At 35.0% G+C, this 144,179-nt stretch overlaps 4 protein-coding genes across 7 annotated transcripts in view; 2 read left to right on the top strand and 2 right to left on the bottom strand.

Annotated features, from left to right (window-relative positions):
- Nucleotides 1-1,579, top strand: part of CNPPD1 (Cyclin-dependent protein kinase) — a 5,170-nt gene extending 3,591 nt beyond the window's left edge. Inside the window, exons 2-4 of the mRNA XM_051209782.1 lie at nucleotides 1-205; nucleotides 245-571; nucleotides 1,108-1,579. The exon at nucleotides 1-205 is cut by the window's left edge and continues 50 nt beyond it. Coding sequence (XP_051075246.1) covers nucleotides 203-205; nucleotides 245-571; nucleotides 1,108-1,452 — 675 coding nt within the window. The 5' untranslated portion in view covers nucleotides 1-202 and the 3' untranslated portion in view covers nucleotides 1,453-1,579. The remainder of the gene's footprint in view (nucleotides 206-244; nucleotides 572-1,107) is intronic.
- Nucleotides 1,580-4,092: 2,513 nt separating this feature from the next.
- On the bottom strand, nucleotides 4,093-8,598 carry LTV1. The gene is made up of 6 exons (XM_012937363.3): nucleotides 8,477-8,598; nucleotides 7,959-8,443; nucleotides 6,964-7,404; nucleotides 6,810-6,925; nucleotides 6,087-6,247; nucleotides 4,093-4,488 (listed from the first exon to the last, which is right to left on the bottom strand). The coding sequence occupies exons 2-6, from the start codon at nucleotides 8,130-8,132 to the stop codon at nucleotides 4,178-4,180; spliced, it is 1,203 nt and encodes a 400-aa protein (XP_012792817.2). The 5' UTR covers nucleotides 8,133-8,443; nucleotides 8,477-8,598; the 3' UTR covers nucleotides 4,093-4,177.
- Nucleotides 8,599-30,843: 22,245 nt separating this feature from the next.
- CDC73_1 (accessory factor associated with RNA polymerase II) lies at nucleotides 30,844-47,222 on the top strand. Of its 3 annotated transcripts, XM_051209780.1 has the most exons (9): nucleotides 30,844-31,008; nucleotides 31,048-31,153; nucleotides 31,195-31,360; nucleotides 32,611-32,894; nucleotides 32,991-33,386; nucleotides 34,384-34,912; nucleotides 35,650-35,786; nucleotides 41,405-41,642; nucleotides 42,789-44,821. In XM_051209780.1, the coding sequence occupies exons 1-9, from the start codon at nucleotides 30,878-30,880 to the stop codon at nucleotides 42,962-42,964; spliced, it is 2,163 nt and encodes a 720-aa protein (XP_051075244.1). In that variant the 5' UTR covers nucleotides 30,844-30,877; the 3' UTR covers nucleotides 42,965-44,821. The 3 variants fall into 3 exon arrangements, with proteins under 3 accessions (XP_051075244.1, XP_051075245.1, XP_051075243.1); XM_051209781.1 differs by having other exon boundaries at nucleotides 31,048-31,360; nucleotides 42,789-43,062; XM_051209779.1 differs by lacking the exons at nucleotides 30,844-31,008; nucleotides 31,048-31,153; nucleotides 31,195-31,360; ... (3 more) ...; nucleotides 35,650-35,786; nucleotides 42,789-44,821 and adding exons at nucleotides 46,005-46,140; nucleotides 47,080-47,222 and having other exon boundaries at nucleotides 39,530-41,642.
- A 39,104-nt stretch (nucleotides 47,223-86,326) lies between these two features.
- PCSK6_1 (Proprotein convertase subtilisin/kexin type 6) lies at nucleotides 86,327-138,868 on the bottom strand. Of its 2 annotated transcripts, XM_051208500.1 has the most exons (13): nucleotides 138,529-138,868; nucleotides 138,400-138,495; nucleotides 138,267-138,368; nucleotides 135,464-135,601; nucleotides 128,822-128,895; nucleotides 125,699-125,787; nucleotides 114,495-114,667; nucleotides 102,412-102,624; nucleotides 97,965-100,448; nucleotides 90,551-90,654; nucleotides 89,795-89,912; nucleotides 88,643-88,854; nucleotides 86,327-87,399 (listed from the first exon to the last, which is right to left on the bottom strand). In XM_051208500.1, the coding sequence occupies exons 1-9, from the start codon at nucleotides 138,712-138,714 to the stop codon at nucleotides 100,425-100,427; spliced, it is 1,095 nt and encodes a 364-aa protein (XP_051075242.1). In that variant the 5' UTR covers nucleotides 138,715-138,868; the 3' UTR covers nucleotides 86,327-87,399; nucleotides 88,643-88,854; nucleotides 89,795-89,912; nucleotides 90,551-90,654; nucleotides 97,965-100,424. The 2 variants fall into 2 exon arrangements, with proteins under 2 accessions (XP_051075242.1, XP_051075241.1); XM_051208501.1 differs by lacking the exons at nucleotides 86,327-87,399; nucleotides 88,643-88,854; nucleotides 89,795-89,912; ... (5 more) ...; nucleotides 128,822-128,895; nucleotides 135,464-135,601 and adding an exon at nucleotides 137,091-138,229.
- Between the last annotated feature and the right edge of the window lie 5,311 nt (nucleotides 138,869-144,179).

Below are 144,179 nucleotides of genomic sequence, written 5' to 3'. Positions count from 1 at the left end.
GGTAAATTAGATACATTTATGGTGCTCGAATATCTCTGGTATTCTGATTCCTTTCTAACTGACATATCTTTTGTGTAGTTCAAAAAACGTGCCTCCAGTGTCTGTTCTCACAGCTCTATTATTCATTGAGAAACTTGTAGTAGCCGATCCTTATTCATCTTTATTGACTGAAGTTACAGCAGTTGATCTTTTTGCTGTATCAATGGTTAGTGAAATGTGATATAATTATTTTAACTTCTTCAAGGTAGTGGCATCTAAATATCTACATGACGATGATACGGACTATGGAATGTACAATGCAGAATGGGCAGACGAATTCGATATGGATCTCAAAGAGTTGAATGAACTTGAAGTCAAATTCGTTTCCGCTCTTAATTGGGAGTTTTTTGTAACTAGAGCACAAATACTCCAATTTGGTTTTGAGATCGGGGTCTTCCGTCAGATTACCAAGTGTGATTCATTTGGCGACAAACCTGAGTTCAATGTATATTCTATGTTGTCACATATTTCCCAAATCTTTTTGAAGTATTCTAGGCACCGTACTTCACCCGAAATTAAGAGAGTAAGCAAAGTGAGTTTTTGTTTTCGCACGAACTGTGAAAGGTGTCCTGTTATTTATCAAGTGAAATATGATGTAATATCAATTTGAATATTTATAATAACCAAATAACTGAATCTGCACATCTTTTAACTTACATCAAGTCATGTGTGTGCAATTAAGTTAGTCAACTATCTTGAATTAATCTGAGTCAGTGTTACGCCGATTTTATTTGTCTGGATTATGGACTTCGACCAAAAGTTAACCAACAGGGAAGATATTACATTTCGTGTATGGATGTAATGGTCAGCATTAAAAATTTGTCTTAATTCGATGAAGAGACTAACTAGCTGAATGCTTGTGTCGGTTATGATCAGTCTCTCAATTGTTTGAGAAGTAATAAGAGACTATTATTAATATCCAGTGAATTTTAGGTGTGAAATGCATTCATTTTGCAACTTTTAGTTTAACCCAATCATTCTTGTGTTGATAAAGTTATAAAAGAGTTCTGTTTGTCTAACCGTCATCTGTTTACTTGCACTTTTAAACCGTAGTTGTTTTACTTTCAGATTCTATTAGTCTTGGTGCTCGCTTATCTGGGTACTGACCAATTTTCTCAATGTTCTTTGGAGACACAATACGCTGATCAAAATCAAACACATATTTCTGCAATCGTTGTAGATCAATGTCCAGATAATATTCTGTCAAATATGACTCATTCAGACGAACTAACAAATGTTACTAACCAAAATATTGAAGTATGTACAAAAGACTTGACATGCAGATATCATAGCCAACATGAATCCGTATCTTACTCGTATTTTAAAGAAACTGATCCGACTACACGAATGATAGACTGTCCAACATGGAAGTTTACCCAATTATCTAATTCCTCAAGTATTTCCACTCAGTAAATTTTCCACTATTCAGGTACTCCAAGATTCCCAATGGTACTAACATTTCTATTATTTTAATACCGATCTTCATCAGTTGTGTATATAAAGAAAATGTTTTGAATGTATCCTTCCCTCCACGCTTGTTTTTGATCGTTTTTAATGACTAATCTGAGCAAGTTATGCCAAATACTAAGTGAATGGGATGATGTTGTTGCTATCATGTTTTTGTTTTTAAGACACAAACAAGTGTCGTCATTATTAGTAGTCCTAACGAACGACCACTCAAGTGGGGGCAATCGATTGTATTTTAGTGCGAAATTACAGTATCTTGATAAAATATAAAAACCGTACATAAAATACTTCATTTTCAAATTTCCATCACTTATCCTTCACATTCTATACGATTCTTCCAGTCCATAATCCCTTTCTATTCTCTTCAACTTGATCTTCTGTTGCCCGGTTTTCCACTTCCGATTGGTGTTACATACTACTTATGTCCGTCAACATAAGTGGCATACACTACACGTCCTCATCCTAAGGAATGGCATAACAAGAAATTCGTAATTACATTGAAAATGGAATTTTCTGTGAAATTCCTAAATTCCCAGTCATCAATTTGGACCGTTTTCGAAATTGACAGTTAGTGTAGTGTATAATTTAGCTACAGTCAGTAAGCTGCGTTGCCGTTACCTGCCTTCAAAATCGAAGTTTTATTCGACAGCCTAGTTATAATATCACTTTCTATGAAAAAGTGACTAAGATCCGAATATGTGGGCGTAATTGGTTGCCGAGTCACGCCGAATTTAGTCTAAACGAATTGTAGTTTGTTAACATTTGAAGACCTATTACAAACCATCTTTTCCTCTCAGATTTCTCACTTTGTTCTGTTATACACTGGTTCTTCAAGTATTACTGTATATTCGCATAGTCTTGATATTAACAATGAACATATAATGTTGTTTTAAAACCTCTATCCATGGCTCTAAGAATAATTACTTGATTATATACTGATATTGGTTCGTGGAAGAGTGCTTTCAAATCAAACGAACTCCTTACAAACCCACCTATGCAAATAATAATTACGTGCCCACTGAGGACGACTTCTTTCTTTCTGTTGGGGACGTTAGATCCCCAGAACTCACTTGAGGAAGTATCTGATTTTGTAATTTTATTTAGAATATTTGAGTTTCTTTGTTTTCACTCCAAAAGCGCTCTTGTCACCATGTCGTATTTCCCACTGGGAAATATCTTAAATGCTATTGGTCCGTTGTGTCTTTTAGTATTGTATTTGGTAACTCTCCCCAAGGACGCTTTTGTACTGTATATGTACGTTTTGAATTATGTTTGTTGTTATCACTCGTTTCTGGCTGTTCGCAGAATATACTTCCCCATTCCAAGCTTGGACTTCTTCCTCTAGGTAGCGGGGCTGGGGCGCATCAAATAGCTAGCTGGTCTTTGTTCTCGTTCGCAGATTAAGTGAACTCGTGATAGCTTCAACCCTAGCACTTTCATCTTCCGATTAACCGTGTGAGAGCGTGATTTTTAGTTAACCAAGTTGAGCATGCAGATTACTCCTTTATGACATTGGGCGGTAGTTGCATTGGATCACAGACTAACCGAAGCTGGAAAACGTAGATCATTAGTATCTAAGTAGTAGCAGGATGGTGTCGCCATGGAAGTAAGACCTACAGTTTGCGGTTTTGTTTTAGCACGGACAGTTGGGAACGTGGAGAAAGTAGGTACTAAGAGCCTTCTATTTTGTATTTTTGTCGAAATTCGTCACATTTTAGTGGCTCAAGTAGATAAATTTATGATAATTACTTGACCCAGCAGTCGGCAGATACATCGAGGACTTAAGGATTCGGAACTAGTGTTCCAATGATCCTTGTGAACAAAAGTACACGGACCAGGAGTCCCGAATACTAACCGCTAAACTTGATCTACTTTATCTAAAATGATCGGTTCCGTAGTCGCTTAACGTCTAACTGCAGCCCTCAAGCGTGCTAGTTCGGCTGAGCGCGGGGATAAAGAGTCGGCTGTAGTACTTATCATCAATAGATGTCTAAATGATTACTTGAGTGTACTACCCTTAACTCCCAATGTTTTCCAGTTCGTACGAAACGTGTAAAAGACTTACTCATAAGGAACAGGCCATTTTTCGTTTAAATGGTGAATATACCGATTACGCCACCAACCCCATCAGATAGTCCAGCATCGTCACATGCATAACACACCAACAATCGTCGTTTCGTAACAATAGAACTGCCTTTCATTCGCTGTACACGATTTTACTATGGAAATACGTGGATGCCTCCTAGGTTTATAAAGACATATACGAAGTAGGTCCTGGCGCACATACAGCGATGGAGAAAGCCTCTGTACTGATGTTCTAGGAACAGTTCTGACTTTTTTAGATTGTATCTAAGCACAGCTAGGGAAATAGAAGCAGAGAAACTAGGGGAGTATATGTATCTCTATATGCGTATTTGGAGCAAATAGACACAAGACAAACGAGTGTTATTTCTACGAGTAGCTTTTACTGTAGTTAAATTAAGATTAGATTTATTTATCATTGAGTGTTCCAAAATGTAGAACTAAGCAAACAGTAACCGAGGATTTTCGCTTCCAGATTTTAAAATATTGAGTAGCCGCAGCTGAGGTTTATGTAACTATATTTCAATAAAAATTTATGTGATGATTTTAGTGATTTATTCTGTACAATCAAGTATTTCAGTAACTTTAGCTAGTGAACTATCATTGTTTGCATACTGTTTTTTATTTGTCTCTCTTTCTCCTGACGGAAGTTCAACTGGTTGATTTTACGTATCTTTCGTCGCAGTTGACGGTGTTCCTTGATAGCGGCTTTACGTAAGCGCTTTTGTTCTAAAGACTCTCCCTTTTCTCTCGCAAGTAACCCAGGGTCTAGCGGTTTTGGAAATTCCATAATACCATCGTTGTTTTGAGAACCTTCCTTCGTGGATGACTTCTTTTTCGTCTTACTAGAACTGGGCATTGTTAGATGGTTGTGCTTCATAACATTTAGGTTCGAATTACCTATTAAAAAGTACATAGTTAAAAATCGAGTTAAAAAGTAATTATAGCTAAAACTGTATAGCGATTATTTCTCTATATTCACACCTTGAATAACTTTAACTGATCACATATTCAGTTAGAAGTCACGAACAACATAGAACCTGACACGTCTCCAATAGCCAAAGTTTTCATAACACATTAGCACGACGAAATGAACAGCAATGGAGTCGAAATAATGAGACCAGTGATAATGAAACAGACTCAACATAAACAATATGGTTAGTGAAGAATAAACAAAAAGACATGAAGGAATACGGAAAATAAAGAGGGAATGGATCTCCATCATTGTGACCCATTCCAAGCTATACCACCTAATATCTTCAACTACTGAGGCAGTTGTTGAGAGGAATCGGATTGCAGATAGTGTGCCCATAGGACAGATGTTGACGCAGACCAGTCCTGAAACATTTTACATTCGGAAGGAAACACAATAAAAAAACTCGTTGATATCTTCATCAAATAAGACTATCATCTGCGCATTCGATGTCGATAAACAAACCTGGTAGGAGACCAAGTTCTGATAAGTTGTTTGAGAATGCCATTTCTAGAACATCGACGACAAAATTAGATGGGAATAGCGGAAGCTATTAATCGCTGTTTCTCGATATCAAGGCCGTCTTCAGTCAGTCGGGTAGGATTGTGTTCTAAGACCACCTGTTGAAGAAGTGTCTTAAGAAGTTAATTAACATCTTGAAAGTTTTTTACATAGACAACTCAGGCAGACTGAGAGGATACACCACATCTCTCTACTTTTCCATTCCAGCAGTAGGGTTAAGCAGAGTTTCTTAGTCTCATCATTCCCCAACTTTGCAGCTGGTGAAATTCTGCAAACAGAGTGGGTGGTGGGAGTCTAGATCTGTTACCTGGAGTGGAACCTGACTAAACTAATGACACCGTATTTTGTGCAACGATACCAATTATTGATTTACTACTTTTCTCTCCTTTATTTTATTCACGGTATTATAGCTTTAATTCTGGTGTTTCGGTGGTTTACTTTATCAGGAATTATTTGATTAGGTGGATATATTAGATGTTAATCGAATCAAAACCCTGAGGACTAAAGGTCGATTTATTAAACCATGAATCAATATGCACATTCATGAGATAAAACCATAAATGAGAGACACAATGTCTACTATGTCTTAATTAACCTTTTTACTATGCTTTTGCATAGTGGCAGTGTGGAGATTGTTGAATTTATACTTTGTATCATTTCAGTTAGGTAATCAGAAAGCATTGAACATTTATTTAGTTTTATTATAGGACTCCACAGCAGTGGATATCCACGATAACACAAAATATCTAGCTCAAGACCTAACTTTTCGGCACTCAGTGACCTACATTCCCAACTTCGGTCAATTCACGATCATCATCCAGTTGAATCGGTGATATTCGTCCTACACCTGGCAGTTTTTCAAAATGTTATATCAGCGCTAATAAATGTTAACCCACCAACTCATATACATAAGTAGTGTATTTTCTTAAAATAAAACGCTTTTTTGATACTGTTTGCATCACGAAAATGCGTCTAAACTAATGAAAATAAGAAAAATGCTTACTGTCAGAACATGAAATGGTCATTCGTTCAGTGTTTTCTCCGTCATATGTGGAATTGCTTCCATTGTCTTCGTCTTGATCCACTCCATTCAATTCGAAACATTTTTTTATTGTTATGGCTTTTAGATCATCATCAAAATCCGTAGGATCTTGTTTTACTCCCCTTAAATGAACAAAATGAGGATTTGAGGTGATAAGTAGTTACTCCGATAATATATCTATATATAAGCATATATGTGCATACCAGCTGATCAACTACGATATAACTGTTAACTCCATAGACTTGTTCAGGAAATTTTCCTGATGCATAGAAATCAAATAATAAGTGTGGAGTGTTTGTTTCTTTCTACTCTAGGGATGAATAAGTAAACACTGTACGATTAAATACTTTACATTTTCCTGTCGAAAACAATTGTTACTCGGTATCTGGACCCAAGTTTCTACATTAAGCTTCAAGTCGCACTTATGAGAGAACGGCTAGAACCAAGGTAAATGGAACGCACTTTTAGACAATAACTATCAATAGCTGATTGCTTAAACCACTAAGTCACAGAGTTCCATTTTGTGGACATTAAAGTACTAATATTAGCTTTCACATACAAACCTTACCAGCTGCAGCAATAATAGAGGTGAATTGCAGTCTACAATTTTGTTTCATCATCGCGACCGCCTACTTTTTGGATTTACATACAATAACAGCTATATTTTCCAAATAAACGACTTACCCCTTAGCAATTGTTATGTCACGACCAAGAGCATATTTCAAGCCTTCGCTCATCACTGACGTTCCAGAGACTAAAGACTGACTGCAACTTGACCGGGATTTGTATCGTAACATTAACTAAAGTCATAGTATGAGTAATCGAGTTTGTAAATTACCTTTTCGAACTCTTTATTCAAGGAGGTTGAGTCATCTGGGTAGTCATCGATTCCGTAACCCTTGGTAAATTGCCCGGAGCTCGAAATTGTGATATCTGAATTTTCGTTGGCACCGTAAAGAAAACGTTCCATGAGCGCGACTTTATCTTTAGAAACCCTTGAGATATCTGTTTCTGTTGCCTCTGCATTCAATGGATTGCTGTCCCCAGCCACTTTAGCATCATCACTATCGGTTTCTGAAGATTTTACACTGTGACCACCTGCAAGCTCGACAAAGTTATCCTCTAATTCACTTTCCGTGTCGAAAGACTCTGCTTCTGAATCCATATTAAGGTCATTTATAATATGTTCATCGTAATCAACTTCAGGTTCACGTATTCCAGATGAGTCAGAATGACTAGAAGCATTGCTGACACAATCTTCAGGTATTACAGATATAGTCTGGAAATAAAGTAAAGATAGATGAATGTAGGACATGAGAACGGTATGGAATATAAGTTATGTCTGAACATTGTACAGGGTATCACATGTCATAGATGTGTAATTCACGTGATCCTATGTAATAAAAATACATAAACCCTAAATCAACACAAACTACGATGAGACCATAACTTATAGACGATTTTTGAGCGATTATAAGGTAACCTTGGTAGAGTTCAGCCACTTAACAAGATCAGAATATGGTTGCAAATTACTGAGATTAGGAAAAGCCACCAGCATCGTGATTAGGGTTTGAGAATTAGTCACAGTGTTCATTACGAACCGGCATCAGCTGTAGCGCTAGGACCCTATTCAGGCAATAGATAAATGAATTTCAACCAGATATACAAGCGCTGTCTTAAATCTGATTGGTTGGTCAATGAAAAAACATTTTACTCTTCCGCGGTTTCACAGTCTGTGTTTATAGGACAAGAATGAAAAACTTTACCTTCAAGGTTAGCAGAGGCTATCTTATTTTCATAAGTTACGTCAAAAGACTAAATTCCGGAACTTACGTAGGCCTCTTTATTATCAGCAGATTTGAGATGTTGCATGTAGTCGTACCCATCATCAAAAAACACTCCATAGTTAAAATGAATAGGGACTCCTGGCAAGGGTTTCGATAATTCCTTTTCGACTGGCTTTAGTTCACACTGTTTGAAATCCTTTCTGCCGAATTTTTTCATCATGAAAGACTAGTTGATTTGTCAGAGAGAGCAAGATGCGCCGAACGTGGCAGCTGATAAATTACTGAAATGACCGCCTATGTAACTCCTCAGTCCATCCACACTATTACGTCACAGTCCTATTTGCCGCTCTTCAAAGTTCAGATGGTTCTGGACGGAATAGAAGAAGCTTTCGCCTTATGGGCTTCCGTATCTAGTAGCAGTGGATCACCGATACCGACGGATAATAACCTAGGTATATTTAATGGCTGAAAAGAGAGAAAAGTCGGTAAATTATAGCGATGCACAGTCCTTATTCGGATTCAGACTTCGGACTCAGATTTGTGTAGCAAGGACAGAAGACCTACTGCCCATGTTATTCCTTTTCTAGTATGCTTCTATGAGTGTCCAGTCTTCTCCTGAATGAGACAATTGAAGGTGCAAACACCACTGCTTCGGGTAACAGGTTCCAAGTATTGATGACTCGGTGTGAAAACCTGTATGCCGCGGGTAGTTTGTTCATTCTTGGCTTTTCTACTCGCGTGCTATGTCATCTGAGATGTCCCGGCCTGGTGAGAAGAAAAAGAGAGGATATGTTAGGTCCAAAATCGTTTCTTATTATTCTATACATCAAAATTAGATCGCCCCTTAGTCTGCGACAGGACAGAGTAAAGAGGTCCAGATTTTCAATTCGTTCATTGTATGGTAAACCCCGTACTTCTGCAATTGCACGGGTAGCTACCCTCTGTACTTCTCCCAGGATATCCGAGTCACCTTTTAGACAGGGGCTTTCAGCCTGAACGCAGTTCTCAAGCCTAGTTCTCACTAAGGATGTATATACTGTGGTGAACATGGTAGTATCTAACTTAGTGAATGTCAGCCTTAAAGCCCAGGGGATTCTAAACCGATTAGCTGCGACCTCCTGGCAATGGGCCGTCGTCTTAAGATCATGACTCACTGTCACCCCAAGATTCTTATGAGACTGGACCACGGGTACATGCACTTCCCCTATGTTGTACCTATTAACCTTTGAGTCCCCATTATGCATGTAGACACGCTTTGCCGCGTTGATAGGCATCAGTCACTCTTTAGACCAGCTAATCATATTATTTAAGTCTGCCTGAAGAGCACATGCGTCTGTATCTCCGGTTATTGCTCACCAGATCTTTACATCGTTAGCGTACAATAACATTGGAGACTGTACTATACTTGGAAGATAATTTACACACATTATAAAAAGTAAAGGACCTAGGACGGAACCTTGAGGCACTCCACTAAGTACTGGTCTCCAGATGGAGCAATTGGGATTTATTCTTACTCTCCGTTTACGACCTACTAGGAAATCCTTAATCCATTTTAAGAGAGGTCCGGCAATACCAAGATTTTCCAACTTCAATAGCAGTTTATTTGTTGGCACCTTGTCAAATGTTTTACTGAAGTCTATGTAGACAACATCCACTGAGTTCCCGTTGTCCAGCGCTTTTATTAAAGACTCCCTTGCTATAAGGAGGTTTGTTGTGTAAGACAAACCCTTTCTGAAACCATATTGTTCGCTGTCTAACATGTTGTTGGTCTCCACAAATGTCATTATGGTATTTTGACTATTCTGTCCAATATTCTAGCTACAACACTGGTGAGGCTGATAGGTCTGTAGTTCGATGGAAGTTGTCTTGGTCCTGTTTTATGCATAGGAGTGACGATTGCATCCTTCCAGTACATAGGTAATACACCTTGGTCAAGTGAAATATTGAATATTACAGTCAGTGGGGCTGCAATATATTGTGCAATGTCTCAGGATTTTGGAGTGTAGTTCATCTGGTCCTGTTGACTTTTCAATGTCTAATGTGCTAAGAGCCTTAAACACATCGTCTTGATCAAAGTCCATGGTGAGCAAGCGGTTTGTTGACTTTGTATTTGCATCTAGTTCTTCGCCCAGAAGAGGTTCCTGAATGAAATCTGCCACACAATGTTTAGTCATAGCCTCTTCATTTTTTATCTTCCTCTATCATTTCAGATTCACTCCCTTCTTTAATTATGTTGGGAGTCCAATGATGCATCCTTGTTCTGTAATTTATGTACGAGAATAGTCTCTTAGGCTGCTTGAGTACAGATTGTGCCAACTGCATTTCATATTTTCTTTGAGCTTCCCGAATTTTTGTTATACACTCGTCTCCTACCGATATGTAGCGTTCCATCGTGCTTGCCGTGCCAAGGCGGATGGCAACATCCCAAAATTTCTTCTTTTGTCTTAGTAAACGTCGGATATTCCGGCCTATCCGAGGATGGCCGTGCTTCTTCTTCTTTGGAACTGTCCAGGGTATGTATGGTTGAGTTACCCGATTGTATAACTGCCTAAAAGATTCCATGTCTCTTATGCTGATGCCCTTGATCCAATTTCCCGGTTTTCAGCCGATGCTGCAGAGTTGATTGCCTCTATATCTGCCTTCCATGTATTAGGACGGGCGGGCGCAACTGTTTGACAGGTCATCCCAGCCATGAATTTGAATAAGATGACTGCATGATTACTTCTCCCTAGTGGTGGGAGGAAAGTCATTTGACCAACGTCATCACAGTGTGTGAAGGCCGAATCCGAGAGAATAGGTCACGTTTTCTCTTGAAAGATTCCTGGGGAGTTGTCTGGACTATCTCAGGAAGATATTTGCCTTGATGAATAAAGATAAAGTGCTCGCGTTAGTCCTCACCTAGTAAGCTTCAATGCTCGTCCAGTTTTTCCCTTAATCACACAACTGAAGCTGCGAACCAAACTGTCAGCAGTAGGTTTTGGTAGGAGGGGAGCTTGGGAATATGGTTGAAGGAAACTTAATTCGCAAACCGTTTCTGTAGTTTTTGTAATTTGTTGTAATTATATTCAATGAACAGCAACACTGTATCGACCGATGAATTTTTTTCTAGGTTGATTTTCATTATTCATGTTTCCTTTTCATTTGTCTGACTGTTTACCGGTCGCTAAATACACGTATCAACATACACACCTCACTCTGACTTTGTTTGTTAATGTTTCCTAACTATTTACTGACAACCCCGTTTCACATGTTTGATCTCACGTCATACAGCGTATTCCCTGCCGGTTGTAAACGAACACTTGAGATCTACGTTGAATATTCCTTGGGATTATTTCTCATGATCATAACTGTGGATATATATTGGGGCCTGTGAACATACATCCCATTAACACTAACAAATAACTCATATGTCTTGTACATATTTGCTGATCATCAACGTAGATGGTCTGCATCGAATTACTGAGGGCACACACGAGTTTGATCAACCAGATAACGTCGAAGTCACACTTCACAGGCAATACCTAACGTGAATCACTCTTTCGTCATATCCAGGTGTAATGGCTACTTTGACGACCGCACAATACAAACAACATTGTCATAGAAATATATGAGTAAGAGTAGGTACAAGGGACAGAATGTGACCACAACCAAAAGGGCCAGTCAAGACTGGAAATAGACTTAACTCCGGCCCATAGTTTGGGAAGTCTACTTGTGGGGCCCTGAATTTTGTCGTCATTTAGATCGGACAATATTGTCGAAAGGGTTCTCCACTTTAGTGGCCCGAGATCTGACTCCAAGGAGATCGTAATGGTGACTGTTGCTGAAATTTATATGTCGCCTATCATCGTATATAATAATCGACTTTAATAGCGTTAGTCAGTAACGGATTTAGATAAGTCAAATAACGAGAATGGACTTTTGAATACATATATTTTGTATATGAAGTGAATGTTATAGAACGAAGCAACACGACGCGCAGTGGAGATGGCGGACAAACCAACTCCCCTTTAACCAAATGGTGATCAATGTTTATAGTTACACAAAAATAAGTTACAGACATGTAATGAGTAATGGGATAACAAGTGTACACACACTTACGCGCTCATATAAAAACGGTCAAGATTGATAAGCGAATAATCAACAAGGTCAGAATGTGACTCAAGCAGAATGAATAGAATGGGCTGTCCGAAAGCTAGAATAAGGTATATGGGCTTAATATAATAACCGATACTACGTACTTAGAGGCCAATCAGAATGAAGTGAAAATCAGCATTCCCACCATCTTTGTAGACAGTGGCCGTCGATTTGCCTAGTCCTGTCTTCTTCCTCAGCCTTTCTTGTGTCGTTGAAAAATTTACTCCGTTTTATATTTGTTCCAAAGTGTTATTTATGATGTTATCGATTAATATGAAAGGAAGCGGTCCTCGTTTTGTTGTTCTCTTCAGTACTACGGATAACCCTCTTCTGTAAACGAGTCAACCCAATACTAACTGCCCAGATATGCATACTAACGGTACATTAGAAATCATTATGAGACCCGGTCACCTGAAAACCTGGGAATAAGTTAGAGATGATATTGATCTATTGGGAAAGGTTTGCTACTGAATATATGGCATCATTAAATCACTTGGGTGCACTACGTGATTTATGAAATCAGGTTGAACGATGGATAACCAGAAACTTGTTACGAGGATATTGTGTATGTTCGTTGCTCTGGCCATAAAAGGAAGCCGGAGTCCCATGTTCAGAGAGTAAGGCGGTAAATAGCTGCTATAATGCTCACACCTTCATGGATCAAAGCTTACCGGTTGCAAAGCTATATTTAATTTTGATATGACCTCAACTGGTACATAATGACTTCGTCCGAGATGATCCACAACCATCCTTGCAATAAAACGTATCTGATGAATAACGTGTGGCTCAGAAGACTAAGCAGCGATCGGTTGCGTGTTGCTATACTGAGTGATTCTGAGCAGACTGTTGAATTTTTTTACGGCTTATCTACTTACAACATTGTCCTCATTCCGGAAGTCTGTTTACAGCGAAGCAAGCAAGTAGTTCAAGGTTATTGTACTGTGTAACAGCCTTGAGATTTCGGCTTTCCTCTACTCGGGTTATGTTTTCGAATAAAGTTCTTGTAGTTCCAGGGGTTAGCACTTCCTGGAACACTGTTTATTTCGATAGCACTCATCGTAACACTGTGACTACACTCACATAGTAAGTAAACGTTCTCTTTCCAAACTAACATTTAGATCTTGATTAATGCATCTACTTAGCTAACATCTCTATTCTGTAATTCAGAAGATCGATGTTAATCTGTAGTCCTTGTTGTTTTTATGGGTAGAATCATGGGTTGGACAAAAAACTTATGAGTAATGGAAGCGGTTATAAAACCAAAGTGAGCATTTAGCCTTTTTCAGAAAATTTGGAGGTGGTTTGGTACGGTCTTCCGTAAACAGTTCCATAGCCGCATAATTCTGACGATGAAACAGTTTGCAAGTAGATCTGTCAAGGCTCGTTCCTGTTCCATTCTAAACAAACAAATAGTAGTAGCTTCAGTCAAAATTATGGAATAAGTAAACAAACAAATTACATGTTTTTAGGCAAAGGACAGTTTACGCGACTGTGACTTACCAATGTCATGAACATTAGTTGAAGACCAGGTCAACTATTACAACCAGAGCAAGGCATAAGATGTCCTTAATGCTGTGTTGTAAAGCTATATTCGTTAGCTTCCATTTATGCATTCTTATGTATTTGCGCCATGTTTTACGGCAAATTATACAAAGAGATTTGCTGTCTGACAAAATGACATAACCAGTAGTTACACAGATTTCTATTGTTGATTCGCAGCCAGTTTCGTTTAACTGGGATGTAGAGCACTCTACTTCAAGGACTTCCGAATCCCATGCTGGTCTTTTTCTGATTTCAAAGCTTAAGCGCGTTAAGTGAGATAAAATTTGAGCGACTCTATTTGCTAAACTTATGTGCTCCAACACTCCCTTCAAGTACCATTATTGTACTAACTAGACTGAATTCTAAGACAACCAAGTATACCAAATTAAAGAAGCGTCGCGATTATTGTTTTATTTGAGCATGTAGTGGCACTGGGCCCTAACCACGCAATCCTTAAAGCTGAACACGAAACAACTGGGAAAATGGATATTCAATATTTAGAGCGGAGAAAAAACCAACAATGGAGAAGAATGAATTGAATCAATTCGAATTGATCGGACGAAATGGCTCGACCTTGCAGGCGTGGTCAACCTTAGGTATTGTAACATAATCTTTTATTCCTATTAGATATATTTTTCTATCTTCAGTCTGGATTTTTTCTCCATCATATGTTGGTAATTGTTACGATACGATAAGTCAGTGTAGACAATGATGTAACTTCCACGTAAGACCCTATAGATTAAGCAGTTACATCATGACAAGTCTGCGATTTTAAGATTAGGTCTATTATTAGAGCAGTACCAATATCATAGTTGACCAAAATTCCACAAGCATTCATGTTGCGTAAAATAGCTGACCATAGATAATTAGGAATACAAACCCCTGATATAAACAATAAGCTAATAATACTTACCTAAACAAGACAAACAGTATTGTTTTAAGACTAACGACTACAGTCATTCAGGCATCGAAACATAACTTGCGGCACAACAGACCTTACTCCAGTGATATTATCCATTGACGGTCTACTTCAAAATAACCATGGTTTTTATTATGCTTTCCATTATTTAGGATATCAATCCAGTATTTAATGCAAGTCCGGCGTAATTCAGAAGAATTCACAGCTTAGTTCTGATTTTAATAAACATTACACAATGCTGTGATAAATTCATGGAATACATGAATGTAAACATGAATGTTATTTAGGCATACGATAGAATAAGTTGACGTGACAACGTTGACCATATTTCCATCTTCCAGTACATGCAGTGCAAATAATTGATGCGCATTGATTGTCCCTTATCTCAATGAGAAACGATAAACTGATCTATAGCCAGTGACCAGTATGCCGGATGATTTAGCAAGAGCCGTGACACATCACTGGCCCTACCTATTTGTTTCTGTGTTCCATACATTATTCCTTCTTATACATTGTGGAGTATCAACTGAGTTAAGGTATTTTCATATTTTTATTGAACCGCCACAAAATTATACACCACGATAATTTCATTCGTTCTTGAAATTTAAACTTTTCTGTTATGCACTTTGTATTGTTCCGGTCTTATCAAAAGCAAAGAGTGGACATATCAGGTCTAGAGTCGTTTTCATTATCCCATACATGTTAATTAAAGCACTTCTTAATATGTAGTAGGATGATAATAATAATAATAATTTATTCTCAAATAACAGTTTGTTACATGAGGCATGCCAGTTTACAGGCAAGATCAAATTGTTACAAAATATACAACTTTCACTTTAGTAAATTACTCAGTTGGGTTGATAATTTATAAGATATGAATGTAGATTATTTTAATCAGCGTCGCAGTTGGCGCGCTTCATGAAAGTTGCTTTGCAAATGTGCAGCTGATGGTCAAGGATAAATCCATTGAAGGTGGGAGCTTCTCGAAATCGCAACCTTATGTCTCTTTGGAATACCTAAGGCTTTAATGATGGTGCAGGATGAAGTCACCCATCCCATATCTCAAGGGGGCTGGAAAAGGGTGCAAGTAAAAGAAAGGATGAGAGGCAGAGTAGCCAATATTCATGAAGGAATGTTTAAGGTATGATTACTCAGTCTAATTTTCTTTTATTAAGGTATTTGTTAAGCAAGAGCATTTTAATAGGTTGAAGAAAATAAGTGTAAACAAGGTATGAGTGGATAAACAACTGACAAATAGAGATGGTTCAGAAAGAAGCTGAAAGTCTGGGATTATGTGTAGTTTACCTTCTTCCACAAACCATCACATATGACTTGTTGAAAGTGGCCTCCTTATGGGGATGACAGATATGAGGAAGTGTCGTGATCGGACTACTCAACGTTATGTTAGTGTGACTCTGACCGCCCGTCAGGTATTTACTTACCAGACTCTTGTGTCTCCCTCAAGTCAAAACTTAATAAGGATCTGTTTTCAAAGATATAAATGGATTAAGTCAGTCACATATAAAGAGTTGCTTGACTGTTTGCATAAAACAATCAGATATAAAAAGATGAACAATTATAAGTGATAAATGTTACTTTCTACCTAAGTGTTTGGTCAACAGGACGGATTGGCAATGTTGAATAAAATAGACATGTTATAGACATCTTGGGCACTTAATATTTAAGTTATGGGGATTGCCATATTATATAAAATCACAACTAATAGTATCAGTTTTGAAGTTTTAAGTAGTCAGAGCACCAACACTGTATTCTCCAAATCCACCATCAGATGACTTTACACATGAATACATAGTAGTGACGATCCTTGTCACTCCGATCTCCCAGTCACTAGCATTCACCATTTGATGTTATATTATATCTGAGTATGAATAACATCACAAAATAAGTTCATAATATTCAGCACCAATGCCTGTCCGTAACTGTGATAGGTTTACCAGATTCAAAAAGCTAATAACCCTATTTCTAGACTCTAAAGAGCTTCAACAACTTTCAGCTTCTTTCTGAACCATCTCTATTTGTCAGTTGTTTATCCACTCATACCTTGTTTACACTTATTTTCTTCAACCTATTAAAATGCTCTTGCTTAACAAATACCTTAATAAAAGAAAATTAGACTGAGTAATCATACCTTAAACATTCCTTCATGAATATTGGCTACTCTGCCTCTCATCCTTTCTTTTACTTGCACCCTTTTCCAGCCCCCTTGAGATATGGGATGGGTGACTTCATCCTGCACCATCATTAAAGCCTTAGGTATTCCAAAGAGACATAAGGTTGCGATTTCGAGAAGCTCCCACCTTCAATGGATTTATCCTTGACCATCAGCTGCACATTTGCAAAGCAACTTTCATGAAGCGCGCCAACTGCGACGCTGATTAAAATAATCTACATTCATATCTTATAAATTATCAACCCAACTGAGTAATTTACTAAAGTGAAAGTTGTATATTTTGTAACAATTTGATCTTGCCTGTAAACTGGCATGCCTCATGTAACAAACTGTTATTTGAGAATAACTTATTATTATTATTATTATTACTTTATGATATGATCCAAGTTTAACATTCATGGTACATATGATTATAATGATTCATATTCATATAATTACATATTTAGAAATTCAAAACAATTAGCCGTTTAGGTAACTTTCGATAATGCAATGAGAAGATGAAGGTTATCAAAATAATGTGGTATACTTGAGCAATACATCTCGAACAATCTGGTCACACATATAATTGTTGAGACATTTTTATGTAAAAACTAAAAGGTCAATTAGACGGGTTAACGTTAAGCCGCAACAAAGAAAAATGAAGTGCGCAAAAACAATGTGATAACCACTCTGGATAATAAATCAGTATTACCAGGGTAGGTTAAGGGTAAGTACAAATTGTTTTCGAACACAAAAGGGGTTTCAGTTCCCGTACAGCTAAAACTTGAATAAACCTTAGTATATGCGGAAAATATACTCAAATTGCTGCAGAGACAAATGAATTCCAATATTTAAATAAGATCACGGGATAGACAGATATCTTCATCCATTGTGAAACTTTTGACTGAGACTGGTCATATGACTGGTATCAAGGCAACATTTGTAGTGTTCTACAAAAGCCGTCAAGGGCGTACACTAATTTTCATAACCCTCGTCTTCTCATTGCGTTCAATTTGACTGTTCGATAGGACCATATTCTATTACTTTTAGACCATATATAATCGTATTTGACAAAGAATTGCATACCATATTTCATACTGTCCGTTATGCCCTGTTTGGATGCTATAATCCACATAATTTACGCATTAACAAGATCTAGTCAGACCTCCATATAACACTTGAAAATGTATAATCATGTATGATGAAGCACCATGCTCTGAACGTTACACGCAGTGTCATATACTATTCCTTAAATTGCATATGAATGCTATAACTCATTTAATTTCTGAAATTACGTGTCCGATCCGGTGAGTTTGCCAGATCTTGCTCAGCATTTTTACCTAAAAAGCCGTTTCACATAGTTTGGTCGCAAAGTATCATAGTAATTCTAGAGAATAGTGATCTTTGAAAATACTTATCTCTGTACCCACCAATTTTTATTAAATCAGGCTCTCAACCTATGTATTTACCACACACCGTACCAACTTTGATTGTTTGATACATGTTAAAATGTACGCAATGTGCACATTGTTGTTCTATTTTACCTCCATACATGTACTGACATACATACCACATCTCTACTACAATCTCCCTGCCATTTCTCCCTCTTGTATTTGGCATCTTCACTAATTCTCATAATGCATTAACTCATGTTTCAAACATATGTCTTTATTACAAAATACCTTAAGCCATCAGACTTGATTTTTGCACCCGTTTCTATTTTCAGCACTTTGTTTGATCCATCTGCTACTCATCACTTTCCTGTCATGCTTCAAAAAAATTGGGATTGCCTGCTCTCAGGCACCCAGCCAGACTTAGGAAACCAACAAGACCTAAAACCACTACCAATACGATTCCCGGCAGTTTCAACAAGTCGAGCTACTCCGTACATTCAAAAGCGGACAAACCGATGCCAGTTTTCGCCATTCCAGTAGTATTGAGAACTTTGTTGGTAAACAATGATGATAATTATCAACCCCAACCTCGTAGAGACTGCAGATCAGATGAATTATATAAATAATTTCCCAGATCGTGTTGCTTCAGAGGTGTTTGAAAGAATAAAACGACATAGCAATGCAATCGCGTTTAACATAGTGGACACATTTGTCCTTAAAAATATCAAGTCTAATCTGCTTAGGGCCAGAAATATGACACATTTACCATGTATGTGCACAAGATTGAAAAGAGGTCAATCTGGTATGTACTCACCGATCCTGTTCAAATTCAACTCATCTGTCGACGCTAGTAAGTTTCCAACTTTCTTCAATACTATTAGACAGGAACAGATTTTCAAGAATTCTAAGATTCTTTCAGATAGAACACCATGTCAGCAAAAAGCGTGAAGAGCTAGTTACAAATCACCGGCAACAAACTTCCGAACGCCTCATAATTCTAGAGGTCATGGAATTAAGTCCGATTCTACGAGAACCACTGACTTCAAATAGGCTACCGCTGATAAACTCTTCTGTTTCTCTTGAAGTTCAGGATCGAGAAGAAAGTAATCCAAATGTAGTTGGTGTGCACCATCCTAAAAATATTGAATTAGATCTAACCCTAAGTGGTTGTGCTGATAACGAATCAGATGGCACAGTTCAAATTCCTGTCAGTACAACATTTAGTTACAGTAATTGTAACGGCTAACGGGAAAAATAGTCATAACGTTTATATAACTGACCACTCACTGAACGTTGAGATATTCGAACTTGGAAAACCATAGCAAGTATGTTTAGCAACACTCGATTCTCCGCAAATTACAAAAGAGCTAAAACAAACCACAAACCTTGGAAATAAATGTCTGGAATATGTTGCACATATATCAAGTATAAAAAATAATTCCAATTATAAACAGGAACTTAGTCGCACACATATACCTGATAGCCTTATTGGTGCGGCTCCCAAGATGTACATTATGAATTTATCAGATGTTGCAATCAATAACAATCAGGAGACTGAATCTGCAATTCCGCTGGCTTTCCTGCAGGCAACGGCAAATGTATTACAAATGATGTCAAGGTTGTCGAATCTACTCCCCTCACAACACATTTCTTACCTTAGCCAATCCCAAGAGTATTCACGGAACTACTGCTTGTGATCTGTACTCTAACCCGTTTCGTCGTGACGCCTTTCCGTTTCTTGTTCTTTTGTTCGGTGCCCGCCCTCTGTTTAACCCTTATGTTTTTTGTAAATCCAACCACTGTACATATTACGTAAACGTGGTGCAAATCATCCATGTACGATCAGTCCCTGAACGTAGGTAACTACGTTTTCTTTTGAACCGGAAGACGTCATGGAATAGGAAGCGGTACAATTATTCATATCTGTTCGGGCATTTAGGCGTGAAAATTTGAGAATGGATGTCTTGGTGCCATAGATGATTCCACTTAGGTTACTGTAAATTGGGGATCGCAAAAGTATCTACTGGTGGAACGCATATTCAGACCACCTCGTGAAGATACTAAATTTGATGAATTACTAACAAAAATATTTTTCACTGCTTCCTACCAACCGCACGCATCTAAAATCATCGTGGGTGACTTTAACCTACCGAATATTACATGGAGTTCGACTTCGATGTCAGATCGATATAATTAATTGAAACACTATAAGTTCGAAAGGCGACACGGAGGATTAATATACTTGACTTATTATTTACAATCAACTCTATCTCAGGGCACATCGGCCACCAAAATTTTCGAGTGTTTATTCTCCAAACACTATGCTATCTAACTCTTAAGCTGCAACGATGTATCAGAGCAGGAAGTTTGATAAGCAAACCTGGAAGTGCTTTGAAGCTCCAGTTCGATGCTTACCATGCGAATCTTATTTCACCACAAATAATGTTGACACTGGGATTTCCGACTTATACCACAACTTTACTGCACTGCTTTAATTATCGGCCATGTGGTTTATAACGCTAGTGGATGTCAGGATACTTTTAAACCGTTAAGAGAAAGCTGAGAAAATTGAAACATCGTTGCAACAAGCATCATGACGTGTATGCACTTCAGAGTATACTTAACTTGATAGACAGAATTAATTCATCTAGACGCAAGTATCTTTTGACTATTGAGAATAATGCTCTGAGCAGTAAAAGTTCAGAGTTATCAATACTTTAGTTTTCCAAATCCCGTGTGAAATCGAATTCTTTTAGCATAATCAAATTCTTCATAGTTAACAGAAGCATTGTTGACTACCCTGACGCTATTTGTGAACAATTTAGACAGCATCTCTCGCAGTGCTACAACGCTGAAATTGAGACCCCTATCAATGCGTCTCTAATGTCAACATCTAGACATCTATACCTAATTGATTTCACATCCATCAACGTCAAGCAGGCCATAGCTACCCTAAAACAGTGTATGCTGGGGAACCTGACGGGATTCCCTCATCATTTGTGAAATATGGTAGTGGAGAATTCCCATTATTTTGTCTGAAATTATTTAACCTATCTATGAAATATGGAGCTTATCCATCTGTATGGAAAATACCGATTATCACCCCTATATTTGAGACCGAACCACACACAGTGATGTTGCCAACTACAGGCCCATTATCTTGACATTCTTGCTGCGAAGAATCATGAAACATATTATCCACAAACAGCAATTATCATTTTTATTTCCAGCCAGCCCGATTAGCTGATTCCAACATGGATTTATGGCTAAATACTCATGCCTCACACCGCACCTGGAAACTCTTGATCAGATTACCCAACGAAAAGATGTTGGTCAGTCAGTGGTAGTTCCGTACTTCGATTTTAATAAGACCTTCGACAGTGTTTCACGCAAACGTCTTCTAAAGCTTTCTTCATTTGGCATACAGAATCCATTTTTATACTGGTTTACATTTTTTTTAGCAGAACGTAGCAAATCGTCCGCTCTGGATCTTGCTACTCTAAGCCTGTGAATATGACCAATGGGGTTATACAAGGAAGCGTGATTAGCTCATTGCTCACTTTCCTTTTCATCAGTGACGTGTGCTCGCACTTTCAATCCTGTAAATCTTTCCTTTCTACCGATGACCTTAAAGTGGTTTATTTATTTTCTTCTCCCACCAAAGAAAATTATATTCCAGCGGTTATCCAAGAAAAATAAACAATTTTTACCTATGGACTGTTTCACGAAAACTGCCGTTGAATGTTGACGAAAGTGGATTTATTCATATTGGCCACTACCATAACCTAAATCTGGCTAAAATCGAACATACACTATAACCTTGTGGTAGAATTGGATCATAACCACACAATCCTCAAAGCTGAACACGAAGCTACTCGGAAAATAGATATTCAATATTTAACGCGAAGAAATGCCTAACGATAGAGAAGGCGGGAACAGGGAATTGAGTTAGTTGGAGTGGATCAAATGGCGTGGCTCGAACTCGCAGGCGTGGTTCTTGTTGAGTGTTATCTTATATCTTTTATTCATATTAAATACATCATTCTATCTCCAGCCTAAGCTTGTTCTACATCATGCATTGGTGGTTGTCACGATACGATGAGTTGGTGTAGACGATGGTAAGACTTCTACGCAAGGTCTTATAGATTAGGCAATTATATCATGACAAGTCTACAATTTTAGGATTAGGTTTATTATTAGCGCAGTACTAATATCATAGTAGACCATAATTCTACAACTTCTCAACACTGTTCGTGACTTAAGTTTGAGATATAGCAGCAGTTTGAACTTTTTCGAGAACACTGCGTCTCAAGTATCCAAAGCTAGAAAGCTCACTAGATTCATAATGATAAGTTTCAATAACTTAGGATCGAGATTATTAATATAATACGAACAATGTATCTTACCCATTCTTGAATATGGTAATTTAGTTCACAGTAACTGCGGACATAATGACGTGATTGAAATAGAATGTGTTCAAAGAAGGTTCACTAAAGCTGTTTTGGGGTATTCTGACAACAAGGATTATCACCAAAGATGTTAACAACTTGATTTGGAATCTCTCTGGATCAAGCATATAAAACTAAACCTCGTCTTTAACTACCAGCTTATAAACGGTGTTTCTTATTCTTCGGCATCCATCCCTTTGTACTCTATTGAAGATACCACAGGTATTTCTAGTTTGATAACACTCCAAGCAGTAACACCTTCTATGAATGAACCGCGCCTGCCTAGCGAAATCAAAAGTCGGGAGCGAGGAGGCTGGAAGATATATTTGATAGGCTATCAATATATCGGGAAACGACTGGTCTAAAATGGCTAGCGGTTGCAGGAGAAGTTGAGCACGGCTTTAGCACTTATGATCTGGGGCGGATGCATGACCGAGCACCTTCAGCTAGGTGAGTCTATTAAAACCAATGTGGTCAGCATCAAATGTCGAAGACTTACAGAGCTATTTATTTTTGGGGTTGATTTACCACTATCCCATGATGTCATCCTACAACCTACGCAATAAGGAAAATATACTAGCGATTCCAAGATCCTACACAAACATATGTCAGAATTTTTTCGTTATTCACTATTCAAACATGTGGAACAGACTACCAGTGAACATCTGTTGCAGTGAAACTTGAACCTCATTCAGAAGTCTTGATGACTTTCTTTGCGAAAGTGAATTGTGTCACTTGTTGAATGTCAATATGTTTAACATCGGTTTATGCAAATAAGGTCTCTCACCCGCCTGATTGACTGAACAGCAAAGTATAACCTTTAAAACTTTTCTCTTTTACCCTATTTCGTTTTCTTTTTATTCATCTTGATATCTGAAGTCTGTTCACATTCACATTTCTGATTACTATAATTATTATTCACAAACATCTTATGGGTACACAAGTGTTGTGAAGAAACTATTTCGGGTTTCTTCAAAAAAATGCAATAATACGCAATTTTCAATAATGTTAGCATTATACTTGCCATATTTAAAAAAATTTAGAGTAATAATAGTAGAATATTAATAATAATAAATCGGGTCTGTGTAATTGAGAAGAATATTGAATTGAATTTAAAGAAGGAAATAGAGAAAATAAGGGAATAGAAATAAAGGAGACGTGAAATACGCAAACAGTATAATAGGCGTGTTTTTGAACACAAAACAAGAACAAACGACTATGTATATATCGTCAAATCAGTAACAAAAAATAATTAGGAAAAAATAACCTGTTATCGCAGTAAGATATGACGCTAGAATAAATGGTTGTGCCGTTATAGTTTGGAGTGATGCTATGAAAGTCTCGAGTAAATGAAAAGGATAATGAAATATTAATATATATGAGTCATATATGCATAGTGAAGATAAAACGGGTCTGAGAAGTCAATTTAAGTGTAATACAAGTTATTGTCTTAATTACAAACTTCGTAATCTTAAGAATAATATTTGTTTAGAAGAAAAAGAAGAGAGAGAAAAAAAGTGAAAAGGTTCAACCATGATAATAATAACAATTGTGTAATGAATATCGACCTCTGAAGTAAATCAGCAATTGAGAAAAATAAAATAAAAATCCTTTGGTGCACTCAAATGAATACATTTAGATTTATGTAATAGTATACAAAGTGAAGCCGGATATTAGTATAAATATTTGTGCAATAATAATTAAGAATGATGCTATGAAAGTCACAATCGATTTCAAAGGACAATCTGGAGTTATCATTATCGTGACTGGATATCCTTTTCGTCCCTTTTTTCTTTCCTAACATATTTGTATTCCTAGACTTCCAACTTATATAACTAAAAACAAATTATCTAGTGTTACAATTAAATAAATTAGCTTTAAGATTCGTTTTATCTTCATCATGATTTGGTGACATTCTTGTTGTGTTCATAAACACGTGATGTCATAGGTATTCAGTGTTTGACAACGCTTCTACCAGTAACACCTAATATATTTCGTTCCCACCAAGAGAAATCAAAAGACAGAGTCGAGGAGATCGGAAGAGTATATTTGGCGATGACCAATATATCGGAATTCTCTGATCTAATCTGGCTAGCGATTGCGGTTGATGTTGAGCACGGCGTTACCACACGTGATCTGGTGCGGATGCCTGACCGAGCGCCTTCAGCTAGGTGAGTCCACTAAAACATATGGTCAGCATCCAATGTCGAAAACTTAGTGCTATTTATTTTGGGGATTTATTTACCGCTACAGATCACTCCCCCCCTAGTGGGGCAGTGACGACCCTAAGACGTGGCCAGCCAGAAGTTTAAACCCAACGAGTTTGTCGTTGGTAAACACTCTTCTGATAGCTTACTAAATTTAGCAGCGTCTGGTCGTCTTTCCTTACTATATGGGACGGAGGTTCAACATAGTAAAAAAAGAAAATGTACAATGAAAATTTCGGATCCTCATAAACGTCATCGTTCTTTTCCAGCCGTCCTGGAAAAGAAAAAGAAAATGTAAGTGCATGTCGAAATACACTCGTATGTGCGTAAAAAACACAATGTCGGCGGAAAAAAATGGAAAATAAACTCATGAACACGTAGTAGCGTTAAAAAAATTGTTTTTTTTGTTTTGTTTTTTTTAAATAGAAATAAAAATATATAAGCATATTAAAATTGTTTTTTTTAAAATAATATAAAATGTCGAGAAGTGCCTTACGTGCAATAGTCGTTTAAATGTTCTGGAAATCTCACCCTTCTTCCAGAACGCGTCGTTTTAAGTTTATTTTCGGATACTGTCGAAGTATCATCGCGTGTGTTGGTTGTCGGATGAGGTATTGTAGGTGTCGGAGTCGTGTCGTTCGATTGTACCGAAGGAAAATCGACGTGGATAGGATTTCCTTCTAAATACGCTGCTTTTAAGCGATCGATGCTGATGCTATCGTTTGTTCCGTTCTTATCGATTATATAGTACTTAGATTCACGTTGAAGAACTTTGAAGGGTCCTTCGTATGCTGATTCGAATGGTCGTCGATGCGAGTCTCGACGAATGAAAACGTGTGTACTATATCGTAAGTCAGGTTGAACGAAAACATCAGTTGATTGAGGTCGAGTGGAAGCAGGTTTAACTGAACGCATTGCGTTTGTAAGCCTGTTCGTGTAGGAGGTTAGATCCATGTTCATTGAAGAGGATGAAGGATCCACGAATTCTCCTGGAAGTCGAAGTGTCGTTCCATAAACGAGTTGAGACGCAGTGTATCCAATGTCAGCTTTCACTGCATTGCGGATACCTAGTAAGACGAGTGGAAGAGCGTCGGTCCACTGTGAAACGTTTGCAGCTGATAGCGAAGCTTTCAGTTGTCGGTGAAAACGTTCTACCAACCCGTTTGCTTGTGGATGGTAGGCGGTCGTTCGGAATCGAGTGATTCCTAAAAGTGTGGTCAGCCGACGGAAAAGATCAGATTCAAACTGACGTCCGCGGTCTGTAGTGATGGTTGAAGGGCAACCGAAGTTTGCTACCCATCGTTCGACGAATGTGCGGGCCACTGTTTCAGCAGTGATGTCCTTAATAGGTACTGCTTCTGGCCATCGAGTGAAACGGTCAACGCAGGTTAAGAGATAAGAGTATCCATTTGAATCTGGTAAAGGTCCTACCAAATCCAAATGAACATGGTCGAAACGAGCATCGGGAGTTTTAAACGAGCCTAAGGGACATTTATTGTGTCTGATAACCTTAGATTTTTGGCAGCTTACACAGGAGCGTGCCCACTCCCTCACGTCTTTATTCATTCCAGGCCAGCAAAACCTTTCTGCTATAAGCTTGATGGTTGCACGAACACCTGGATGCGAAAGTTTGTGCAATGTGTTGAAGACATTGCGTCGATAATGTTTCGGCACGATTGGGCGATCCCTACCTGTAGATGTGTCACAAAGTAAGGTTTCTTTACCTGTTCCCATCTGTTTGATGCGTAGTTTAAGTGTTGTGGACGATAACTCGTGCTGAAGATCACTGTCTTCTTTTTGAAGCTCGGCGAGTTTAAGAAGGTCGATTCCTTGGAAACTGTTCAAGGAAGTTATGCGAGATAAAGCGTCTGCAACTACATTGTTTGCTCCAGAGATGTGTTGAATATCTGAAGTAAACTGCGAAATGTAGTCCAGTTGTCGAGACTCACGGGGAGAGTACTTGTCAGAAGGAGAGCTTAACGAGAAAGTGAGCGGTTTATGGTCCGTGAAAAGAGTGAATTCACGACCTTCGATGTAGTGTTGGAAATGCCGTACAGCACAATACATAGCTAGGAGTTCCCTACCGAATGTGCTGTACCTCGATTCGGTGTCTAGCAACCTTCTAGAGAAAAATGCCAAGGGTTGCCAGGAGTTGTTAACCCATTGTTGTAAGACTCCTCCGATTGCTGAGTCGGATGCGTCTACTGCGATGCTAATGGGTGCTCGGGTGTCCTGATGTGCGAGCATTGTTGCTTTAGCAATCAGTTCCTTAACTGTGGAGAATGCTTTTCGTGCGGTGTCGTCCAAATTAATGGATTTCGCATTTCCACGAAGTTGGTCGGTCAGAGGTTTCATAAATAATGCGCATTTGAGTATGAAACGTCTATAGAAACTTACGAGGCCGTTGAACGTGCGTAATTGCTTGACGGTGGTCGGTTCTGGGTAATCCAGAATGGCCGCCACTTTGGTCCTAAGAGGTCGAATGCCTTGAGCATCGATAGTGTGTCCTAGGAAGTCTAACGAGTCGGTCACAAATTGGCATTTCTGAACGTTTACAGTAATGCCATGTTTTTGAAGTCGTTCGAAAACAAGATCCAGATGCTTGAGATGTGTTTCTCTGTCCGGACTTGCGATTAGACAGTCATCAACATACGCGTGTACGAAGTTGAGACCTCGAAAAACGTCGTCTATGAATCTTTGGAATGTTTGAGCAGCATTCCTTAGACCGAAAGGCATTCGCAAAAATTCATAGAGTCCGAAAGGAGTTATGATAGCTGTTTTCGGTATGTCGTCAGTAGCCATAGGGATTTGGTTATACGCTTTAACCAAGTCGATTTTCGAAAAGACAGTTGTACCTTTCAAGGTAGCTGTCAAATCGTGAATGTGAGGCAACGGGTAACGATCGGGAATGGTTTTCGCGTTCAATCGCCGATAGTCACCAGTTGGACGCCAATCGTTGCTGTCCTTTTTAGGGACCATGTGCAACGGAGATGCATATGGGCTACTTGACGGTCGTATGATTCCTAAGTCCATCATGTGATCGAATTCGTTTTTCGCTAACCTTAGCTTTTCAGGAGCTAGTCGTCGTGCTTTAGAGAATACAGGTGGTCCTGTAGTCGTGATGTGATGTGTAACGTTGCTGGTTACACACGGTAGTTTCGGTTGAGTTTGTTGTATCCAAGGGTACTTATCGAGTAGTGGTTGATAGAGTGGGTCTATCATATGTTTAACTGTGACTGGGGATACTCTACAACCAGTAAAAGAAGTTACGCAAACGGACAAATTAGTGTTCCCGTCTACTAGCCTCCGTTTGCGCGTATCGATGATCAGATTGTGATGTTGTAGAAGGTCCATAGCAATGATTGGTATAGAAACATCTGCAACAACGAAAATCCAGTGTATGGGTTTGCGTAAACCCACGTTAAGGTAAACGTACCTTTTGCCATACGTAGCGATCGGTTTTCCGTTTGCCGCCTGTAAGTTTAGGGTCGATTCGTGAAGCCGGTCGTTAGGATTTGCTGGGAGAACGCTAACTTCTGCGCCAGTGTCGACGAGGTAGCGAACTCTCGTTGTCACATCTGTGACGAATAACAGACGGCTTTGTTCGCCGGCTACGGTTGCCGTTAACGCGTGCCGGCTTGGAAGTTTCCCGAATCGCTTTTCGAATCAGTCGGTTTCGTGTTGGGAAAATTGCAGGGTTTTCTGCAATTTCTGGAAAGCTTTCCATACTGGTTATGATACCAGCACCAGTCGGGGTTATCTGTCTCTCATGGTCTAGAGACAGATCGCTTACGAGAAATGCTTCTACGTGGTGTGCGCGATCTCTTACGGTCGGTACGAAGACTAAGATAACGCGTGAGTGTGTGACATAAGTCGGTTATATCATTCTGAGTCGTGTGAGGCTTTTCTTTGACTGAAAATACCTCGGTAGTAGAAGGTTTCGTAATTTCTAGAATGCGGTCGGCAGATGCAGCTAGCTCGTCTAAGCCGTTGTTCTGGAACGAGACCAGAACTGCTTGCACCTGTTGGGGAAGTTTTGACAAGAAGAGTTGTTTGAATAGACCTTCGTCGAAAGTTCTTAGGCCTATAACCTCTCTCATCCGTTGCAACATGTCTGTCGCAGAACCGTGTTGCAGGTCGATGTTATTGAAGAGTTGATCTAACCTTTGTCGATCGGTTAGCTCTCCTCGTTTAAGAATCGAGCGTTTTAAGATTTCGTAAGGATCGGAAACATCACTAGTAAACATACTAGGTGTTACGTACCTGTTGAATTCGCGCGGTAGTGCCTTGACTACTGCGAGGAATTGTGCACGTGTGTCGATCACGCCGTGCTCGGAGAAGTCGGCTTCTGCGTAGCAAAACCAGGCTTCGATGTTGTCGGGCCAGAAAGGCATCAGTTGAAACGAAGGTGGGGACAAAGTCTTAAGCTTGAGTACTTTAGGTGTCTGTTCAGTCATGATGAAGTAAGAAGTACGAAAATGAACGAGGGGAAAATATATATATATCCAAGAAAAAACACGAAAAAAAATCACAATGTTTAAAAAAAAATAAAAAATAAGGCAATGATATATAAAAAAATCCCAAAAGGGAACAGACTCACAGTTGCAATTAGGTGTACCAGATCACGTCGGGCTCACCAATGATGATGTCACAGGTATTCAGTGTTTGACAACGCTTCTACCAGTAACACCTTCTAATATATTTCGTTCCCACCAAGAGAAATCAAAAGACAGAGTCGAGGAGATCGGAAGAGTATATTTGGCGATGACCAATATATCGGAATTCTCTGATCTAATCTGGCTAGCGATTGCGGTTGATGTTGAGCACGGCGTTACCACACGTGATCTGGTGCGGATGCCTGACCGAGCGCCTTCAGCTAGGTGAGTCCACTAAAACATATGGTCAGCATCCAATGTCGAAAACTTAGTGCTATTTATTTTGGGGATTTATTTACCGCTACACACGCTTATTAAACTATTTACGTATTTCGCGTTTCCTTTGGTTTTATTTCTCTATTTTTTCCCTTTCCTTCATTAAAGTCAACTTGGTATTCTTCTCAATTGCAAAAAACCTGTCTTTTAATATGAAAAACATTACGTTGACGTTATTGAAACGTGTGTAATATTACATTTCTGAAGAAACCTAAAGTGGTTTCTCCGCAACACCGATTTACCTACAAGCTGTTTGTGAACAATAACTTTTATTATCAATATGAGTACAAAGTGCTTGTGCTTTCCATACACTAAACGGTTAACCACTGTATTGCTCGTTACGACATTTTAGAGTACTAAGCCTTTCTTTTCTTAATTGTCGTAATTGCATCTACTTTTTCCCTCAACCAACCCGTAGGTCAAGCCTTTCTTTACGCGTATTGTGAACGCGTCAGAAATTTTAAGGAATGCAAAACCAGGATATAACCAATAAATATTTGACTTTATCAGTCATACAATAAGTCAAAAGCTACCATGTTAATAAGCTAGATTAGTTTATAATTGTTGTGGCTACTATGGTCATTACTGATTACTGCTAAAAACTATAACCGCTGTGTCTCCACCACGAATTTTCAAAATTTAAGGACAGTCATTACGGCAGTATTAACTTATATTTATTTAAGGACAAGAATGGACAGTAGCGTGCACAGAACAACAGAAGCACCCTGGGCCTCGAAACCCACTACTCATTCTAACTAAACGTATTTCTATACCTTTTATTTTTTTTCTCATGTATGAGTAACTCAGGGAACATCATATATGAGTGCGAGCCTCGTGAACTGCATTGATACCTCCTTAAGAACTCCAACTACGTACTTTACCCGTAATGGGCCTAACATTATTATTTTCTTGGATAAGCTGGCTATCAGAGATATTTGTGGCCAATAGGACATGCACTCTTGTAAAGTGGAAAAAAGACCGGTTTCCAAGTTAATTTGCGAAATATAGCCTCCCTACTATACTATGCCTATTAACATCAAGTTAATCAAACAGTATAATAAACGAAGCATATTGACTCATGAGCGTTTGAATCTTACTGTCTACTATTATAGTGATATGAAATTTTAATCTTGGATTTGATGAAACCTCAGCCGAAATAAACTAGATTGAGTATTGAATAGTCCCCCTCAGGTTTCGAGTAACACGCTACGGTTTGCATAATGGCAGATGTCCTGTCACTCTTGCGAGAATATCATCTCAGTGGGAAGCCTATTGTTGAAACACAAAGTGAAGTCATATTTGGAGACTTTGCTTGGCCTAAGACTACTAAAACGAACTTCCTAGTATGGGGGTAACTGGGAGTGTTTTATGTTCAAGTCATTGGTTGCAGGTCGGGAAAGGAAGGTACTCCAAAAGACTATTATACGTTGGATTGTGTTGTGCATCTACTAAAGCATATTGATTTGCCCCATACTCAGTATGTGCGACAAGCAGCAGTAAGAAGTTTTCCCGTTTGGGCGGTAATAATTGTTTCCAGAGTGCTGGCCTTCCAGTCGTACGACTTCCAGATCGACGTGATCTTTTAGCTTACCTGAAGGGTGAAACGACTACTGCACCAAATATTGATAGAGCTGCACCAGTAGATATCTCTTTACGTCGGGCTGTAGCCAAGCATGTCGATAGTCATATGCATATCCGAAGAGGTGAGTTGTGTTCGATTTATTTTTCCTGAATAACCAAGAAAAGTAAATGTATAAAAATCTATCCGTTTCTGTCTGCTACTGTTAGGGTTTCAATCCTTTGGTTCGCTGATAGTTTTGGAAGGTTTTTGAGGTATGTATGTATGAAGGAACCACCCAAAAGTTAATATAACAGGTTTTGAGTCACATAAAAACAACGATAGTTTCATACTTCAGTCTACTGAATTAACTACAATGTTTCATAAAATCAGGACCGCTAGCTCAGCCAACGTTCTACGCTAAAGTCAGTAACTAGTTGCAATGTGGAAAACGACTTTAGTTTCAGTTTGGGAAGGACGGGAGGCTTGATGGCCTGTGTTAGTCCTGGCAATGGTGGTCTCTCAGTTGACCCAACTTTCTTTTGAAAGAGTCGACGGATGGAGCCTCAACCACGTGCTGAGGTAATGAGTTCCACTCGTTGATGATTCGATGGGAAAGTCGATAGTCAGCTGACAAGTAATTTGTTCTGGGCTTGTGAACTTTTTTGGAGTGTCCTCGTTAATTCTCTGTTTTCGAGACAAGAAAACTGTATACAAATTCAAAAACGTCTTAGCGTCGACATGACTAAGAACCCTACGTACTTACAATAAGGTTCTAAAACCTTTGGCGGCTATTGCACGGCGGTGTGCAGTAGTCTTTAGGTCTTGGCTAACGATGACTCCCAAGTCATTATATGTCTGGACGACATGTAGCTCAGTGTTATTCATTGTGTATGTATCTGTACCTTGATGACCGATATGCATCACGACACACTTTGAAGTATTTCTCGGCAACTGCCAGGTTTGAGACCATTCAGATAATTTCTTCAGGTCATTTTGGAGTTCTAAGCTATCACCCTTACATCGTATCGTTCTCCATATCTTGACATCGTCAGCTTATAGTAAGACTGACAAAAAACACCAAGTTTATGACTGACATATGAAATGAGTAACTGTCAACATAAGTAAAAGGTAAAAGAAAGATAAGAAAACGAGTGGGAGCCGAATTAAGAATGTCAAACAAAGTTTTCGAGATGTGGGAGAAAGATAAATGATTGGATGAATGTTAATTTTTTCAATCATGAATTACAGTTTCAATAATTGTTAAGTTTCGACTATTCCTGTTATTGTTTAGCCTAGTGTTTGAGCCTTATTCATGTGACTGGAGTGCTTATGGTTTGTTTGTGTAACTACTTATTACTTGAACTGGAATATTGCTCTCTTTTAAAACTCTAGATGCAAGTGATTTACTGGGTCCAGACGGTTTCAGTATCGATGCTGATTCCAAACGGATGCGACTCGCAAACAACGTTGATGGTCTGGACGAAAGTGTATTAGGTAGAGAGTCACAAGCTCGACTGAAATCCGCGGTACTTGATGATGAGGCGATAGCGCGTGATAAACGTGACTTAGCTGCTAAACTGGAGAGTTCTTTCGGCAACCGTTCCTCCAGTTTTATTCAACCTGACCAAGTTAAATCAAGCACATTACCCGAAGCCGTCCCATTAGACAAAATTCAGGTAAAATGTTTGTTTGTGAGGTTTTAATTACCGTATATCCTGTGGTTGGTATATATATGTATATTTATATAATATCATATAATTCTCTTATTCCAGTCTTGGCGGGCTAAATTTCGTGCAATTCAACAACAAAGAATCAAGACAGGTGATACAGACCAAGCAATGGAAGTTGCTGTAACGAATTATTCTGGTCAGGAAGGGGATGTCGGTTTATCAACTCTGTCATCCTTGGATGCTCGAGATTCTCGGGTTGGCCTTCATAGTATTGTACCCGGAGGTGAATCTCAGTCCATTATCCGTATTGACGATAGTACTCATGGTCAGTTATATTCCGGTAGCACTTTACTCAGAGCTTCACTTATGGCGGATGAAGCACCAGTACGCGCAATTGTAGCTCGTGAGCGTCGTTGGCGGACTCGTGTTTCAGTTTTGCAAAGTCAAGGCAAAACATTCTACGAAAACATCGTTTTGGGGATTTTGCGGAATGTAATTGTGAGTTATCTTTCAACTAAAGTACGACGTTTTGTATCAATATTTGTGGCAAATTCGCGTTCGATGGAGTATTTGCACTTTTCAGTTTATTCATTATTGGTTTACGTTGTTTAATATAATGTAGAAATAATATGATGCGATAAAAGTGGCGAGTATACCAGCAATTTTTAATTAGGGTATTAAAAAAGAGAATTAGAACAAATTTGTTAGTAGTATGATGGTTTTAAGTTCTATATTGTATCAAAAAGATAATATTGAATAAAGCCATTAATAATAATAATAATAGTTGTATTTCATCTTCTAGAGTATATCCAATCATATATTGATGGATTGGAAATTTACGTAGGGACTGGATACAGAACCAAGTGCTCAAATGATCGGGCAGTTTTGATTGTATTGATCACAACGCATTTATGAGTTATCCAGGCGTAGTGCAGATTGAACTAGTTGTTGTTAGTCAATCTGGGTTCATTCGCACTTCAGAAAACATAAGTTGGCGAAAGGCAACGTTTGTCACTTTTGACGTAGGTGAGGTATCCTTCGTAGCAGCTATAGTCTCTATCTCATACAATTGCTGTGAAACAAAGCCCTTAAAGGTAAAGATATTAGTTGGTTACTAGTATTTGACCGTAAGTGTTTTCAAAACATTGTTCATATATTTTGGGCTCACCGGGTGAATGATGTTGCCGTTAGGCATAAGGTACTAAGTAAAGATGGTAAGTCTGTTGAGGTAGTGAATGTTCTTCAACTGAGATGGTTGAGATATGTATTACGTCTACCCACATACCACCCTTCCCGATGGATGATATTTACTGGTGCAGTAGTAGGTTAGAAGAAAGGCAAAGGTTGTCAAACTTAACCATGTTAAGGTACTGCCTATACAGCTTAAGTATTTTGCGACACAACATCCAATGACTCCTTATTTATCTTCACTCGCTTAAATTACTTTTCATTTTTTAGGTGTCTCATCTCACTTTTATATTTCTTATAATTATAGTTAAAAGAAGACTCTCATGCTGCTCCCGATGCAAAAGCTGTTGGAAAGTTTGGTTTTATTTCTACTAATGCTCAACCAGCTCTTTTTCCCCAACCATTGGCTGTTGGGACTTACTATTCTAAACCTAATGGCACCACAAATTATACGAACACTGGATCATCTATGGCACTAAGTACTGGGCAACATATGTCGGTCTCCAACTCCACTGCTCAACATCACTCACAGATGCATTATTCAAGATATGATCAAGAGCGTTTTGCTGGTGGTCGTGAGGAGACTGCTGGTTTTCGTATTGATACTATGGGTACATATCATGGAAAGGCTTTGGCATCAATGGTTTCTGTTGGTACACCTAAATCTAGTCAAGACAATTCTGTTGCTAGTGCAAACGCTGTCTGTACTCCAGGAACTATTTCTAGATCAATGGGAAATGAAACTCCGAGTATTCCTTATGAACCGCAACCACTTAGAGACCCTCGCGGTATCAGTTCTGGCATCCCCTTGACACCCAGTACGACTCCTGATCCATGTAAGTATATATCTGGAAAGAGAAGTAGTTTTATATAATATCTACCATTTCGTTTTTTCTCAATCAATTTGGATGTGTGGACTTGAAGCTTAATATAACCTCCGTTTCACCTAATGGAGGGTCGGAAACTTTTATACTAATCCGAATTCCAAGTATCATGAAAGACTGTTATTCTAAAATTACCTTATCTTTCTCGCTAATCCCAGTGATCTAGAGATTAGGTGTTCGCACGGGAAACTTAAGGTTCTGTCTACTGTTTTTAGCTGCGGGGCCGAGGGTGCACATCACCAAGGAGTCCTATGCTCGGGCAAAACGACAGTTCATTGCTTCCAGGTTTTTAGTGGGTTGTCTAACGTAAATTGGTTCGTGATCTCAATAAAATTTCAGTGAAATTCAAATGATTTTGTAACCAAAGTTAGTCCTTTCTTTTTTCCTAGGACCAAAAAATTTCACTTAAATAAATATCCTTCAAATATTATGCATTCAAAGTTTATGAGAATAATTCACTGTATACTAGGTAGTTCAAACAGAAATGGTTGTGTTCTTCTGATGTTTTGTGGTTAAAATTATTAACCTCCACAATCTTTTTTTACATGGGAGCCAACTATAGCTGTTGAATTAACTTACCTTAGCTTTTGAGCAGCTATTTTTTCCGTTAGTAGTTCGACTGTACAGTGTTATCCAACTGTATTTATTGATCATATATATTAATATATATGCACATTCAATTTTTACAGATCGTGGCTTACGTTCCACCGCTGATGCACGCCTTTCTGCTAGAACGAAAATGAGATCATCTCGTATCCCAATTATCATTATTCCTGCAGCACCAACCAGTTTGATTACAATGTATAATGCTAGGGATATTTTAGAGGTTAGTACACATTTTCCAATGTTTTCATCACAAATCAGATAAATTATTACTGTTTGTAGTAGATATTTCAATCAATCTGAATTTCAAACTAATGAAGCAAACATAGACAGTCCACCAAGATTTTCAAATAAGACTAGTTCATCACTTAAAAATTAGTATAATGTGTTTGTCACGTTACTTATTTTTCTATTCTTCCTATAGCCAACACAAGACTAAAACATAAAACTCATGAAGCAGTCAATCTGACGGATATCAAGCTTAAAAACATTTAATTTAAGGTTGTTATCTGCATTGTATTTCAATTATATCCAAAACACCACAAACCTTAATTGCCAGTTATATATATAAAGCGAGGAAAACAAGATTTACAGAATAACAGGTATTCATTCTATTTTAAGGCTTCTCACCAGTTGCAAACTCCCTGAGTTTGCATTGGTAATATTATGATAAAAGCATTCTATTACGTATCGTAATCAATGACGTTTTGTTCGAAACGACATGAGATAGAAGAAAACAACATATTCAACATAATAGTTAAGATTAGTTAGTATTTATGTGTTGAAGATAAAATCATAAAAAGATAAGGGTGAAATTATAACCGATAACAAAAACGATAATAAAAACAAATTGTTGATTAATGGGTGATAACCAAAGTGCCTATTTGATATAAACTTCAAGTTTACATCATAAGTGAGTGTCAATGGAGCTGCTACCTTGACGCGGTGGTCGGGCTTGCCTATCGTGATGACCCAACCGAGCTATATTGGCTGGAACATATGTTTCTGTAGGTTCTACCATGCCAGGCAGGTCGATTGGTGAACGGCAAGACTAAAAGCAGCAACTCAAGGTCTGAGGGCGAAGTCGTACTGCTGACTGTAGAGGGGTGTGACAGCAGTAAGGTGTTTCCCTCGGACAACCAGCATCTCCAGCGATGCTGCCTTCCCACAACGAGGGGTGGGGTTAGAAAAGGTCGACCCTAAAAATGTCACACCTCACCTTACCTCACGGATTCCCGTCTCCGGCGGTAAGGCCCTTTGAAGAACGGAGCTAACACGTCAAAAACCTTCCACAGAAAGGCCGTGCGCGACCGGCCTCAAGCAGTTGTCCCTTGGGCTCTGCGGTCACGCTCCCAGGTCGTTAAGACCAACACTAATCCAATTTCCTTTTCAGGTTCCTCAAGAAATACCCTTCCACGGTGTGGGCAGCCGGGAAGTGACATCAGCCCTCATACCCGTAACAACACACGAGACCAAGTTGGTCACATTCAAATCCTTCCTACACCTCCTAATACCTCTCTTATCTCCATGACCAACCCTCCTCACGTCTCTTTATCACCTCGCACCGCTAGGGCAAACGATTCGAGTACGTGGAACGCTATTCCTGGTCTCCTGAAACCACGCTCTAAACTACACGTAGGAGCTTTCAACGTACGAACACTGTGCCAAATAGGACAGCAGGCTTCCTTAGCTAGGACTTTAGAATCTCGCGCCATCGATGTGTGCTGCGTCTCCGAAACGCGCATACAGGATCCAAGTAGCGTCATTCATTTGACCTCACCATGCCAAAATAAAGAACCGACTCGATTCACACTTCGTGTATCTGGAAGCCCTGATTCTGCTTCCCGTGGCCTCGCCGGCGTAGGTATAGCACTGAGTCCTAGGGCAGAACTAGCTCTCTTAGAGTGGATCCCAGTAGACAGTCGTTTGTGCTCTGTCGGACTGAACGGAACAGTAAGAATCCGGAAAGATAGGGACACTAGTCGTTGCCTCTTCGTCGTCTCTGCCTATTCTCCCACTGACTGCAGCTCAGATGATGTAAAAGATGAGTTTTACAGAAAGCTTTCGGACCTTCTCCGAAAAGCCAAGCGCTCGGATGTAGTAATAGTGGCCGGTGACTTTAATGCTCAAGTAGGTAAACTAAGCGATGGGGAAAGACACCTAGGTGGATCTTATGGTGTCGTGGCTCAAAGAACAGATAATGGCGACCGTCTGTTGCAGCTATGCTCAGATAACCGCCTGTTCCTTGCAAATACTAACTTTAAGCATAAGGAAAAACATCTTTTAACATGGAGACCCCCTAATTCGTCCCAACGTTGGACCCTAATAGATCACATCGCTATCAGCCACCGATGGAGGGGCCCGATAGAAGACTGTCGCTCATTCTGGAGCACATGCTTAGATTCAGATCATGCTCTAGTGCGAGCGCATATTTGCTTGCGTCTTACTGGACGTAGGAAAGACGCTGCAAGGAAACCTCTTAGGGGCCTACTTAATGATAGTCAAGCTAAGAGTATATTTCAGGAACAACTAGTAAAACAGTTAGGCAGCCATGTATATGATGCCCACCCCGAGGCAGCATGGAATGATATCCGAAAAGCTGTGGAAACAGCAGTGATATCTGCTAGTACGGTAAACCAGAAGGTTAGGGAGCAACACTGGATCTCAGCAGCATCTATCTCACTGATAGATGCTCGGAAACTCATTCCACCCGGCTCTGAACATAATGAGGAGCGGAGTCAGCTTAAGCGCAAGCTGACAAGAAGTCTACGCAATGATCGCGAACAGTGGTGGGTAGCGAAAGCAAGAGAGATGGAAAAGGCAGCGGCAATAGGTAATAGCAGACAATTGTTCAGACTCGTTAAGGAAACCGGAATTAGGAACCCGACCGTTAACGAAACAATCTCAGAGAATGATGGACATATTATTCATTCTCAATCCAGGAGATTGGATCGATGGGCAGAACACTTTAGGGATCAGTTCAACTGGCCTTCAGCCACACTTCGGCTTCCCACGATCTCTAGTCAACCTAAATGGCAAGTTAATGTAGGTCCTCTGTCCCTTTACGAAGTTGAAAAAGCCATAGGAAATCTGAAACGAGGGAGAGCAGCAGGCCCTGACAGGCTTACTCCTGAGATTTTTAAGGATGGTGGTCCAGTATTAGCAATGAGATTAACCGAGGTCTTAGGTAGAATTTGGGAACTGTACGTAATCCCATCTGACTGGTCTCAATCACTGATTATGCCAGTCTATAAGAAAGGACGAAAGTCCTCTTGTGACAATCACAGAGGAATCAGTTTGACTAATATAGTGTCTAAAATATTAGCTTCAATAATACTTCGACGCCTAATCAAAGCTCGTGAAGAGCAGATTAGAGAAAACCAGGCCGGTTTTCGACCTGGACGTGGTTGTATAGATCAGATATTCACACTACGTCAGGTTCTAGAACACAGACACACATTCAGACGCCCCACAACCGTAGTATTTCTCGACCTTAAGGCGGCATTCGACTCTGTTGATCGTGAGGTTCTATGGCAGTGTTTGTCACTGAAAGGAGTACCAAAGAAGTACATTAACCTTATGAAGGCTCTCTACTCGAACACAACTGGTAGAGTGAGAGCTTATGGCGAACTGTGATCAGAATTGATTACCTCAAGTGGTGTTCGTCAGGGCTGTCCCCTCTCCCCATTCTTGTTCAACTTTGTGGTCGACGTACTTTTAGAGATAACACTCACTTCATCTAAATTTCCAGGGGTTGAACTTCTACCAGGAGGTTCACTTGTTGACTTAGAATATGCAGATGACATAGTTTTATTTGGTGAAGACGCTGACAAAATGCAGAGTCTCCTGACCACTCTAAGCAACAATGCAAGCATGTTCGGGATGCGATTCTCTCCCTCGAAATGCAAAATGTTGCTTCAGGATTGGGTTACATCGACACCCGAACTAGTGATAGGGAGTGAAGTAGTTGAGTGTGTCGACCGCTTCACTTATCTTGGAAGTCTCATCAGCCCTTGTGGTTTAGTGTGTGACGAAATCTCAGCACGGATACAGAAGGCTCGACTAGCTTTTGCCAACTTGCGTCATTTATGGCGTAGGCGAGATATCCGTCTATCAACCAAAGGACGTGTTTACTGCTCAGCAGTTCGTTCTGTCCTACTTTATGGCAGTGAAACGTGACCGGTAAGAGTAGAGGATATTCGTAGGTTACTAGTATTCGATCATAGATGTCTTCGAAACATTGCTCGTATATCATGGGACCATCGAGTAGGTAACACAATTGTTAGGAGACGGGTACTAGGTAAGGATGGCAAATCAATTGATGAAGTAGTGAAATTTCACCAGTTGAGATGGCTGGGATATGTGTTACGTATACCCGACCACCGACTACCTCGACATGCGATGTTTTCTGGTATAGGAGTAGGTTGGAAGAAAACTAGAGGCGGCCAGACCAAAACATGGCACAAATCCATGAAGTCACTGACAAGTGAACTGAGTCATGTTGGTAGGTGTAGACTACCTGGTTGGGGACCGCGAGATGATAGCAACCGATGGTTAGAGACCCTGAATGACATGGCTCAAAATCGTTTGCAATGGTGCAGGTGGATCCACTCTTTGTGTTCTCCCAAATTCTAATCTTCTGAATTCTTCATGTCCCTTTTTTCCTCTTTCCAAATTTATTTCACTGTATTGTACTCCTTAAATAACATCTTCAAACCCTAATGTCTCCGATTACTGCTTATACTTTTACTACCTCTACCACTACGGGATTTGAATCGACAACTGCATCTCTGTGCTAATGTGGTGTGGCAACTCGAACTGATGTACGTACGTACGAAGTTCTACGTTGTTACTGACTGAAAATAATACAACTATTTTATCATAGCAATGAGAAGTCTACCACACTTCTATATACAATGGTCAGGTCGAAAGTGCTCGATAGCATTGGCCTTCGCTAAGCGGAATAAAATTGGTGTTTGCTGCTTGTTAATTATTTCAAACACTTTTGTGATATCCATGTTGTATCCACTATCCATTAAATGTTTAGTGATTGCACTTGTGAATACTTTACTTCCTTTCAGATAACTTACGAGAAATATGTTCGGTAAACCTTTTAGATGTCCTTCTTTCGGTAATTACTTCCATAAGTACATATAAATTCGTAAATACTTTTGAAGGTGACTTCAAAAGGGTATTAATTCACTTTTGACTGGTTTAAGAAAGATCTGGCGTTATACACCGGGAATAGTTGGGTTTCAAGAAAACTTTTCTTTAGCTCTGCTTAATCCTTTTTCGATCCTGCCTAAAATCTCACCCTTGAATTCAAAATGGATGAAGACATTTTTCCTTAAAGTTGTGTCTTCCAGGCTCCCTGTAATCGTATTTTTGTACTTAATATAAATAAATTTGTTTTTATATCCAGTTTTGCAAGAAACTTCGATATATACTGTTTATTCCTGTTTTTGCCACTTGACATACAGTCTGGCTCTATTAAGTATGGTTTTGACTAAACAACTTTGCATATATAGCAAACCTGGGGTAACTAGACTGAATCCTACCCTGGGTCTTGATGTATCGATCAAATACTCAATATTCGACAAGTTCTGAAACACTACAAGAAGATTTCAAACTGGATTCATTGTCTTTGATCTGAAGATGGTATTTGGTTTCGTCTACCAGTGAGGTTTTGTGTGTTACTGAAAGGTGTACCAAAGTATATGTACCTGCTGAAATCTTTTTTACTCGTATACATTTAATTGGTATTTTTATTATCGAGGTAGTGCGATTAACTGGTGATTTCCCGGTAACAATTATAATTTTATATTTAATCTTTTTTCTCAGGATTTACGGTTCATTAAATCCCAAGAGAAACAAGCATCCGGTATGCGTCGAGAAAACGAGATACTTATTCAGCGTCATAAATCTGATGGTCGAACAGTGCCTTATCGTGTGGTTGATCAACCAAACAAATTACTCTTAGATGAATGGAATCGTGTTGTAGCTGTTTTTGTCCAAGGTCAAGCTTGGCAATTTAAAGGTTGGCCAATCAGCTCCGATCCAGCAGTAATTTTTTCTCAAAGTAAGAATTTTAATGTTGATCTGTCTAAATTTGCATTGGTAGCTTCATTCATTTTTACAGGAGCTCTTATACTGATTTAACTTGTCGTATCATTAAAATAAAAGGTAATGAGCGGTTTACTGTGTCAAGTATTAAACGTCCTCTATTTCATTGTAAGTTTTTTCCCTATGATTACTAAGCTTAGCTGCCTAACTATTGAAACTTTCAGCATGAACCCCTTTAGATTGATTCCGTGGTCTACTGATTCTTACATAATCTATTTGAGATTCGATCTCGCTTTGCACTATAGTAATTAACTGTCGGGTCATCAATTTTTGTTTCATTCTGTCCGTATACTTGCTACAAGTTAACTGTGAACTAAATGTTACAGATCAGAAAGTTCTTAATATCCCATATTTCTTCAATATTCAAATTATTCACTTAAGTAAACATTTGTTACTGTACAAATAAGCTATTTACACTACATTTATGCCTTTTACATTCTCTCCTCATACTTTTATCATATTATGAAATATCCTTGCCCTTTAGTTTCCAACAGTACTGGAATCTAACACAGCTTCAATGACCAATAGTGTGTTAACGATGCTCAGTCCATAAATACAATTTTTACTAGGAAGAAATTAAGTATATATTGGTGTTAAACATGGTTTTTATTCATTTGACTTTGATATCCAACTGTATTAATTCTATGTAGTAACTGTTCAGTTTGTCAATTTCATCATTGATTAAAGTCTATATGTAATGGAATAAATTCATATTTGTACTAATCTGGGATTTCCTATCGGTGATAGCTCTAGAGAAGCTTGGACTTTTGTTTCTAGTTAGTGGGCAAGAAAAAAGAGAGTAGGATACAGTCTCGTTCACTGATAGTGAAATCGGAGTTAGAAATTATTCTCTAAGCGCACAGACGTATCGTAGTGATTTGTTACAGGAACCTGTTATACTTTTTGCTTTATTAGTTGTTAGAGTATCATGTTGCTTACTATTACCGAACTAAATTGGACATCTCCGATTGTATAAAATCTTGAATCAGGGATCCAATCCTAAAGTAATCACGTGTCCCTTTCGCCACACTACTACTACTATTACAAGTTTTACAGTCGAGTGTTGATTGATTCCTGTAATGTTTTTTCCTGTTTTCTAAAGTCAAGGGTTTTCATTTGAAGTACACTAATATGCCATTGGATCCAAATGTAGCCAAATGGAATGTACGTGTTATTGATCTGGATCAAAGGAGACATCTAGACAAGGCAAATTTCCAACAAATTTGGGACCAATTAGATAAGCATATTGCCAGAAATAAGCCATTTTTACGGTCTTAGGAAAATAAATGAAAATTACCCTTTTGTACAAAAGAAATTCATTTGTTTTATTTTTGATTTGAATTGTAAAATAAATTGTGCATAGTGATGTTAACAAACGATTTTTTTAACTGCACGCTTTATGTCGGTATTTCCTCGAAAAAAAAGACAATTTTCTCAATAGCGTACACTTGCAAGCTCCGTCTAATGTATGGTTGTAAGAATAGTGGTTGGAAATCGATTATGTGAACAATAGTTAAAAAGTATGTTAGGTCACTGGTTCCATTTGAGCATCATTCGTATTGTCGGAAAAAAAGTGTTTGAATGCTTTGATTTTTTAAATTGGTCATTTCTGTAACTTGAAACTAACTACAAGTCCCTTCAAAATATAAATAGTTATTGTTCAAAACTAACAAATTGATTGTTCCATCACTATGATCTCACTGAATGTACGTAAGAATCGTCGTGGTACGGGTCTGTTTTACCAGTTGTTGTCGTCTCGTTATGTGCATTAACTGGGCCCAACAAGCAGCTAATTTATAAGTTACTACGTTTCCTTCAGGCCGTGATTATTTCGATGGTGTTTTAACTTATCATACACTACAACAGTCACGTTACTGCAGACTAACATTGTATTGCTTGACAATAGGCATAACAGCACTAGATTATTCTGTTAGAGAAGAGTTTCTCCAGCATTTCTGTTTACAGCTGAGGATTCCTATACAAAACACTTCGAGAAGACTAATGGCCTACAGCTACTCTCCAAAGCGCAAAACCAACATTAGGTTTGTGTAAGCTTGATTTATCTCTATATTCTACGTTGAGATTATTAGCACCTTTTAAATGATTATTGGTAGTGTAGGTCTGTTAAACTAAGGAAAACGCTTCGGCTTCAAATATTCATATCATGTTACAGTGTGATGGCACATAGAATACTCAAACAGGACCTAATGAGCTAACGACCAGCTTTCCTGAGTAAAGTATGTCTTTTGTACCTTGAAAACGCAAAATTTTTCTATGAAACTGATAAGAACATGTTTCTGTATTTATTTTTCGTGATAAGCTGGTGAAAATAGAACGTTCATCGACTTAGCTCAATGAGCGATGGTGAGTCATATATGAAGAATTTCCAAGTAGCAAAATAAATGATGGGATTTTCCTACCAGCCGTTTGTGTAGTCAGTAAAGAAAGTTAAGTAGTGCGTATGTAGTGTGAAAAGCCACCATTTAGCTAAGTAGGACTCGTAATGACTCCTACAATCAAAATTATTAAACTGCCATCGACCAGACTACTGCTCTGGTGAAAAGGATTGTTAGATGTTACTTACAAAAGTCACATACAATTGGTTTGCTTTATAAACTTGGACTTATTAACCTACTAAAAGCTGTCTTTGTAATATCTATATATTCTGTAGTCAAGTGTGTTATATTACTATTTATCGCTGAATAATATGATTTTGTTCTGAATTACAAGTCCAAACTAAGTATTAGCAAAATACTACTACTAAATTATTTGAGAACATGTGTAGTAGTGATAACACTGAAAAAATATGTTTTATGGCACGTCAGTTTAGTTACCATTGCTTGAGACATGATTTTGTCAGCTAATCGTAATCCTAATAACCTTGGATAGATTGTTAAATGAACACTTGTATGTATAATGACTAATCTCGAGAACTAGACACTAATCAGTGAGAATGCAATCACAGGATCTATTATCAGGATTATGGCATTGACAACTGAGTAGGTATGTTTTTAAGTGTCAATTGGGATGGACAACCAAGAATCATCAAACGAAGCAGTTTTGTTTCACAGTTGAATTTCAACATCCTAAAACAGAATTTGTCATATCCAACTATCGGTCAAGGCAATAGTTTAACCAAAAATTAAAATGAGACTAATCAACTGACAATTTATCGAATTCCATCAACGAACCTTCATTAGAATACCCAGCAAATTCGTTAGTTTCACGTTTGAAAATCTTGAGAAAATCCACATACCACCTTAACGAGTCAGCAATACTGTCACTTAGTTCTGCGTACAGCAAAGCTGTAGTTCACATCCAGTTTTTTTCTCTCTTGCTTTGACTTACACTACTTGACATCACAGAATATAACGGTAAATATGAGGGTAACGACGAGATCGAACAAAAAAATCCGAAAACCACGCTATAGTCGCGATTAATATTGAAAAAAGAAAGACAGGTATTTTTTTAAAAAACGACTAGTATTGTTAGGTGGTAGTAGTAGGGCTGGTCAGCGGCCTATGCTCCATTGGGAGTAGCAGGCGTAAGTAAGTAAGTAGTAGGGCTATCATCAATAAAATTAACAATCAGCATCAGTACGAGTTAAAAGTGCAAGAATTCAACAAGATGTAATAAGTTTTTTTTACACAATGGATGCTCATTTTTTAATGAGCAGCATCGTTTCATATTTATAAGGCACAATTAACAGTGGTACGAACAAGAGACTTCGACTTTTCACAGTTAAAAGTTAACACAATTAGAAAAAAAGAAAATAGGTAAAAAATACAAAATAAAAATATTAGGTGTAAACTGAAATAAAGACAAACAATTCAACAATACTACTACTACTATTTGTAGTAGTAATAATAGTGATACAGTGTGGCAACAGGAGGCAGCAGTGATAAGATTTATTATAATCATATTAAAAATTACAATAAATGAAAGCAATCAGTACATACGTCAATCTTATGGAAAAACAAATAGAAAAGAACAATACGGAAGACAATGAACAAATAACGAATGTATTAAGCTGACAAATTGTAAATAACATACGAACAAAGAGTATTATCTAATTTTGTTTAAAAATGGTATGATTTACCTACACATGTATACATACTTTAAATTAAAAAGAAAACAAATGTATGCGATGTTGATGAAGAGTAAAACAGCAGTATAGTTTGAAATAATGACTGGAAAATTGAAAAAAAAAATAGGATAGTGAATATAATTAAAGAACATAAAACAGTGTACATAACATCACAGCTTGTTCCCCTAAAATTATTACTAAATTTATGCTCATTTTTTGAATATGATACAGAGAAAGAGAAAGTATGGCCAAATACAAATACAGTTATGCTCATTGCTCACTGTACAGAAAATTTCTACATACATACAAATAAAATGAAACGAGGAAAAAAAATTCAAACTATAATAGGAACAATACGTGAATCCATGTAAGTGAAACGTATTAATTAACTGTTTTTATTTCTTTCTAGATAAGGCCTTGATATAATTTATTTTGTTTCCAGTAAAATGTATAAAAAAAAGAAGGGAAGTAAAAATTAGCAGCATAAAAATAATTCATTGTCATCATCTCTCACTACTATTATTAGTAGTTGTGGTAATTGTAATACTAACAATACAATGTATTAAAAAATTCAACTGAAGAATTGTGTATGCGCATTTGTAAGAACAGGCAATAGTGTGCCCAGTTATCATTATTTTTAAAAAAAATTTTGAGATCTTATAATGACTTGTGCAATTGAGTATGGTAAGAAAGAGGAACATACAGGAAGAAAGCACATTTTAATTGGACAAAAACAAGGTCTTTTTTAAATGAAAGGTAACAGGAATGGATGGAATTTTCATTTTTGAGGAGAATACAGTAATAATAATGATAATAAAAAATATAAATCAATAATAAATAACGACTAGGCGTCAATAATTAATTGTATTAATCAGCTGTTATCTTCTTCTACTGCACATGATTCAGTTACACTATTACTATTTGTATCTGGATCAGTGTTATTATTACTGTTCCCATCATTGTCAATATCATCACCATCATCGTTAGGTAGTACAGTACTACTCAACTGGCTGTAACGTACATGATTATGTGTATTTGAAGTATTCAATGTACATGTTGGTGTTGTTGTGGCAGTGATGCTGGTCGGCGGTGTGTCTACTAAATCATCTATACTTAATCGATATACACGTCCACTATGTAATTTACCATTTGAACAATTCGATGATTTATAAGATGGAACATAGAAATGATTACTACCACCATTACTAACAGTAGTAATACAATCCTCAGTTAGTTCAATATCATTAATCTTTTTATCAATATATCCTATATTTATATTATTGTCTTTAATACGTTTACATTTTAGTGAAATCTGTTCTGCTTGTGGATCATCATCATCGTCCTCACCTTCGCTTTCACTATATTCTACTTTATTTCTTTCCAATATTGTTGGACTATTAAAATATTGATCATGATAATAATTGTGATGATTAGTTAAAGAAGCCATTTGTCTAGCCTTACGCTTTTTGGTAACAGATGTTACAATTTCTTTTGTTCGTTTGTTCGATTCATGATAATGTTGTTTACAACAACAAGAATACATTTGATTGTTTCCACGATGACGACGGCGACGTGCTGTTATAAAATGAGCTACGATGAATATAATTAACAGTATAATAAATATAATACATCCAATCAATAGAATAAGACGATATGGTTGTTTACTGAACAATTCCAATAAGGATTGGTCATTATTATCGACATCTATTATGTAGCCACTTTCTCCAGCTCCAATTTCGTCACCACTTAAACAGATAGCTAGTTAGATTAAATGAAAGAAGAAAAAGTGGAGTATATATATAATAGCAACAAAAATGGTTGCCGTAAAGAACTAGTAATCAAGGAAGTTTGGATTTTATTTTAAAGAACACTGATACATTTGATGGTGCTCTGAATCATATCGTGCACGCTCATTGGGTAATTAACGTTCTCAGGCTGTCCGCAACACGACTAAGTGTTTCTTGTAATTTACATTACATAGAATATCACATTCATTGTATGGTTGCATGACAGAAGTGCTTATCAGTTTTAATGATCTTCAGAACTAGATATGGGCAATTTTTACTTAACTCTTAATACAAAGAAATCTATCGACCTTTCTGTTGTGAATCTCGCGAGAAGACTTGTTATCTTAAATCCGATTTTTTGTCAGCACAGTACACTTTTACCAGTGTCACTTACATTTTACAAATTGATTGGGAATGCGTAGATACACAGCGATTTCCTTTAGTTATCCCTTATATTTAAACTACATTTTTCGACTTATTACAAAAAAGTATGGTTCATAATCGGTACTCGATTACCGTAATTATTATTATTAATCATGATGCTTTTGTGGCGTGTTAGTATGGTTTGAAAGTATTTATCAACCTTGTCCAGAACAAGACTATTAGTCTGCTATGTTTGTGATACCAGCGATAATTCGTAACTACACTTCGATATCTGGATACCACTACTAGCCCCAGTCATTCCAAGCATCAGTTACTCTAAGATATAAATCTTGTACCGAAGATTTATTTGGCAAAGATCAAAGTAGATTAATTCACATTTCAACTCATTCAATTACATACCAGTTAGACTCAGTGAATATTAGTTGAGAAATTTATTAAACTAAACAAATGTCATATGAACGAAAAATCACATTGAACTGATTGATAGAAATCGAAGTGAACTGAAAGTTATTTGACCATACTGAAAACTGAATAAAAAGTTCAATAATTTAGACAAATGAATACTAATTTAATGGCGTAGGCCTATGCACTATTTGTCTTCCCTGAAACCGTGAGATTAGAATCACTTTCTACCTTTCTTTCTATCAACTAATTCTTTCTCCCTTTATCATATCCTTGTATGAAATCTACTTTTATATATTACTACAATTGAAGTAACTGCTTCTATGAATTCTGTGTTCATCTTGTTGTGCTAATGAGGTATGACAAATTGGACCGATGCGTATATATGCCTGGTCCGATGTTGGAGATGACTGAATTTAATGGCTTGATTGTACGTCATTCTTGTCACAACGCCGTGTAAGGCCTTCAACGTCGAATGTTGAGGAGTCTCAAAGTATGACGAAATAATTATCTATATCTTTTCGGATTTCAATAGCTCTCTCTAACTATTCATGTGCAGATTAACCTCAAATAGAATAAATTATCACAAACGACTTAACTAAACAATAAACCGAAAATTGGTAATTATACTAATAATCTCTTTAGTATTGAATTGAAATAAATAAAATGTATAATAACATAAATTTTTATTAGCTTTCCTTATCTACTCAACATTAAATACAATGCATTATTCATAATAACATTTTAAAAATGATTGTTACAATGAATTTAGATTACAGGTCAACAAATGTAAGGAATATTTCCCTTTAAATCATGGATCGTTAATGTCTAGTTTGGTATATTATAATGGGGAGTATGGTAAAAATGTACTGACTAACATTAGTTTGTGGCTTAACATAACCTCAATAAAGACTCACGTTTATCAGCAACACAAAACATGCATTGTCTAGGATCACGACTAGTTAAAGCCAACCGATAAGGGCAACAAGGTAAACATTGTCCAGAATTAGGTTCTACATTTGAATAATCAGTCCATGAGGCTAAATCTTTAGAAGTTCTGTGTAATTTTGAAACACGTTGATTTGTCAATAAGCAACGCGGAGCTGGTGGTTTCCTAAAACAACTGGTACATTGAAATGGATTAGGTCCGGAACAAGTTCGACAAGTAGAATCACATGGTCGACATACCTAAAGAATAAAATTAAAAAGCAACAATTAAATACAATTTAAAGCGTATAAAGTGTGTATCTTAACATTAACTTAACAAGGTGAAAGTGAAATAGATATCTTTCAGTAGGCAGCTGAATAAAAGTTACTTAAAAAGAATAGTATGTTTTAATAATTAAACAGTTTAATCAATTGAATTCGTTGTTTTCTACTGGATAGTTCAACTTTCACTTTAGAACTCAATCAGCCTAAGTATTGTAGATATAAACTACTAGGGAGTCTCTAAGGCACAAAGAAACCAATAGTCAGTTGTTCTATAGTTTTCAATGATTCTCCACAAAACTCTGAACCAAGTATATTATTCTCGTGAATACGAAAAAAAGAAACATAAGAGAGACATCTTACCTGAAAGAGGAAATAAATCATGATACAATTAAAAACAGCTTTACATTGTACAGTAGCAATAAAACAGTGCTTATCTTAAATTACACATGATCTCCTTATCAAATCAATTATAGATATGTTTCCAGCTGACTTACAGTTGGTGAGATAGAAGACGGTTCCCTCTTTGATATAGCTGAGCATCAATAGTGTCTTTCAGGAAAGTATTACTCACTGTTTCTACGTGGCAATTATGTTGCCACAAATTTAAACGAGAGATTAACTTTTTAGTGCTCCCAAATGACCTGGTACGGTCGAGAGTGGGGAGAGTCAGCTCTCCCTTTCGAAATGCTCTCACATGGCCACTGCCAGGAAACCCAACTCATAGTATTCTTGCGGCCGGCGTGTTGTTTACGAGATTGAGAGGACGAAAAGCGAATGTCTGGCGCTTTAACCGGGTTGGTGGATACGGATGGTCTACCTAGAATAGTTGGAAAACCCTGATACCAAACCAATGGTGCACATGGGCTCCAGTATCCTGCGGGAACAAATGGCGTATGAACCAATCGTTGGTCACCGGCTACCATGGGACTGCATCTACTAACATTGTTCCACTGTCTTGTGGATTAGGCTCGGGGTGTGGCTCCCTAAGAAAACCACCTGCTTCGGTTTGGACACCCGGGCAGTATCACAGCTCACACACAAATCAAGTGACTTGTGTGGAGCATATGTATTCAGTTCCCCTTTGTACAAATATTTATGTGTTCAAATAAACAAATAAATAAAATTCAGTACTCAAACCAAACAAGTGAATTCAGAGCATTCAACAGGAATTCGCAAACCTTTTTTATAACCAACCCATACAAAAAACCAGTCAACATAGAGATCATAGACTTGCTGACTGGAATATACTGCATTCCGTGGTAAGACTCTCAAACTACGGTACCTCCTTCTCAAGTAATCAATATTATCTTAAATGAGTTTTAATGGGAGGTTTTGTGTAAATTAGTCGAATTTGTAGGTGTTATCTGTCACGATTCGACTTAATTTAGGGTACCATTGAGAACTAAAGAAAACTAGACAACACTAGACGTTTTAGTAATGCAATCTTGTGAGAAATCAAAACATAGACTATCAAGTCTCTCAACTATTCAGTAACGTCCAGATCAATGAGTTAAGAAATTATAGTTCACATTTTCAACGTTAATCAATTCATAGTCTAGTATGACAATCATCCAATGACACTGATGATGACTGTAGTACTCCCGATATAACTAAACGTTACAAGTTATCATTTCCCACTAAAATTTGAACAAGTCATTTTGGATTAAGTCACTTAGTAAGCACAGTACTGGTGAGAGGTCTGGAGGCGCATTATTTAGTTTGTACGTAGTGCTCGTCAGAAATTATTCATCGCTCTTTTGTTTATAGTAGTACTCGAAATGAAAACAATCTATGATGAATATCAGATATAGAACAAATAAATTTCTTTAAATAGTGGTATATATGATTGTTAAATATAGAATAGTGTATACTACTTACATCTTGATCTTCATCAAAGTACTCAGAAAGACGACAGGTAGTACGCATTAAACAATAATTCGTTTTGTTATGCAAGTAAAAACCTGGTTGACATAGATTACAATGTGTTATGTCTATAAATAAACAATAACGAAGTGGTGAAAAAACAAGAAACCTTGTAAATGATGTAACGAGGATAATTTATGAAAATAACAATTAGAAAACAAACATGATCATCGCCGACATAATAAACTTTAAAAATGTGAAATAATTAATAAAACAGTAATAGACTTATCCAGACAACAGTGATCGAAAGAGATTAATTCTTTAATGACAATAAAAATGACTATTTTTTATCTGATTAAAACAACTAATATCACTGAGTATATTGACGATAAAGTGTGCATGTCATTATCTTGATATATCACCTATGACTCTATAACCAGTAATAAAATGGGGAAACTCATCACGATTAGACTGAGTACCTGTATGTTTAACTACACATCATGGTGATATGTGTTCACGCTAAATTTTTATCAACTTCACAAGTACGTTGATCTATAACGGTAATTTTGATTGTGAAAGCTTGCAGGTTGTAGATAGTTTATTAGGACCTAACGAAACAAAATAAGATCATGTTTTACTGTTTAAATAAGTTATACTTGTTCTACGTTGTTACCGATGGACTGAGTGACTTGTCATTTTCAAATGTCACATTTGTCTAAAACTTAAAATTAAACGTAGTTACAGAGAATCTTGCTGAGTTACATAGACTAGTGGTTACAATCAAACTTAACCGATAGAATTCGACTAACACTAATGACTAGACAAATATAACAACAACTACTGAGTGAAAAATCCTTGTAAGCATTTCAGTCCAAAAAAGGTCAACCTTAGCGCGAGTATCTCAGTGGTAACATCTCAGACCACGATAATGAGTGACGTGGATTCGAATACTATCAATCTCAAGACCACAGATATATTGCTTACAAAAGAGCCCGGATTCATAGCTTTCTATCAATTGCCTCTAAAAATACATGCATTTAAAACTAATGGTAAAGCATCAAGAATTAACTATGAACCTTTAAATGTTGACCACAAGTTTTTCATTCAGATGATCAAAAGAAAATTACAGTTTTCTTTATCATGAATGTTAACAATATTTATTTTTGAGGAATTTCCAACGAATATGAAATAGAAACAACTACCTAGTAGTTTATTTAACTTTATCATGAAAAAAATCATGAAATTATTTTCATCTAAAAACAGATACAAACTAATCGATTATTGGGACTAGAATGTTAACTTTATGCCTTGATAGTCTAACTTCTAATTACGAATTTAATATACTTACTCAAAGATAAATAGGAAAGCTTAAATCCCAGTCAATATAGAAAGCATGTGTATCCAGTGGATGAGTTCCAAACAGCGCATTATTCAGTTAATCAGCTACAATGTAGAACCAGGCATATACATGCATCGGTCCAATTTGTCATACCTCATTAGCACAACAAGATGAACACAGAATGCATAGAAGCAGTTACTTCAATTGTAGTAATATATAAAAGTAGATTTCATACAAGGATATGATAAAGGGAGAAAGAATTAGTTGATAGAAAGAAAGGTAGAAAGTGATTCTAATCTCACGGTTTCAGGGAAGACAAATAGTGCATACGCCTACACCATTGTGATCGATTCTGAGCCATGCCACCCAGTCTGTAACCATTGGTAACGATAATCGCGCGGACCCCAACCAAGTATTCTGCACCTACCAACATGGCTCAGACTAGAAGTTAGTGACTCCAAGGACTGATGCTACATTTTGGTTTGACCGCCCCTAACTTCCATACGTCTTCAAAACTAGTCAGCACTTCATGTTGTGTTAATCGGTGTTCAGCCCCCAAACGCCCTTGTACGGCCAAGAGTGAGGTGGACCCGCCCTCCCTCTCGAAATGCTCTCACACGGCCACGCGTATACAGCCTCTGTCAGGGAAGTCCTACTCACTGCCCTCTCGTGGAGGGGGTGTTGTTTACGAAAATGAGAGAACGAAAAGAGAATGTCCGGCGCTTTAACAGGATCCCAAACCAATGGTGCACATGGGCTCCAGTATCCTGAGGGATCAAATGGCGTATGAACCAATTTTCAGTCACCAGCTACCATAGGACTGCATCTCCTCACGATGCTCCACTGCCTTGTGGGTCAGACCTTTAGGTCAAAGGCTCGGGGTGTGGCCCTCTGAGAAAACCACCTGCTTCGGTCTGGGCGACCGGGCAGTATCACAGTCCACACATAAATATAATGAAAATGATATTTACTGAAAACTCTATTCTCGCTTCGAATAAGTCAAACAATTCATATTATTATTATTATTATTATTATTATTATTATTATTATTATTATTATTATTATTTACTACGTCATTTATTCACTCTCTTTTATTCCCACTCTGTCTATACTTATTTTTGACTTATACAGCGGCTCGTCTTTGGTGGAAATTCGACTGTATCTAAACGTTCTCGAGTCACTGTCCGGTTGAAAATTGTATGTGCCATCTGGCGTCCTCCCTCTGAATCTCAAGCCTGGACTCAGATTAATCACATCGCGATCAGCTACCGCTGGCGTGGTTGTGTACAAGACTGCCGCTCCTTTTGGAGTACCTATCTGGACTCTGACCATGCCTTGGTCTGCGCCAATCTTGCCTTACTTTTCAGTGGACAACGAAGTGACCGCCATCAACGGATTGATATTAGCAAGCTGGTTGCAACTTCTGTTGCAAGTAAGTATCGAACCGAGCTAGCTGCTAGGCTAGCTACCACTCCACCGAAAAGTATAGATGAGCATTGGTTGCAATTGCATGACGCCATGAAAATGGCGGGTACAGTCAGCTGTGGGTTCGCGAAACGTCCCGCTTACAAGCACTGGGTTTCTTCTGGCTCCTTACAACTCATTGAAGCCCGTCGCTCTACTTCGGGTGACCGTGAGTTTGACTATAAACGAAGGATGTTACGTAAGGAAATTGGGCAAAGCTTGCGTAAGGACCGAGAAGCCTGGTGGTCGATGCGTGCTAATGAGTTGGAAGCAGCAGCTGCATCTGGTAATTACCGGAAGCTCTTCCAACTCATCCGAGCCACTGGCAGCAAGAAGTCTGGTGTGAGTGAAACAATCTGCGAGGATGATGGGATGCCAATCACTAACATCCATCGACGTCTTGGACGATGGGCAGAATTTTTCGAAGGGCAGTTCAACTGGCCTGCTGCTCCGGCAACATCGGTCAGACTGTCCTGCCCTCCATGGCCGGTGACGACTGATCCACCAAACGAGGAGGAAGTCCGCAAGGAACTCCAACTCTTGAAGCGTTACAAATCACCTGGCCCAGATGACTTACCTCCGGCTCTTTTTAAAGATGGTGGTGACTTTTTGACTAAGGAATTGACGACGTTGTTTACAAAGGTTTGGGAACAAGAGAGTGTACCAACGTCATGGAATGAGTCGATAGTTGTCCCTATCTTTAAAAAGGGTTCACGTCGTTCCTGTAACAACTATCGGGGGATAAGTCTACTTCCGATTGCGTCCAAGCTATTGGCTTCCGTCATACTTCGTAGGTTGTTCAAAACCCGAGAAAGATTGACTCGAATGAAGCAGGCTCGGTTTTGTTCTGGTCGAGGATGTATTGATCATATCTTCACCCTCCGCCAAATCTTAGAACACCGTCATACTTATCAAAGGCCAACAATCGTAGTGTTTCTTGACATCAGGGCTGCCTTCGATTCGTTGGACAGGACTGTTCTCTGGGACTGTCTATTGAAGAAGGGTGTGCCTGAGAAGCTTATTAACATCCTAAAGGCCCTATATACAAACACTTCAGGCAGATGGGGGGCATACAACCATCTCTCTCAATTGTCCCATTCAAGGTGGTGCAACACAGTGGCTAGAGACATCAGATATGGCTCAGAATAGAAAACAGTGGCGATTCTGCTGTAACTTTCTCTTACTTTCTTCATAAAAAAGTGGTTGTTTCTTCCCTAACTGAAAGATTTCTTCTGATTGTTTTTCCGTTTCCCCCATTATTACTATTATTATTATTATTATTACTATTATTATTATTACACTACCTTACACTAATCTGTTCGTTATTGTTTTTTTCCTCTCCTAATTCTCATTGTTGTGTGTGGCGCATATATATTTGGTGCCCTCTTGTACCAATATTTATGTGTTCAAATAAAAATAAAAATAAAAATCGGTGTTCAGGCATAGATAACACGTGGTGCAACCATCAACTGATTTGCCATCAGTACCTAATACCTTGAGTCTAACCTGATTATTACTTACCCAGTGATCCCAGCAAATGCGAGCAATATTTCTAAGACATCTTTGTGATCAAATTCTAATAACTTACGAGTATCCTTTACTCTTAATGGCCACGTTTCACAGCCGTAAAGTAAAACAGGACGAACTGCTGCGCAGTATTTTATATATATTCTACCATTAAGCATATAATATTTTAATAATCATTTTTTCCCTAAAATCATGAGCTATTACCAGTACAAATAAACTGATCGAGTGAATAATGAATGTATGAAATGAAAATCTAGAAATAATAATAATAATAATAAAACAAACTAATATGTAACTAACCATAAATTCAAAAGCAAGAGAGCATATAACAGCGAGAAAAAAATGATAATAAGTCAGTAGAATTTTTGGAATTCGTAAAACAAAACAAAACAAATTATTATTTATAGAGAGAAATGAAGTGTGTGTGAGTGTATGTGTCTGTATCATAAAATATAAATTAGAGTACTAAGATCTTCTGCAAAGAAATATAATAAAATTAAGTCTATTCAATACAAGAAGTACTAAACGTATTCATAAGACTAGGGATCAAATGATTCCTTTTTTTAATGTAATTATTATTTCATAATGTAAATGAACTTTAACAAATACTATTAGTATGATGAAATAAACACGTGACATTATTTTAAGTTGGTGGAGAAGGTTTATAGCTCAGGTGAATGATCTTGATGGAGTTTTGTTCTCTGAGCTGGATGGTTTGGTCATGGAGCTTTCATTGTTCTTCTGAACGATATCATCAGTACAAACTTCAGGTAGAAGTGAAGTGTTCAAATTTCTTCATATATGGTTCACAGCTTGTCTTGTAGACCTCAATGTTGATTGGTTATTGTCAAAGAACAAAACTCCATCAAAATTATTTTAAGTTAATATTATTTATAATAATTTATTCTAAATCTTGGAAAGAGTATATTAGTTTGAACTCGGATTAAGTTGAACTTATTTAAGTAAATAATTGTTGTATTAATTCAGTATAAAATTCATTCAATATAACAAGTATAAACTTTCGTCCAATGAGATATACATTTATGGTACTCATATTAATTTAAGTGAACTAAAACCAATGTATATTTCGTAATATTTCTATTCATATTACCTTACATATAGTATTACCGAATATGAATAAAATCAATACATGAATGAGTGTATTTTGAGGACATTTTAAGATGACTTGTTTGACAACGCACTTTTCAATATTCAACATATCTTCATTTCACCGATCTTTCATATTTTTATTTGTGTCGTAGGAATTATAAGGTTCCCGTTTTCAAAGTATAAACAGTGAAACTGAAGATATAACAGGAGTGACGTGTATATAACAACCACATTTTTATATATAGTTTCGATTCAAGCCTTCACATATAATGCTTTCAAATTGATTGTGTATCTATGGTGTGACTTGGTAAAACGAAATAACTCTGATGATCAGGAGTGACTGTTGAACTAATCTTGGGAAAATTTTAGGTTATTTTCTAACCAATAGAAAAACAATCGGACAGAAAATGAGAGAAATTAAAAAGTATATACACTTTTTACATGATTATTGGATTCATTAGGGTTTATAATAAGTTCCTCTGTCTTAACTTTAAAGTATATTCCGTATAAAAACTTATACATGTGATTCCGAACCATTTTTCCTTTCAAACCTTTTACAAAGGTAGATAAATTTTTTAAACGTTCCGATGAGTTTAAAATTGTTAATATGTCCTCCTGTTAGAGGGTTGACGAAATGAACAACTTTCTAATTGTATCCATATGTTGTTAGGGAATTGTAGGCTTTTCAGTCATTAGTGAATAGGAACGTCACCAGGGGAATATATATCTTGGTAATAAGGACGAGGGATGGAGACTGTAGATTTCGAACTTCTTCGAAATTATATTTCCGTAACCTTTTATTCTATATTATATAAACCTACTATACTTGGACGGTAAACCACTTACTCATTTTATTTTAACATTTCGTATTTACTTATGCGATTTTTATTAATCGTTTTTTAAAATACTCAGCTTTGAGAAACACTTTCTGAGTAAATATCAATGAACTACTCATTTTGAAATAGGTAGAGTAAGATTAGTTCTAAGCTATAAGTCAGGAGTTCGATGTTATTCTAAATGTTATCTTAACTGTAACCAATTTACAAGTAGAAAATTGATTCATCCACTTAGTTGAATGGCTTTTTGGCATTTTAGCTGATGTAAGTTCGTGATGAAAACCCTCAATCTAATTCCTAAACCGTCAACTGTAAATCATAATTCTAATTCCTTACACTGGTTTATAACCCTAATTTAGTCATAGTTAGTAGGTGGAAATTCTGAAGGTCAATTTAGCGTCGCTCAAAGGTCATCCATAAACTATAGTCTCACCGTAATTTCTATAAAGATGAGAAAAGAAAAGAACACCTTAGTTACATTTTTCATTCCGAATAGTTCACTGATAAAATTAACCTATTTTGCATTCGATATATAAAAATTGTCCGGCAATCTTTGTAATTTTATTAGTGTGAATAATAACAGATATTCCACCAAGAACATGGTTTGCTAAACTTTTTACATTTCAAGTAGAATCAAGGTCTAGGTAATCTCAACTAATTTACGCATAATTCTTTGAATTAAAACATTGGCTTACGGAAGAATGGCACGAGTAAATGTTTAGGTCAGTTGTTTTTTAAGTGTGGAAGAATTCCTATTAACTTACCCATTTTCATTTTGTTTACAATGAATAATTCTAAATGTTAACTGCATGTACTCACACATTATTATGATAAGGTTTTAAATAGTTGCGATACTAAATACTATAAAACGTAAATGGAATCACTGCAGTTCTCGAGATATTTTGCTTTGTGACAAAGCAAGAGACAGATATATTGGAATTTAAGCACCATATATAGGATGAATGGAAACATATTTGTAGAACCTGAATTGGTGAAAAACTTTCATGGTTGGATACAGGTGACAGATTTTGACTGTTAAAAATAATTATACAATATGTGTTGAACAATTACATTTTGAGTGTGTGTTAAGAAGATATTTATTGTAATATTACTCAACTGATTTCGAGAATTTGTAAGTTTAAAGAGACTTGAAGTTGAATAAATCTATCGCTATGACCACTATTATTATTGACACTGTTATCTGTTCAAGTATTACAATTGTATATTTACCTAATACTAACAAATCCAATATTCGTTTTAGTTAAAACTCCTTACACACATAACATTTGTTACAAAAATTGTGATCAGATTACAGTTAACAATTCCAGAAAGATTAGTATACTAGCCACTGGTTAAACTCCTATAAGTGTTATCTAAAAGTGATATTAGGCATTTTTATTTACTGTAGGATTGAGTTGTCAGGTTTCTCGATTGCCTTAAATTGATATGCCTATCTAACTTCTGAACTCTGCCTGTAGCTCTTCTAGAGTTACTGCCGGTCCCAAGCCCGAGTAAAGGAGGAGGGTTGGGCATGGGGTTAGCGTCCCCATCCCGTAAAAACCTAACTCGCTAAAAAACGCTAACCAGAAAAAATAATTCAAACCATTTTTACCCTGCCCTGAGAGTTAGAAGGTATTCATTTAGAAGAATTATGACGCTTCATGGTGAAAGCCGAGTTCCTTCGGAAGCCGCGAGGCCGATGCCCCTTCTAACAACCACAGCAAAAATTTTTATAGGTACATGAAACGTTCGAACAATGTGGGAAACCGGGAAGACCAGTCAAATAGCAACGGAAATGAGGAGATACAACTTGGCAGTACTGGGAATCAGCGAAACCCACTGGACCCAAGCTGGACAGAAAAGGCTAGCTACGGAAGAGATGCTGCTATACTCCGGTCACGAAGAGGAAAATGCTCCACACACTCAGGGAGTTGCTCTAATACTGTCCAAAGTAGCACGAAATGCACTTGTAGGATGGGAATCTCACGGATCCAGAATCATCAAAGCATCATTCAAAACAAAGAAGGAGGTAATCACAATGAGTATTATCCAATGTTATGCACCCATCAATGATACCGACGACGACATTAAAGAGCAATTCTACGAGCGGCTGTAGTCAATCATAGAGAAATGCCCAAGAAAGGACCTCACCATTCTAATGGGAGATCTAAATGCCAAAGTCGGAATAGACAACACCGGATATGAAGATATCATGGGACGACGTGGACTAGGTGAGAGAAATGAAAATGGAGAAAGATTTGCAAATCTGTGTGCATTCAACAAATTGGTCATAGGAGACACAATATTTCCACACAAGCGTATACACAAGGCTACATGGATCTCACCGGACCACACTACAGAGAACCAGATAGATCATATTTGCATCAATAAAAAATTCCGAAGGACAATGGAGGATGTGAGAACCAGGAGAGGTGTTGACGTAGCTTCAGATCACCACCTAGTTGTAGCCAATTTAAAACTGAAGCTAAAAAAGAACCGGACAAGTGGACAAACAGCACTACAAAGGTTCAATACAGCCTTCCTTCGAGATACTGACAAACTCAGTGAATTCAAGATAGCTCTCAACAACAGGTTCCAAGCCTTACAAGATCTACTGAAAGAAGAAGAAACTACTATGGAGGACAACTGGAAAGGCATCAAGGAAGCATTAACTTAAACGTGTCAAGAGGTTTTGGGTCTAAAGAAACGCCATCATAAGGAATGGATCTCTATAGAAACACTGGACAAGATCAAAGAAAGGAAGAACAAGAAGGCAGCAATTAACAACAGCCGAACACGAGCAGAGAAAGTCCAAGCGCAAGCTGAATACATAGAAGCAAACAAGCAAGTGAAGAGGAGCATTAGAGCCGACAGGAAGAAATACGTGGAAGAATTAGCAACGACGGCGGAAAAAGCTGCTAGAGAAGGAAATATGAAACAGTTACACGATAAAACGAAGAAACTAGCAGGGAAATACAGTAAACCAGAGAGACCGGTCAAAGACAAAGAAGACAAGCCAATCACTGAAATTCAACAACGGCGGAAGAGATGGGTAGAATACTTCGAGGAACTCCTGAATAGGTCGGCTCCAATGAATCCACCGGACATCGAAGCAGCACACATAGATCTTCCTATAGATGTCAACCCACCAACTACGGAAGAAATTAGAATGGCCATCAGACAAATCAAGAACGGGAAAGCAGCAGGACCCGACAACATACCAGCTGAGGCACTGAAATCAGACATCAAAGCAACCACAAGCATGCTTTATCTTCTATTCAAAAAGATTTGGGAGGAGGAACAAGTGCCGATGGACTGGAAAGAAGGACACCTCGTCAAGATTCCAAAGAAAGGAGATCTGAGCAAATGTGAAAACTACAGAGGCATTACACTACTGTCGATACCAGGGAAAGTCTTCAACAGAGTGTTGCTGAACAGGATGAAAGATGCAGTGGACGCCCAACTTCGAGATCAACAAGCTGGATTCCGTAAGGATCGGTCGTGCACAGACCAAATTGCAACACTACGGATCGTCGTCGAACAATCAGTTGAGTGGAACTCGTCACTGTACATCAACTTCATTGATTATGAAAACGCATTTGACAGTGTAGATAGGAGGACATTATGGAAACTTCTTCGACACTACGGAGTTCCTGAGAAGATTGTCAATATTATCCGGAACTCATACGACGGACTACAGTGCAAAGTAGTGCATGGAGGACAGCTGACGGATGCATCCCAAGTAAGGACCGGAGTCAGACAAGACTGTCTACTCTCTCCCTTCCTCTTTCTTCCGGTGGTCGACTGGATTATGAAGACCTCGACATGTGAGGGAAAACACGGCATACAATGGACAGCTCAGGACCAGTTAGACGATTTGGACTTCGCAGATGGCCTAGCCCCCTATCCCATGCACACGAACAAATGCAGATAAAGACAGCCGGTGTAGCAGCAGTCTCTGCATCAGTAGGCCTCAACATACACAAGAGGAAAACCAAGGTCCTCAAACACAACGCAGAGAATAGCAATCCAATCACTCTTGATGGCGAAACTCTGGAAGATGTAGAATCCTTCACATACCTGGGAAGTATAATCGATTAACAAGGAGGTTCAGATACAGATGTAAAGGCGAAGATTGGCAAAGCTAGGGCTGCATTCCTACATTTGAAGAACATATGGAACTCAGAACAACTTTCAACCAATACCAAAGTCATAATCTTCAATACCAATGTCAAGGCAGTTCTACTGTACGGAGCTGAAACTTGGAAAACTACTACAACCGTCATCAAACAAGTACAAGTATTTATAAATAGTTGTCTACGCAGGATACTCAACATCCACTGGTCGGATACCATCAGCAACAGCCTTTTGTGGGAGAGAACAAATCAGCTTCCAGCTGAAGAAGAAATTAGGAAAAGACGATGGAAATGGATAGGACATACATTACGCAAATAATCAAACAGCATCACGAGGCAAGCCCTAACTTGGAATTCTGAAGGGAAGCGGAAAAGAGGAAGACCAAAGAACACATTACGTCGGATAGAAGCAGATATGAAAAGAATGAATTACAACTGGAAGGAGCTGGAAAGAATTGCCCAGGACAGGGTTGGATGGAGAATGCTGGTGAGCAGCCTATGCTCCTTCACGAGGAGCAACAGGCGTAAGTAAGTAATCTAACTTCTGAATAGGTTTTTTTTAGTACTGCAGTGATTAATTCACTAGAATGAAAATGAGCAAATATCATGGTAGAGCACTTATAATCAGTATTTTAAATTATTATCTACGATACCATTTATAATCAAACATAAGTGTTAAACAGGTTGGTAATTAATATTAATCAATCAGTCAAACACAACATGGAATATGGTACGTGAGTACAACGGTTTAAGTTGCTATGCCACATTGGCTCAGCAAGTAAATTCTCAGTAGTAGAGTTAATTAATGTTATATGATATAGATCTCAATAATGATCGTTGGAAGTGATTAAGGAATTGAAATATCATCATCAATAAACTCATTGACTCAATACAACAGTTGCATATATGGATGTGATCTTCATCTACAATATAAGTTTCAGACCTAAATTGAATTTTTATTCATGTCACATTTACTTGTCAAGTAGTTTAAACTAAATTTACAGAAACAACACAAATATGAACACCTGATTTACAGCAGTCTTTCAAACTGATTAATTTATTAATAATAATCGTGTTTTTTCTGACAGTAGAATTAGACATAAAAACTTTTGTTACACTGCAGTATAAAACATACATGGAATACAACAAGAAAACAATTAAGTTTCGATGTTTTGAGTAAATTAAACTAATGTGCTATAATAACTAATATTTAACTATAAAAACGGAAAAACCTACCTGTACAAGTAGAACACGAAGGTGGACATTTTGAACACATTGTAACCTCATTACCATTAATCAACATACTTTTCCGATAATAACCATTAGGACATGTATGTACACAGATGAATTTAGGCTGAGGTATATTAACAATACTATTAGAATTATGTTCGTTATTATTAGTATTATTATTATTATGTACAAAACGTCTAGTAGTCAATGCTAGACGATTCCTCATAATTTTACTAAACAAATTGGGTATTTTTAGAATTAAACTGTCTGTATTCACAGTTTTAGTTGTTGTATTATTGAAAGAATTAGGTATAACAGAATTAGTTGTTGCAGTTAGTGCAGTGAGTCCAGCTTTAGTTGACGATATTACTGTTGAATTATTCGTATTACCTGTCTCATCCAACCTTGATATGGACGATGATGATAATAATGGTGGTAATAATGATGACGTAGGAGAGGAAGACAGTAAAATGGATGACCAAGAGGGTGTCAAGTTATTAGGATTTCCACTGAATAAATTAAAATTTTGTAAGTTACTGAATAGTGTGATCTCGAGTAAATGATAATTCGGTGAACATTGAAGACAGGTCTTGTCTACACCATCATAACATGTTGAACATGATTCAGAACCACATTGATTTGGTGATTTCCTGTTACTAATCTGACTATAGGTGCATAAAAGGTAAAACAAGAAAACATAGTTGAATAAAAAGGATTTTATTTTGGTTTTGGTGTATGAAAATGAGGAAAAATTTAACTAAACACATCACACTGTTTCTCTAATATCAGCCGATTTAATAATTTTATTGTAGGCACAGTCCTCCATATAAGCTAAATGGAAGAGAATAGGTTATCTAGATTTATTGCTACGTTTTAGTTCTTTGTCCGAGAGATAACTCTGATACAATTTGCCTACTTTTTATTTCCACAATGACTTTCGATGTTATTTGACTAGCTATTAACTATTTTAGTCTTGTTAAAGTTGTTATGTGCTTCAAGGTCATAACATGTAACCATTCAAATAGAATCGGATAAAGGGTTGTGCAAGATCATGAATCGATTGAAGTTATACATTAACACCGTTGGATGCCGGCTCAGTGGTCTAGAGGTTAAGTGTTCGCGCACCAGACCGAAGGTCCTGGGTCCGAATCCCACGTGCGGGGTCGTGGGTGAGCACTGCTGAGGAGTCCCATACTAGGATGAGACGGCCGTCCAGTGCTTCCAGGTTTTAAATAGTGGTCTAACATCAGTCGATTCATGATTTCAAACAAAAACTTAACAATCTGCACAAGCTCATATTGATAAGGTGATTCAAGTCAACAGCAGATTCATTTATCCAGAGTGATGCATAAACTATGGTAGCAAAACCATACTATCTCGATGGCATTGAGCGACCAATCAAAATAAAGCTAATCGATGAGAATATTTAAGACGTTAGAGTGGATAGCTTATTGTTGGAACTCACGATCTTTATCATATTTCGAAAGGATTGGGTGATGGATTGCTTGTGAAATGAACTGGTAATGTCAGTATGTTAGGGTTTAGAAGTTTTAGCGTTAGGATCTAAGGTTAAGATGTTTTAGGGTAAAGACTTAGGATTTGGGTGTTCAGAGTTAAGAACTAGTGTTGAGGAGTTTTAAGGTTAGGAGTTAGGTTTTAAGAAATGTAGGGTGACCTAGAGCTAGAATTTACGGTCTAGTTGGATTACAATACTATGGTTTTCAGCCTAAATTACTGACATCTAGCACGAACAAGTTTATCAATGGTACTAAAACACCTAAAACTGAAAATTAACCGCTTTTCTGTATTTTAGAGCCTTTGCACAAAATCTGCGTTCCGATTGGTTACTTTTACTAGGTTAATCCCAAGACCATCATTAAAATCGCTTTAAAAGATCGGTATGGTATAGTTTTGATAGTACAGTTAGCCGGTGATTGACAGAATCAACAGACATATAAAACATATATTCGTTATGCATAAAATATAGAAAACTCGATCCTTTGTTTCTCGAAGAACACGTGGAGCATAATGAATCAAGGCTATCTATTCAACCATACAGTTACTTGTAAGGCAAATTCACTTGTAGCATTTAGTACTATTTCATGCCTATGTGGATTGTTCTAGCTTTTGGATAGACCAATTGATCTATTATTTTGAGTCATTAACCATACACAACTACTCTACCGTATCAGTTATACGCTAGTAACCTTGATTGTCTTTATATGAACGCATGTGTGTGTGTTTATCACTTGGTTCTTCATCATATATATGCCTTTAGCTTGTTTTTATGTCTGACTACAAATACTGAGTCATGCTGTATTGAATTGAGTAGGCATGTTTACTTTCTTGATTTTGCATTTATCATCGTTTCTCCGCAAAAAAGGAATGTCTGAAATAAATTCTTACAATTTGATTCGTATCAGGATTTTTATTACCACCATCGCTCAAATGGGGTTAACCTAAGTAGGATATACAAAATCAAGAGGAGAACCTAGGGTTATAGTTCATTCATTCGTCCATCCAATCGTCAAATTCAGACAGTAAGCCCATACATTAACGATAGATATCATGAAATTACTAGACGAACTTGATTGTAAGCAGACATGAATGGTGGCTAACAGTGGAATCCAGGGTGCGCGTTTCGTCCTGGAATCTAGGATCATCTCGCTGACGAGTCTCACATATGGCTAAACGCGGATTCTAGATTCCAATATTACCCTGTTACATCCGAACGAAGAATATATGAATAGTAACTGCTAGGGATTATTCATGGACTGTTATTGCATATACTCTTATTGGATAATTATTTAGTAACTAGATTACGTATATTCATACTCCTTTTATCATAAGCTTTCATTTGACTTATTGACTACTGTTATATGATTTACCATTCTTAATTTATTCCCAATCTATTAGCTACAGTTCCTATACTCATAAACACTTTTAGCTTGATTTCGTATAATTATTGTTTTTCATTTTATGGTGTGATGCGGTCTGGTCTGCTTGTACATAAACAACATATATCTGAAATATATGATTCGCACAGAGGAGGCTGATATTTTTGTTCTAAACTCAATGAACTGGGTTAGGCGAAAAGTTGTCATACAGAGGAGTAATAAGGGCTCAGAGTTGACTCAAGGCTACTCATGTTGGTTAACGCATCATCGTTATAGCACAGGGACAAAAGTCATAACATTGCCAACACCCATCTCTGCTTACAGTGCTTGGGACTTAATGGGAATATTGAAGCAATCCGCAGAGAATGCACATACGCCAAAAGGCACCGATCAATCGCAATCATAAACATTAATCGGAAGATCCAAACAATTAATATATATGTGAATCAGTGGTCAGATGTTTACATGCAGTAAAACTTTTAGTCGAACAAATTAAACTAGTTAGGGTTGCTAATACACAGACTGCTTTGACATATAATGCTGACTGGAATAAATGATAGATTAGAAAATCCTCAGGTCAAGTATAGAGGAAATAGATGAGTTATTTTTTATCTAGCATAAATCGAATAAGAAAAGGTGCTTCCTGATATATATTAATTGTTTATAATATTTTTAAAGAATATCCTAAATCCTCGTAGCCAATCAGCGCTCTTATAACATTCTATGGAAATTTCAAGTGCCAATTCACTATGTTATACTTTAATGTTATTGGCCAGGTATGTAAAACTTATTACTATCAGTAACCTTTCTAGAATGTTACAGAACTCACAGGACCCCAATAACCAATTAAATACTCAATGTTTCTGCGATTAAATTAATCTTAGGAATGGATCTTTATTCATATTTATGATTTATACAAAGCATAAAAACACCAAACTGAGAAGAATGCAATGACCATAGACTTTCCAAATATAATAACTTACCTGTTACTCAAAGTTTTATTGTTATCATCTGAGGGCAATTTACATGTACCATTGTGAAGTTCCAAATCAGGCAAACACATTACGCATACACTGAAATTAATACACTTTTGGCAACCGGGCGAGCAAGCTTCACATATTTGTATTGGTTGTTTAGGTGGTAGCATTTCATTCTGTACAATATTTGCATAAAACGGTGATTGAATTTGTTCACCAGAATACCAACCTTCTGGACAAGATTTTGTACAGGTGGAATTAAAAAAGTTTCTGTGTTTAAAGCAGAAGAATAAAACAATTAGAAATACGGAAAAAAGTAAATTAAATTATTGAAATACATATGCTTCTGTTCAATTTGAACACAGCTTGATGAAATGACAATCATTTGAAAGACATCAATAAACATTCTTAGAACAAGAATAACTGGAGAGATTATAATTTGTCGACGAACCAATAAAAGTAAAGATAACAAGTCTTGGATTTTCGTACGAAATTCATTAGTCCATATGGTTAAATACTATTTTGGTATTATAGCTGATGTCAGTGATGAAAACCCAACTTCAATTCCTAATCTTAACTTCAAAACTATAAATTTGAATCTTAATTTTTTCAAGCTAATTTACAACCCTTTTTGATAGGTGAATTTTTTCCAGGTCACTTTGGGGTCGCTCAATAGTCGTCCATAAATCGAAGTCTCATAGAATAACTTGTTTGACAACAAGTGCCTAAGGTTGGAATATTAATAATAGTTTATGAAATTTTAGAACGATTTAGTTTTGGTAAATTAACCAATTTACATCATAAATCAGTGACCATGACCATAAAGCTTCTAGTTTCTTTTATTCAGCTATCTTTTGTTATTATTCTCTTCCAACTTTTTATAATTATCATTCAGTTATTATTATCACCTTCATATCTTCTATTTCCACTTTATATCTCCCAAGTGGACAAATACCTGCCATACTTCTTGGTCTGTAAACCAACTTCATCTTATTATTGTTTTCTAATCCTTAGATTATCAATTACGCAACATTCCTTTGATAACTTGAATTTATGAACATTCTATGATGTAATTAAATTTTTGATTCTCAATAGACTATTATACTTGGTAGATTACTAAAAACATAATTATGCACTTTCAAAAAATTATATCATCGAAAACATTTAATGCAGCTGGACTGAGTACAGTCTTTTACAACCGCCCCACAATAAGAACGGTTAATAAAGACAGATTGTCTGAATTCGCCACATCCATGTGTATTTATCGATTCAACTGCTCCAGTGGAGCCAGTTATATAGAGTGTACAATTCAGCAAGTTCGTCATCGTATAACAGAACACCATCCGTCCTGATTGAGCAAGGACAGGTAAGAGTGATTAAGAGTTCTATTCTCGCTCACTTGGTGGACATAGGTCATCAAGTTGAAATGAATAAAGCTTTTAAGGTTATCCACCATATTCCATCAAATTTGCCACATGCTTTACGAGTGCGTTTTTGGACATTGCTGAAGCAATTGCAATCCATGTTCACAAATCTAACCTTTGCATCCAAAAAATGTTTGTACAACCACTCTCGCTACCTTTGCCATCGGTATAGAGGAGTTCATAGTAGAACTTTGATAAACTATTTTCGTATTTCTTCCATTTTTTGTATTTTACTTATTCTTAACATTCGTCTCTTGATTCTTACATAAATACTATACCACTGACCATTCATAAAAATATTTTGTTAGTCCCTTCTCTTTTTTATATGTTGTGCAACGTAGTAACTGCTTGATTTTCGAATAATTACTTTGATTATTATTAATCCTCTTTCTTCCAATTACCCAATGTTAATTTATAATCGATATGTCACTACATGATCATTACGTAACGTATCTACTCGATGAGTACTATTTCATTACTGTAAATCATATAAATTAGTGTAGAGTTATAGTGAAAAACTAATTGAAAAGGAATTTCTTCACTCGATTCGTTCCTTCTTTAAAAATTAATATGCTGTGAAACCAATATAATATAAAATCTTAACTATGGTTAGAAATTCTATTTTCTATTTGACTTTCAATTAGGAATAACAACTAACAATTCTTATGTCTGCCAAGCCCCCTCGATAGAAGTAAACAAATGCAAAAAGAAAACAAGTTAATATAAAGATGATTTTTAAATTTCGTTAACCTACGGTAAGTTAATAGGGCACCAAATACATTGATCTGATGTTATACAAGTTGTTTTATCACAAGATGGATGACAGTTTACACATTTGGAATGTTTTAAATATTGTCCTTAAAGAAAATCAGAGAAAAAACGAAAATAACAAAAAATAGAGGAATATTGTTTAAGAAATTTGCAAATAATGTATCCATATTACTTAAATATAAAATACAGATAAGGCGTTAAGTAGTTTATGCTTGAGCATATGGAAATCTATGTGTTAAAATGAATAAATAAATAAAATCTGGTGATCTTGAGATGTTTGCGATAGCGAAAGATAATTAATGTGAGAAAGTAGAGACGTAATTCGGCATATCTGCCAGATCATCGACAAAGTCGTCTGATTTTAAGCTTTTGTTATTAAAACAAAGGCAAACAACATTATAATGATGAGTAGGTTCAGCTAACTTACATATACCTGATAATTCTGCAGGTTTAGTGAGCAATTATTGATATTAGACACTAGACTACGTCAACGTTTATCGTGGATTTCCATAGTTGCAGAGGTTGGGTAGTCTATCCTAAGGGCAAACTTCCTTAGTGTTTATAACCTACAAGTTGGTGTGAATGCTAGTAAATTCATTAATGGATAGACAAGTCTTCAGGTTAATGGTATCACGATCAAATGCGAAACTTATGGGGTATATGTACTGAAGCCAAAGAAGAACATTTTCACTAACATTCTAGACGAATACGATATCACTAAACCAAATTACCACACAAATCACATGACCACGACTAGTCAACCAGTTAGTAAAAGACCACGAAGCCTGTCACCTGAGAAACTGAAGAATGCAAGGAGGGAATCCGAACATATGATGAAACTGAAAATTATTCGCTAGTCAATCAGTTCATAGGTAGATCTGTTACGCATAGTTCCAAGAACAAGATCAAAACTGACGCCTATTTGGAGACTATCAACGTTTAAATAATGTAGCCTTCTTTAGTTATGACCAATCTATGGTTAAGTTGTAATTGCGAATTAAATTTTATGAGTCCGACCCTATTTCACTGACCAGTTATTGTCTTAAATCTTCACATAACGGGTGCAGTTTAAAGGTAATTAGTTAAATGAAACTTTGCGAATTTAGACTCTAGTTTAAGTGACTTCTGATTGTATTTCATTGATTCCACAACATATGGGCTATCCGAAAGCAATTTGAAACTTAGACTGTAAGTTGAATTACTTTACAACATTATCGATAAAATAGAAATATATGTACAGAAATGTTTATATGCGGAAAATCACGTTCAGAGATTTAATACTAACAAGAAATATTGTAAATAGTTGAGGACACATAAAATTACCCGATTTACAGCGACCATCAGGTGATGCACTATCAACACACTTTCCATGAATTAACCGGAAACCGGAATAGCATTCACGACATTCATCCGATTTCGATCCAACACATTCTGCACAATTTTCGGCACACCTAGATTTTTTAGATTAAAAAAACAGAGAGATGAAAAATGAAAACGCTGGGGATGCAAGATCCCCGGAAATCACTTGACAAATGTCTTATTTTTGAAATTTTATGTTAAAAACTTGAATTTCTCCTTTTCGGGAAAAAAGAGCATTTTTACCTTCAGATTGTATTTACCCTAGATGTCATTGGTTCGTTCCTATTTTGTGACATTTTCCAAGGACATTTTTACGTTGTACGTATGCGCTTGTTGTTGTTCATGCTTCTGGGTGTTTGTGGAACATACCTTTCCCTCATATGAACCGGGTCTTTCCATCTAGTTAGCAGGGCTGGAATGAATTGGAATAGTTTAGCTTGCCTTGTCGTCGTGTAGCTGATCCTTCATTCCGTTCTCCAATTTTAGGTGATGTCGTAATCCCTTCAAACAGTAGAATAATTTTAAAGTGTCTAGATCTTAAAATCCATAAGAATATGAATTTTAAGAAGAATTATTCAACTGGTTTTAACTCAACCAAGTATCGTTTTACTAAACACATGTAGGTGCAACTGAGTAACGAAATTAAGCGTGTATGTTTTGTCACATAGAGAAATAATTACCGGAATACATATATTATACGGAACCAATTGAAATATTTTAAATGTGACGTAGATCAAACAGTAACTGATTTATATGTATCATTACCAAGGTTTGATTTGATAATTTCGAATAAATTGAGCATTGGGTTGATTGTTATAAATAAAAATAATATATTTGTAATATCCCAATGAGTAGAAAATTAGATTTTCTGACGTTTCGTGACTTAGTGTGTTATGGATGCTGAAGAATAATGTGCCAATCATTATCATGTTAAGTCTAATGATGTCCTTGGACGTTAAATGAACATTTTCCTATTGGCCGTTATTTATTTCACTCGTTAAATATTGTACAGATGTTGTTTTCTATTTTTGTGGTACGATGTGGTCTGTTTGGTTAGTATATAAACAGAGTATGTCTGAAATATAATGATTCATAACTCAGATGCTGTGGCTTGCGTTCTAGACTCAACTGGCTGGGCTAGACAGGGAAGCCGGACCAATCAGAACCCTAGGTCGTTCATTCCGTGTCACTATTACCGATCGATATAAACGCTGCTTATCAAAACCTGCAGTCCACACGTTACAACAAGTGTAAGTCACTTCTTCAGAGAATAAATAACCAAGTTAAAATTAATCCAAGTTTAAATAGTACAACGGAACAATTTCAACTTGGTTATTTATTCTCTGAAGAAGTGACTTACACTAAGTCACGAAACGTCAGAAAATCTAATCTTCTACTCATTGGGATATTACAAATATATTATTTTTATTTATAGTAACTGATTTATACTCACATATGTAATCGGTAAATAATTTATATGAAAACAACCACCTATTTATTATATTATAACCATTAATTACTAGTATAGATTACGGAAAGGTCATACACAATATGTATGTGGTGTCTTTACTGTCAGGAGAGTATATACACAGATAAAGAAAATATGTATTTCGTTGATGAATAACAAAAAAACACATAAAAAACTGGTTCAGTCTACCAGATTTCATAACAATAATATGATAAGTTACACTAGAATCATTCTGCTCAAACTTAGGTAGATTCGAATCTAAGTGAATCTATTTATGATATATAATTGAATAAATAAGTAACAAAATTATATATACGGATTCCCAATAAATTCACGTTTTGACAAGGGAATATAACAGAAGATTATCTTCTTTAATATATCAGCTTAAAAGAAATATCTGAAGTACATGAACAATTGATAAAGAAGTATTGTTCCGAGTACAAAACTCTTGTGCTACTTTGGCCAAACAGAACCGTGATCATCAAAATTTTTGTTAATTAGAGGTAGTTTTACGGTTTATCAAGAGTAGGGAATATAACAATTTTTCTTGATAATTAAACAGTATAGTATGTGTACTGTTGGGAAAACAGCAATAAACAAAAAAATAGTTGATAAGGAGTCAATGCCAATGTATGATTAATGCAATCACTCAGTGCCATCTACGAGTTGCTGTTTCACCTGTGATTTGATTAAATCCACAGGTTATGTATGGCCTTTTATACTTGATACTTGCTATTATTGACTTTATGGATTGACAATGATAAATATTCACTAATATAAACGCTAAGTTCTTCCAAGATAGTATTTTACTGACCAAAGCAAAAAACTATTGTATGACCATAAGTATTTACAGCTTAGTTTGTCGATATTTCAACATAATTTATTCCTTTCGACACAAATCTTTTGTAGATAAAAATTTGAATCACAGACTGCGGATCAACATAAACACTTAAAAATAAATTAAGGATGATATATTTTTGAGAATAATCAATCCTTCTGTACCAACAATAAAACAAATAAAACATTAAACATTTGCTAAATTAACAATTATGAAGAAAAACTGACAAAATTTTTTGTACTATAAAATTCAGTGCACAGGATCTACTTCGATAAACGATTATAAGAAACTTAAAGACTGCAATTCTTCACGACAACCTGATAAATAAAATATATTAATTGGTATTAGATTATTTAGCGTCTAGTTTTAATCGAATGCGTTTGAAATATGGCTACTAGACTAAACGACTCGATATCACAATGCGATTTGATTCATGTTGAGGGGTTACGTGTAGCGAGCGATGTTTTATGGTGTAGGAGTAGGTTGGAAGAAAGCTAGGGGCAACCAAACCAGAACATGACACAAATCCATGAAGTCAGTGACAAGTGGACTGAGCCATGTTGGTGGGTGTGGACAACCTGGTTGGGATCCACGAGACGATAGCAACCGATGGTTAGAGACCTTGAATGACATGGCTCAAAATCCTTTGCAATAGTGCAGGTGGATCCACTCTTTGTGTTCTCCCAAATTCTAATCTTCTGAATTCTTCATATCCCTTTTTTCTCTTTCCAAATTTATTTCACTAGATTATACTCCTTGAATAACATCTTCGAACCATAATGTTTCCGATTATTACTTATACTTTTATTACCTCTACTACTATGGGATTTGAATCGACAATTGTATCTCTGTGCTAACGTGGTATGGCAACGAGAACTGATGTACGTACATACGAAGTTCTACGTTGTTGCTGACTGGCTGCATAAATCCATGGGTTTTAGGGTTTCATTTGATTAATGTTCATCATAAGCAGAAAGGAGTATCCACAGTCTTTAAGAAATTGGCAACTCACAGAATCAAACCAGCGTCATTCAGTACGACAGTAAGAGATATTATCTCTGAGATATATTGCAGTCACGAATGATCTGCTGTCGAATTAAGATGATGGCATAATCTAGTTATAGAGTAGATATCAATGTTTATACAATTGCGACATTCATTTCAGAGGATTACTCCTTACTGAAACGTTCACAAATAATCTAATCATTATTTGCAAATAATAACTGAATAATATATACTCATAGATTATCAGTGAAAGTAATTTATAAAAGATAACTGACTCGAATAGATAAGCAATAGCATCTTAAACTATGAAACTGAGTGACCCGGATTCACACCAAATAAGGAGTGTTTTTTTTTTCAAGAATTTAGGTAGATCTTACTGACAAGTGCCAACTAGTACGAAACCTAGGTCTCGAGTTTCCAATCAATTAGCTCCAACTAACTGACACGAAGGATAAGTATATGTTACACGTACTGGTGAGTGGAGCGGCAGCCCAGTAGTTAAAGCTCTGGCTTTTAAACAACCAAGTCGCAAGTTCGAACTCCGCTCCATCCAATTCGAGTACGATAGCTGAGCAGTATCACTTACTTCCATTTTTATAGTGTAGCTCGAGGACAAGTATATGGATCCATAACTGTTAGGTGGGTTACATTACCACATGTGCAGGCTGTTTAAAAACAAACTGTATATAGAGAGTAGAAGTCATAGCGTAAATTTATATGTAAACATGAAACCTACGTTTATGTTTACTAAAAACACTAAATTTGTTGTTAAGAACAAGTCCTGCAAACAAACAAACAATGTCACTTTGCCTTAAATATTACAAGTTGCTACACGATTAACTAAAGTTATTTATTTAAGTAAACATGGAATACATATATGATTTGCCAAGTGTGAAAATACATAGAACAAAAACCAGGTGTTAAGATAATAGAAAAGTATGAAATAATTTCAAAATTACCAATATAAACTACAAATCTAGACTAAGGTTGGAACAAATTTACGATATCTATTTTTTGAGCAATCGTAGTAGTAGCAGTGTTGTGAACGAACACTGTCAACATGATGATGAATGGAGTAAAACAAATATAAAGAGAAATCAGAATACTAAATGTTATTTAACGAGAAACCATTTACTTATCTCTAAACTAGATGGTAGGATGTTTGATATTTCGGTTGAAACATAAGAACAACTAAAATTGCCGGTCGAAAGAACAAGTAATATGAGTAAAACTTAACGACAGTAGTCGATTTGAGAATCTGTATCTTTTGTTTATCATGTGTTAAATTCTAAACAACGTACGCCATAACGGCACATTTTTTCAATTCAGATGTTTTACTTACTTTCTTTACTCGAGATTTTTTAAAAACTTCCCGATAAAATTACTACCATCCTCGTCTTAAAAAATTTCCTGTCAGTTTGTTGGTATAAAACTATATAGAATCTTGAACCGATCACTAAAATATTCCCAAATTCCATGTTGTTTCTGTTCATTTCAACACCATTGTTTTAAATGAATGATCAATTTAGTTAAGAGACCTAGGTTAGGTAAATTTGTTAGAACGGAGACAAATGAAAGACCATCAATCAACTCGTATGAGGTGTTTATGGAGATTGTTGAATATTATAGTTTATCAGAGTGGGTTTTGTGGAGATTTTAGAAATTTCACAGATTGAAATCATGAGTCAGTTGAAGCTAGACCACCATTGAAAACCTCGAAGCACTGGACGGCCGTTTCGTCCTAGTATGGGACTCCTCAGCAGGGCGCATTCACGATCCCGCACCACGCGGGGCTCGAACCCAGGACCTACTGGCTTCGCGCGCGAGCACTTAACCAGTAGACCACTGAGCCGGCATCCAACGGTGTTAATGTCTAACTTCAACCAATCCACGAAGTTGCGCCACCGTACACCATTGTCTTCAGTGAGTTCCTATCTCACAACAGACCTGGTTGAACTCCACTGGTTTAGTTTACATGACCCATTAACCTTAGTTCGACAGCCGATGGAAAACATGAAGCACTGGAAAGCTTTCTTATCACAGTATGAGACTGCTCAACATTACGAACTGACAACCCACCAGAGACCGAGCCCAGGAACCTCAGGTACCGTGGTGAGCACCTAAACTCTAAACAACTGAGTTGGGATCCATGGGTTTATATGACTAACCTCAGTCAATTCGAGATATTTTGCAACGCAATGCCGTTGTTGAGTAAATCAACGCAGTTGGACTTCACTAACCAATAGAGGACCATTCCTGAAGTTCTGATGAGAAACCTTAACTAGTTCAGTTCATGGTAAAAAATATATAAATCACTAGCTATCACATAAATAATTCAGTCATGTTAATTTGGTCGAAAATTTTTTGTATAAATCACAGTTTGAGTCACTGTCACATGTCTAAAAGCTGTAGCCTAATAACATTAATACACTAACAGCCTACTTAATCTCAAACGTAAACAAACATATGTCAACAAAGTAAAAGAAGCCAGTTACTCAAAAAAGAAATACTTTTAGCTACAATACACTATATCAACTTTAAAACACAAATGTCATTTACCATGTTATTGATAATGTGCCATCATAATGACACAGATAGACAAAATATGCTGAAAAATACCGTATATTTTTAAAAAGATCACTAATAAATAACAAACCATAAACAAATACTTCAACTCATTGTCTTACATGAAAGTTAAACTAACTAAAGTCGTAATACTTCACAAAAACTCAAATAAAGAAAAACAGTGTAGTCGAAAAGAAGATTTTTTTAGCTGAATTCTCTTTATGTTTATTCAAAAACAGTGTATGCGATGTCGAACCAGCTGAACTAGTGGCCACACTGTAACTTGGCCGATATAATTAGGGGTTCATAAAGAACTAGACGACAAACATTATATTTGTTACGACTACTCAATGATCTGTTAACGCACATCTCAATTTCACAGATCAGTCATAATTCAAATAACTCAGTGATAACATTTTAGGTTGTGACAATGAGTGACGTGACTTCAGTTCCCACAAGACTGCAGGTAAATTATCTCAAGGAGTACTAACTACCACGGAACCTAAACCTAAGGCTATCTGTCGATCATTTTTAACTCCCTAGCATTAAAAAACATAATATATATTATATTGAATCACTTAAACTCAGTCAGTCAGTCAGTCACTTAAACTAGTGAATAAAATGCATACCTACTGATTAGATTCGATCTACACAAAGGACTAGACCAATCAGTAATCAACCAGAGTAAAGAGAAAAACAAAATTGAAATAGTAACCACAGAAACAAGAAGAACACATAATTTATTTAAACTACAACCAATGCATATCCGCATTCAGAAATATACATAATTGAAGTCAATAGTGAATGATTCTCGTTCACACATAGAAAATTAACTTACGCTTCACATATTGAAGATGATTTATTACCAAAAAAACCTATTGGACATTCAGTTCGACATGTGCCAATTACTTGAGGTAAATTAAAATTAATCAATTTTGTATTTCCATGATCATTATTATCGTGAGTATACGAAAATAACACAGTTTTAGCTTCGTCATTTGCTGTTAATAATGGAACTAAGAAACGTTGATTTAAACAAGCTGTACAGTCATATTCAATATGAGGACGTATACAGGCTGAACATAATGACCAACATGGTTGACAAACCATTTCATTTTTAAATCCTTGCTGATTATAACTGTTTGTATTGATAAAGCTATTACTATTATCATACATACCCAATTGATAATTACTACTAGTTCGTATACGCCCAAATAACGGTGATAATGTTTCAGGATTAATACGATCACGTGAATCTTGTTCATTATTATTATCATGATTATCATTATTGTTAGAATTAGCGTAATTATTCAACGAAGTACCAAGACGTAAGGCACCGAAAGCTGTGGTCCCAAGAGGACAAACTGATACACATTGTCTAAACAAAATAATGAAGAGATAGACAAAACAATGTGTAATTATTCAAGGTTTTACATAAGATTGGATATAAATCGATTGTAATGAAAAGATAAGAATACATTTTATTGTCCATCTTAAGTAAGTGTACTTTGTTCCTGTTTAGATTTTAAGTAGTATATAAATATTTAGTAAATATATTTTGGAGAAATGACAATACTAAACTGTCTAGTAATTAATCTTTCAATTAGATCAGTCTTATAGATCTTGATATCATGCCTTTTATACTCCCAAATTTTATTTCTATGTTTCATACGTGTAGGTGTAAGAAATTTTCATAGTTTTGATCCGTTTTCCGTTTGGGGCATCCCTATCGCCTGTCTATTGTTTAAGATTCAAAATTGCATTAAATCTATTTATCATTCTGCGTTATGTAAATATTAGGTGATTTGAAAATCTTGCGCAATCTAGTCAAAAGCAATCAATAAAAAATGCTTTGTTTATCACTACAGGTTTTGTGTTTATATAGCTACTTAATAGCTAGTACATAGTAAATTAAATCTTTAGAAAAATTATCCCCCATCACAAGTTACTTCATATGTATAGTCGAATCCATTTCGATAATAACTACGAAGAATATTGGCAGAAAAATTTGTCCAGTTATATATATATATTCCTGTGATTTTGGCGTATTCTAATTTAATGTTGACAAGGAAAATGTTTACATTATTTAATGACAAATAGGATGATGATGTGTGATTTATTACACGGAATATTATTTCTCATACAGTTACAACTTATTAACCACTTCTATATGATCATTAATTATGAATTATAGATCAATCTGAAGCTGTTTAACATTGAAAACGAAATAGGTTTAGTTTATTTTTGGTATACTATCCAAATATTCATTTGCGGGAACTACTATTGATAACACTCTTATATTGAACATTATAAACGAAAATACTTAGTTCGTAAGCTTTAAATCCATTGCTAGCCACTAACCAACTTTAATTTTCTAACTTATTTACTGTATGAGTATTTACCTAGTTTATTGTTATCATTCAGAATTATTTACATACTTTTAAAATATTAAATAACAAATGAGTCGTAAAATTGTCTCTAAATAAATATTTATAATTTCCTGAATAGATTGTTCTTCTAAATGAGAATTAATGTGACCACTAGCCAGTAAAAGTTTGTAGACATAATGATTAAAGAATTCCAACACTTCAGAAGGTAATTTTCTGATGATTATTAAGTTTATTTTATAAACTAATTTTCTGACCGAAATACTACTTTAGTATTTTCTGATACGAGCTCACATATATATATTTGTAACAACCAGTCTTTGAAAGGTTAATGTAAACAGCTCGGTTCTACAAGCAATTAGTAGTATTGTAATTAGCTTATGGCTCTGTAAAACTGTAGTGAAGCAGAGTCAAATCTGACAGGAAGGACACTAGTTTCTTCAGGATTTAAATGGTTTGTTGTAGGGTATTATTTGTCACGAGGCTTATATTTATAGCTTCTTCCTGTTTATAGGCAACCATCTCCTGCCACACATTATTAATTTTTCAACTGGAATAACTGGATTCTGAATAATGCAGTAAACACAATTAAACTATATTTTGTTCAAACTAATTAGAAGTATCTGTAAAAATAAACAACTAGTTTCATCTTTGTGTAGAAAGTGAGATTGTGTATTACGTGTGTAGGATTTTATACAATTTAATAAATAATTCATTTTTGGATCATTTTTTTAAATTTTCCCATTGACGTTTAGAACTGCAATTCATCAGTCTCCTATGTACATCATATGCGGACTGCCTCAATATTGACAGTAAGTCACAAGCATTACAAGCAAGTATGGATAATGGCTAGCAGTGAAATCCAGGACGTACGTTTCATCACATTTGGGACTCGTAAACGGGATGAAACTGCATCTCACAGTTAACTTTTACCTCGGGACTCGAACCCAGTACTATTCGCTTCAAATGCCATCGCGTTATACACTTAGCTACTGAGTTCTGTATTCCACTGCTAGCCACTATTCACCTTTGCATATGATGCAACACATATCTTTAAAATTAACGAAGAAATGCAAAACGTATAACCTATAAATCTCATAAACAACTTAGAACGTACCGGCTTTCAGTAGCAAAATGTTTACATCCATACAAACATTGATCAGCTGCTGGACCTGTACAACCACCAGGTGCGCATTCATAATGACACTGAGAACGATAAAATGAAAATTATTACTAATACCATAACATAGAATTTACTATCTACAAACTAACTTATAATGTCATACATGTAACTGAAAATAAAACTATATAAGTATTAACAGTAGTAAATGTAACTTTTATCGACGACCGATCGCAATAAAAGAAAACGTTTTATCCTTAACATGTGGTTGATTATCATCAGTATCCATCAATGACCTCATATGTGATTAAACCATGGATCCAAACTTAGTCACGAGTGAAACGGTAATTCATAAGTGGCATGATTTTGAAGATCACAACATATCGCTAACTGTATAAAAAAAAAGCAAACTATTAAATTTAAGCTCAATAGGAGGATGGCATTTTAAGAGCTGGATATTATTGTGAGTTCATCATAGGCTGACGTTTTTGAGAATTTCTGAGTTAAAACATTCATTTTATCTTTTTAATTCATGAATTTGCTTATTGACAAACAATCAAATTAACTCGGCGCCCAAATATTGTGAAACTATTCGTTCAAATTTAGACGAAAGTTCTTATTAATCATAATAAAGCTGGAACAAACTAGATTTTCTCAACTAATATTTATAGAACTCCTGGGAAACACTGTATTCAAGGTAACTCATTTACAATACATTAAACGTGACTGCTATTATCTGAAACCAAACTTAAACAAGATGATAATAATAAGAGAATCAATGAATGGAATTCGATTATTTAAAGTTTGTAGATTTAATTGGTTTGCAAAATAGTGTGACGAGTAGGTAATGACTTAATAGATTCAGTAATATTAAGAGATACACTATATATGAAATGAAAATCCATTCAAAACACTTAGTCCCTTTGATACATTTCGATAATGCAATGAGAAGACGAAGTTTATCAGAATTGTGTGATATATTTGCGCAATACATTTCGAACAATCTGATCATACATATACTTGTTAAGAACATTTATATATGAAAATTAAAAGATCAACTAGACAGGTTAAGGGTAAGTCATAACAAAGGAAAATATAAATTAAAGTACACAAAAACAAAAGTGATTACCACTCTGGATAATAAATCAGTATTACCAGGGTAGGTTAAGTGTAAGGACAAATTGTTTTTGAACACATAAAGGGGGTTTCAATTTTCGTATAGCCAAGGCTTCAATGGTCAAATAAAACCACAGGACAGACAGACATCATCCTCCATTGCGAAAAATTTGATTGAGACGGGTCATAAGGTTGACGTCAAATCAGCACTTGTAGTGTTATACAAAAGCCTTCAAGGACGTAATACTAAGGTTTATTGAAGCCTTGGCTGTACGGAAACTTAGACCCCTTTTATGCATTCAAAAATAATTTGTCCTTACACTTGACCTACCCTGGTAATACTGATTTATTATCCAGAGTGGTAATCACTTTTGTTTTTGTGTACTTTAATATATATTTTCCTTTGTTATGACTTACCCTTAACCTGTCTAGTTGATCTTTTAATTTTCATATATAAATGTTCTTAACAAGTATATGTATGATCAGATTGTTCGAAATGTATTGCGCAAATATATCACACAATTCTGATAAACTTTGTCTTCTCATTGAATTATCGAAAATCCATTCATTTACAATGCATAACAACATCATAGAACTTCAAATAATTCATAAAAAGATAACAGTTTTCAACTACATATTTTAGGTGACTAAAAACGTGAAGCTTAAGTAAATTCATTTCGTAAACTTGACTTCAGGTTAGATAAAATTTCTACTTTTTAACTATTAACAAAAGTTGAAAGATAATGTAGAGACTAACATCAGATAAGTAATACTGATTACAATGTTATAGCTACATATATTTATTCGACGGCTTAGTAGAATTAGACAGTTTTGAATGAAACATAAATGAAAGAAAAAAGCAACAACAACAACAACTTACTGTATACACTTTATGCCAGTCTCGATCATCAACAACATATTTTGAAAATGATTTAAACCATTCCTTTGCAATAACAGGATCAAAAAAACAACAATTACAGAACAATTTATTTGCAGAATAGTAGAGAAATCTGTGTTAACTTAAATCTAAAATGAAAGAGCGAATCATTTTGAATTTCGATATTTTGAGTTATTATCAAACTGTACAATCGTATATATATACATATATATAATTTTTATTTCATGCACATAGTTCACTTTATCATTTTGAGAAGAGCAACACTTTTGTGTTAATGTACCCGTTTCGTGAGGAGAACAAGGAATAAACATGATGATGAAATGAAAAGATTATAATGCTAGATTACATAATATGAATAATAACAATAGAATTAATAAGTTGGTGACGAATTATAATGTGAATGAAGTAAGATGATTAAAATGTTTTTGTTACAATAAAAAGATCCCTTCTCAGGACTTCATGTTTTTATTGTTTAAAGAGGATTTCGATAATGTAATGAAAAGAGGAAGGTTATCAGAATTATATGATATATTTGAGCAATACATTTCGAACAATCTGATCACACAACTTGTTCTTACCCCTAATCTAACCTGGGAATACTGATTTATTATCCAGAGTGGTTATCACATTGTTTTTGTGTACTTTATTTCTCTTTGTTACCGCTTACCTTAAATCTGTCTAGTTGACCTTCTATTTTTTTATATGAAAATGTCTTAACAAGTATATGTGTGGTCAGATTGTTCAAAATGTATTGCTCAAATACATCAGATAATTCTGATAATCTTTGTCATCTCATTGTATTATCGAAATTTGTCAAAGGGATTAATTGTTTTAATTTTAATTAAGAATTATATGTCAATTATGAGTCGTACTTGTTCCCGATTTCCTGATCATCAATAATTTTAAAGTTACTAATACTGGGACAAAGATCAATTATATGATCATTAACAACAAGAATAAATGATACAACAAAATCAATTTTCTTATAATAATAATTAAATATCAATATCTCCTACTGTCTGATTTAACAGATGAAAAGAAGTGGTAACAATCAGTATTATTGTTTTTATTCGAATATCTTACAAATTACCAGAGCATCTGGCTGGGATCGGAGTAAGTTGGAAGAAAGCAAAGGAGTGGACGAATCACGACATAGCATCAATTTATGAAATCACTGAATGTTGAACGGGGTGTAGGCAAAGACTATTTAGTGATACACGTGATAAATGTAACTCAGGATTGGAGATATTTGGATTTAAATCAATTATACTGGTGCGGATGAGTTCAGAATTTATCTTCGCAATAATTTCTAATATAAATATATTTCGATGCGCACATTTTTATTCCTTCTTGTCAACTAGATTCTGCAAAGTTCAGTCCTTCTCACAATAATTGGTACTACTATTATTCCAACTCCTTTGATATTCATTATCTCAATTTTCACATTGTCGCGATGATGTGATGTGACGACTTAGACTAACAAGCTCTAGGGTGATTATGACTAACTGATTGCAGGAAAATATAGAAAATGTTTTCAAATAAGTAAACAATGTTTCGTTTTCATGTCTTTATATTTTATTTATGAACATTTGTAAATTTAAAGGTCATTAAGAAAAGAATGATTGCTTTATAAACATAAACAAATTTTATTGGTTTAATGACCTCATAATAAATATCACTATTCCAAAACTTAGTCTAGCCATCTATATTCAAACATACGTACAATTAAGATATCAGTGAAACGAATAGAGTTTAATCATGTCTAAATAACTTTATTTGAATTCAGTTTCCTATTATTAAATATAATAAAGTAAAAACAAACTTAAGAATAGTGAATTAGACTGAAACAAACCCTATTTTATGTTGCCGATTGAATAGGTATTACGAGCTCAAATGAACTAATTGAACTCAATCTAGCAGATAATGTTTATTGACGAACTACTTTCTTGATTGTGTCACTGTCATAAGGGTACCAGTGCTTATTAAGATGTAGTAAAGAGTAATTCAAAACTGACAAAGATACTCATTGGTAAAATAGCAACTGATTATGGATCACAGAAATTGACATGGCAGTCAACATTTTGCTATATATTTAATGCAAACTAAACGTTAATAAAAAGAAACAAACCACTAATAACTATTTTATAGCTTTCTCTCTCTCTCTACATCATACACTATCATTACTGAAAATACTGTGCAAACAATCCAATGAGTAATTTAATCCCAACATTCCAAATTTAGTCGAATTTCAAAACACATCTACCACCAGTATCGCTACCTAATTACCAAAGTTAATTGTTTATAAAGGAATATGTCCCAGTTTCAGAGCAACATTATTATCGACTAATAATGAAGATAGGAGATAAATAAACGAAAACTGAATAATAAATAGTTGAACTAATATGCGGAAAGTGCACCAAACAGTAATAAACAAACACATATATACATGCTACTGAACAGTTGAAATATTATTTTGTATAATCTTATGTATCCAGTTGTTGTACAACTTAATTGTAGATTAATATCCCGCAATAAATTACACAAAATAGATAAATAAAATGACGAAATTTATTACTATGCTATTGATATGAATTATAGTGTAGTTCAAACTTATGGAGGAAAAAAATAGAGAACAAAAGAATGATGTGATGATAATAGTCTGATCTAATCAACCCGAATCTTCATTTAATGTCATGCAACGCTTCCTAAAAGTGCAGGTGAAATATGCATTTCATGTACAATTAGTAATAATAAATGCATCAATCCAAGTAGTGTCAAATTTAAGCTATGTCATATGATTTGCTATAAGTACTAAGAATTATATAATCTCTTTAGAAGTTCGTACTATATTTAAAAAAGAGATTTTATCAGATTAGTTTTGATGATTTATTTTGATCACTAAGTTTTCTTTTAACAACAATTAGATATGGAAGCGGGCGGTGACTTAGTGAAAGATACTTAATACGTGTACCAAACATTTTAAGTGATTAAAGCTAAAAAGCTAGTGGTGTGAAAATATCAAAGGAAAACTGATGAAACAAATGAGATAAGGAAGTGAATATACATTGAAATTGGAAATATTCTAGTACCCAATAATTATTTTGTTGGTTGGTGATATACATCATTGATTGACTTTAGTTGAAATACCATTATAAACCAGATAGCATAGGGGATTTGTTTTATTTCATCATAGCACTCATTAACAGTATACGCCAATGGTCTCGTTAGAAATAGGATTCGAAAATTCCATATATCGTAGACAGCGCCTAAAGTGTGAACTGTTGATTTGGAATACTATGTTCCACATTTCCAACGTTAATCAATTCAGGAAATATCACGACAATCAATCTGTGACGAATAGAACATGTATATCAGGCTAATATCCATAAAACTCTTCAATCCCATTATAATCGTGTGTTTATTTGAAATTAACCTCGACATTAGTGCACAGAGCTAAGGTGTGAATTTGTGACTGATAGTATTTATTTATATCAACAGTATAACAAGCAATCATAAATGTCATCAGATAATTTTCGCATGACATCTTCCCTCAGTTAGTGTTGAAAAAAAAGGAATATGAAGTTACAAATTAGTAGTATTAAAGTTATTGAACAATTGATCCCCTACTGAATTGCTGTTTAACACCGTTAAGGAGTTCCACACTGATACATAACAGATGTCTAGTGTTCTCTGATTCTTAATGTTAATCCAACCGAGGTCAACTAGTGCAGTAAACTACCTACAAATCTGATAAATCTCCACAAAAACATTCTGATAGACCTAATTTATCTAAGATGATGTTTATGTAAACAGTGTACTCAAATAGATGTTTTTTATACATACAATTAAACTCCTATAAGTAATTAAATTAGTTTACTTAACTTTCAATACATAACAGATTAAAAGCTTCATTGAACAATCTACAAATAATACAATTTGATCAGGTGTTTCAGTAAAATATCTTAATTCTTTTTAAGTTATAAAACTATAATTTCTTATTAGTGGTTATAAAATATTAACCAATTAAATAACGCTATAAATTTAATCTTTATCACTAAGTGAAAAACATAAATAATAATATTATAATACTTTTTTTTATTTTTATGATTTATAAATAAATATTTTTACACGTTTTTATGTTGACCAGTTTCATATTTAGAACCAAACCGGGTTTTGAAAAGAAAAAAAATTTTTTTTCTTTCTTGAATCCTGATGACCTGATAGAGTACATGGATTAGATTCAAAACACTATCAATAATAATTAAATCTGTAATTTATTTAAATTTATTCATAAACTGTAAAAATAAATAACTAGAACAATGTATACCATGAAAACAATAGTAAATTAGTACAAATCGACAAATAGATTAGAAATAATGAGGTCAATATTTAAATGAAGTATTCTAATGACCTTGAATTTGGTATGAGAAGATGAAGAATAAAAGCACCTTGATTCATAGACTATACTATGAAATCTCATTCAGTATAAGTGTAGATCATGCTATGAAATTGTAAAGCTATTCAGTGAACCTTACAAAACCTAAATTTTAATCTTTATTATTGGTATTCTAAACTAACTGTATGTACCAAACATATCAATAATCAAATTATTACTTTTATTATACTTAACAGTCCTTCAAATAATTTTTCCATTGATATCATTTTACTTTCCATCAAAATCTGAGTGAAGCAGTTTTCAAGAGATCAAGGTGTTCGATTTTCGATCTCTAAATCACAATTTCAAACCTCACTTCACTAAATGAGGTTTGGGAAACTGGGTAGTTTAATTAACCCTTACAATTAGAGTGTAGCTTGTATTCAATTACCTGATAAATAAAACTTTCAACACTGAACATTCATAATCAAACACAGTAACAAAAAGACAATCTTGAGATCTGATGAAAGTACAACACCACTCAAGTTCGAAATCGAGAATTTACAGTTCGTTATTTTTATTCAATCTGTTGGTAATGTAGTGTTTCTATTACACAATATCATGAGTAGATAGCCGTCTAATTTCTAAATTGGTTGGCTTCTCGTTAAAAACTAGTATACACCGTTGAAGAGTTTCGAAATAAAAAGGAACAGCTTCTTAGTTCCTATTATTGTTCTTCAATTGATAGGATTTAGTGATTGAAACTAACGACAAATTAGAAAAACAGCATGGTAACATGAAAATGGTTATTTAAATTAAAAAGAAACCAGATGACAACAGTCATTAAGCAAGAAAACATACCGGAGGTGGTGGACGTTCAGGTGTAGGAGGTTTAAGACGTATAGGAAATTCATCTGTACCATAGGCGACAATCCAAACTGAACGCCAAAATCCTTTAATGTTATCTGGATCAGCCCGACTTATTTCACTGCCTACAATACTATCTAAACGTATCTGCCATGTACCAACAGCATTTTCACCCCAAAACTGTACTGTTGTAACTGGCCAACGTAGCATAGCTATATTACCTGAATGTTCATCATGAGTTCGAGGTGGGAGAAGTACACTTAATGTACCTTATGAAGAAAACAGACGATAATAGTAAAATAATAACAACAAAGCATATCAACTTAAGTTATTTCTTATACAATTTATAGGTTACACAGAAATCACGAAATTAATTGATACACCGGATTATTCTCCAGAAAAATATTTAGAAATTAAACTATCTAGTGTTAAATATGTTATATCTTAAATGTTTCATTGTCTAAAGTAGCAGATCACAATTTGATTGAAGCATTACTTATTTTGTTATTGGATTTAATGAAAATTTGCAGCGTCTTCTAGAAGATGAAACCCACGCACAACCTATAAATAAGCTTGGTTTCTGTACAGAAACTATAACAGAATTAAAACTATCATTCCTACTTTGCACCTTTTTTCTACTGTTCAAGGATCAAGTCTAGTAGTATTTAGAGGATCTAAAATAGTAGTTCGGAGTCAGCAAACATATTATTTCAGACGAACAAATATAAGATGGTTTCAAATTATTCTAATGACCTCATGATACTCAAAGATTGTCAGAGTTAGAGTAGTTCTTGGTACATATTACAATGATAAATCGATGGTTTACAAAAAAGTGCACCTAAGTAGTCGAGTTAGAGAGACTTCAGATAATTTTATATACTCCTACAAACCAAGTTTTGATACTTATTTTTTATAAAGTCAGATTATAAGACAGAGTAAATACTATCCATTACTGAAAGGTAGGCAGGAAAGGAGTTTTAAAAAAAAGCTAAGAGCGAATAAATCATGACATAACATTCATTGATGAAACCATTCACTGTTGATTCAACCCATGTTAGTAGATGTTAACTACCATGTGATAACTACGATTAGTTTGGTGATTGGTTTATAATTAATTAAAGTATAAAAAAAACTTTGCTGGAAAGGATCGTCCAGGACAGAATTCGATGAAGAATGCTGGTCAGCGGCCTGTGCTCTTCCATGAGTGGTGACAGGCGTAAGTACGTACTTTCCTCTAATTGCAGTATTTCTATTTATCTACATTTTCATTGTCTTCTTCAACCACGTTTTTCAACACTATCAAGTTGATGCTACGAGCATTTGGACTCGCATGTTACACATTTTGCTGTCCTAATTAGTTACGGCAACTTGGGTAAGCTCTACGTTGATTATAAATAATTGGAAAGTCTATCAAGTCAATTTTGACCAAAATTTCTCTTTGAAAAAACCCATATGAACCTCAAGATTATGTTTTCTAACAGTAAAAAAACCTATTATTAAAAAAACACATACCACTTGGAGATATTACAGATAGTTGTAATAATCCTCTACGTTCATAAACAATATCTGCGTAAACTTGGACATGTTCTAAATAACGTATGGGTGTACCATTTTCTGAAGTCCATCGTTTATTCAATTTGTTTGATGAGTCACTATTTCGAGATTTTGGTTGACATCCAGAGAAGTTAAGAAATAATGTGTGATTAAATTTTCCACCTAGATTTCTTATAGTAAATACAAGAATAAAGAACAGAATAATAAAAATAGCTAACAAAAGCAAATAGTATGAATTATTCATACATTTGAAGCAATCCGATGCTATTAAGGGTGAGAGATTTGTGAAGACTATTTTAATATGAAAACAGTTTCTCATCACTAACAAGGTAGTCTTGAGTGTTTTTAGGGATATGTGGAGGGTTGTCACTTCCCAGTTGCCAATACTATGGAAACATACTTCTTCTTCTTCTAGGACCTAAAAAGGAATCTGGATTACTAGTGATTTTGCTGACCTGAGAGCATCGTCACAGAGCCCAAAGGGCAATTGTTCAAGCCCGATCACACGTGACCTTTTTTGTGATTATTTCTTGATGCGTTAGCACCGTACATGTAAGGCTTTACCGCTAACAATGGAAGTTTGTACAGGCAAGATGATGCGTGTTATTTTTTCTCTGTACATTTCCAACACCATCTTTTTGTTGTGGGATGGGCGCAAAGAAGCAAATGTTGGCTGTCATTGCCGTCACAACCCAGTATAAAAGGCGATAAACACTTCAACCTCAAACTATGAATTTGATGCTTTATCTTTACAATTCTCCAACCCACTTGCCTGTCGTGGTAGGACCAGAAGTAATAAGTGTTCCAGCCAATATACCTCAGGTTGATCATAATAGCAGGCAAGTTACACGATGCACCAGTTATTTGATAAATCAAATGAAAGCTAGACATAGCTATAAACAGTAATTCCATTCTTTACGTAACTAATTTCATCAATCGGACACAGATTCTACCTTGGTCATCTTAATTACTTACAAATCTATATAAGCCATACGATTCCACGGCAATAAGTTTACCTTTCTTCGAATCAATTTGTTTATTGTATTTCTTATAAAAACAATATTCACAAGTTAAAAAAAGTAGGGGGTAAAGAATTAAGGTGAAATTTACTTTTGTACATCTATCACATTTGAAGTACAACGATGATGTGGAGGAACACCACGCCATAATTCCCCAAGTCGGACCATTTTACCAGCATCCATTAAACCATATCCATACAACTGGCTATCTGTAGTGGACAAATGAGAATATATATATATATATATATATATATATATATATATATATATATATATATATATATATATACATATATATATACAGAGAGAAAAAGAATGAGCATATATTTGTCGATCTCATAATAATAGAATAGGGCTAAACTAAACAGAACTAACTAGCTTTACCTGTTTGCTTTGTAATTGAACACTTGAGAAAGTTTTTCAACACTACTGAATTAGTATAATAGAGAAACTTTAATGAACATATATCAAGGGAAAAGTCATCGGTTAGAACTGTAACTAAATGCCATACAAATGAGAAATATGAAGCAGTTCAACTGTTATAACGCTTATTTTTAAAAAGAAATGAAAATAACTTATCCTAAATTACCGTAAAATTTCAGTACATCGTTGAGCAAACGATAATTTTCTTTAGATAAACTGGTGATGGAAATGTCACCGATTGCAAATCATCATCCATTTCTATTTTCATATTCAGTCACTGTGTTTGGTGTTTTTGTTTAGAGTTTAACAGTTCTAATTAGCTTATACAGTATTGTCAGTAAAATAAGCATTAATCTTCTATCATAAATGTACAAACGCAAGCACCAGACTCCAAAACCCAGAATCTATGCAAAATAGAACTTACATTGACGTCCAACGGCATTCTTTGTAAAATTACCATCTTTGAACGGTTTCGGATTAGCTGTTAGTAAAGTAATATATTGAACGTCACGCCAGCTAAGTCGACCACTATCAGATAAAGAAAAGGATATTTGAAGGAAAATAATTGTTTCTGTAAAAATACGTTTTATTAATATTCCCTAAAGAACTGAATTTACAACCAGTAGATGTCGTGATGATCACGTTACTTTAAAATTAGAGTCATAATCTAATAGGCCACACCACATAATTAAATCGATCCGTCATATCATCCAATATCCACGCAATCTGAAAGTCTCGGTTTCGATCCCTGATATGTGTACTGTTGAGGAGTTCAGAAGTAGGACGAAATGGTCAATCGATCTCTTCTAGTTTTTGACAAACAAACTAATTCCTGCACTCTTCGCGTTGTTATCAGAACCATAATGAAGAGTGACTAGTGTTGGGAATGGTTGGAAGAAAGTTAGGGGCGGCCAAATCAAAGCGTGGCACCAGTCCTTGAAGTCACTAACTTCTAGTCTGAGCCATGTTGGTAGATGCAGACTACTTGGTTGGGGTCCTCGTGACTATCGTAACCAATGGTTGGAGACTCCGGGTGACATGGCTCAGAATCGATCACAATGGCGTAGGTGTATACACTCTTTGTCTTCTCTTAAACTATGACATTAAAATTATTTCATTTCTTTCTTTCTATGAACTAAATCTTTCTTTCTGTACTAAATCCTTACATAAAGTCTTTCCTGTATATATTACACCATTGAGTTAACTGCTTCTATGAATCCGGTGTTCGCCTTGCTGTGCTAATGAATTGTGGCAACTTGGACCGATGCATGCATGTGCCTGGTCCTACGTTGTGACTGACTGGTAATGAAGAGTAGAAAATTTTCGCATATAGAAGACTTATGGTATGGTGGTTAAAAGAAAAAATAAAAGAGTAACCCGACGCAACCTAAAAGATCTCAAGCATTATATAATATGATTAAACATGTCAGATTATTGATGATAAAGCACAATGATACAGAGAATGAACTTAGTCATACGATCATATGCGAGCACAGAATTAGGTATTATATATCAGTCGATGATAAACACCAAATTTCTCATACAAGAAAAATATAATATGCTGAACGTTTTTTTATGATAACCTAATCTATTTATTCGGATTTTGACCATGCAACTGAGATTCAAATCTCAACTGCTTGTAGTGTAGAAAACAGAGCAACTTGGTGGTTAGTTGAGAATATACTGTGAATTCTAGCTGTCAATTTTATTCAAAATATTCAAATAAGATAGTATGGTTGTGTTATTGACCAGATAACAAGTAATTCATCAAGGATATGAAGAAATGAAGATTGTAGTGGTCCCAAACACTCAGAACATCAAAAATACACTCGAATTTACAATCATATCACAAAGTGGTATGACAGATTGAAACGATCCGTTTTGTAAACACAAAAACTGGGATATCTGTGTAACCCTTGCATACATTATTGTAATCTTATTTGTTATGTTATGTTATATATTAACATATAATTTATCGTGACCTTTTTCCATGTATATTTTCTCTGTGTGTTTGTGTATATTCACTTGTTTATTTGAACAACATAAGCTAAGGCACAAAATTAAATAAATGACTTGGCCCAAGCGACTTTAGTTCGGTTACATGGTTTTCTGTTGTTACATGAATGAATGAAATACAATCTTCCAGCTACATATAGTAGTACGTTTTTCAATACCACCGTTGTACAATGCAGTTAGACGAAGTAATCATATACGAAGTCAAATATCGGGTTTGTTTCATCTTTATCAATTACAGTCAGAATAAGAGCAACAAATTGCTGAACCTTTTATCACAAACGTCAATATGTTATCAATGATTCTTTGCTTTTAACTATGGTAACCGTCAGTAGTGCATATTAAATTTTTGAGGGAAACGAATCACCTTATATATATCCACATTCTTAATAAATATAAATGCCGTTTTTGAATGAAAATAAATAAATAAACAAGAATTGAAGCGAATAGTTTTTCAATAAGATTCTCAAATTTATTCTTGTAACCGATTTAAATAAATCTTTGCTTATGTCTAAAAACAGTTTTCCAACTTAAAATTGACATCATTTGAGAGATTTATGAAATTTAAAGACTATTCAATACATATAAAGATATTCCTGAGTTAACGATCCATAACTCATGACAGGCTTTAATGCAGGATCATACAATATCAATCTGAACATAGATTGGAGGGGATAAATAAGTTCGATAAGAAAAATGTTTCCTGGTCTTAAATAATTATTTTATTGATATCAGATCATGATGAAACAAATTTTTAGCTAAAGATTTATCCATAAAAACTATATCAATTTACATGTGAATAATTACACCTCGCTTTATTGTAATGAGTAGAAACTTGAACCGATGAAGATATGTGCGTTAGGTTCAATGTTGTATATAATTGACTGACATGTTTCCCCCATGTATCCAAGGTAATATATAAGAAAACTTATTTTCTAAGAAATTTTGGAATTTGTATGATTGTTTATCGAAATTATACAAAGAAAAGGAACATTGATAATTCAAATAAAGTCATTTTGGTCCTAGTAATAATGACATAATATTTGTCGTTTGAATTTTCCTATAGATGTTTAGGACTAAAAATGATTAGTTTCTTTTCGACATACATGTATCCAATGCGGATTGCCTCGATATTACTCGAAATGAACACCAACTCTGCAATGGAAATGTATACAACTGACGGGCATCCTAAATTTCACTGCTAACCACCATTCATCTCTGTTTATAATGTGTGATTCCGTTTGTTTTATGATTTATTGAACGTGCTAATACTTCTATTACTATTACTGCCTATGTCGATTTTCACATTTTTATAAAATCATTTTATTTAAAAGTTCAAAGTAATAACAGAAATAGAGACGAACACACTTTCAAACTGTGTACCATTTTTGTTTTACAACATTGAACGTCATCAATTTTAACAAGATATCTAAATGATAAAAGAGAATGACAATAGAAAATTGGAGAAACTTTTTATTTACTTCATTCATTACTACTGCTATTATTTAATAAATGTCATTGAAATTTTAAAGTTCATCTAATATGTTCAAAGAGATCGGAGATAAGATTGATATTAGTATTCAGTCAAAGAGTTGTTGGTAAAAAAGATTTTCATATAAAATCTTTAGAAAATTTTCAAATTATAATCAGAGAGAAAGGTAATTAATTAGGTTAACAATGATAGATTGAAACTAAAATAACATGTTTTCCATAACAAAGTTAGTGACATATGCACTTGACGCAACGAAATTGAAAACATGCACAGTAGAATCAATATGTAATACACTAAGCAAAATCATTCAACATATTCATATGGGAAATCATGATTTCCACGAACTATTCGATGAACCACTGGGGTATGTTTTAAATGGACCATGGGAGTCCAACTTAGGAGTTTAATGGCATCATGTGTTTGTTAAGATATCAAAATTTCCTAAAGTCGATCAGGTATAGAGTGGTGGATATATACTATTGAAAAGTTTTAAACTGTAGAAGAAAAACAGGTCTTTAGTACTTTATAGTTTCCCTCAATTGTTAAAGTCAACTTCAGTTTGTAATTAAAATTACATTTGTATTGAGTAAACACTGAAAACAATACTCGTTTTCAGTTTATTTAATTTAAATGAATCAGTATTATTGTAAAATGATTATCGTTATGATTATAATGGTTACTTGTATTATTATTGTTACTTTTAATAACTACGAAATTATTCGTGAGTGATTGAAATCCACTGGTAACATCTAGATTGAATGACTATATATAATCGTTTGCATATGTGTACCTAGCAATTAAGCTACCTATAAGTAAATGATTGCCCCCAAATGCCCTGGTACGGCCGAGAGTGGAGAGAGTTCGCTCTCCCTCTCGAAATGCTCTCACATGGCCATGTGTATATAGCCTCTGCCAGGGGAAGTCCTACTCATTGCCTTCTCGTGGAGGGGGTGTTGTTTACGAAAATGAGAGGACGAAAAGCGAATGTCTGGCGCTTTAACCGGATCCCAAACCAATGGTGCACATGGGCTCCAGTATTCTGCGGGAACAAATGGCGTATGAACCAATTGTTGGTCACCGGCTTCCATGAGACTGCATCTCCTTACGATGTTCCACTGCCTTGTGGGTCAGACCTTCAGATCGAAGGCTCCGAATATGGCCCCTTAAGAAAACCACCTGCTTCGGTTTGGGCACCCGGGCAGTATCATAGCCCTCACACATATCGAATGAGATTTGTGTGGCGCATATGTATTTGGTGCCTCCTTGTACCAATATCTATATGTTAAAATAAAATAAATAATAAATAAGTAAACGATTGTAATAGTGGAACTTGAAGTGTTATGTCCACTGTTTATCATTGATGAGTTAATGAAAAACTAATAACAGTAAATTACATTTTAAGCAATTAATTATTTGATAGATTGTTTGAACAATATGAAATCGCTAAACAATGCGACTTATATTTCCGTTACTTATTTTTATCATTAGTTGCAATAGGATTAGGTTATGTGTAATATGACCTTACTTAAGAGATTATACATACAAATATATACAATATTTAATACAACGGCATCATCAATTTGTAAGTTACATCATTATAATCTATAAATGATCTATCGAATACATATATATCAAATGTTAAAAACAACTAATGTATCGTTGATATAGTCTAGCATAAAAAACAACACATCCAAACCATTCTACGAAAACAAACGAAAATAAAAAGACAACTAAATTTTCTCAGACACAAACATTAAAATTTGTGATTAAAACGACAAGACGCCATTTGATTATTCATTTTATAGACTATTTACTTCTATTTTACTTCATGATGCATACATTTTGGATGTGTGATTTAAGTGCCAATAGTAATAATAATAATAACAATAATAATAATATATAGATCAAACAGACAGAAACACAGCCCTTGTAGAAAAAAACAAGTAAAATATAAAAGAAAACGATCTTACGACAATTTTATCATTACATCATTCTATTTTATTTGAAAATAACTAAATATTATTATTCAAAATGAAGGAGCAGTATAAATAAGTAAGCAAATATGTATCAGTCTGCAATGTATGTATTTAGTTAATGAATATTTAAGAGCTTTATGAAGTCTTAGTAGTTTTAATCTTAATTCATATATAATTATTGTTTGGATCATCCGATTGATGTTTAGGGACTGAAATTGATCATTCTCATTAGGATATATGTGTCCTAAGCGGATTGCCTCGATAATTCCAGTAAGTTACAAGCATTTTAAGCAGAAATGAGAGGTGACTAGCAGTGGAATCCAGGATGGGTATTTTATACTATTTGAGATTCCTCAGCTGGACGTAGTTTTGTTCTAAAAATAATATATAACGGCTTATACATATCGAATTGTGTCCTATTAGGAGGGAATGAAGCATATCCCGAATTGTCAGATGGTAAAAGGTTAACAAAGTGAAAATTATAACTTGAAATCGTTAGTTAAAAGTATATGCATACATGCATAATCCACTTACTAAATGAACGGAAATATGCTCAAAATTGTTTGATACTGAATACATATTGAATATTAAGAGGCCGATGCTCTAGAACTTCACAGACACATAACCTATCTGCTTTAGACCTGTTTGGAGTGATAATTATGAATATTAATAGTATGTACTGACATACTACCACAGAAAGCTTACAACTTATTACTATACGAAGTAATGAAAAGCTCAAACAGAAAAACTGCAGTTTTTAGCACGTTTTCCTTTGTTATCTACCCAGAACATTGGGCCAATCAGAAATCGGCCGAGCGATAAGTGTAAAGGATAAATGGCCAGGATTTCTAAATAAAGAGATATAAACTATTAGTGGATATATATATATATATATATATATATATATATATATATATATATATATATATACGATTCGATAAGTCAACGAAAACTACCTTCTAACTCTTGATCTCATCCAAGTAACCATTTAAGCTTGCGTCTAGAAGGATCACATATAAGAATCAAAACCGGACACTATATAACAAAATACTATCTCTTGAAAAAAAACAGGCAAATATATCAGAATTTAAGGACCTTATACTACAATGAATGGAGCAATACTTATATTAGCTGAAATAACACAGAACTATAATGATTCCACGCAATCTGTAGGTTCTAACTGCTAAAACTATGTATAAAGTATATACTTTGAATAATTACAAAAGATACTTATTACAATATTGCACAATTAGTATTGAGAGTTCATTTCAACGTAACAAAATTAATAGTATTAAATTAACTTATTTTTCTTATATATAAGATAGATTTAATTATAAGTCAGCATTGATGGACTGAGTAGTTGATGAGTCGTTTCTTTATCTTGAAATATTTTTCTTATCAATAGATTGAATTTGTTTGTTTTATCGAAATAAAACAAATCTAGAAATAATGGTGAACAAGTAAGTATTGCATAGCTGAAAAAAAGAAACTAAAAAAAAGCATAAGATGAAAAGAGTATGACAGTTGGAATAATACCAACAATAGTTTAAAAAAAAGAAAGAATGAAACCGGAAAGTAAAATGTATTAGAATAAGTTAAACACTGGAAATTTAAAGGAATATTAAAAAGAAAACAAATAAACTAGCACAACAGAAACCGATTTCAAGTGATAACAATTAACATTCCTAAACAACAAGCAAGTGAATATTAAACGGACTTAAACAAGGACGATTGTATGTTCACACACTACTGAGTCTTATCCTCAATGATTTAATCAACAAGTTATGTTGTGTCTTCTAAGTTTTAATAAACATAAAAACAATGCATACATCTATGTGTATGTTGAATAACTTAGTGGATGGTAATCACTTACATATATGGGTAAGATTAATTCTAACAGAAACATATGGGAGAATGCTGGTGGGCGGTCTATACTCTTCCATGAAGCGTAACAGGCGTAAATAAGTAATGATCTAAACCAGGTGAATAGTTCACTAACTTATAACAGCACGTTTATATTAGGATCTTTCACCAACCATTTGAATTTGTAATAGCATGTCATCTGCTCGAGTTATCCTGCCATACGAATGACTACTGATTACCAGGTAGAACCAGACAAATGTTTCATCCGCACTCGAGGTTCTTCTCGAGTACATATTCAAAATCACAGGAAAACAGAACGCATGAAGTTCGAGTTTCATGACGAGTAGAATATTTCCAGACTACTGATCAGTTGGAACTTACTGCTCAACATATTAAAATTCAGTTCTTTCTTTTTTTTGTCTCATCACTGTATACAATGTAGCCTCATAATAATGGTACTAAAAATCATTATTTATTAAATAAATTACACTCACTTAGCTTCTAATAATAATGCAATAATTCCAGCTGCCATTGGCGCACATGCTGATGTACCGGAATGCATACGAGTACAGTCATGACCCAAATCAGTAGTGGACTAAAGAGGTAAATATGTTTTTAAAAACACAAAATAAAAAAACTAATTGAATAAAACAAATAAACACCTTCATTGATAAACATTTAGATGAAACAAGCTATAGGGTTGATAACAACAATTCGTCTTTGTAATGTTGTACAAAAGAAGGAGAATACTAATTAATATTGAAGCTCTACCCGGACGAAAATTCAAACTTCTCCGTCCCACAAAGTGTTTAAGAACAGTTTATTCTCATTATGAACTTACACTACTGGTATTGATTTATTATTTAGACAGGCACGATTCATATGAATTGACACGCATTACACTGATCCTTCTGATCAACTTAGTCAATCCATTATTTAAATATGAGTTTTATGATGTTTTGATTCTTACATTTCCCAAAAATGTACAGATGCTTAACTTATTTTTAAGTTCTACCTATACACATAGTCATGGCTTATTTACATACATAAAGATATGCACTTTGTTATCATCAAGTGTAATGTAATCTACTAATTGAATATTCAGACATATATTTATTTTATTATGGAACTGTTAGTAGTTTTCAAGAGTAACGCGGGTGGGATTTTTGTAGAAAACATTATTTAGAATTTTCCATCTGAGAGATAACCAGAAATCACAGAAAATATCCAAATGACATGAGACAGAAACAAACTAATCATTTTAAACAGAATGTTTATTAGTGAATTTTATGCCAAAAAGTAGTGAGTTCTACGATGAAATAATTTTTCAGTGTTTTACGTTTCTCATCTTAATATTTCTACATGATTATTCAAATAGGAATTACGAAAACGTGAACATGATGTCGAGTTTATCCTTCAATAGGCTTATATCAACATATCAGTCAAACGATAGGATTCTAGTCACCTGACCTTATGTTATAAATGTACAAGTGAAGAAATCTAATCTACATTATATATAGTTATTTTGCATACCAATGAAACTATTTTGGCATCATGAAAAAATGAAATATTGACCTTAATTTATCACCTTTAAACTTCGATATTATAATTTGTCTGGTTCATTCTAGCGTGAACAAAATATAGTTGACAATCTTTATATCAATTATTATGGATGTGAATCGAAATTTCAGGTAATAATAATTGAGAAAAATAGCAGTGATTAGGACCAGTGGCTTATTCCTTCAGTTTGTTTGTTTGTTGTTTAATACAACAAACTTATGGAATTCTCAGACAAAACTATACATCTGATATGAATACATAGTGATACAGGCATACAAACAGTAGAAGAAAATTTCCGCACAAAAGTAGATAAGTGCACGTAGATGTATGTACAAATATTTTTGAAGCATACAGAAACTGAAAATAAAGCACACAAATGCCATGGCAGCAGAAAACATTTCTAAACAATAAAGCTATCAATAGTTTTGTTTACTATAAAAGTAACAACTCTACGTACATTGAAGTGTGTGTGTATGTACTTCTATAACCTAAAAACAACAGATAGGCCAGTTGGTGAAATTACAAACCAAGAAACAATCCACGATGTAATTTAGGTCAGATTCAATAATGATATCACGAAACTGACAGGAGTGATTTCTAAGTTGCATTCATGTATGTGGATGTGTGAATAAAGTAAAAGTGTACCGCAGTATGTATTTTTTTAATTTTACGCATTTGAATTTATAATCTAATTATATACAGAACCTGGTGATTACTAACTGTAACCAAAGAGTGTCGGAACTTAATAGGCCACAAAAAAAGTGTCGTTAATATTCTTCAGTTATTCATGAAAATCAGTCTGACAATTTTTGTCGGGCTTTTCTGTTTTCGTTGACAAGATTAGTAAAAGACGTTGGTTAGCTTGAGAATTCTTTAAATTTCGAAGTTGGAGAGAAAAAATAACATAATTAACTTCAGATATCCGATGTTCAATGCATTAAAATAAATCAGTTAAATTAACACTTTATACGTAAAGGAGAAATATTCAGGTTATTTTTCCATAAGAGCATTAAAAATGCCTCTTAAATGTGAATAAATATATATACAAATCTAAATATATCAGAAAACGGATCATATTTTGGGAGAAACAGATGGTCTGTCTCTACAATAGTATTCGTTCGTGGCTGTGTGACCAACAATAAGGCTACTAACCCCACCCCGTTAGTGTATTCATCATGCAATCCATAAGATACGGAAATTCCCAAAGTCCTGAACATGTAATCAGAACACCAGAGAGTTAAATTACTGCTTTCAATAACCTTTTCTTAATTATATTCACAGCTCATATCAGTATTCAAGTATAAGAACATAAAACCACAACTAAACATTAATAGTAAATCCAATTATTATACAAAGGAAAAGAATACTTTTAATGTAGAACTGAGCAACGGGATTTATGGCTGATTAACTGTAAATGACTGTAAAAAAAAAATACGTTACACATAAGATATCTTACAATGAATCCTACTTAAATAATACCATAAAACAAATGTTGGATGAACGTTCATTTAAAAAGATTCAAGCTAATCCACCGAAGTATAGGTAGATTTACAAATTCTATATCTGCTTCGCAAAGATTCCTAATGGAGTATTCATATCATATAACTACATATTAAGTGAGATAAAATATATCAAGAGAAACATATGAAAAAGTCTTTCATTAACGACGAAAATCAATTACTTGAAATAATGACAACAACTGAAAAATAGTTTGATAATTTTATATCCATTTATTTCATTTAAAGATATTACTCAACAATTAATTATAATTAAGTCATTTGGGAGGTAACAACAATAACACACCATCTCTTTCTGTTGCTTTTTAATTTTGTTTTCTTTCAAAAAAGATTATAATAACTTTTGTTCGTTTCTTCATCCTCCATGTTATTAATCTCTTTTTTTTATTACGTTGATGTTAAATATGATCGATTAATATATATATATATATATATATATATATATATATATATATATATATATATATATATAATTTGACTTTTTTCGTACAGAATGTTTGTAGGATTGTTGAGTTTCTACGGTCCATATAAAGCGCTGATCACGATTAAATAACCATTAAAAAATGAAAAAAAAACTGGACAACTGTGTCATCCTGGCATGAGACTCTTTGGTAGTATACATTCATGAACCCATCAGAAGACCCTCAAATATTTGACCACTTAACTGGCATCCAGAGGTGCACTTGTCTAACTTAGGCCAATTTATGATAATATGTAACTATCTTCGATCAGGTATGATAGGTAAATGTCTCACACCCGACATGGTTGAACTCTGTAGGTCACGAATCTTCACTAGAACTTCTATAATTACCTATAAAGAATAGTCACTACTGAACATATAATTAGTATTAGTTCCACGGGCTAGTGGAAAGGTTATTTAAAGAGTTCTTTTGGGAAGCCGTTACAAGTGAAATTCGACTGTGTTGGTTGTGAGACAATTATTGATCGCAGACAATAGAAGATGGTGGCGCAATGTAGCAGAATAATTAATGTTAGACATGTAGGCCAAAGGGTGATCTAAATGTTAGTCATTGGCCGTCAGATTGAAGGACCTGGATTCGATTCTCAATGCGACTGTAGTGTTATGCAGGCCCACATAGTTTATTCTAGCTTCTATACAGGCCGATTTATTCATTCTTTATGAGTCACATTTTGACCGTGTTAATTACTCGTTTGTTAACCTTGACTGCATTCATGTAAGCGTATGTATGTGCATTTCTTATCTTACTCTTCACATGTCTGTAAGTTATTTTTGTTCGACTATAAATATCAATTCACGCATGATTAAATTGAGTGGCTCACTCGCCTTCTCTATAGCGTGTCATTTTGTTTTGCTTCGCTATCCAACCAACGACTGTATGAAATATACGTATTCGAAATTCATTCTCGTATTCCGTTCTTCACCAACGCGAGTTAAGTCGATGATTATATACAACGATTGACGATATGTGTATTTCGACAGCAATCATTGGATAACTATCATTCGTCCGATCTAACTGGAGTCAGATATTGGGGCCCTAACGGATCATATGTTCTACATCTCGTTACGAATTGATCATGGAAAACAGTAGATAAAGTCTCAAGAATTCTTTCAGATGTTTAAAAATGAACCTATCGAAGTTAGAAAACCATTGAAAAACTGAATGCACCAGATGGCCATTTCGTCCTAGTATGAGACACCTCAGCAGTGTACATTCACGACTCCGAACCGAAGGAGATCGAACGCAGGACCTTCCATCTCATGTACAAACGCTTAACCTCTAGACCAGTGAGCCGGCATCCAACGGTTTTAATGTCTAACTTTAATCAATCAAATAAACAGTGATCCATCAAAACAATCTATGCAAAAACGACAACAACTTACAATCATTCTTTCCATTGGACTTCCACTACTATAAGTACTAGCTAAAGTTGATGAACATTTTTCTAAATACCATGGACGTGTATTTGACTCACTAACACCACTGACAGATAAAGTGAATGGACTACTTGAATAACCATCACAAGCGCATGAATCATCTAGTGAACCACCATTACCTGATGCCCATACATAAATATTACCGAAACCTCTTCGACCCTTTAAAAAAAAGCAAAAGGAACAACGAATTAGTATGAAAATACAATAAAAAGGAGAAAAGTCAAGCTTAAAGTAAACTGTTTCCTTTGTAACAACAGTTTAAGGAAATGGTGAATAAAATCATTTATTCTCATAAGAAAAAAAGTCGGGATTATGGGAGAACCAATTGGATTAAAGACAGAGATACTTGGATCTTCGCATGAAATTTATTCATTCATATGGTTAAATAGCATTTTAATATTGTAGCTGATGTAAGTTCATGTTAAAAAACCTTAATTCTAACCCTAAATTTCAGCTTTAGCCACTGATTCCAACTACTCGCACTAATTTGTAACCCGATGTTGACATTTGTAAATGACGAAAGTTTCTCAAAGCCACTTTAGTACCACTTAAAGGTCATCCAATAAATTATAGTCTCGTTATAAAACCTTACAACCCATTGGTACTTAAAGCATAGGTGTATATTACAGAGATATAAAAATTCGTAAATAATCACCTAATTATGAATTTGTCGCTAAATTCATTCACAAACAATTACTGAAAAGTTTGATTGTTGAAGTTAATCGGTAAAAAAAAATATGAAGGTTACTGATTAGTATTTATCAGTGAGACACATTTACAGCATCAACCAGAAAAGTATATTGACTTCAAGATTAAGTCTTGTAGCATTTCCATATTTCAGTTAAAGACGTTAAAATAGTCATTCCAGAGAAATTGATCTTCTGTACATAAATTGGTTATCTATTGCTACTTATTATAATACTACTAAGTTCTAAAAGGCGACCAAAGCATATAAATTTTTAACTTCGTGATAACAGTATAACACCTCGATTAACAAGCTTTCATGTTAATTCCACTAAATAATACACAACTGACTTAGGAACTCATCGAGATTATTAAGATAGTGTTATCGACAAACTTTTTTAAACACTAAACGTAATTAGTATCTGTCACAAGAAAAATTGTTAGTAGACAATAATTTCAGACAATTTCAGTCCTATACAACTATAATGGTGCATTTCATCCTATTATGTAAATTTTGAGGTATGATGATTAAGTTAACCCCCGGTCTTCTTGTTCGTGTTATGATTCTCATTTATTTGTGATCACCTCGGCTGTTTTATATGCTTAGAATTTGTATGTATAAATTACAGTAGTTGAAATTGTAATGTTTAGATTTATTTTTTCATTTAATTCTCCCAATTTTCTTCATACCTATCGAGCAAGCAAAAGGTTATCTGAACTCAGGAACACAGTGGATAGCGTGTCAGTGTTTACAGCAATAATTACTGGGTCCGAATTTTATGGTGAACAACATTGAAATGTTAATACATTTAACTAAATCATCCTACAAAGGACAAAATATTCTTCCTTGATTCAAATACAAAAACAAAAATTTACCAAAAAATAAATTGTGAACTTTCGCTGAAGTGTTAATGCGAAGCTATGACCGGTAGTTATATAATCAGTTGTGTGGTTATGTAATATCGTGAATTTATCAAAGTTATAAATGTAAACTATTGAATGCCGACCCAAAGGTTTACAGGTGAAATGCTCGCCAAGAGATATAAAGATACAAGGTCGGAGTTCTGATCGAGTCACTGATGTGGATTGCTGACGAGTCCCGTGATGAAACGAAGCTATTCAATGCCTCTTGGCCCTCAATGTCTATCTAACTAGAGTTAGTCTCGGATATAAAATATAAGAGAACTAATGTATAAACTATAATGTAGAGCATCAAAACCATATTGATCTAAATACACTAGTTTTCAAAATAATACTGGACAGGATGGTTAACACATATTTAGATGAATTAATTATAGTTATTGTCTACGTGGTGGAATGAATTTGACGGGCTTTAAAAAATGCAAGGCGAAGAGTTCGCCGTATACGTTTAAAAAAAACCTCCAGAAAACTTTTCTATATATTTTTTAAGAAAAGATCTATACTAAGTAATAAACCATTGAAAATTTAAATATATATTTTGATCTGAAACTCTTTCCCTCTATCCCCGACAGTGATGCACCGAATAACTGAAGCAAACATAAAAATAGAATAAGCTTTGATTTGTAGACGTCACAAAGGCGCTTTACTGATGATTATAAGCGAAGGATTAATAAGCATGAAAATTTAATCTAAAAAGTTTAATTTATCTCTATTAACTTTACAAAATAATCACCGTAACTAAATTGAAATACGATACGAGTTCAAGAATTTATAGAGCATCAACGTCTCAATGTTCAATAAGTATGCAATGTCAAACATTTCCAAGCATTTTTTTTCGTTTATTTGGTGGACAAATTCTGCATGCAATAGCATACTTTTCGCTGAAAATTTCATTCATCTTATTTTATTAACATTTTACCATCTGGCAGTTCGGGATGTGGTACAGTGGCCTGTTTACAGAATAATTAATAAATATAAATGATTAAAAATGAAATCTCCAATGGAAAGCAAACGCTTATATGCAGCATTAACTAAACAGCATGAACGAGCAAATACTCTAAAATATTGGATATCGTCCTTTCACTAAACAATGGTTATCCTAATACAAACAATCAAAGCAAATATACTAGTTTCAGCCCAAAACAATTATGATTTTTTATTTATTCATAAACAAACAAGTTTGTAAGATTGAATAATAAGATATTTTAAATGTTCATCACGGTAAATCAAATCCACTTTTATCAACAAAATTCATTTTCTAAAGTTGGACCGTGAACAGAAAGAAACGAAAAAAAACAGTTCGACATACATTGACAGATATCTACAACGATATCCAACCTAAGACACGATGATATTTAAAACGCAGATATACCACGTTGATATTTATTAAAGATAATTCTGAAATCACGATGTTTCAAAAGTGCCGTCAATCGTATCCTCAATACTGGCACAAATGCATTTCATCAAAAGTTACAAAACGTAGTACTATATAAATAAATATACTTCGCGTAATTAACTAATAGCCTTCAATAAAAGCGCTTCTTATTGGGAAACCCGTCGAGCACAATATGGATGCAAGGTAATCTAGAAAATTTACAAAGAGCTAATGAACACATAAACCAAATAAGCGGAACAAAAACCAGGAACATTCAGAAGAGTGAAATGACGATGTAACAAATATTATAACGTTTAGGTGATGGGTAAAAAGTAGGAAGTAACTAATAATAGGACAGACCCAACACAATAGAATGTTAATGAATCATCTGGACAAAGAACAGAGGAACAACCTACCAATTACAAAATGGAAATAAAAAATGAGATAAAATATATGGCTCATAAAGTGTAAAGTACATACACAAATTTAAGTTAATAAACCAGTGGAGCATACTCGAAAGATATCATCACCGTAAAAACATTAGAAATTTATTTATGTCATCTGAAACAGAAAAAATTTAATGAAATGTAAAAGTAATTTCCGTCTACTTTTATCGTTTGAATGAATACATTTCCTGTTATCTATTGTCTGATACAAAAACACCATTTATTGGGTAGACACAAAGATAAAAGCAAATGTAAAAAAAGAGGCAACAAAGTCTCTCTGATAATGGAAAAGTTTCAGACAAGATGATCAATATATTTTAAATACTGTATTTATTGTAGAGACTATGAATCTATATCCAACAATAAAAGTATAAACATCAGGAGAATTTTAATTACAAAAAGGAAAGAAAATATATGACATTATGTGATAAAAGAAAATTGACATACAATTCCCACTGAAACATTAAAAACGTGAAGTTCAGTGTAGGAATCTCTTTTCAACGAACTTACTGTCAAACTGTACAATCGTATATACATGTGGTGTGTACTACTTATGTTCGCGGATATTAGTATTATGTAGCACCAGTCGGAAGTGGAATGTCTGAGAGCAGAAGCTTGAGATTGAAATAAAGAGAAGGAAACTGAAAGCAATCAAGATAAAAACAGGAATGAAGAAACAATCGAGCTTGCAAGAGACAATCCGAAGATGTGTAAATGATGCATTTGATGAATGATTTTCACATTTTATTAGACCACTGTGTGATTGTGTGTTAAACAATAAATTGGTTATCCCCACCAAGTCCTCCTTCACTATATATATATGAGATGGGGAAGATTTGTTGCTCAGGTAAATGATTTGGGTGGAGTTTTGTTCTCTTAGCTGGATGGTTTGGTTGTGGAGCTTCCATTGTTCTACTGAACAACATCCTCAGCACAAACTTCAGGTAGAAGTAAAGTATTCGAATTTCTCTACATATGGCTTACCGCTTGTCCTAAAAACCTCGATCTTGATTGGTTATTGTTGACCTTTAACCTGTTATTTTTTACTTATTTATATTGATTGCACCTCTCATTGATTTGATTCTTGGTCTTATATTTGCCCATAATTTTTTACTGGTTGATAAATTGGATCGATTTCAATGTATTTGTTGATTGCTGATTGACCTGAGTACCGAGATTCTAAAAATTCTCAAGTGTTTTTTAGAATTGTTTCTATCTAAGATCTGATCGAATAAGTGTCCACATACATTGATATAAATGAAAATACGTCATGGCGTTTGACCACTAAATGATGTTCGTGCAGACAAAGGTAGAGAGGGCATCTGCTTTGTCCGATGCAGTGTTCTCCGTAGTTGGAATAGTTTATTTATTTGAAGTGATCAATATATATATATATTAATCATCCCACTTCATTCACTTTATAGTCCGTCGCCAAGGTTTCGTATTTGCACATACACAACCTTTTACTTTTATCATTCATATTATGTAGTCTAGTATTATAATCTTCCCATTACATCATGTTTATTCCTTGTTCATATGTCCTCATTGACTTAAAACTTTAACAAAATTTCAATATATATATATATATATATATATATATATATATATATATATATATATATATATATATATACGCTTGTACAGTTTGATAATAAATTCGTTGGAAAGAGATCCCTTTGCTAAACCTCATGTTTTTCAAAGAAAATAATTTTTTCATATTCAATACTTTAAATTATTAGACGAAACTATAAGTTTAAAGTGAGCGAAATACAAAAGGTCTATTTATTTGAGATTAACACTATAATTAGAGTCGTAAATCATACAACAAATGAGTTAAATAAATCAACTTTTAAACTATAAATGAAAAGAATTATTTGAAAAACATAATGATTGTAACATTTTCAAGTTAGATGACATAATTTTTCACTACAAATAATTCTATAATAACACTTAATTGAATTTAGATTTAGAAAGTCGATTCATTAAACTTATTCTGAATAAAGGTACTACAAGTTAGTAACGAAGAAAATTCAGTTCGAATACCCATGATAATAACTCAAAGTTTTTTTTCGTTTTACAACAAAATAATTAGGTACACTACATAAAAGAAGACAATTACAACAAATATTCAAAACTCTATTTTAAATAAAAACACTCAGAACAAGTAGACGTTTGATTTCAGTAAATATACCTTTCGAAATATTCAATATTGTTTACTTGTTCTTTTATGAATATCAACTGACAAACTTTTATATAAATTTGAAAGGACAACTTGACAATAATTAAACGCTGAGATAATGGAAGGTATGAGGATAGGAGTGATATTTGTAAAAAAAAAAAATTAAAAGATTGAAGTCAAAAATAACCTCAAGGTTTCACTCAACAATCTATTTTGATCTACTTTTTCTTAGAAAAAGTTTGGAACAGACTGCCAACTGTAACACTGCGGCTATTTTTAATCTCAGTCACTAGGACATTTAGAGAAAAGAATAGGTTGAAAACTTCATTTTATAAGGTACTAATGATTGATCGATTCATCTACAACAATTATGGAAAATATAGAGAATTAATTAATTAGTTGCTAGTTAATTTCAACCACTTATATACACTACAAATAAATGAATACTGAAATTAAGGGTTACTATATCATAAACGTTGATAAAAATTTTTAGGAGTGGAAAAAAACGTGCAAAATTAAATAAAATGACCAAATAAATGTCACACAGTTTTAGAGAATGAAATTCAGGACAAATATAAACGAATACAACAATAAATATACAATTTGATTGACTAGAATTAATCTTTCTAAATGGACATGTATATATTTGAATAAAATGAAAAAATGCCTATGAACGATTTAAATTATAAATATAATACATGAAATATAGAAATGATTTTTTCTTAACTTGACCAAATTAAGAACAAAATGATGATTGAATTAATTTATGTTCTTGATACTCAAACGGGTTATCTTACGTAAAATATGACGATAAGGTAGATGATAGTTAGGAAAAGAAAGTAAATGAGACATGGTAGACTGAAAATTAGAAATAAATTTTGAAAAAAATAAACAGGAATAACAGCTCTGTATTCGGTTGTTTTATTATTTATCGAGAAATTAGTTCACATCTATAGAGTAGATTCTAAAAGATAAATGACAAATTTTTCAACCTATAGATGAAAGAATGCGTAAGGATGTAAAGCCTGATTAATTATTTGGTTACTGTCATTTCTACTCTTGACTAATCGTTTATTTGAGATGAATGAGATATACATTTGTAACAATTTAAGTTTCGTGGTATATCATTTAATTTACTGTTTAATAACTAAATTTAATTTCGTTAAACATAATCAATGAGAATCATCAGGTATCAAATCCAGGATGGTCATGAGTTGAACTCAGTAAGAAAGGTGTTAACTTAATAATCTACAAGTGACACACATGATGCGAAGCATTACGACTCCGAGTTCGATGCCTAACAATATCGTTGGAGAGTGATATCCGGCAGTCATAAACTTTGGTATAAACCATTCTCTAGTGACGTTGAGCTAATAGTGTTTCGTTAGATGATATTAGTCCAAATATTTACATTAATTAATTTATTTACTGCCTTCAACACGCTCATTCCAGTTGATATTAATTTGTTTTTGTTGGTTTATTGTATTTCTAGCAGTGAATAAGTATAGATTTCTGTAAAATTAAACAACTGTCAATAAATATTTTCTTTGCAGAAGAAGGCTGTATAAAAAAGTGATTGACAATAACTCTACATATTTGTAAATAAACAAGAATACACAAAGACGGATGTATATAATATATTTTTAAAGAAAAAAAAACAAAATGGATAATATTTAAATGACTGGTTTAAATGAAAATATTTTATATTTATTTACAGAACAAAATAAACAATGTAGAAAAAGCAAAAATGTTTTGCATAAACAATAAAACATGAGATTAATCATACGTAAACATATCTATGATGATCTGAATTAATTTTTGATCTAAGAGAATATTTTTTCACGATCCAATAATACTGATACCGGACAGAGGTTTCAAATTCATTCGAAACATTTAAACAACAGTAAACACATAACAGTTAAACTACACAAGCAAGAATTTAGAAGCTCCGAGTAATTGATCCAACCAATGTTCAACATTTTATAATTTTCCACTTTATTTAGTTTACGATATAACGTGATACTCGGGCAATGTTATGAGTAGCTTAACGTGGTTGAATCCAAAGACGGAGAATAAAAGGTTATACATAAAAACAAACAATGTATCGTTTTAAATTATGTCAATTCATTATTTTGACCATTTTAACGTGGTTAATAGTACTGAAGAATTACAGAATAACTAATACGTTATTTTCTTAATGTCTCATTTAGAGTGAACAAACAGCAATGTATAGTATTCAATCAGCTAAAATGATTGCTCTAACTTCAATAAGTCAACAATGGTATCGTTTTAGTGTAGAAATAGATAACATTCAACGATACCATAGTTTTTGATGCTTGAAAAGGAAATTTTGAAATTAGTGATAAATTCGGTCAGTCAGATCGAAGACTGACTAGTGAATAATTTTTTAAATTTTTCTGGTGTGTTTCTAAAAATACTGATCACCCAACAATAAATTGAAGTGTCTTGAACTTAACAAAAAAAATTAATATCCATGAAACTTTATTTCTATGAACCATAAGATAATGTGAAATCGTAAATAAATGAGTGATCTTTAGTGAGTTTCCTTTAGAAAACTGTTGACAATCAAAGCAATGTCTTTTATCATTTAAAAAGGTTGCAATTTTCTTATTTTACTATTCAGGAAGTATTTTTCAGTTTATTGTTAGAAATGCCATTATATTGGGTTAAAGTTATACAAAAGTATTTCTTTTACAATAGTCATCACATAACTGAATATTTCTTATGGAATGTCTCACTACAGACTAGTAAATCACTCAAAAATTAAGAGCTAAAACGAGAGTATCTAACATAACAAAAACGTTTGTAATTTGTTTCTAATGTTTTTTATGAACGAATAGGTTAGATTGAAAAGTGGAGACAGACTAAACAACGAAGAGTATGTTTATCAAACTAATAGTTTTTACTTCACTGTTAATACCAAATTATAATCCGAAACCTAATTAACATTCTTGTAAAATAAATAAAATGATAGGACATAATGGGTTGTACTTGAAGAATAAATTCGAAGTCGAAGTTGATCAATATATGAAGAGAGAAGACTAAATCGTTTGGTTAGCTGCGCGTCATGACATGATAGACTGACAAAACCCAGAAATGAGTAAGAAGAGTTCATATTTTAAAACCATAATAATTTTAAGATAGTAAATAGGTTTTATTCGGCAAATGATAAGAAAGCATAGTACAATAATAAATTGAGAGCCGAATTCAGATTGGCTCCAAACACCAGATGTTCAATGTTTAGAATAAAGATATGTTTTGATAGATCAATGATCTACCAGTGTGAATGCCTCACATCTACGAGGTTAGTTGGACCCCGAACAACTACTTAGTGATAACGTCTTTGACTATGTCACAGAGTGGTCTGGGTTCAAATCCTGAAAAAAACCGTTGGCTATCCAAAAATTCCAAATATGCTTCCATAATAAGTGTCATATGCCGCAAAACCTAGTATCAATGCTTCTTTTTGATCGTCGCCGACTTATTAGCATTAAAACAGACTGCATCGCCAAGTCGAATCACATACATTATTTTTCTCATTGAAATATGAATAATAGAATTCGATTAGCATCAAGGATTGAAAGACCGATTTGGATTACTATTTACTTAGTGATTAATTAGTATATGTGCTAACTACCAGATTAAAAACCTAGAGACGTAACTGCCCAAACACCTACATATTACCAGACGTTTACTAATTACGTTAGTAAGATGGATGCTAACAAAAACACAAGCGCGAAACACATCTTTGGATATTAAAAGGATTTTAATATAAATAGTTTAAAACGTTTTCTAGTTTAAAAAAACATTGAGAAAATATAAATACAAGATTTTGCATATGCTATCCAATTTAATATTCACTATATTTAACATAGAGCAAACAATTCCATACATTAAATCATATCACGTCATGAGCTAAGCAATCTATCGGTTAACTTAAAGAGCTTTCTGATCATCAAATGTTGTACCCGTAATTCTGGACAACCACGACATAGTTAAACAAGGCACTAACCATCTACTTTAATATAAAACTGCATTCCACCTTTCAGATAAAAGTTGAATAGAATCAAAAAGGAATCTAAAAAAAGACTAATTGGCCTTCATGTTTTCTACTCACGAATCCGGAACCACCCGTAATTTAGTGTTGAGTTTAAAAGTAATCCCATTCAACTTATGAAGCTATAAATTACTCTACTTATCACTATACTATTAACAAGATGTTAAATAAGAACGTAATTAAACACATCTATTGTTCTTAATAATTCTAACGCAAACTTCAAAGTATTTAGTAAGTTGGTAAATTCTATGTGCAGCTAACCAAGTCTTAAAGCACTGGTCATTAGCAGTGGGAACATAAAATAAGTATAAATGAACTTGAATATAGAGTTTTAAATAACAAAAGAATATTCGTTGATGAGATTTTAAACTTAAATTCTTTAAAATAACTAAAATTTACGTTATCCCTATCTGATCCTCAATGTTTTTTTGGAGCAAAAGTACCTCGGAAGAAATCATAAAGTCGATAAAACATACTTATTAACTAAAGTTATAAGCTTGTAAAAAAACTTAATGCCATAAATTTGACAGTCAAATAGTTCAATGAATGACTTAGATAATATAAATTCAAAGTGTCATGGAGATTAGTTTAATGTCTAGGTGGTATGTGTTAAAGATTGATCTTGATAGCTACTTTGTTCCGGAATAGGACTACTCAGCCGTGCCCCCTGACGACCCCATCAGGAATTAAGTCTGACTTTCATGAAAAGCACTAGGATGGTATCCAATGTTGCAATTCAAACTTCAATTAGTTTGCAAAGTTTTAAAAGAGCTTAAGTATTGTAGGAAAAATTAAAATGCAATAACCAAAACAAATGAACATACATTTAATTACAAAGAGGGGATGCAATAATAGAAATAAAAATAGGGCTTACAAAATTACATTATGTGCAAACATAGAATCGGAGAGTTAAAAGAACTTATTCAATCGTGGGCTTTATAATGCATTTAATGAGTGAAAGTCAGTTAAGAAGACTAGTAACAAGAATCATATGACTGTGTTGTACATTATTCAAAACTACATGATTTAACACAGACACAGCAAAGCTTGCAGCTTGAAAAGAATTGAAGGCAAAACAGATTTTTGGATAACACGGATATACATAAGAGAATTCAGACATTTAGCAATTGATCAATAAAAATCTCAACTACAGCACATGAGGTAAAATTTTCAGTTTACATTTGTTGTTTTTGTTTAACAGATCTGCATTTATCATGTCACATATCCTTTAGCAGCCTACATTACTACGAATTAATGCAGAAATACAACATCAGCTATTTTGAGGAATATTTCCAAGATACTTCCCAACTTTTATGTAAATGAAATCTTGAAAAGTATACCAAAAAGTCAATCTTTAGTGGTCATCGCAATGAAATTAAGAAATTTTCCTTGCTTTTAAAACACTAGAAAACGAGTAAAACTCATACATACGACTAAATCATTCTCATATTTGACATTTTATACTGCCGACGATAGGTTTCTAAGCGTTTCACGTTGCTTTAACATTGTTAAGTATGTATACCCGATAGAGGGCTGACGAAATGACAATTGTAAATAATGACTTGAGATTACATTTATATCTCGGAAGCCCCATTTAGGCTCTACGATGGTCGGTGTGTACCATCATGCTTAGTTAAACATATTCCGCGAATCCAAGAGTGCATGTTTCAGACTTTTGGCTTAGCTAATTGGAGAAAAAGTTTTCCGAAAAGTTCTATTTAAAATATAAGAAACCTACTACAGCTAATCAAATGGACAGATTAGACATTACATTTTTAACGTTTCTTTGTTGATTATAATCTTATTTTCTGGTGTTTCAACAAACCTCTCTGTACCATTATCACAAAAGATAATGGTAGTTCGGTTATGATTTAATGGTATATATTTCTGAAGCACTTATACCACTGTACTGAACCTACAGGAACGTATAAATACCTATACACTGATTATGGAGGTAAAGATAACACATTGCGTTATCAGTATCACTATTTACTTTAGTGTTCGGTTCTACCAAGCGAAGAAAGAATCCGTCCCGATGATGTCAGATATTTCTAGAAAAATCTGTACAGTCCTGATGAACCAGTCATGATTGAATAAGTAATTTTAATATCAGAAATCGATAAATAAAAAGAATACTAACTAATCAAGTAAAAAGTATATCATTTCCACTTATCTTGTGGCTGACTAAAAGCAGAGGACATTTCTCATCACTTCAGGGCCCAATAGCTATTCAATATTGGATCCAATAATTTTAGTCATGATATATATCAAACACATTTTTAGAAATATGTATAGTATAATAAAAAGAAACACAATATTTATAATAACTAAACCAAACAAACTTACCGTAACTACACCTTGTTGGAATGCAGATTGAGCAAGTATACCGGGACCTTCATATAATTTCCCTGAGTCTTCAGGTCCCCAACTACCTGAGTAAATATCAATGTAATCCTGTCGAAAATGTAGTGTTTCCGCTTCAACTCTATCCGTTATGTAACCATCTAACATACGTATGCCTATGTTTTATTTTTAATAAACAGTAATAAAAAAGTACATACTGAATAGGTTATAAGAATTTGTAAGAATGAAAGCCAATAAAAAATATGTTACGATTGTATTCGTCAAATTGGTACACAATAAAAAGGTGACAACTTTTGCAATGCAGGTAACTTTGAAGAATTTATAGCTTACTTGACGAAATAGTCAAACAAATGAATGTGAAGTTAGACTATGGTTTTAACGACTCCTGAAAAACATAGTTCTTCAGCATTCCTTCCTTTTTATTTTTTTACAACCAATCTTGAAACGAAGCTTGAGTCGCGTTGCAAACATTTTGTCTTCTTTTTGGGTATCAAGATTCCTAAAGTGGTTGGTCTAAGGACTTTAAAAACCTGATATGGCAAACGTTCAGTATTCAAACTTAATAGGGAGTTACCATGTGATAAAACAGTTCAGTATTTACCAGAATAACACTATTGACGAGAGATTTATGACTGATAGTCCAGTCATAGTTTCAGGGGACTTTGAAAGGTTCACATCAAGACACCATAGAATGAATCTGTTAAAAAACCAGCGGTTATCCAAGTTATTATAAAATCGTAACCATGTCAATGCTTTTTAAGTTTTATTGAGTTCATAATACACCGCAATCGTTTCTCAATGTAATCAGTGTCTAATTCCTACGGTACATAAATTTGTTTTCCCCGCCAATCACACAGTTCTTCATAAGGACATCTAGATAACGGTTTTTAGGACTCATTCAATACCAAACGATAGTACATGGTTATCATTCAAATAGATATTTTTTTCCGAAGAGGTAATACTGTGAAGCATATTCATTAACAGATGTAATGTAAATTACCAAAGGTAGTATGAATATATCAGCTGATGAAATGTTACTTTGTGTTATAAACGTTTTTTTTAAAAATGAAATAATAATCAGTCTTTCATTAATTAACGGTCAGTAGAAAATTAAGGAAACACACGCACTTAAAAACACCTGAAGTTAAGGTATTCAAACCTGTAGTCAAAGTCGGTTAAAGTTACATTCACTTACGCTTTCGGAACTAAATGAAGTAGTTTAACAGTTACATATGTTCTTCCTACACTTAAATAGGACTATTTTTCTACAAGTATTATCTACTTTAAAAGACTTAGATTTGTTACTTTACATAGTCAAAGTAACTCCGAATATATTCAACAATCATTTTTAAAAACTTATTAATAAGACTTTCCATTACTATACAAAGTGAAGTGATTTCGAACAACAAAGACTATATGAATCCTAGTTAAATCAAAAATAATATCTTGTCTATAACTTTCCATCCAAAATACATTTCATAAACTGGTAAATCAAGTAAATCTTGTTCATCAATCTGTGAGTTAAAACGAAATTACTCAGAAACCGATAACTATATTTTATAACTGGTCAAATTCAATTAAGTGAGATAGAATTTCAACAAATACATCTAACGATGACTAAACAAATACTAAGGATAGTAGGCTCTATCATTTTGATTTCTAATTCCAACCTTACAATTCTACTTTATTAAGATAGAAATAGTGGTAGTAAGATGAGTAGTTTTTGTTCTTCTACCGGTCATCTTATAATACTATAAAGTCATTAGCATAAGAAAAACTATAGTCAAGCTATGGAAGACTTACGCATCGTACAGACATCATGTAACATTATGAAAAAAGGCTTTTAATTACCCACCAACCACTGATTTATCTTTAAATACTCCCTTCACTAGTTACAGAAATATGTGGTCTACATTATGGAAATAAAGAATATGCATTAGTCAGAGTAGGCAGACTGTCGAATACTATTGAAATTATGAAACAACCTAGGCAATGTTTCCAGTTTTTCAATAGTTTTATGACTTAGACAGGTTCGCGATTTTAATGAAACATGTATTAGATTGACTTTGACGAGTTCACTAAAATATTTATGTGATAGAGTAACGAAGATAAGTGACATCCATATATTCTAAAGCTAACTACAATTAAAGAGCATATATATATACGATTTCATGAAAATATGAAGATATTTTTTGAATGTCTATCATCAAAACAGAAAATCCAATCTAGTAGGGTACAGTAATTGATGAACAAAGAAAAAACAGCTTTATTAATGATTAACTTTTGTGAAACTGTAGATGGTTAAAAGGGAACCAATAATTTTATAGATAAAGTACTGGTGTTTTGGAAATATAAACTCTAAATATTTGAGATACAGTGGAAACGACATACAATAGAAATCAAAAGTGTTCAGCAAACAACATTCAAAAACCGTAGTTACGTAGATGTACAATTTAGAGTAGAATAATATATGAAATTTATTTTGATTCAATGTGAATCGGTAACTAAATAAGAGTTTACAAACTTAGCATTCAAATGCTCCTAGTGTGAAGCTAGTGGTCTCTTAAATTGAAGTAGCCAAAGCACGTTTCAAACCCAATACTCAGTGGTTGAACGTTATGTGTTTTGCCAAATGAACGATTTTCAAGTCTGAATACACTTAAATGGTTTAAAGAAACCGATTGTTGGGATGAAAAGAAATGACAAACAAAATAATAAGGCATCCGAGATTTATCAAACTGATAATGAGTACACTAGAACAATTTTCAATTTTCTTAAACGTCCCACAATCTATCTATCCCTGATACTTCGTATATAAAACCAATCAGTAACCTATCAGATATGATCTACAAGACTCAGCATAGCAGTGGGATAATTTGATCATCCTACACAATGTAACAAACAGCAGAATAGATAGTATCTCGCTATACATGAGCATATCTATGTCGTTAAAGAAAGATTCTGTGTATACATATCATGTATTAGTAAGCACACAACTAAGAACATAGAAACAATACAAACTACAGGAAAAAATGGTTTTCATTTACATAATTTTAAATTTCTAACAGAAAAATGTTTCCAGTTATAATAAACCCTGAGTTGCAAAAGTATTAAAGCGAGACCACACCGAAAACAATGTATTCAACTAACAACGCCTATGTCACACTACCTAGATAGTTATCTGTTCTATTTTCAATAATATTACAGAGATTTCTAATTATTGATGAAATTATTCTTGACCATTAAAGTCAATGAAAAGAACGCTAATAGATGAGTGAACACAATAATGTGATTTAGGTGAGTGATGGCTTCTCATTATGATGTATTATTCGGTCAAACCTTTGAATAGTTAGAGATCAAAGATAAGACAACTAGCCGAATAAACAGATATTTTACGTGATAAAATAATAATTTTTTATACAGAATATGAGCACAAGCTAAACATGATTGGAGGAAACTAACTTGTAGCTCACTCATTCTGTAAACAATTACTGACTATTAAGTCTAATTCTTGGGCATCGTATCGAATAAAACTCCTGTTCAATTACAAAAAGGAAGCATTTAAATGACTTAATGGTCAGGATTCTCAAAATGGTCACAAATTGGAGTATTTTCTGTATCACATGAACTGATCAAAATGAGAAACTCAATCAAAAGATATTGAATATATATTAGAACCAAAAGTTACGTCTTTGTAAAAACTCTTCATCTTAAATTCTCAATAGTTGAATTTACCTATTCAATTCACCAAACAAATTCCGATCGTTGAGTTGCAATACCATTTAATTCGAATCATTAGTCTTCAGACAAAATGTATAAATTAAGATCAAATATCCAAACATGTACTTGGTAAACTGGTTTACATACATACACAAGAATAATGTCCAGTTTGTAGTTCTGACGAACCCTATTACTTATTAATAAGTCAAATATAGAAAAAAAACAATTTTGCCGAGAATTAAAGTTTTCCGATTGACAACTGTAATGTTCATATTCAAACATATTTTATGAATGATAAAGAACTTTGTTGTCCCTAACATGTATATGTGCCTGTATTTACGGTCCGGCCGTCCATATCCATTGACATATATATAAGTATGTAAACAAAATCGAATTAATGAAATTTAAAAACAAACTTATAATATAAATAAAAATAGTTAGATGACAAATTGACTATTTTATGAGAACAACTACAATGACAGTAATAAAGATCAGTTCAAATTACTTTGTATTGAGAGTGAACAAATAATAAAAAACGACAGAAATGATCACCATCCTGTAGATTAAGAAAACAGTATATAAATGAATGGAAAGAAATTACTACTACTACTACTACTACTACTACTACTACTACTACTACTACTAATAATAATAATAATAATAATAATAATAATAATAATAATAATAATAATAATAATAATGATAAACAGTGAGATAGTATTTCAGATATATAGGAAAGCAAGAAAAGAAAACACATGAACCAATGTCATCTAGTCACAGACATGTTATTTACTAAAACTCAGTCATTAAACAATTGATAATATATTATTTTACATCATTAGCTATGTGAACCTATCATTCAGTGATTAAATTATTAAACTTCTAATCACTAAGTTGTAGATTAAAAGTGGAAGTTTACTGACCTATTATTTTTGTGCTGGACACAAAAAGCAACGTCGAGAGCACACTTTCATCGAAGATCCACATTCGGAACTAAAATATCAATCTGAGACTTGTTTGTTAGAAAAATCGATTACTTAAACAAATAAGTCATGAATTCATGGAAAAGTATGCTATTCAATCGACTAAATGGTTTACAACGGCCTACTGAAATCATATGTTTAGTCATAACGAATTCTTACCTACTTTGATTTAACTAATATGGATTATGATTGACTGCAAAGAATGTAATGCAATCATCGTAATATTCAACAACTTGTTTTGAAAAGTTGGAATCAAATGGTTTAGACAATAATTCAGACACATGCTACTTACTCCATTCAATATGAAACCAAATAGTATATCCGACTACAATTTAAAAAATTCATTGCCTAATTTACGAAACAAATGGATTATTTTGTAATTTACCTTACTTTCCAATAAATGTGATTCTATTGTTGGACGTAAACCCAGGTACGGTTAGCTAATTAATTCTTTGATGCAAAACTACACAGTGCCGTTGTGAAATGTGAAAATCATAAACTGAAAACATCATTTGCAAATTTTTCTTGAGTTATCCTTCAAATATTCCATCAATTTTCCAATTATGTTGTTATTCCTATTGCTCTCTACTTTCCTTTCACTTTCTTTTATTTCGGTCTTCTGCCGGTAAGCAATCCACTTTCAACTCCTGCTACATACTACTTATATATCTGTTCACATAAGTAACGCACACCACATTATTAGTATTTATATTATTGTAATTGCGTTAAAGATGTAAGTCATATATACAAATACAAATTTACCGTCAAGATATCATCCAAAGATATCAAGACCAATCGGAAATGGCTAAAAAAAAAAGCTATAGATTGATATTTACTTCAATTGTAATCCAAAAATGTGGCTTTTAAACGCTACTAAAATGCCAATAGTACACATACAAACATAATTAGAACAATAAGGTAACAACTTTCAACTGTTGCTTTCTTTTGAGATATTAATTAGTTGTATATACGACAAATACAGCACAGAAAATACCAAGCTTAATTAAACTATCAAATAACACATAAACATAAGAGGAAAATTATTGAACACAAGTTAAATGCAAAAAATTCCAGAAAGAAATAACCATAATTTCTTTAAGACTCATACTATTTGTCAAAATGAATTAACTCTACTTAAGACAATTGCAATTGAAGTAAAGCAAACCAGAACAAAGCTAAGTAAATTATTCACAAATGAAGGTAGGCCAACAAACACAATAAAATGGCAAAGGCATGATAACAAAAACTTTTTTTTTCAGATCAGGTTTTCTTTTGAGTCAGACAGTTATAAGAAACCTGGAATCCTGTTCGTCATTTCAAGTTGTCACAACACATCACATTGAGATAAAATCATCAAGGCAAATGAAAGAATAATAAAAGAGTAACATTATCAGTGGTTGCGAAAAACATGAAGCACATAAAATATGATTCGAAAAGAAATAATGACTTCATGCAATAAAAAATATACGTATTCGAAGCAAAAAGATGATGCATCTGAGGAATTGTTACCAGTCCTAGCCCATGTTACCCAATATATTCAACCATTTGTTACGATAATCGCTTTTACCTTAACCAGATAGTCTGTATCTAATAATACAGCCGAGTCCAACAATGAACAATTTTATGATTGGATGCTACGTCTTGGTACAATCATCCATAGCTGTCTTCCAAACTACTTCAACACTAGCAAACATCGTAAGATAAGCAATGGTAGGATATGTGTAGTACATATCCTATTGCTTTCTAGATAGTTCAATCATACGCAAGCAGTGCTTTGAATAGACCTATGATCAAAAGTCTGAGGCCTACGATTGTCATCCACACTCATACACCATGTTCCACAGTCATAGAGTAATACAGATCAGACTACTGTGCAGTATACTAGTAGAAAAAATGAAAAACATAATCTGAAAAAGGAAAACAATGAGTATTAAATTTTAGGGGATTAAAAATCAAAGTAATCCAATATGAAAATAAGGGTATTTCACATATCAGAAGACGACATTTAACATTTACAGTTTACATAATATTTATGCACATAAGTGCCCAAGCAAACACTAGTGTGTATAAAATTAATCTTCTTCAACCAAAAAAGTATTACACTATAAAATCTACAAGGTGGCAAGTAAGTAGAACACAGGCATAGGAATTACGAATAGAGAAATGAAATGACAGGAAAAAAAATAGAGAAAGTTAATGGATTTATGCTTACCTATCTGTCTAATTAAATTCTCTACCCTTCTCCCTTTTCTTCTTACACTATATATGCATTCATAAATAACCTATGACTTGTTTTTATGTTCTAACTTTATCTAATTGATAGGGACGTGCTTTATAATTTAATTTTTTTCTCTAGTAAAAATAAATTAATACTGTATTTTATAATATTGTTAGCTAACTTAAAATTATTTTAGAGAGCTTTCATTTTAATAAATGCATGTTAAGTATTATGAAAGAAAAGATATTTAAGAAGTATTCAACTGTTTGAAAATTAATCCGTAGCAAACTATATATATAGTCAGAAGGAAGCTATGAACTCGAACTTTGCACATACTAACAATAAGTAAATGAAACATATCGGTTACATTGTTTTTAAAGTTCAATCTTGAGTTGGTCAACAAAAGTTTTTAACAAACTTGAGATCACAAATGGCTAAATGTTAAAATAAATCTAGAATTTACAATAAGTACTTATTAATAAATTTAATAATATATTCCTTAATACTGAAGCAAATGTACAGTGATTATTTTGAAGAAAACCTAGCTATCAAGTTAATCCTTTATCAGGTACATTTGTAGAACGTCGCGTTTACAATTGTTATTATTTTATATTTAGGAGGTAGGGTTAAGCTTCATTTTAAACAACTCTGATTACTGAATAAATTTTGAACAGCTTTAAACCTGCTATAGCTAGTAAACACTTGAGTTTTAGTGAAATAATTATGTCTATTGGATTGCTACCAAATTTAGCAAAAGACTAGACAAACACGACAATCACTTCTAAGTAATAGGTCAATTGAAAAATTAATAATAATAATATTAATAATAATAATACTGTATGCAGCTTAAATGATACCAACTAGTAAGTTAATCAAAATAGGTAGAAACAAATAAAAACATGAATATTAGTGATTGGAAGTCCAGTGGGTTGCCCTTTACAATATTTAACCATAGGCACGAACATTATATCCCATGTAAATTAATTTCCCTGATCAAAGCAATATTTACTTCGATAATGTATGCATTACATTAAATGTGAATTAAGTGTTAAGTATTAAGTTTTGACCACAATTTTAAAGCTTCTGTAGCGAACAATACACCTGTAACACAACAATTTAGCTAATGGTTGGCAGATGTGAACCTTGTGAGGATTATCTCAATATGACCATTATGACGTAAGTTTAGACATAAAAGATTAAATGTGGCTAACAGTGGCATCCAGGACACGCGTTTCGTCCTATTCAGGACTCGTTGGGGCATTTGAGCGTTAGGGTTTGAAGTGAACGGTACTGGGTTCGAACCTCAGGTAACATAACTATAGAACTCAGGTACAGCCATCTGATCTGTTCAAAATAGGAAGAAACATGCGTCCTTGATTGCACTGGTGAGCAAATACCAACCATTCTTTGTAATAATGTTTATTTGTCAGGAGAAAAGTTAATATACGGTACACATTGAAAACTGAGGTGGACAACAGCATAAAACTATTTGAAAATCCAATTCACGAACTTAGTAAAAACAACAGATCTTTAGTTTTACGAATGACATCTATGATCACACTTAACTATGTTAGAGAACACAAATACGTAGCATGAAATGGAAACAAATCCCAAGACAAGCTCAGAGAACTATAATTATACATAAAAGAGAGGAAAGAGAATTACTTTGTTTACCATACTACTAGGAAGGTTTTCATTTTTTACTCTATTAAATTTGCAAAAGGGATTGAAGGTTAATTGAGAACGAGTATTTATTATCCATGTTTCGAATGAATGCTCTAGGTTAGTGATATAAATTTAAGCAGATTAGTAGCCCGGGGACTGACATGTCTATTATTATAATGTACTTGTCCCCCTGGTACGGCCGAGGGTGAAGTGAGTCAGTTCTCCCTGTCGGAATGCTCTCAAATGGCCACATGCATACAACCACTGCCAGGGAAGTTCTATTCACTGCCTTCTCGTGGCGTGAGTGTTGCTTACAAAGTTGAGACGACGAAAAGCGAATGTCCGGCACTTTAGCCTGGTTGGTGGATATGAAGGATCCACCTAGAGGAGTTGGAAAACCCTGACTCCAAACTAATGGTTGACATGGGCTCCAGGATCCTGAGGTGACAAATGATGTGTGAACCAATTGTTGGTCACCGACTACCATGGGACTGCATCTCCTCACGATGCTCCACTGCCTTGTGGATTAGACCTTTAGGTTGAAGGCTCGGAGTGTGGCCTCCTAAGAATACCACCTGCTTCGGTTTGGGCACCCGGGCAGCGTCCCAGCACTCACACAAATCGAATGATTTATGTGGCGCATATCTGTTTGGTGTCTACTTGTACCAATGTTTATGTGCTTAAATAAATAATGTCCATACAAAATTTATGGAATGATGTTAAACAATAGAAACGTTGATGAAATATAATGCCTACAGAAGTATGATACTATTCAAACAGACGAACATAATACATACTTCACTATGAAAATAGAAGATTGTTACTAACTGTATTTAAAAATACTATCTATGCTTTCATTAGTAAAAAGTCCGATCACACTAAACACATTATCAGTATAATCACCTGATTAACATGTTATATATACGATCGTCTGTGTAGTATGCAAACATTTATAGAAAAATGAAATTTTATTTATAACTGTATAAGTACAATGAAAAAGTGAATACGTTTAGACTTAAGTGTAATAACAATAAATAAACAATTATAGAGAATAAACAGTAAAGAATAAACTTTATACATTTAAAAAGAAAGACATAAAGATAATGATGATGAATAAGAGTTTAGGTAGATTAATTATAAGATTACTAATTGAAATAAGAAGAATCTGAATTAAAAAGAAAAATGAAACATGAGATTAGTAGTAGTTCTTGTATACGGGGGCGTCAATCTCTTTTTATCGTTTAATAAAACGATATTATCAAGTCATCATCAGTAGGAACTTGCTACCAGCGGAAGACGTGTACGACGTGGGGCAGTTACCCATGGACAATAGATGTTTGTACAATATCGTGAATTAATTGAAGTAAGACATGTAAACCAATGGGTTTCGGCTCAGTAGTTCAAAATTTAAGCTCTCGATGAAAAAAACTGAAGATTCTGGGCTTAATCACCAGTGAGGTCGTGGATGGCCACTCCTGAGGAGTCCCATACTAAGACGGAACAACTGTCCATTACTTCCTGGTTTTCAATAACTGTGTAACCTAGGTCGTTTCATGATCTCAATAACATTGCCGTTTCTTGAACATTCTTACACTATGAAATTCTGGGACCATAATGAGCTATAGATTAAATTTTTAGTATCAGAATGGGTTTTGTGGAGATTTTTAGAAATTTCACTGGTTGAAATCATGAGTCAATTGAAGCTATACCACCATGGAAAACCTGGAAGCACTGGACGGCCGTTTCGTCCTAGCATGGGACTCCTCAGCAGTGCGCATCCACGACCCCGCCCCTCGCGAGATTCGAACTCAGGACCTATCAGTTCCGCGCCAGGCGCTTAACCAACTAGACCACTGAGCCGGCGTCCAACGGTGTTAATGTCGAACTTCAACCCTAATATAGCTATAAAAAAGAATATGGAATTTGTAGAGTTCAAACTTGTTAATATATTTCCTTTCCATAATAAGATTACAGCATTATTGCAATCAACAATTATCCAAGAGAAATATCATCTCTTATATAAATGAAATCTCTCAATTATTGGTCGAAGTACCGAATTTTTTAGATTAGCCATGAAATATCATCGGTATAGAGGATAGAGATTCGGTTATACCGAGTATAAATTGTATTGATTCTATCACTTTCCTAAATAAATGAACCTTCCGTGTAAGTTAAACATTAAAAAGAAACTTCTCATTTGGGTAACATATTAATTAATAACCAAATGTTTACTAAACAACCCTCTTTAATTAAACCCCTTAATTTACGCCTATTGTAATTTACAACATAAACTCTGTTGGTTCTAAATTTTGAAGCATAATTGAACCAAGAAATGACAGTGTTAATACATTTATCTGTATAATGCATTAGGTCTTGGATTATTTTCTAGTGAACTCATAAAAAATATAACAGCATAAAAATCTGTGTACATCTTTTATGAAAAAAAAACAACAAAAAAAAGTAGGACAAACAAATTCATAAGAAAACACATAGTTTATCATTCAGTTGATATGTATTATTTGGTAAAGACATAAATACTATGGAATAAAACAAGACTGTAAAATAAAAAAAGTCATTTTTATCAATATACAAGAACTTACCACCGATCTGTGCATTATGAGCGATACCGACAATACATACAGAGTTATTGCCCTGAGCAGCAATTTGTCCAGCGCACCGAGTCCCATGTCTTAAAATCATTCCAAAAAACAGTAGACTTTTTAAAAAATAACATGATAAATTCCTAGGATGTATAAAAGTTAACTATGATGTTTATATATTTAAAAGACAAAATATGCTTATTATTTTCTAACACAAGAATTTTCTAACTACTTATGTGATTCAGTAGTAAATAAACAGTTTAGACGATTGATGATTTGCCACTTCTTTTCTGCAATGATATAATACAATTGATGAGGCAGAAGTACAATAAAATAAGCATGAAAATGGCAAGATAAGAATATAATCCTCAGAAATCACACTATTATTCTTTGAGGAGGAATGATGCAAACCGCAGTTGCATGAACTATAGTAGACCTGTGAGGCTTCAGAATTCATGACGATAAGATAAACAAATTACTTTTTATTGACCTCCTTAAATTTCAAATTTAAATTACCCTAGATTTCTATAACTCTGCCTGTGGCAATTCTAGGGTTACTGTCGGTCGAAATCCTAAACAAAGGAGGAGGACTAGGCATGCGACGACTTGGACTGATTAGCAGAAAGGAACGGAAACGGGGAGAGATTTGCGAGTCTATGTGTATTCAACAAATTGGCTATAGGTGACACAATATTCCCACACAGACACATACACAAAACTACATGGGTCTCACTGAACCACAACATGGAGAACCAGATAGATCATACTTGCGTCACTAACTGATTCACAAGGTCAATGGAAGATGTGAGAACCTGGAAAGAAGCTAACATAGCTTCAGACAACCATCTGGTCGTAGTCAAGATAAAACTGAAGCTAAAGAAACACTAGGCAGATGGCGAAACAGCAGTACAAAGGTTCAACACAACCTTTTTACGAGATACTTACAAACCCAACGAATTCAAGATAGCACACAACAACAGGCTACAAGCTTTACAGGATCTACTCAAAGAAGATGAAACTACTATGACGAACAACGGGATCGGAATCAAAGAGGCACCAACTTCAACAAAGCAGAAGGTTCTAGGTCACATCATCATAACGAATGGATCTCTACGGAAACCCCAGACAACATTCAAGAAATGAAAAACAAGAAGACAGCAATTAACAACAGCCATACAAAGACAGAGAAATTCTAGTCACAAGCTGAATTCACAGAAGTAAACAAGCAAGTGAAGAAGAGCATTAAGGCCGACAAGCAGAAATACGTGGAACATCTAGCAATGACGGTGGAAAAAGCTGCAACAGAATGAAGTATGGGGCAATTATATGACACAACGAAGAAACTATCAGAGAAATATAGTAAACTAGAAACACCCTTCAAAGACAAAGAAGGCATGACAATCACTGAGATTCACGAACGTAGGAACAGATGGGTAGAGCACATTGATCAACTCCTGAATAGACCAGTCCCACTGAACTCATCGGACATCGAAGTAGCACACACAAACGTTCCTGTAAATGTCACTCTACCAACGATCGAAGAAATAAGCATGACCATCAGACAAGTCGAGAGTGCGAAAGCAGCAGAACCAGACAATATACCAGCGGAAGCACATAAGTCAGAAATAGAAGTAACTGCAAACATTCCCCACATTCTATTCAGGAAGATTTGGGAGGAAGAACAAGTGCCACAGACAGACTGGAAAAAATGAAACTTCGTCAAGATTACAATGAAAGAATATCTGAACAAGCGTGACAACTACAGAGGCATCACACTATAGACAATACCAGAAAAGGTTTTCAACAGCCTTACTCAATCGGATGAAGGACACGGTAGACGCACAGCCTCGAAATCAACATACCGCATTCCGTAAGGATCGGTCGTGAAAAAACTAAATTGTGGCAATAGGGATCGTCGTTGAACAGTCAACTGAATGGAATTCGTCACCATACATCAACTTCACTATGAGAAAATATTTGACAAAGTGGATAGGAGAACCCTATGGAACCTTCTTCGACACTATGGTGCCAGTAGCTGAGAAAATCGTCAACATCATCTGGAATTCATATGACCGACTACAATGCAAAGTCGTGCATGTAGGACGGCTGACAGACGCATTCCAAGTGAGAACCGGAGTCAAGCAAGGTTGCTTACTCTCTCTCACCCACCTTTTTCTTCTGGTGGTTGACTGGACTACGAAGACCTCCACATCTGATGGGAAGCACGAAATACAATGGACAGCTCGGAATCAACTAGACGATTTGGACTTCACAGATCTCCTAGTCCTTCTATCCCATACACACGAACAAATGCAGATCAATACGACAAGTGTAGCAGCGGTCTCTTCTGCAGTAGACTTCAACATACACATGGGAAACACCAGCAACCTCAAATACAACACAGAAAACACCAAACAAACCAATCACGCTTGATGGGGAAACTCTGCAACAGGTGGAAACTTTCACGTACCTCACTGGTCAGCAACATCGATGAACATGCAGGATCTGATGCAGACATCAAGGCGAGGATTGACAAAGCAACAACAGCATTCCCACAGTTGGACAACATATGGGACTCAAAACATCTGTCTCTCAACCAATATCAAAGTTACAATCTTCAATACGAACGTCAATACAGTTCTACTGTACCGAACTGAAACTTAGAGAACTACCACAACCACAAGTATTTATAAACGGTTGTCTACGTAAGATATTCAATGTCCGTTGGTCGGATATCAGCAACAGCAGCCTACTGTGAGAGAGAACAAACCAGCTTCCATCTGAAGAGGAAATGACCGAAAGACTATAGAAGTGGATAGGACATACATTACGAAAACCAACAAACTGCATCACGAAGCAAGCGTTAACTTGGAATCGTGAAGAGAAGTGGAAAGGAGGAAGGCCGAAGAACATACTGTTTCGGGAATCGGAAGCACACATTAAAAGGATGAGTAGCAACTGGAAAGAACTGGGAAGGATTGCCCAGGACAGGGTTGGATGGAGAGTGCTGGTGGGCGGCTTATGCTCTTCGACGAGTGGTAACAGGCGTAGGTAAGTAAGTAAGACATATGGTGAACCAGCAGTCATTATTTAAGATAAAATATTTTGGTAAAATGAACCCACTTATTATCACGATTCCGTATATTTGGCATTGGATCATTATCATGACCGTTAATATCGATACTAGCTTTAGGATCCTGTAAAGATAAGGAATTAAATAGAATAATAAATTAGAGAAGTGAAATTACTTCACTCAATATATATATATATATATATATATATATATATATATATATATATATATATATATATATATATATATATATATATATGTATATATATAAATTCACGTAATCAACGAACCATGAGACAATTAGATGTACTACTTGCTTACTTGGTCATCATTACGCACAATATACTGCAAGATTGAGTAAAGTATTTTCATGAACATATTTTAGACGACAGAATCCTGCCAGCGTTAAGATTCTCACGAGAAAAGAAAGTGATAACTATCTACCGGATACTTACTGCACCATACTTAATTTGAATAGCTATTTCTTCAAATGAGCTGCTGAGTGACGAGGACTAAAGTATCTAATGTACAAGAAAATATCTTCAGGATTTTATGAGTCTCATCAACTTGATCTAGCTGACTAATCCAACTAACAAAGGATTGGGTTAAATGAACGCGAAGCGCAGCCAGACCAAGATAGGATAACAGTCTGTGAATTCACCAACTCTTTATTTGAGTTGTACTAATTTGTACATAATTGCTGATTGTGGTCAACAAGAAAACTGTTATGTGTAGTTGGAAATCATAAGTGAAATAGCTTGGAATTGACTGGTTTAGTTTAAATTCTTTTATCCCTTATTTTTAACTGAACTTTAGCCTCAACATTATCTCACACTCGTCATTCTCGGAATTCACTTGCTGCTTTCGTACCATATTTCCTGCCTCGTTTTCTACCATTATCATAACCATTATATTCGACTCGGTTGCTTTGGACCTTGAACATTTCCACTGATAATTTTAACATGAAATGTAGCAACTTGAACCAATTCACACTTATATGTAGAAGTGAGGAAAACAGAAGTATTCAAGTAGAAGTTTTCAAAAGGTAAATAAATAAATCGATCACATAGTACGAAGGACGAACCATAGTTGGATCAGTGGCTCTATCCCAAAGAGAAAAACTATTAGCTTTTTGCAAGAAATAGCCTAAGTTTATTTATTTATTTTAACACATAGATATTGGTACAAGGAGGCACCAAATACATATGCGCCACATAAATCCCATTCGATATGTGTGAGGGCTATGATACTGCCCGGGTGCCCAAACCGAAGCAGGAATAGCCTAAGTAGGTACCAACATTTTCAACAGTTGATCGATGAGTCAGTCAGTCAGCTACAACGGAGGATCAGGCACACATGTGCCATACCTCATTAGCACAACAAGATGAACACCGAGTTTTTAAGAGTAGTTAATTCAATGATGGTAATATATAAAAGAAAGATTGTATGTAAGGATATAGTTGATCGATGAGTTAGAAGCCTATCCATGTTAAATTCTGATTTATGCCACTACGTGTTCCTTATGACCCTTTTAAAGTGTATTCTTTTGTTGAGCCATTTAACACAACTTATTCAACCATTTTCCAATAGTAAATTTAGATTTAGTACAATTGTATGCGGAGAAAATTTTTTCAACTAAAGAATATGTTTTTTTGTCAGTATTCAAATATTGTATAATATTTATTCTACTTAATAAAATACATAGCAATGGGAGTGGGTGAAAGAGACGTATTGAATATTTATTCATATTGTCCAGTAAAATCTATTTTCATTATATCAATTTACTCAGCAACATCATTTCTACATGGAGAAGATGAAGTCATACTAAAGCAATTTGTTGGACACTGAATTATGATATTCCTAAATGAAGATAACGTAGAAAATTATTATGAAGTAGAATAGTAAGAAGTAAAATTAACATGAGATTCCCAAAAAGTAATAATGAAAAAAATATGAAATGAAACCCTAAGCGTTAGTAGTAGTAGTAGTAGGAAATATAAACAAATATAGAATTTTCAGGATTAAAACAGTAAAAACAGTCAATGCAAACTGAGAGCTTTCATCGTATATTAATTATCACAATGTGCATAAGTGTGTAAATGAAGTTGTTCCATTGGGTTATTTCTTTTCACACAACAAAATAATTTCAATAGACTCGTCATATTTCTATTTCGTTATATAAACTTTGACTGATTTCACTATGACAAGGATAGTCTCATTTTCATAAAATGGTGTCTTTTTTACTATTGTCTTCCCTTTCTCCAGTTCATATAAACAGCGTCTGACTATAAGTCATACCGTGTTTACATTATTTGTTTATTAGATTTATCATCATCAGTTAACTACTTAATCAGTTAATCAGTCAATTAGTCAGATGCATATTGTTTCGTAAAGCTAACTGAATTTCATCCATTATTTATTTATATTCCCTATCTACTTATTTTCTAGTGTCTATAAGCTAGTTTTTAAATTGTGTGACTAAGTTCTGGATATCATCATTATTGGCATTATTCTGAAATAACGATAATATTTTTTTAACAAAATCTCACAATTTAGACAATATGCAGGCTTATTTATTGATTTTGTGCAGTGTATTTGTTAAAATCAGTAAACAGAAAATGGTAATCATGGTAAGTAAAAACAATTAAAAGCAATTCTATACAATTTGAAATATGAAAACAATGGTAACAAATATTGTTTATTTGTCGAAGATAGTGTAACAGTCACAAAACGTTTGTTTGTTAGTTCGTTTTTTTAGACATACACAGAGGTTTCATATAGGCTAATGTCTACTTGGTTTCACATCATTTGATACAACGTATGTAAGAAAGATGTGTTTAACAAGTTTCGGAAAGATTTTTTAAGTCTATGAATGTGCTACAATGAGAAATTGTCGAATTGCCCAGCGACTTATCATTTGAATAACGGAAATCAAGTCTAAGAAATTAAGCCTAAGTCTGGTATTTTTATTTACCTTTAGTAGCATAAGATTCAAGAATGGAATTTTACGTTGGACATAAGCATGATAATATTTTAATTTTAACTAAATTAATTGATACGACGAGAGAACAAAATAGATTATCGATTGCTCTGTGATTATTGTTTTCATCGTTCATTAATCTAAGCTGAATACTTCACGTAAAAATGAAATTTTAATCTCAAATAATGTACTCGGAGATTCAATCACTGGTTTGATCTTCTAAAATCTGGACTTGGGGATCGATTTCGTAAACATATTACCACTTCGACTAACCAGGAAACTACTTTAGTTCACCGAATCAATTAAGGTATAAACACATCAAACCTAACTCCACCTGTAAAATTTGACAAAATGGATAGGAGAACCCTATGGAACCTTCTTCGACACTATGGTGCCAGTAGCTGAGAAAATCGTCAACATCATCTGGAATTCATATGACCGACTACAATGCAAAGTCGTGCATGTAGGACGGCTGACAGACGCATTCCAAGTGAGAACCGGAGTCAAGCAAGGTTGCTTACTCTCTCTCACCCACCTTTTTCTTCTGGTGGTTGACTGGACTACGAAGACCTCCACATCTGATGGGAAGCACGAAATACAATGGACAGCTCGGAATCAACTAGACGATTTGGACTTCACAGATCTCCTAGTCCTTCTATCCCATACACACGAACAAATGCAGATCAATACGACAAGTGTAGCAGCGGTCTCTTCTGCAGTAGACTTCAACATACACATGGGAAACACCAGCAACCTCAAATACAACACAGAAAACACCAAACAAACCAATCACGCTTGATGGGGAAACTCTGCAACAGGTGGAAACTTTCACGTACCTCACTGGTCAGCAACATCGATGAACATGCAGGATCTGATGCAGACATCAAGGCGAGGATTGACAAAGCAACAACAGCATTCCCACAGTTGGACAACATATGGGACTCAAAACATCTGTCTCTCAACCAATATCAAAGTTACAATCTTCAATACGAACGTCAATACAGTTCTACTGTACCGAACTGAAACTTAGAGAACTACCACAACCACAAGTATTTATAAACGGTTGTCTACGTAAGATATTCAATGTCCGTTGGTCGGATATCAGCAACAGCAGCCTACTGTGAGAGAGAACAAACCAGCTTCCATCTGAAGAGGAAATGACCGAAAGACTATAGAAGTGGATAGGACATACATTACGAAAACCAACAAACTGCATCACGAAGCAAGCGTTAACTTGGAATCGTGAAGAGAAGTGGAAAGGAGGAAGGCCGAAGAACATACTGTTTCGGGAATCGGAAGCACACATTAAAAGGATGAGTAGCAACTGGAAAGAACTGGGAAGGATTGCCCAGGACAGGGTTGGATGGAGAGTGCTGGTGGGCGGCTTATGCTCTTCGACGAGTGGTAACAGGCGTAGGTAAGTAAGCAGTATTAACCCTATAACCATTCATTATTATTGAAGTTAAAAGGCCAATATAAGTATACCTACTTGACAATGATATTGGACACATAGCGTCCAACCAACAGCAAAAGCTAACTGACAGATCCTCATAAGCATCGAAAACTAGTAAACACACTATCTAACCTTACAAAGGTATTTCTAATATACAAAACATGTCTTTAGGGATATCTCTAGAGTGTATAAATCCAGGTTTCAAAGAACATGACTTTCCTTTAGGAAGTGATATTTAACGATAAGGAAAAAGTGTGGACCAGCGGATATTGAAAACTGTCTGACTAATTGTTCCTAATACTTAGTAATGGACATTTTACAACCGAGGTTGATAACTCCAGTAAAATTAACTGCGGTTTATACATGCCGTTAGTGACGAAATATCCATACCTAAACGGAAAACCCAGTCAGTCAGTTACAACATAAGACCGGGCACATATGTGCATTGGTCTAAGTTGCCATACTTCATTAACACAACAAGATTAACACAGAATTCATAGAAGTAGTTAATCCAGTGGTGGTAATACATAATAAAGATTGCATAAAGAGTGTATACACTGACGCCATTGTGATCGATTCTCAGCCATGTCACACAGATTCTCCAACCACTCGTTACGATAGTCACGAGGACCCCAACCAATTAGTCTGCATCTCCCAACATAGCTCAGACTAGAAGTTAGTGACTTCAAGGACTGATGCCACGTTTTGGTTTGGCAGCCTCTACATTTCTTCCAACACCAGTCAGCATTGCGCGTCGTGGTAATCGGTGTTCAGGCATATGCAGCAAGTGGCCCAACCATCTCAGTCGATGAAGATTCACGACCTCATCAACTGATTTACCATCATTCCATAATACCCTGCGTCGAACCTCACTATTACTTACCCGGTGATCTCACTAGATGTGAGCAATATTTCTTAGACACCTGTGGCCAGATACTAGTAGCTTACGAGTGTCTTCTACTGTTAATGGCCATGTCTCGCAGTCGTAAAGTAAAACAGAACGAACTGCCGCGCAGCCCCCAAATGCCTTGGTACGGCCGAGAGTGGGGAGAGTCAGCTCTCACTCTCGAAATGCTCTCACATGGCCATGCGTATATAGCCTCTACCAGGAGAAGTCCTACTCACTGCCTTCTCGTGGCGGGGGTGTTGTTTACGAAAATGGGAGGACGAAAAGCGAATGTCTGGCGCCTTAACCGGATTTCAAACCAATGGTGCACATGAGCTCCAGTATTCTGCGGGAACAAATGGCGTATGAACCAATTGTTGGTCACCGGCTTCCATGGGACTGCATCTCCTTACGATGCTCCACTGCCTCGTGGATCACACCTTCAGGTCGAAGGCTCCGAATATGGCCCCCTAAGAAAACCGCCTGCTTCGGTTTGGGCACCCGGGCAGTATCATAGCCCTCACACATATCGAATGGGATTTGTGTGGCGCATATGTATTTGGTGCCTCCTTGTACCAATATCTATGTGTTAAAGTAAATAAATAAATAATTGATAGATGGATATCTCGCCTTCGCCATAGGTGACGTAAGTTGGAAAAAGCCAAACGAGCCAAACGGAAAAACTCAGAGGACAAGGAACGGTTTTCGTTCTTACCCCCAACTAAAGTATTTGCTATTCACAAATATTCTCAATATTTGTATCGCATGAAATAATTCTATAAAATCTTTTATTGTGGTTACATCTAGAATATGGTATACCTGGACAACGTTTATGATGTTTGATTTTGTCGAAATTCCTCTACTCCAGTAAGAACATTTTAATAAACGATAGTAATGGCACATGTTTTAGTGGTGCACTCTGGTACATTCTATGTACCATTGTTGAAATTCGGTAGTACGGTATGATTTCATCTAAATTTCAGTATTTTCAAACCTGAACTAAACATCCACTACTTTGGATCTCATCTTAAACTGTTAAGTTACGACAATAACTTTTTGTGCAACGTCTGTTTGTTACGTTGCCCAACAAGTCACTTAGATGCTGGTTACTGGAACCAAATAAGTTGACTTCTTTGGAAAAATAGATTTTTGGCATGGATTTTTCAATAAACCTGCTTATTAATTTTAAGGTACGAAGAAACCTATATTCAATGCTAACACTTTACATTATATACGATTATTCATCGATAAAACCAACAGGAATAAATTCATAAAAAACTCCGTTCTCCGTAGAGGCCGATTAAACCAGCCTAGAATAATGACACTGGGAAGAATAACAAATTATAAAAATTTGATACAAAAATAAAACTTACATAAGTTACAAACAGATCCGGATGCGTGTAGTCTATTCCATCGTCCATAATAGTGATTTTGATACCTCTACCAGTATAGCCTAACTCCCATGCTTCTAATACATTCATATCATAACCTCTACCTTTACTAGCTCTGTTCTAAAAAAATGAAATATAAATATGTACTTATAAATCACATCATTAATTTGTGAAGAAAACTTTTAATTAAACAGCCTCCGCTTTTAACGTTTTAGGATAAGAAATGGAATATCTGATAAAATTTAAGTAAAAACACCTTAAAATACCATAATAATAGGATAGGAAACTAGTACGAAGTGTAAAACATTAAGATATAAAAGTAAACTGAAGAGAAAAATGTATGAAAAAACCTTGAAGGAAAAGGATATTTACTAATTAAGATGTAAGTTTAACTTAGCAACTCAGAAACTACTAGAAAATCTAGATTTTTTCGGTAGAGGCACAGAAAATATAAGGAAACAGTTCCTTGTGACCATAAAATGATACGACCTACGACTGATCATAATGATTTACGTACGGCAAATCCCTATGTTTAACAGAATCTCTAACATTTTATTAGTTTGATTCACTTTCTCAACTCAGTCAGTAGGTCAATCCTAACGAAGAACCTGAAGCATATGTACTTCAGTTATGCTTTTTTATATCTTCTCTCTTAGTTTTTGAAGTTGGTTAGTGAAGTGTTTTGATACGTATGATTTTTTATTGAATGATTACACTTTTCTTCCATTTCCACACAATAACTGTGCTAGTGAAGCATAACAATTTCATGAATATTCAATACAAACGGAAAATAAGCAAACTCAACCAACAGTTAAGATCGTGATTTAATAATTAAACCAACTGGCTTTTAACCTCTGGGTCGCGAATTTACCGCCCCCATATCTTACTTACTTTCATTGCCTATAAGTATCTGTCACATCTCAACAACATATATTCGTTTTTTAAATGCCATGTTCTACTACTTCCCTCGATCATATTAGGGGAAAAATACATATTAGTTAATGTCATAGGCAGAGCAAGTCAAGAAATGTATCTGTTCCCATCAGGTTAGGGACCATTTCATTGAAACTCAAGATTAGGTGGAAAATAAATGAATACAATTATGCCACTGTGTCCCATTATGAGCTACTTTACCTAACATCCCCGTCAAATAGCCATGAATACTGCAGACTTAAAGCAGCTAGTTTGCACCTACCAAGACTTTTTAGATTCCGTCAATAACCGCTACCGTGAGGTGTATTTCAGCCCAGTGCTACACCAACCAGCAACGCATGTTGAGGTGAGTGGTGGTTTGGTATGTGTATTACATTATATGTGTATTACACCCAGTTACCACAACTGATGAAAGCTCACACTCGTCAACCGAAAATATGTTTCCCCAGTACCCCATACCTAACCTCACTATTACTTCGATTGGGTCTAATTGGTATTACACCTAGCTACCATACAGAGTTTGGCTTAAAGATAGAGTACATAAACCTGTACTTGCGTCACAAAAACCTATAATATTTATAGTCTAAAAGTGGTAAGAATATTCTAAAATACATCAAGAAGAAATAAAGATGCTGTTGTTTTGATAGAATGATTTGATATTTAAGAAAATCGTTTGGTAGGAATACGGAATAGTTGTTCAAAAGTGCAACTGTTTTTCGCGAATTTTCGGATTATGCCATTACTGTCAAACCAATAAAATATAAGAAAACATCAAGAATATGTAACGATTACCAATTGGTGTTAGATAATTTCTAAAGAACAGAGATACACTATATAGGCGACAAAATGGACGTCTCAAATACTTCCTTAAAATAGAACTCAAGCACACACATTCATATACAACTAGGGTTGCATACAGTTTGGTAATCACTTGTGTCACAAAGTCTGAGAACTAATGAATATGATAGTTGGATGACCAATAAGACACTTAATTTTCAGGTATGCCCTTCACGCTACTAAGGAAAAATTTTTATTTATCATTACTATCTACGAAACAAAAATGAGTATCTTTGTGTGGGTTGAATTAACTTTAATTTAGTGTACAAAATAGCCAAAAATAGTTTTGATTCACCGAAAACACATGTATATGAAACTATGTCGTAAATAATCAACTCAACATACATAGATAAAACCCCTAATCTTAATGTCAACTCGTAAAATTCATTAATAGTAGGAGGCTAAAAGCCTATTTAGAATAACTGAAATTACAAACCACTAACCCTCATTTAAAAAAGAAATCCTGAAATTTCAACTGGTCAGAAATATTGTCGGAATATCAACAACAAGATTGTACCTGTAGAACTTGATAATTGAATTCATTTTAAGAACGTTAAAGTCCGTTAATAACTAAAACCTAAATATTATGGGTAAATAGAAGAAAGCTGTAGTTCCAAATATGGGGAACATATAATGTGCATAAGATACGAAGATATAAGTACTTCTCTGGAGTTAGGACATGTAAATCCATATTTGGCTAAGATATTAATAATACTTCGGCTGATTCTTTATGCATAAAACTTGGTATCTACCTTGGAACTAATGGTACTGAAAAGGCACACTCTAAATGATTCCCCTTAATTGTTCCTACTGACGGGTAAATTTGTACATCCAGATATCTGGAGGATCAACATGAGAATCTCGCTGTTTAATATCAATGAACCACATCTGAAAGCCTGATGTTGACCCCCATCGTACAATCAGTTTGCTATTTCCGCACAACTCGAGAAGGGGTTTGAAAACATAAAACTGAAGTCCCTTTTCCAAATTATTTGAAAGATACACAAATACTTACCAGATACCACATATCAGGATACAGCGGATCATCCCAAAATACGGTCGGCACACTGGAACGCTTAGTACGTTTAAGAAATTCTTGTTTAATAAACCACTTGACCTACGGAGAGTAAACCTAAAACAAGTCATACCCCTGGACCTCCAATGGATACCATAGCCCGACGCTTGCGCCTTTTGAGTGCGCTAGCTTTTGAGTGCATTATGTACATCCCTTTAAAACCAATCATCTAATTTGAAAATGACCAACAAATAAGAGATACTTCATCAACTAGTTCCAAGTCGTGCAGTCGAGCGACTGCCTTGGCATCTGAAAACGTTCCATCGACTCTAACGACATATTCCACTGAAGGCATTTCACATGAGTTTTGGCGACAGTATAGCTGATTCATTACGGTATGGCACAATGAGATAACAAGTAGAAAATGAAGATAATTTCCACAGTTCATTATCTGAAGTTCGTAATCATAACTCCAGGTCAGCACTCAATAAAACTATTATAAAATGGGGAACTCGTTAAATCTTTCGTTTCCCTGAACGACCGACATAAACAACGACAAGAATCATCTGTTTTAAGCACTCAATCTAGGGCCTTTTGTGAAGGTCTCTTTTAAAATCAAGTTAATAAATTCAAACTAGTTAAATATCCATTATATTTCTGTTTTTCCTTTTTCTAACAAGGCTTTGAACTATTGAGTGTTTAGCAGTAAAAAGATCCCCAAAATCAATAGCTCTGTAGGTTTTTGATTGAGATCATGGATCAATCGATGTTAGACCACCACTAAAAACCGGGAAGCACTGGACGGCCGTTTCGTCTTAATATGAGACCTATCGACGAGATTCGAACCCAGGACCTTCCTTCTTTCTCGCGGACACTTATCCTCTAGATCAGTCAGCCGGACGGCGTCCAATGATGTTAATGTCTGACTTCAACCAATCCACGAAATTGCGCAACCATCTTCCATTGTCTGAGGTAGATCCCCATCTCTACCTGACACAGACTAGCCCTGTTAGTCTAAGAAATCTGATGCTGACCGCATTAGTTTTACTAGACTCACCTAGCCGGACGCTCTTGGTTACGCATCCGCACCATATCACGAGTGGTTAAACCGTGCTACCCACCCTCGTCAACAACCGGCTAGCTTGGACCAAACGCTGTTCAACGTATCGATGGCCTTCTACAGGTATCTTCGAACTTATTTACTCCCTAATTTGGTTTAACTGGGTTGGCATACTTTGATTATGAAGGTGTTACTGGTTGAGGCGTTGTCAAAGTTTCGAAAATTGTCATCTATACTGGTGAGCCCGACGTGATCGGGTACATAAACCAGTAAACCGTGAGCCTGTTCCTTATCAGAACATCATATACAGCACTTTACCTTACATTTTTACATACTGTGATATTTTTAAAAATTTTAATATCTTTTCTCGTTCATTGATATATTTTATATTCATCATGACGGGACAGATTAGGACTTTCGCCTCCTTTATTTCTGCTAATGCCATTTTGGTCCGACAATATCGAAGTCTGGTTTTGCTACTCAGAAGCTGACCTCCACGAGAATGGTGTGACAGACCCATGTGCACAATCCCTCTCAGTGGTGAAAGCACTACTGCGCTGTACGTCACACCTAGTATCTTTACTAGTGATGTTTCGGAACCTTACGGAACTCTAAACCAGGCTATTCTCAAGTGTAGGGACCTAACCGATCGACAACGGTTAGACTAACTCCTCAGCAACATTTGAGTACAACGTGGCTCAGAAACATAAATGTTGCCACGTATGCAAGAGGTCACTGGCCAACAAACCCTTGATGAGGGCCTGTTTGGATAGCTGTTCTTGTCAAGGCTTCCTCAACAGGTGCAAGCAGTGCTTTTTTCATTTTAAAACAACCCTGTAGACGAGCCGGCTGCATCTGCCGATTGAATTCTGGAGATCACCAGAACTCCCAACGTCGATGTCTATTCAGTTAGAGAAAAGCCTCAAACGACATGAAATTACGTCACAGACCTCTGTCTTACTCTAACACGACAGTAGACGCCCCTAACCCCTTGAACGAGTTCCTCACGAAGACGACCGGTCTCTAGATCACGAGAGACGGATAGCCCTGATTGGTGTTGATGCCATAATCAATACGGAAAACCTCAAAATTTCAGGAAACCTTACAATTTTCCGAGCTCTAAACTGACCGACACGAAAACACTTCGGGAAACCTCCCAGCCGGCACGCGTTAACGGCAACCGTAGCCGGCGAGCATAGCCGTCCGTTATATGTCACTGATGTAATGACGAAAGTTTGCTGCCTCATCGACACTGGCACAGAAGTTAGCGTTCTTCCTGTAAATTTTAACGACCGACTGCTCGAAGAAGTTTTCAACTTACAGGCGGCAAGTGGTAAACCGATCGCCACATATGGTAGAAGATATTTTTACCTTAACGCAGGTTTACGCAAACTCATTCACTGGATTTTCGTTGTGGCAGACGTTTCTATGCCAGTGGTTGGCATAGACCTGTTACAACATCATAATCTACTCATCGACACGCGCAAAAGGAGGTTAGTAGACGGGAATGCTAATTTGTCTGTTTAAGTAATCTCTTTTTCTGGCTGTAGGTTATCCCCAGTCATTTTAATCACATAATCGATTCGTTCTATCAACAGATACTCGACAAGTACCCCGAACTGTACCAAACACGACCAAAATTGCTGTGTTCAACCAACAATGTTACACATCACATTACCACTACAGGACCACCTGTATTCTCGAAAGCGCACCGACTAGCTCCCAAAAGCCGAGGTTGATTAAAAACGAATTCGACCATATGATATATTTAGGAAACATTCGGCCATCAAACATCTCATGTAAATCTTCTTCACACATAGTCCCCAAAAAAGCACAGCAGTGATTGGCGTCCAACTGGTGACTATCGGCGACTGAATGCGGAAAGCATTCCTGATCGTTACTCGTTGCCTCACACTCACGACTTGAGAGCTACCTTGAAAGGTACAGCCAATTTTTAGAAAATCGACTTTTTAAAGCATGTAACCAAACTCCCATGGCTGCAGATGACATTCATAAAACCGTCATCACCACCCACTTCGGTGTCTACAAATCTTTGCACACGCTTTTCGGTTTAAGAAACCCTGTGCAAAATTTCCAGAGATTCATCGACCATGTCTTTCGAGGCATCAACTTCATACACGCGTATGTAGATGACTGTTCGATCACGTGTATGAACAGAGAATCTCATCTCAAAAATCTAGACCTGGTTTATGAACGACTACAAAAACACGGCATTATTGTAAATATTCAGAAATGTCAAATCGGCACCGACTCCCTAGATATTTTCGGACACTTTATACTGAAGGTATCCTCCCAACTTTGTGAAGATTATAACAGAAAACGTGTGATGTCTGCACAGAATGATAACTGCTTTGTACATTGATATGTGTTATCCTACCCTCAGTACCATGAATTCACGTGTACTCGGTTTTATTTCTTACTTGAGTGCTGTTACTGTTGTGACCATCAGAATGCATAACGGACAAATCATGGAATAACTTTCACATTATATAAATGATACCACTACGAATACAAATTACTCTCTCTGTAATCCCACCTCACTGATCTCAATCATTCACTGTCCCAGCTTAAATGGAAAAGTTAAAATCTCCTCGTGAAAACCACATGGGAATCAGTCGAATACGGTGTGTAAAGTATCAGCCTCAACAACCGTCTAACCATTAACGAGAGCTTGTGCAAAGCAAACTAAGGAAGACTAAACTAATTTCAAACCTCGACGTAGACATACTCATCATATACGCACCTGTCGTCAGATTCCGAAAAATAGGTATCCTTAAGGAATCTCAATCTTAGTCTTATTTCCTGACCTTAAGATTTCATTCAACTACGTTGACCACCAGGCTAAACGGGAGTATTAGTCATCAAAAATGCACATATTCAAAAAAACATAAACATTGATACAACTAAGAACCACAAGTCTATCGGCCACATAAAATTTAGGGATAACATTGTGAAAATATGAAGGTGTAGTACAATCAAAAACGAACAAGAATAGTATATTACACGAGATACAGTTCAGTTAACAGCACAACCGAGGTAGACTTCTTCCAGTTAGGGTAGTTCCTCTCGACTTTATGAAGCATGTAAAAGGAACCTACAGCAAGATCGTTATCGAGTTCTACCATGAGCAATATCTGATAACATCTCCGACTATTGAGCTGCACTATCTCTAGGACCACAACCAGTGGGTCGTGATGGATTGATAGATGCCAGTATTCTAGTTTCCTTTCATACTACGACTCGGCGTTATAAACTACCCACTTCGACTTTTTCAACTAGTCCGAGAGTTGGCAAACAAACCACGATATAGAAGCCGCTGGGATGGCACTCATGAAACGTTCAGGTCATCAAAGCCGGTGTCTTAAGATGGTGACACCAGCTGAGTTGTCGTATTACTGAACCTTATCATGGCTAACATGGTGTTGCCACTGAATGTCAGTCACTCTTTGGAGACAACGATGGTTGAACACAGAGTCACCGAAAATTCTAAATACAAAGGCCAGGTGTTAGCGGGATATAGGTTGGGTCAAAGCATGTTCCGTGCAGGATTGTGTTGGAGCACGCTGATTGCCCATTTCTTAGTCAACACTAGAATATTCTCGTGTAAAATTATAAACATACTAACGTTTTTCCGATTTTGATTCTTACTCCCATTCTACCTTGTTTATTTGGAATATAACTACGTTCCTATTCAACCGTGTTCTGATTTAGGGACTTGTAGAATGAAGTGGTGTCTGAAGAATACTAAGCGACAACAGTAGCTGGGTCGTAATAAGAGATCATAACTCCAGGTTTCACAACGATAGAGTAGAACTACTCTCACAGACGTGTCGTAAACTCAATGTTTCATAGTCACACTAACATCATGGCAGTACCATAGGTGACCCAGATTGGCATAAACCAGTCTGACTTTTCACTATGCGTAAATTAGTTTTATCTGTTAAACCATCACCATTACTCACTCAACTACCTGGATCTACGAACTTTGACACGGCGACCTGATTGAATATTTAGGCTACCTGTTTCTGACATACTAATATCTAACCAAGTTTCCTGTTTTTATTTTGTTTGAACACCTCATTATGTCTATGAGTCGTATAAAATATACAGGCGCATTTATGAAAGGCTTACGATCTTTCGTTGCACAATTTACAAAAACAAACAATAAGAGATATCGTAGTGGTTGGCAATCTGCACTAAAGAGAATGAACATTAATTGTTTGTCGATTCTCGACCTGCTAAATTATAACTGCTAATCACTAATTACCAAGATGAACTATCTTCAATTCTTACTAATTCAAAACATGTATCGTAATTGTGGCATCATCACAATTGAAGAATCATGGTTAATTGGTCTTACAGAGCTATTGCTTAGTATCACTACGTGATTTCAACGTCCATCGTGGCGGCGACGTAGCTGCGTTCGTAAACGTGAGCTGATGTCAATCTACATTTGCATTTTCCAAGTTTTCAAGTTACTTTGTCAACTATCTAACTCTAAAATGTCGTCCAAAACATCTGAATAAATACAAATATGTCTTTGTTACCAACATCTACGTGGCTCCAGACTGTACATTATCTATGCTATCTTTTTTGCAATGAACTCAGTGTTACTGCCTTTAGTGGTTCACTTTCAATTGTATGTGGTGATTTCAATCCATATGATTGCAGCCTCCTTACATCACTAGGTCACCAAAATGTATTAGATTTTCCTACTCGTTTGAATGTTAATTTAAACATCGTTTTCATTAATGATGTAGTATATATGTAACTCGTATACGTGTTTCATTGTCGAGCTCGGATCACTGTATAATTCGTGTTCTAGCTAAAGT

Source organism: Schistosoma haematobium, chromosome 1, assembly GCF_000699445.3.
Source record: "Schistosoma haematobium chromosome 1, whole genome shotgun sequence".
Lineage (NCBI taxonomy): Eukaryota > Metazoa > Platyhelminthes > Trematoda > Strigeidida > Schistosomatidae > Schistosoma > Schistosoma haematobium.
This window is presented reverse-complemented; position numbering and strand designations above follow the sequence as displayed.

Coding starts and splice junctions, on each gene's coding strand:
- PCSK6_1 (XM_051208500.1), bottom strand. CDS start 138,714: ATGAACTGTGGAAATTATCTTCATTTTCTACTTGTTATCTCATTGTGC. Junction 135,602..138,266: donor ATCCTGATATGTGGTATCTG/GTAAGTATTTGT, acceptor TCATTTTTTTAG/AACAGAGCTAGTAAAGGTAG. Junction 102,625..114,494: donor TCCAACAAGGTGTAGTTACG/GTAAGTTTGTTT, acceptor TTTTTTTTAAAG/GGTCGAAGAGGTTTCGGTAA.
- CDC73_1 (XM_051209780.1), top strand. CDS start 30,878: ATGGCAGATGTCCTGTCACTCTTGCGAGAATATCATCTCAGTGGGAAG. Junction 31,009..31,047: donor ACGAACTTCCTAGTATGGGG/GTAACTGGGAGT, acceptor CATTGGTTGCAG/GTCGGGAAAGGAAGGTACTC. Junction 41,643..42,788: donor AGCAGTAATTTTTTCTCAAA/GTAAGAATTTTA, acceptor TGTTTTCTAAAG/TCAAGGGTTTTCATTTGAAG.
- LTV1 (XM_012937363.3), bottom strand. CDS start 8,132: ATGATGAAAAAATTCGGCAGAAAGGATTTCAAACAGTGTGAACTAAAG. Junction 7,405..7,958: donor CTGATAATAAAGAGGCCTAC/GTAAGTTCCGGA, acceptor CTTTATTTCCAG/ACTATATCTGTAATACCTGA. Junction 6,926..6,963: donor TGAATAAAGAGTTCGAAAAG/GTAATTTACAAA, acceptor CTATGACTTTAG/TTAATGTTACGATACAAATC.